At 46.1% G+C, this 144,179-nt stretch overlaps 2 protein-coding genes across 2 annotated transcripts in view; one reads left to right on the top strand and one right to left on the bottom strand.

Annotated features, from left to right (window-relative positions):
• MED14 (mediator complex subunit 14) overlaps positions 1 to 63,682 on the top strand; it is a 157,993-nt gene extending 94,311 nt beyond the window's left edge. The window contains 26 exon segments of the mRNA XM_030202340.1: positions 1,517 to 1,595; positions 3,495 to 3,654; positions 5,180 to 5,374; positions 7,594 to 7,728; positions 9,221 to 9,297; positions 18,927 to 19,087; positions 19,171 to 19,317; positions 19,403 to 19,494; positions 22,398 to 22,550; positions 25,609 to 25,878; positions 35,978 to 36,112; positions 36,747 to 36,750; positions 37,535 to 37,603; positions 38,342 to 38,365; positions 39,768 to 39,894; positions 40,530 to 40,639; positions 40,642 to 40,710; positions 46,959 to 47,200; positions 50,141 to 50,323; positions 50,404 to 50,478; positions 50,481 to 50,513; positions 55,971 to 56,028; positions 56,031 to 56,095; positions 57,020 to 57,049; positions 57,051 to 57,210; positions 63,420 to 63,682. Coding sequence (XP_030058200.1) covers positions 1,517 to 1,595; positions 3,495 to 3,654; positions 5,180 to 5,374; positions 7,594 to 7,728; positions 9,221 to 9,297; positions 18,927 to 19,087; positions 19,171 to 19,317; positions 19,403 to 19,494; positions 22,398 to 22,550; positions 25,609 to 25,878; positions 35,978 to 36,112; positions 36,747 to 36,750; positions 37,535 to 37,603; positions 38,342 to 38,365; positions 39,768 to 39,894; positions 40,530 to 40,639; positions 40,642 to 40,710; positions 46,959 to 47,200; positions 50,141 to 50,323; positions 50,404 to 50,478; positions 50,481 to 50,513; positions 55,971 to 56,028; positions 56,031 to 56,095; positions 57,020 to 57,049; positions 57,051 to 57,210; positions 63,420 to 63,493 — 2,927 coding nt within the window. The 3' untranslated portion in view covers positions 63,494 to 63,682.
• Positions 63,683 to 79,006: 15,324 nt separating this feature from the next.
• ATP6AP2 (ATPase H+ transporting accessory protein 2) lies at positions 79,007 to 140,595 on the bottom strand. The gene is made up of 9 exons (XM_030202339.1): positions 140,482 to 140,595; positions 110,764 to 110,894; positions 105,448 to 105,576; positions 103,800 to 103,895; positions 96,733 to 96,870; positions 95,323 to 95,376; positions 86,179 to 86,328; positions 84,333 to 84,452; positions 79,007 to 80,240 (listed from the first exon to the last, which is right to left on the bottom strand). Exons 1-9 carry the CDS (start codon positions 140,525 to 140,527, stop codon positions 80,046 to 80,048), a joined length of 1,059 nt encoding a protein of 352 aa, XP_030058199.1. The 5' UTR covers positions 140,528 to 140,595; the 3' UTR covers positions 79,007 to 80,045.
• Between the last annotated feature and the right edge of the window lie 3,584 nt (positions 140,596 to 144,179).

The raw sequence follows: 144,179 nt of genomic DNA, 5'->3' as shown, positions 1-144,179 counted from the left end.
CATATTGTTCACATTTTTTATGTGAGAATATAAGAAGAAACCGTATATTTTTGAACCCCAGAGTTTTTGTATTAAATTTTAACTGCCAGACCCTTGACCATTCTTCTAAGGTTCGGAGATCCCTTCTCATCGTTTCTACTCCCTCCAGGGCATCTATTCTATTGGCTATTTTCGTGTCATCCGCAAAGAGGCACACCTTTCCTTCCAATCCTTCAGCAATATCTCCCACAAATATATTAAACAGAATAGGCCCCAACACCGACCCTTGAGGAACTCCACTGCTCACCTTTTTTTTCCTCTGAGCGGATTCCATTTACCACCACCCTCTGTCACCTGTTGGTTCACCACTTTTGGTCCCAAGTTCAACCCTTTCAACTTATTCACGAGTCTTCTGTGGGGGACCGTATCAAAGGCTTTGCTGAAGTCCAAGTAGATTACATCTAGCTCACGTCCTTCATCCAGTTCTTTGGTCACCCAGTCAAAGAAGTCAATAAGATTCGTTTGGCAGGATTTTCCTTTGGTAAAGCCATGTTACCTCAGTTCCTGTAACCCGTCGGCTTCTAAAAAGTGAACTATCCTTTCTATCCAATAATAATGAGGAGGATAATTTTAGGTCATTAATTCTTGAGAACTATAATAAAAAATATCTTTTTTTGTCTGGCCATAATTGGATAAGAATAAAACATTTACAGACCGGAATAGGATAAGAACTAAAATGTTTCGGTGGTCGACCTCCTTCTGAGGTAGTCCAAAAGTTCATTGTAAAAGTGTTAGCTGGCACCACACCATTTTACAGGCCAGCGAACAGTTTTACAATGACCTTTTGGACTACCCCGGAAGCAGGTCTGGTTGACCAAAACACCAATGAATTATAGTGTGGGCGTTGTCCACTGTTAGAAGCAGGATATTGGACTAGATGGATCATTGGTCTGCCCCATATGGCTATTATGGTTTGTCCAGTATGGTTTTGGTGCAGTGGCTGGTAGCAGATAGGTTGTTCTTTGACAGCATTGTGAGGTGTGGTTTTTGTTTTAATTGATGATAAACAGATTTTAAAAAAGTGAGTGAAGCTCATTTAGCATAAGCACAGCTCAAAGAACAGTGTCTGAGTTGGGGCATTGTGAGAGAATTTCTGGAGATCCTTGGCGATCTGCTTTGGACAGAAATACTGACTCTGAGAGGGACTGCACAGGGCGGTTATAGGCTCATTTAGAGTTCTAGAATTCTTAGTCTCCACCTGCTGATAGGAGTGCATAACTCATCAGCCTGGGCCGATCTGGAGGGACTAAAGGACAGCAAATTAGCAGGTAAGACTTAATTTTTTCTTATGCTAGAATGCACCAATTCTGTTTTGCTGTAATATACTGGAGTACTGTCCTGGGAAGATACTGGGTTTTTGGTATCAGGGTGGAAACACTGGGCTCATCTGGATCAACTTCCATACTTTTCTGTGAGGTGTAATATGAGCCTTTTCTCTAAGAGGGCAGAAAGTTCTAGTGACTGTGTATTCTTCCAGATCAGTCGACGCTGGATGATCTTGAAAAATCCGTAAATGATGAAATGAAACGCATCATTCCTTGTGTTCAGCAGCTTAAGTAAGTTGTTTGAGACACCTTCCCTTTCATTACGACTTTGTGTAGGCACATACATGTACCCTGGTCTTTCGCTTTCTGTTAGCTTATTGCATGGTGACAGGATATTCAGTAGTGTTAAATTTCGGGCACTTAAAAGGGTAGGCTGTAGACTACTTCAAGGCCTAGAGGGAAAAAAAACAGGGAAAAATAAGAGGAGCTGTTTATGTTATTTTATTTTTACATGTTCTGTTTTGTTTTCCAGTTTGAATGCAAATGTTGTTACATACTACTACTACTACTTGACATTTCTAAAGCGCTACTAGGGTTATGCAGCTCTGTACAATTTAACACAGAAGGACAGTCCCTGCTCAAAGGAGCTTACAATCTAAAGGACAAATGTACAGTCAGTCAAATAAGGGCAGTCTAGATTTCCTGAAAGGTATAAAGGTTAGGTGCCGAAAGCAACATTGAAGAGGTGGGCTTTGAGCAAAGATTTGAAGATGGGTAGGGAGGGGGCTTGGCGCAAGGGCTCAGGAAGTTGATTCCAAGCATAGAGTGAGGCGAGGCAGAATGAGCGGAGCCTGGAGGAGAAGGGTACTGAGAGGAGGGATTTGTCCTGTGAGCGGAGGTTACGGGCGGGAACATAAGGGGAAATGAGGGTAGAGAGGTAATGAGAGTATAATTGAGTCAAAATAAAGGAGTGGGTACTGGGTTATAGGAAACCAAAAAAAAAAGTGTTCAAGCTTGTATGCCTAACAATTGGGAGATAACCTCAGAATAAAGCATTTTAGGTGGAGACAATCATCCAGACTGGGTGGGCCAGTTTGTTCTCATCTACCAGCAGAGAGGTGTGGTAGCCGTGTTAGTTCACTTTTAGAGGTAATCAATAGAAATCAAACAAAAGAAAACATGGAAAAGAAAATAAGATGATACCTTTTTTATTGGACATAACTTAATACATTTCTTGATTAGCTTTCGAAGGTTGCCCTTCTTCCTCAGATCGGAAATAAGCAAATGTGGAAGATGACAGAATATCTAAGTGAAACATTGAAATGCTTGGATGTTTCACTTATATATTCTGTCATCTTCCACATTTCACAAGACCCCACAGTCATTCACAAAGGAAAAATATTCAACATAGAAGACTATTTTACATGCTCATCTTCCAATGTGGCATATATCATTCAGTGTAAAAAATGTAACGAAGGATGCTATATTGGAGAAACATGCCAGATGCTTAAGACAAGATTCAATCTGCACAGACATCACATGAAAATAGCCGGTGCCAGTCAAGCCCCCACCCCTGTGGGCCAACACTTTACAAGACCAGAACACTGCACCAGTGATTTCACAGTAAGAATATTGAAAGGTAATTTTAAAACAATACAGGAACGTAAGACCTTTGAAATGAGAATGATTGAATATTTTGACACCCAACAAACAGGACTTAATAAGGATCTGGGTTTTCTAACCCATTATAAACCATAAAGCTGTATTTCTCTGTTTATTTCTCTGTTTATTACCCTCCTCTCACCTACCAACACCCATCCTGTTAGAATATCAATGAAATGCTTTGATGTCCCCATGCATACCCCCCACCCTCCCACTCTGTCAGACTGTCAAAGTAATGCTTTGATGTTTGTTATATATACTATCTGCTAACACATTTGCTTATTTCCGATCTGAGGAAGAAGGGCAACCTTCGAAAGCTAATCAAGAAATGTATTAAGTTATGTCCAATAAAAAAGGTATCATCTTATTTTCTTTTCCATGTTTTATTTTGTTTGATTTCTATTAATAACCTATGTAAACCTGAATAGCTGTAGAAGTTGGGCAAATTATCTTTGACCAGTCCTAAAGCAGCTTAATTGATGATGTTTTCCCATGCTTAAATGGTTTCATACTCTTCTCTCACGGAAGGTTTTGGCTCGGACAGCAGCGGTGCAGGCAGTCTATAAAGCATCTCCCTACAGTCGTCAGTGAGACGTTACACTTCACAAATTCTGCCGTACATCCTGTGGGCAATCTTTCCAAGCACAAGTTGTTTATCAAACTCACTCGACTACCGCAGTATTATATCGTAAGTTATTTGAGAGTGCATTCTTTTCTGAGCATCTTGTGTCTTGGGGATGGTAAAGTTTTCTACCTAAGTAATAGAGCTATGAAGAGATTAAGAAGGAAGACTTTGGTTTTTCCTTACGGGATGCAGGCTGTGTATGTACCCTGTCAGCATCCTTTCTTTTGCTAAGTCTGTTCCAGATTTAGAAAGGAACGATGAGATACCAGAGTGGGGAATTACATAAATTGGGGGAAGGGTTGTTAGCACATTTATTTATTTCTTAGGATTTATTTACCGCCTTTTTGAAGGAATTCACTTAAGGCAGTGTATTAAAACATTCTGCTGAAAAGTAAATGTGCATCTGTGAATGTGAAATCTATTTACTACTACTACTACTATTTAGCATTTCTATAGTGCTACAAGGCGTACGCAGCGCTGCACAAACATAGAAGAAAGACAGTCCCTGCTCAAAGAGCTTACAATCTAATAGACAAAAAATAAAGTAAGCAAATCAAATCAATTAATGTGAACGGGAAGGAAGAGAGGAGGGTAGGTGGAGGCGAGTGGTTACAAGTGGTTACGAGTCAAAAGCAATGTTAAAGAGGTGGGCTTTCAGTCTAGATTTAAAGGTGGCCAAGGATGGGGCAAGACGTAGGGGCTCAGGAAGTTTATTCCAGGCGTAGGGTGCAGCGAGACAGAAGGCGCGAAGTCTGGAGTTGGCAGTAGTGGAGAAGGGAACAGATAAGAAGGATTTATGGTATTTGTATGTTTTGGCTTATTACCTTATCTCCAATCCTTTTTTTCACAGTTTTTTTATGGTCTTTTATTGAATTATTGTCTCAAGTGTAAGAACTTGGCTTCTGGATTTTAGCATTTTTTTCCAGGATCTATATTCTTCCTTCATTCAGGAGGTTGTATGGTACGAGAGAATACTATAATGCCTCTGTATCGCTCAATGGTACGACCTCACCTTGAGTATTGCGTTCGGTTCTGGTTGTTGTATCTTTTTATAACTGAAATGGATGAACCCAGTGGCGTTCCTAGGGGGGCTGGCACCCGGGGCGGATCACCGATTCGCCCCGCCCCCCGGGTGCAGCGCCCCCCCCCCCCCAATGCAGCGTGGGACACCCCCTCGAAGGAACCCCCCCCCCCCCTGCCGGGTGCATGCCGCCGGGGGGGGGGGGGGGGGGTGCCACGCGCGCCTGTCCTCCGTTGTTCCATGCTTCTTCTCTGCCCCGGAACAGGAAGTAACCTGTTCCGGGGCAGAGAAGAAGCATGGAATAATGGAGGGCAGGTGCGCGCAGCACCCCCCCCCCCCCCCCCACCCCGGCAGCGTGCACCCGGGGCGGACCCCCCCCCCCCCCCCCTAGGAACGCCACTGGATGAACTCAACTTTATGTGGAGGAAAGTGCACAGAAGATCATCATGCTTTTTCACCTCAGGGTTGGTGGGCAGAGGTACAAGACAGGGCAAAGTTTGCACCTTTTGAAAACATACACAGGTGGTTGAACTGAAGCCATTTAGAATTTCTGCTTGTTTTCTGCAGGTAGTTGAAATGTTTGAAATTCCTAGCTGCCCCACAGAGCTGGAGTACGTTTATCACTTCCTTTCTGTGAGCCCTGGTGAGGTAGAGGATGGGCCTCCTACTGCTGTTTTACTGCAGAAATTCAAACCCAACATTGAGGAGCTGACCTTGGACGCACAAAGTGGAAAACAAGCAAAGGCTGGAACCAAGCGCAAGGTACCTGATCTTGAGTATAGTTACAGATTCCTGAACTGAATTCAAAGCATGTTGATGTTTTGTTAAAATGTCCCACTACAGTATTGAGTGAATAATTTTAAAAGAATTTTTGTGGGTAAAGCAGGCCTTGTGTAGTCTGGCCTAAAATTGTGTTGCTCATGTACATTGTAATAACCCCCGGTAGCAATCCCTCTGGGGTGGTGGTAGGCTCCCTTCAGCAGTCCAAAAACTGGGAGGACAACACAGCTTTTAGTTCAAACCTGTTTATTCCCCCTCCTCCTCAAAACTCAATTCAAAGGGTTAATGTCCCATTCAGTTCCAAAACATAGCGCAAAAAAAAAAAAAAAATCTCCATTTAAATCCAAGTTCTCCCAGTTCCAACCTCCTGGGTTTCAGTTTTAAAGTCTTTTCTCTTGAGTGGTTGCAGGATGGCAGTACACCTCCCTCGACACAGCTCCTGTGACCACCCACTGCCTTCAATCCCTGCAACTCTGCCCCACAGTACAATTACAGTCCATGTCGATCGATTGGTTCCTCCAAACCTGGTGAGTTGGGCCCTCCTGACACTTAGTAGAAAAATCGGGCCATTTCCATACCTATCCAATTCTGCCACCTAGGTGACACTTCATGCACTCACTACTTTCTTCATAGTCTTTGGAATAAGAATGGGCCGTGTTCATGTGTTATTAGTGGAAGTGGGCATTTATTGGAAATATTTTTATTAAAGATATCAAACGGCTACAGCATATAAACAAGTAAGCCATGAAAAAGCAATTATAAAGAAAGTTGCATCAAACTAAGGGGGGAGGGACTTTATTCTGATACCCCCACAGCTACAGAAATAGGCAATACCTATTATACAAACAAACCCCATATCCCACCTACGTCCACCCCCTACATCAACCCCCACCCCAAGTAGGGTTAAACAGACAGTCAAACTATAGATTTAGATCATTAACAATAAGACTGTGGGCTCTAGGTGGCAGTGACAGAATGTACTGTTTCCAGATGGCCAGACGCAGTGTTTACATTTTACCGTGAGGCATGTATCACGACGCTACATAGCAACGGAAGGGGGCATTTAACTCGTTAACATGATTAAAGCATTAAAATTTGAATGCAAACAAAATTTTTTAATGCGTCTGATTATTTTTAATGTAGTATCGTGGGGTGGGCCTGAGCCCAAAGTGGGTGGACACGAGGAGCCCACCCTCCTGTCTGGCATTTCTCCCTCCACTCACCCCCCCCCCCCCCACTCACCCCTCTGTACCTTTTTAAACCTTTTAGTTCTTTGTTGGCAGTGAGCATCAACACATACTCTCTTATCCATGTCACAAATACCTGGCAAGATCCCCAAAAAAGTACAAAACATTTTATGCTGCTTATCCCAGAAATATTTTCCCCAAGCCCAATTTAATAATGGTCTATGGACTTTTCCTTTAGGAAGCCGTCCAAACCTTTTTAAAATTCTGCTAAGCTAACCGCCTTTACCACATTTTCTGGCAATAAATTCCAGAGTTTAATTTACACATTGAGTGAAGAAAAACTTTCTCCAGTTTGTTTGAAATTTACTACTTTGTAGCTTCATCGCATGCCCCCTAGTCCTAGTATTTTTGGAAAGCATAAGCAGATGCTTCACGTCTACCTGTTCCACTCCACTCATTATTTTAGATACCTCTATCATATCTCCCCTCAGCCATCTTTTCTCCAAGCTGAAGAGCCCTAGCCACTTTAGCCTTTCCTCATAGGAAAGTTGTCCCATCCCCTTTGTTATTTTTGTCGCCCTTTTCTGCACCTTTTCTAATACGCACTATATGTTTTTTGAGATACGGCGACCAGAATTGAACACAATATTCTAACATTGCGTTACGCACATCTGCTCTGCTTGGGGGGCTTGGGGCTCCTGGTTTATTTTATCCCTAAAGCCCTTCAGCAGCATTTCTGGCTTTGGCTCTGGCTATCAGGATATATATTTAAGAATGAACGTTTGTAGATGTTTGTTAAATCGGTCATGTGTTATATTTCATTTGATTAACCCATTAGTGCCCAATGTTACAAATCAATTTGTTCCCATATGGCTTATTATGGGAACACTGGGCACTAATGGGCTAATTGTTTTCAAGATAATCAACCTTTTTTCCTGTCTTGAACCCCTCCCCCTCCCCCCCCCCCCAAAAAAAAAGTCATCTTCACATTTTCACGCTTTGCTTGAATTCTAGTTGTCTGGTGACCAGGGTCCTGTGGAACCCAAGAAACCCAAACGCTCAGGAGAAATGTGTGCCTTCAATAAAGTGCTAGCCCACCTGGTGGCCATGTGTGACACGAATATGCCCTTTATAGGACTTCGCCTGGAGGTAAGAGATATGAACATGTTCTGAAGCCCTGCTACTCTCTGCACTGTACAGATAACCTAGTAGAAAAAAAAAAGGGTTTTGTTTTTTTTTTTGAGAAAAGACAAAATGGTCCATTTGTTAAATCATGCGCTTTATTGTTTGCTGGATTCTTTATTGCAGAATCATGATTAGATAAAATGCCTGACATAGGCCGTGTTTCGCCCAAAAGGGCTGCATCAGGGGCTACAAAAAATGAACAATCCAACATCTCATATATAGATAAAAACAATATCAATCAATCAATAAATAAATAGAACTGCTATTTTAGGTTTTATTTATTTATTGATTGATATATCTATATAATGTTGGATTGTTCATTTTTTTGTAGCCCCTGACGCAGCCCTTTTGGGCGAAACACGTGTTTGGGCATTTTATCTGATCGTGATTCTGCAGTAAAAGATTGTTTTGGACTGATTGCTGATCTGCTTGTCTTATTTGCACATTGGAGTCTGTGGATCGTTTGCCTTGTTGTTTCTAAGTAGAGGTGTTCCAGGAGGGATGAGGATGGGGAGAATGTTTGGAAAGGGTTGGCACTTGTATGTATCTTTTTGAAAAATTCAAAGGATTGAGCCTGCGGTGGGAAAATGTGGGATACAAATAAATAAATAATTTTCATTTGCAGAAGAATGCTTAAAGCAGAATTTGTAGTTTAGGCACTGCCCATTTAAACATCCCCTGGGCAGAAAATAGGGAATATGAAACCGATATGCACTTTACAACGGAGAACAGATTCGTAACTACCGTATTTTTTGGACTATAAGACGCACCGGACCATAAGACGCACCTAGGTTTTAGAGGAGGGAAATAGGAAAAAATTTTTTTTTTCCTTTTTCCCTCCTCTAAAACCTAGGTGCTCCGGTGCGTCTTGTCCGAGTTCGGGATCGCCCTCCCCTACTCACGTCACAGATGTTCCCTGGTGGTCTAGTGACGTCGGGGCAGGAAAGAGCCCCCTCTTTCCTGCCCAGCGCGCTGCTCTCCGTCCTCCTGTATGCTGCCTGACGGTCTCGGCGAGATTCAAAATGGCCGCCGAGACTTCAATTCTCGGTGGCCATTTTGAATCTCGCCAAGACCGTCAGGCAGCATACAGGAGGACGGAGACTCGGAGAGCAGTGCGCTGGGCAGGAAAGAGGGGGCTCTTTCCTGCCCCAACGTCACTAGACCACCAGGGAACATCGCGTGACGTGAGTAGGGGAGGGCGATCCCGAACTCGGGGGGAGGGCGATCCCGAACTCGGGGGGAGGGCGATCCCGAACTCGGAACTCGCTACCTTCGGACTATAAGACGCACCCCCCATTTTCCTCCCAAATTTGGGGGGAAAAAAGTGCGTCTTATAGTCCGAAAAATACGGTACTTCTGGCAGAATTCCATTTTGTGTTATAATTTTTGAGTGAGGCTCGTTTTCATAATAGAAGTTTGTGTTAATACAAGAATGCTTTACTTTTATTGTTCGTAGCTGTCTAACATGGAGATTCCACACCAAGGCGTCCAAGTGGAAGGTGACGGTTTCAGCCATGCCATACGCTTGTTAAAGTAAGACACCGTTGCATGCGCTAATTTTTTATTTTCTCTAACAGCTGGTGTGCATAATCTTCAGCCCTTGTGCAAAAATTTCCACTGACCAAATTTGCAAGTGACTGTGTGCAGTGGGAAGCTGTTAATTAGAAATTGTAATTGAAACAAGACAACAAAATTAAGGAAATGATTCATTTTTTTATTACTACCACTTTTAGTCATACATTAATATTTTCTTGTTGTCTCTTCTGACAAGTTCCAATGAGTGGGTATATGATTTTTTTACCAGTTGATGAAGACTGAGAATTACTGGATGTTTGACATCGCCCTTCAAGGGTCCTGTGCAGCCCTGACTCAGCCAGTGTCTCTCAGTCTGGTTTGGTAGATGTTAGTTAGGGTGCGCCAGATTGACTCCACAAAAAGTTAAAATAAATTAATTTAAGGGGACATTTTATAAGGCAATTTGAAACTTAATATACTAATTTTCAGAACTCAAGTCCTTTGACCGTATGGGCTCTGTCTGACTCTTGGCCTGGGGGGTGGGGTGGGGGGAACAGTCCAAAGCTTTGGGTCCCTTGCCCATCACACCTTCCATACAGAGCTGTGCCTTGGCATCTTTCCTCGGTTTGCCCCAGGAGGGGTTGCTTGAGTGGTTCCTGGGGAAGCGTTGAAAACCACTAGCTGTACTTTAACAGTACCAAGTGCCCAAGGTACTCTGACCTTTGGGTCTGGGAGCTGCAGAGGTGAGGAAGTCGTGGTTGGCTGGGCACTGCACAGAAGCCCCATCAACAGGCACGTTAGTTCACCATTGTGCGGTGAGAGGAGCTTGCCACATTGCATCGCCTTCCAGTGGCCTGTGCTGCATCTGTGCAGGATTTGAGCAGGGGAAGTTGAGATCCCCAGAGTCTTCCTCCGATGCAGTTAAGTTGGCATGGATGGTTCTGGAGCAGCAGAACATAGCAGGTGAGTTGGGCCAGCATGGGGAGGCCCTTTTGGCAGGAACAGCCACCACTTAAAGTTCAGTCGTGTCAGCACAATGAGGCATATTTTCAAAGCACTTAGCCATCCAAAGTTCTATAGAAACCTATGGAACTTTGGAAGGCTAAGTGCTTTGAAAATATGCCTCAGTGTCTCTAAGGAGCCTTCAGTGCTCACTCTGCATGATTTGGGGACATTAGAGTCTCCATTTTCCCTGGAGTTTGTCCTGCTTCTCCATTGGGCCTTTTGTTTAGAGATGTGTTTGCCACCACTCACCCATGTGGAGATCTCTAGGACGTAGGAAGTGCAGGGGGGCCAAAAAACATTGCGTGGCTAGTGGCCAGGACCTGGAGGGCTTGGACTTGATGGGAACTTTGGCGCCTGGTTCTCCTAGGGAAGATGTTCTGGACAGGGATGAGCCATGGAGAGAGGACTTTCAGGAGCTTCAGACAAGTGTCCCTCTGTGGAAGATCCATTTGTAGTCTGCATCTTCTGGAGGCCTGAACTCCATAATCTAACCACTCAGGTACTGGAGGTCCTCAGCTTATCAGAAGAGTATGTTCCTGTGACTAGGAAAGGTGATTCGTTTCTTAAGACTGAAAGTTTTTTCCCCACCTGAAATGGATTTTAGATAGATAAAATAATTGTCAGAATAACATTAGCATAGTCCTGCTATCAGTGTCTTATTGTGTTTATATCAATTCTATTGGTATTTAGGTGAAATCCTGTTTAGTTTTGTTCTTGAACCCTAGTTCTGCTGTTGCTTTTAGGTTCTAAAGGTTTTAATTGTACAGTTTCTCTGTTTTTTTTATATCTAGGGAGTCTCCATTTTGTGTGTACCGTAGGTAGCTACTGAGAGTTTGTTTTTCCTACAGGATGCATATTTTTTGATCCAACCTGTGGTTCTAGCAGGGTTAGGCCTCTTTCAAAATCAGCTGTGTTACCTGCATCGCTAATAGCATCCAAAATTTGAGAGTCGCTTTCTTCTCATGTGGCAAATAGCTGGGCTTTCTGGCAGCTATCATAGGGGAAACAAATGAGTAGAATAAAATGAAAATAAGAACAAACCAGCTTAGGTCACTGAGCGGGCCACAGCTTCATAAAAAGTGCAGATAGAACCAAATGTGAGTTAAGCCTGTAGGTTCCACATGTTGTAAGCTACGTATCTATCACTGTTCTAGTCATGTGCTGGCTATGTCTCTTTGCCACTGAGGGATAAAAACCTTAAATCTGTAAAGATGTGTTGGTGGGCTTGGCAGTGTGTGTTCAGAGGGGTGTTAGCCCACTGATGTGTAAGACAACTATTGTGCTCTCCTCTTCTTCTCCTCCCCCCCCCCCCCCCCCCCGCTTTTCTATTTTGGTGGATGGCACTCTCATTCTCCCAGTCACATCAGCCCGTAACCTTGGGGTCATCTTTGACTCCTCTCCTTCTCTGCTCACATTCAGCAGATTGCCAAAACCTGTCGTTTCTTTCTGTATAACATCAGCAAAATCCGTCCCTTCATCTCTGATCACTCTACCAAAACCCTTATCCACACTCTTATCACCTCCCGTCTTGATTATTGTAACCTACTACTCACCGGCCTCCCTCTTAGCCATCTCTCTCTTCTTCAATCAATCCAAAACTCTGCTGCGCGACTCATTTTCCACCAAAGTCGCTATGCGCACATTAGCCCCCTCCTTAAGTCACTTCACTGGCTTCCTATCCGTTTCCGCATTCAATTCAAACTTCTCTTACTGACCTATACCTGCATTCACTCTATCGCTCCCCAGTACCTCTCCACTCTTGTCTCCCCCTACGTTCCCCCTCGAGTACTCCATTCTGTTGATAAATCTCTCTTGTCTGTCCTTTTCTCCTCTACTGCTAATTCAAGACTCCGTTCCTTTTATCTCGCTGCACCTCACGCCTGGAGTAGACTTCCCAAGCCTGTACGTCTGGCCCCGACCTTGGCCGTTTTCAAGTCCAGGTTCAAAAGCCACCTCTTTACCACTACTTTTGACTCCTAACTCACTTACCCTGTCGTTTATACTCACCTCTTTATTCCCTTACCCTTAATTGTTCTGTCTGTTTACCTGTCTTATCTAGATTGTAAGCTCTTTGAGCAGGGACTGTCTTCTGTATATGGTGTACAGCGCTGCGTATGCCTTGTAGCGCTATAGAAATAAGTAGATAGATATATAGATAGAAAGCTGACATTTATGCCCTAATTCTGTATATGGTGCTAAAAATTGTGCATGCAATTTTGGAGGCACACCCAATTTACTTGCTTGATTTAATTGCCAAATGAGCCAATCAGTGCCACTTATTGGACACTAATCAATTATCAGAGCTAATTGGCATTAATTTAAATTTACGCATGCATGTGGAAAGGGGGTGTGGTCATGGGTGGATCAGACTGTTTCATAAAGATAGATGTCATGAACCCACAAGAGCTCTCAATAATCCAGGAGTCCAAAAAGGAGAGGGAATGTAAAAATTGGTATAGATGTGAATGGTGAAACGGAATGGGATCCCAAGAGTTTCAAGCATTGTGAAAATTGTTCAGAATGTACAAACAAAACATAGGTCCCCTATATATACTGTCTCCCAACGAAAGGAATTCCATCCACCATAGCATTCATTGCAGGCCCCTGAATTTGCTGATAATATGGTCAAATGAAAAAATACTTTTTTTCAGGGCTAATTTGACTAGTCTCACCAGGAGTGGTGTGGGAACCCCTTGTGGATGAACCCTGTGGTATAAAACATCTGTTAATATGTATGGTTATACTTGTTTTTATACTTGTGTTTTGTTTTTATAGTTTGTACCCCTGACGCAGCCTGAGGGCGAAACGTGGCCACGTTGGGTATTGTTCCAATAAACGCGTTTGATTCCACAGCGTATGTAGGTGGTATACTACTGAAAACCAAAGAACTACGCTGCTGTACAACGAATCAGGCTAACAGCAATATGCAGTGGAAAAAAGCTTTTATATACTTACCGACAACACTTATTTATATATATCTCAATATTTTTATGTTTCAACGGTTTTTATTGATGATTCAACATTTTGAATAAAAGCAATAAAATCAAACCCTTTGTGATCATAATAACAAGTCATATATGTATACATACATCTTAACTGCATCATCAAAATTTTTTACATTTTCTCCCCCCTGCCCCCCCCCCCCCCCCCCCCCCAGAAACAGCTGCACATTATACTTCATGGTACCTATTCCTTCCAGAGGCTATTACAGGAGTTTCCAGTCTTATACATGAGTACATTTCTGCTGAGCATCCCATTTGCTAGGGTGTGCCAATTTTATTGAGCACGGCACTTCTTGCTTTGTGGGAGATATTTTGCAAATACTTAACCCATATAAACCTCTTTCTTTTCTTGGGATTGCCAGAGACCTCCCTGGCCTCCCACAGCATTAATTCACGCAGCCTATTTCTCCAATGCCAAAAAGAGGGTGGCTCTACCTGCAACCAATGTCTTAATATACATTTGTTCCCCACTGCATATATATCTCAATATTTTTAAAGAGTACCCTCGGAGATCTCCACCCATTTTAAGGCAATATCATTAGTTTTGCCAGGTGGCGTAGCACATCTTTCATAGGGCTACTTTCATTCATAAGTGAAAGTGCTATTGCCTGAATCAAAAAGTGCTATCAAATAATATAGTGCACAATATAAGGAAAAAAACGTGAAGTCTCAGCAGCGGGGGAGGGTCAACGCCGGCAGCGGGCAGGCAAGACTGGGGATCTTTCCTGCCTGCACCGAAGAATTTGCTGGACAACCTGGGTGGCTGGAGGGGGGCAGGGGAGAGAGGAGAGTCACTGGACATGGGTGGCTGGAGGGGGGGCAGGGGAGAGAGGAGAGTCACTGGACATGGGTGGCTGGAGGGGGGGCAGGGGGAGAGGAGGGTCACTGGACATGGGTGGTTGGAGGGGGGGACAGGAGAGTCGCTGGACTTGGTTTGCTGGAGGAGGGGGCAGGGGAGAGAGGAGGGTAGATGAACATGGGTGCCTGGAGGGGGGGCAGGGGAAGAGAGGAGGATCGCTGGACATGGGTGGCTGGAGGGGATTTCAATGCAGGGGACCTGGCCGGGTGGCGGACGCGGGGGGGGAGCAGTGGTGACCTCGGGGGGGGGGGTGTTAGAGGGGGGAGCAGTGGCTGCGGCGACGTCAGGAGGGGGGGTGGAGGAGGGAGCGGAGGCGACCTCGGGAAGGGGTGGACGGGTGAGCAGCGGTGACCTTGGGGGGGGCGTGGTAGGGGCGGGGCCTCATGCTGCTATCGTGCGGTTGGTCAGTGCTGTGTGTGACGTCAGCCTGATCTACGGAGCCTAGCAGACCAACTCCAAAGAAAGCCACGGACACAGGCAGCAAGAATAGAAAGTTCGAGGTGAGAATTATTATGTAGGATAACACATTCTTAGAAAAGCAGAGCTGCTTTATGTAGTACACAAAAAATATCTCTCAGCCTCATAAGCCAACCTCATTAGATGATGTAGTTCAGAAACATATAAGAGATTGTCATATTTTATAAGATAGGTAGACACCTCCTGTCCGGAAAAAACACAGGCGTTTACAAGAGAGACGCAAAGCTGTAGTTTGAAGATCCATCCACAATCTGTGAATGCCAAGTTTAGACGAAGGATTCTTCAAGTATGATTTATCCCAAAGCCTTGAGGTACTGCTTTGGAAGTTCCTTGGCAGAGTGATTTAAAATACCAACTTACATCAATTACTGTTGTTCATTGCCATTCCTCCCAGTTTCCAAGTGTAATTATGAATGTCAGCTGCAGTGTGCTTTGGATGCAGCTGTAAAAAATGAATATTTTATGGTGATAATTCTTTTATTTTTGCTTGGTATCTAAGTCATAGGCTTAGTGAAGTGCTTTTAACTGGACAGGAAGTCCTCAATTCCACAGGCTATTTCGGACAGAAGAGGGGATTGTGATGCCAATAGATCCCCCCCTTTTAAAGTGGGCGATCTAGTGCACCGGCGTTATTATACGCACAAGACCTGGCGAGATCCCATCTACATTGGGCCCTTCCAGATTGAAGCTCTGTCAGCTACAGCTGCTAAGCTCGAGGATCACACATCCTGGGTCCATCTGAAAGATATACGAGCCTATCCGAATATCGAATCAGGCCTTCTTGATGTTTCCAGCTCAGCTGCCCCTGGAGAAGCCTGCCCCACCACGGACCCCATCTCCACCGCCACTGAGCCCAAGACCACCGACCCCGCACCCAACATCACTGTTTAATCACTTTGATCAACTGGACCAAAGACTTAATCACTTAATTACACAAGACCAACCATCTCCTGAGTCGCCGCTGATTGATCTCACCGATATCAGCATCCAAACAATCGCTGAGTCTCCAGAGTCACCACCTGAGTTACCACCGTTACTTGAACCTGTCTCTGAGTGGCCATCCTCTCCTCCACCCTCTAGTGTTCCAGAATTCCCACTTCCCTACGTTGATCTCCGTATCCGTCTCATCCGCATCCGCAATTTAGCAGGAGATTTGGATTTGGCCGAACCAGAGTCTGCAGACTTTTCTACACTGCAGAATTTGTACCGCAACATCACCGAGCTGCTCGACATTCTACATTTGTATTTCCCGAATCAAGCCAGATAAATGCCACAGCAAGTTCAACTACAGTCCACTCCAGAAGAGACTATTCCTTTACAAAAAGTTCCAATTCTATTACCACCTCCCCCAGCCTCTCCAGTTGGTGTTGCCCTCCGTAGGGAACCAACTGCAGAGAACCTTGCTGCCCTAGACGACATCAAGGAACCAGACACACGTAAAATTGAACTTTATCCTGTTGATAAGTGTAACTCTGAGCAGTTCTCCGACACCCTCACACAGTGGTCGTCCAACGATTTTTACGACACCGACCTTGAAGATACTGCTCCTGAAGACACAGACGAAGGCAGTGTTGCATCAGCAGAAGTAGCGGTGGTGCACCAGTACACCCTCTTCTTCTGCTTCCCATCAGCTCGATTGTTCGCAGTTGGACTCTTGTGTTTTATCCTTCTGTGTATAGGATTGGTGTTGTTTTTCATTGCACTGTTCATCCCCACTGCTAACAGAAACCTTCATTGGTTCATGCTCAGTGCCTCTCCCTCTGCCAATTACACCTTGGCCGTTGGAAACGCCACAGTATTTGCAACTACTCCTGTACTTGCAACTACTCCCGCAGCTTACACAACGCCCCAACAGAATTCCACATTAACACGCCTATTCGGAAGTACATCCCTCCATCCAATCAAAAGGATTAGCTCCATTGCCACCAGTTATACCATCCCCTTGGCAGGCACACCTGCCGCGACTGACTTTTCAACTGGCAATCCTTCAGTGCCTATTGAAAATTCTGCGACTACTCCTGTCCTCACTGATTCTCCTATTTTGCATCCTACAAGTGTTCCCAATAATATCAGTAGCTCGGACTATACTGTCCCCATTTCTACAACTATTTTTGAGGATAATATTACCTTGCCTGAATTGCGATCCACTCCTCCTCCTTATCCTCGGGTGCCTGATAGTGACGTTTCTCCTCCCACGAATACTACCTTAACCACTCCACATACCAAAGTCCCGGCTACACGCCCTCCCAGATAGTCTTTCAGAAGGTATCCCACTTAATCCAACACCCCTACACCCGTGACATAGCAATATATGTCCCATACAAGACCAGATAACCAGCATTCACCGCCACAAACCGTTCCTTCCCTTGAATCCCCACCGCTGTCACCTTTCAATTTAGGTGATCAAATAATCCCTGAACCCCCGAATTACCTTTTTGATCCTCGAGAGGTAGGATATCCCCATTGGGACCCTGCCCCGGAAGACAATCCCAGTTGGGATCCTCTTACCCGGTACCACACGCTGTGTGAACCCTTACTTGAGAGTTGGACATTGGGCCCCAGTCGAATTGTCACTCATATCCTGGCATTGTTTGGAGGAAGTTTGGGGTTGCAAGTAGAGCAGACTGAAGTGCTCTTAGCGAGACCAGAAAGTGGCGAAGTAGTGGATTTTTGGTTAATCACATACGCCGTACTTAACACCGATTGGATACCTTTTCTATTCATCAGAGAGGTTGGATTGGGACCTTTAGAAGTATTTAGCCTCTTTGAAGTACCCAATCCCACCGAAAAAGGAGCTATTAGAATTTACCCCCCATACACAAGTAATCCCTAAATGATACATCAAGTTTTGATATATTTTGGAATAGTGATTGTCGTGATTGCAGCCCTTGCTAAAACCCTAGGGCTAATTCTGTTACTCACCTTAATACTTAGCCGTCAATTGCCTTTCGTACAGTCCCGATCCAGTGTTTAATCATGAAGATTACCAACATGAGGTGCCTAATCCTCCTACTGTGTGTGTTCGCCATGCCCATTGTACAAGGAACACAGAGTTTAGAAAGTTTTCTGCAGAAAATCATACCCAACTACAAAATAACACTGTTCTCGAGTCAACCAGTGGAAAAGTGTCTTGAGCTCTGATGGGGAGGAAACATGGTTTCATTTTGTTATGACCTATACTTAACCCTGAATACAGAATGACAATGGAGAAAAAAGCCCTCCTAAAAGTACATAAGTATTGCCACAGTGGGACAGACCAAAAGTCCATCAAGCCCAGCATCCTGTTTCTAACAGTGGCCAATCCAGGTTGCTCAGGCTCCTTTTGCTAAATTAGATAGCCATGTGAAAATTCTGCGTTTGTGTAAAAATGAAGCAGTTATGGTATAACCCACAGTGCAGTTAGCTACTTGTGTTTCAGTTATCAATCTACTTCACTATCCTCAATATATGGAGTGGAGGAGTGGCCTAGTGGTTAGAGCACCGGCCTTGAAATCCAGAGGTGGCCAGTTCAAATCCCACTGCTGCTCCTTGTGATCCTGGGCAAGTCATTTAACACTCCATTCCCTCTCAGGTAAAAATTTAGATTGTGAGCCCTTCTGGGACAGAGAAATATCCAGAGTACCTGAATGTAACTCACCTTGAGCTACTACTGAAAAAGGTGTGAACAAAATCCAAATAAATTATTTGAGATTCTGTTGCTACTATTTCAGATTCTATATGGAATGTTGATATTATCTGAGATTCTACATGGAATATTGGTCTATGTGGAATGTTGCTACTATTTGAGATTCTGTTGCTACTACCTGAGATTTTACATGGAATGTTGCTACAGTGGAGGAGTGGCCTAGTGGTTAGAGCATTGGTCTTGCAATCAAGAGGTGGCCGGTTCAAATCCCACTGCTGCTCCTTGTGATCTTGTGCAAGTCACTTAACCCTCCATTGCCTCAGGTACAAACTTAGATTGTGAGCCCTCCTGGGACAGAGAAATATCCAGTGTACCTGAATGTAATTCACCTTGAGCTACTACTGAAAAAGATGTGAGCAAAATCCAAATAAATAAATAAATAATAAAATATAATTCTTTCAGTAGTGTCCCATCCTAAAAGATATGATTGCGGAGATGACTACGCATAAAGAAATTAGACTCAACATATACGTTACACTGAGGAAATAAGTCTGAGAGGGAGGGGATATGATTTATGATTTCCTAAAGTTCTTAATACAGAAAGAAAGAAATTTCAAATCCTGTATAAACAGTGGCTTACTTTTAGACTTGCATTTTTTAGCAGTTCTCTCCCCAACAGAATTCCTCCTTGTAAAGGCACAAGTGATGAAACACGGAAATCCCTGGAGCGATCCCTTCTCGACTGCACTTTCCGACTGCAAGGAAGAAACAATCGAACTTGGGTGGCAGAGCTGGTATTTGCCAACTGTCCGCTGAACAGCACTTCTTCTAGAGAACAAGGTTAAAATCTCAGTGTCCCTCTCTTTGTTGTTCTCCCTGCTACGGAGTATTGGCTCATCATGTCTCTACATCCGTCCCCACAGGCCTGACCCGTCATGTCTATCTGACCTATGAAAACCCGCTGTCTGAACCCGTGGGAGGTCGAAAAGTAGTAGAGATGTTCCTCAGTGACTGGAACAGCATTGCTCGGCTGTACGACTGTGTCTTGGAGCTTACGCGGTGCTTACCAGGTACCAAAAGGTTCCTTTGGATATACGCCCAGAGGTTTTATTTCTTTAAAAAGTGTACACCTTTAAATCTTGTTTGTTCAAACAGAAATACCACCTCACTTGAACGTTTTCTCAGAGGTTCGACTCTACAATTATCGCAAGCTCATCCTGTGTTATGGAACGACAAAGGGAAGTTCGGTAAGTCCCGATCAAAAGCGTGCTGCTTGCTTTTCCCCACAGAAGAAAAGGTATAAAGGATCAAACCCAAACATCATTTTGCTTGTGAGTTCTGTATGGCAGCTTCTCTCCAGGCAGTGTTGCAGAATGTTTGCCTTCCCCCTTGGCATGTTGTAACTTAGTCTGTAGGGAAAAATTGAGGTGACGTTAAAGCCCTTATAATTAGATATATTTACGCCAGACATAACATAAGTACATAAGTAATGCCACACTGGGAAAAGACCAAGGGTCCATCGAGCCCAGCATCCTGTCCACGACAGCGGCCAATCCAGGCCAAGGGCACCTGGCAACCCAGTCCAGATTGGTTAGGTGTTTGGGGGAGGAGGATATATCTATCTATCTATCTATCTATCTATCTATCTATCTATCTATCTATCTATCTATCTATCTATCTATCTATCTATCTATCTATCTTACTGAAGGCGAGTCAACCTACATTCCATCCAAGCTCAGTAGTTTAATTGGAGAGGGGAGGGTGGCAAGGGACATGACTTAATAGCTACAATCATAGTATGAACACTGAAGCCCTACATCCTGTGCACACCCAGCCCAGTGGCGGAGTGGCCTAGTGGTTAGGATGGTGGACTTTGGTCCTGAGGAACTGAGTTCGATTCCCACTTCAGGCACAGGCAGCTCCTTGTGACTCTGGGCAAGTCACTTAACCCTCCATTGCCCAATGTAAGCCGCATTGAGCCTGCCATGAGTGGGAAAGCACGGGGTACAAATGTAACAATAATAATAATATCCTAAGTGTTGCTATTTCTGCGTTCTCCAGGTTTTCCTTTGTATCTCTCCTCTTCTCCCCCTATTTTATACTTCATGACTGTGTCCTGCCACAAGCTTCTTTGTATTCAGCAGCTGATAGAAGTTTTATGCTGTATGCCATTATCCATAACGATGCACATGTAAGGGCATGAAAGCTTCGAAATCTTTCTTATCAAGCAGCAAAGCTGAGATGGTTAACTGTGCTGTCTTTCGAACTTCTATTAAGAGTATATTGTTTAAGAAACATGTGCTATCCAAGTAGTCGAAACTGTGCTTTTTTTTATCAGGATAACTTTATTAACTTGTTTTAATTTGGTCTTGTAATTCCTAGAATGATTGTTTCTAGTTCTTCTTATGCTATATCCGCCTTGAACTAATTGTGTTGTGGACGCAATAGAAAAACTGGATAATGTTAATATAAAACAAATTCCATGTATAACACATTTTTAGGCGTGTACCTAGGTGTGTATCAGTTCCCCATTTGTCTCTGATTCTGTTTTTATCAGACATCGGACTTCCGTGCTTACTCTATTTACAGATACTGAATATTGGCACATAGTATAAAACCATTGTTTTGATAAATCTGCAAGCTGTGATATATTTGTGAGACTGCTATTTTTGTGGAGGAAGTGGGAGCCAGATATTTCAGTAATTTGCTTGGTATTGTCAATTAACTGTTTTTAATCTTCGCACAACCCCCAAGGCCCACCTAGTCTGGCATTTTTCCTTCCTCTAAATACTGCAGACCCTTGTTCAAATTTATTCTCACATTCCTGCTAATTCTATGTGCTGCTCCCATGCTTTCCAGTGTTTTTTTCCTCTTCTACCTCTACAAGGAGGCATTTCCATGAACTAACAAACCGTTTTGTGAGAAACATTCCCTCAAGGGCAATGCTGAGTTTATTGCATTTCAGCCTCACAATATGACCTGCTCGTGCCTTATGTATACCGATTTTCATGTCTATCCTATCCCCCTTTCTCCTGTCTCTTCTAGGGTGTGAAAGTCTAGTTCCCTTAGATCATAGGGCATATGTTACAGCAGGACTCAAGAAATCCCATGTGCCAGGTCGGCATGCCAGCTAGAGATTTCCTTCTAATGTCCGGGATGTTCGTACGCTTTTTTATGGTGGTTGTGGTGCCTATTCCACAACTGGTCAGCTGGCCTAATGGGAAATCTGGTGGGGTGCTGAGGGCAGTGGCTCTGGGGAGGCAGCCGACTGGCTTCCTTGGTTATGTGGGGTATCTGGCTAGCTGGGCTGGGTGTGGGCAATCTAAAGAAAGGAGGAAATGGTGGGAAAGGGGAGAGAGGTGGGAAGGAGCAGGATTAGAGAAACTGGGTGATCACAGGGTGGGGGAGGAAAGAGAGTTAAACTAGGTGACAACTGGATAGGGTGAATAGAGCCAAAATGGGTGACAACAGTGGGGGAGGGAGAGGGGAGAGCAAGACTGGTTGATGACAAGGTGGGGAGGAGGCTGCTTTCTCTGTATTTCTGCCAATGGCCTGCTGGAGTACATTAAGGGCCTGATCTATCATGCTTTCTTTTCTCTTAAATACAGAAAACAGCCCTAGTGACTTAGGTCCAAAAGTAGAGGAGGTCAATTTGTCAAGGCCTTTCTTAGAACCTGCACGATTGAGGTCCCACCATTGATCTGTACTGTGGCATGTTTATCTTCTTGTTTTGCTAAACATTCCTCCCTGTGCTTCCTAGAATACCCACAACCACTTTGTTGTTTAAGGTAACCTTGAAGTCATTAGGTAGGATCAGCCCAGACCCTCTTGTGATTGGTCAATATCGGTACCTTTCCTTGGGTTTTCTGTTCCAGATGCATGACTTGGTCTTCTTAATTTTGCTTTTAGTCTTTTCAGCTTCTTGAGGATACCTCGAGCTTTCTTAAATCACGTTTGAATGTTGCCACCTCTTTAGAAGGGTTCACCTTGCAGCATATTTTAAACAGCAAAACACTATGCTTCCACCCCCTCTGTATAATGTGTTAACACAAGAGAATGAGCATGCTGTTTTGGTCTTTAGCAACACTGTTAGTGATGTGATCAAGCAGGGCTCTTTATTACCCAGTGTTCTGCTTTCTGTGTGTTACAGATCACTATTCAGTGGAATTCTGTCCTTCATAAATTTCACATCTCCTTGGGAACTGTTGGCCCTAACTCAGGGTGTAGTAATTGTCACAATATCATCCTGCACCAGCTCCAAGAGATGTTCAACAGAACACCCAACGTGGTCCAGCTTCTACAGGTAATGAAAACAAGGATCATCTCAGCCATGCTTCTCAAGATGCATGAATTAGATGCAATAGGTCCATAGCAGTGTAATGGTGGTGAGAAAGCTCTGATTTCTGGCCAGTTCCACTAGACCACCATAGACTGAGCTCCTTTTTAACTAAGTCGCAGTAGTGATTCCCGATGTGACAAATGCGACGAAGCCCATTCAATTCCTATGAGCTTCATTACATTTGCCACCCAGGAATCACTACCACGACTTAGTAAAAGGAGCCCTTAGAAACCTTGTAATTCTAGGGGGGGTATTTGGTTCATCCAAATGACAATTGACATTTAGCTCGAGCAAGTGCAAAGTGATGCTTGGAGGAAAAAGGAACCCAATATGATGCAAAGTTCCGCATTAGGAGTCACCACCCAGGAAAAGGATCTGTGTGTGGCAGTGGTTAAGCAAGCAAATAGAATGCTAGGAATTATTAAGAAAGAAATTGAAAACAAAAATGAGAATATTTATAATGCCTTTGTATTGCTCCATGGTGCGACCACAGTGAAAATATTGTATACAATTCTGGTCATCACATCTCAGAGATATAGCAGAATTAGAAAAGGTACAGAGAAGGGTGACAGAATTGATAAAGGGGAAGAGGCTAGGGTTCTTCAGCTTGGAGAAGAGACAGCTGAGGGGAGATATGAGAGGGGTCTATAAAATACTGAGTGGAGTGCAGCAGGTAGATGTGAATTGCTTGTTTACTCTTTCCAAAATTACAAGGACTAAGGGGCATGCAATGAAGCTACAAAGTAGTACATTTAAAACAAATTGAAGAAATAGTTCCTTACTGAACATTTAATTAAACTCTGAAATTTGCTACCAGAGAATGTGGAAAAAATTGTTACCTTAGCAGGGTTTAAAAAAGGTTTGGACAAGTTGCTGAAAGAAACATCTATAAGCCATTATTAAGACGGACTTTGAAAAATCCATTGCTTATTCCTAGGATAAGCAGCATGAATTCTATTTTACTTTTTTGGGATCTTGCCAGGTACTTGTGACTTGGATTGGCCACTGTTAGAAACATGATACTGGGCTTCATGGACTCTTGGTCTGTCCTAGTATGGCAGTGCTTATGTACTTACACATCTGTTCATACATTTTTATCACGCCATTACCTAGAGAAGGGCTCCCAGTGTGACAGTTGGTTTGGCCAGACAGTCCTCCAGAAGCTGTTTGTGTTTTAGAATCCAACTCCCACCCCTCCCCCCCCAGGCCTTTCACTTTCAGTCCAGGCTACTCCCCTCCAATCCCCTCTCCCCCCCTCCAAATACCCCCCCAAAATGATAAATATAGATCATTGCTACCAAAAAAATATTGATGTCTGCCTGTTGCAGCACTGATTGCTATTTTCCCCTTTTCTGCTAAAAAGGCCAGCCTGTAACTAGAGCGCCCCATGAATGAGGATTTATTAGTCCTGCTTGTCATTGGAGAAAATGAAGCAAGTTACCTGTCGTAGAGGTTGTCCGAGGACAGCGGGATATCAATACTCAATATCCTCCCACCTCCCCAAGGAGTTGTATCACTGTAGTTCGTAATGGACTGAGGAGGTCCCAGGTGATAGCAGCAGGTGGGAACAGACACACGTGTACCGTAGGGCCTGCTCAAAAACTTTTAGAAAAGGTGCTGTAGTAGTTCTTTCTGCACCAGGCTTCATTGGTGATGTCACCTATGAATGAAGATTTATATTCTGCTGTCTTTGGAGAACACGTGCTACAGGTAAGTAACTTTATTTTCCCCTACACAGTAGATTGGTAATGGTGAAGAATGGGCTCCATATTCTGCTCTCTTCTGTCATATTTAGGTTATAGCAGTCACATTAATTAATGGTGGTAGTGGTAATAGGACTGGAATGCTAGTTAGCCAAAACATATAGAATCCTATATTATAATTCTCATCTCCAACGTTATGTCTTGCTGCCTGGCACCATGGCTCCTTCCGAGTTGGTCTGCTAGGCTCCGTAGATCAGGCTGACATCACCGTAGCCATTATGATGTCAACTTCAGAACCGGGGGGGGGGGGGGGGGGGGGGGGGAACATGCCTCACAGCTGATCCATGTCCAGAGGAGGGTTGCTGGATATCAGTGACTGGAGGGGGGGCAGGGGAGAGAGGAGGGTCACTGGACATGGGTGGCTGCAGTGGGCGCAGGGGGAGAGGAGGGTCACTGGATATGGGTGGCTGCAGGGGAGCCGAAGAAAACCTTGCTAGCGCCCGTTTCATTTGTGTCAGAAATGGGCCATTTTTACTAGTATTTTATATTTTTGTCCCTGCCTCCACGCTGCTAGTTTAGTGGCACTGCGGCTGTTTTCAGCTCCAGTTTTGAATGATTGTTTTTTAAGCGCATTCATCTGTCATTAGCCTTTTTAAAGGCTTGATTTGACTACCTCATTTATGGCGTTCCATTCATTGGTTTACACAACAAACAGATTCCTGAAGCAGGCGTGTCGAGTCTTTTTAAATTTTCATCTAATTAAACATTTTATTACTTGTACCCACGGTGTCTTCTGAGTGTCGTGTTGATCTCGCTACGTTTTTGCTGTTCTTCTATTTTTATCCACGTAGCGGATCCTGTTTTTGTTTTCATATTTTTCTCCCTGGAAATGCCCAGGTAACATCAGCCTGGCACATAGTGACGGGTGAAGAGTTTTTCTCCCCTTTCCCTGAAATTCTGGAATCTGGGGGGATTTTTTTTTTTAAAGGCTTATTTGTCCTCCTGTTTTCCCCTACTTGGTTTTATACAGGTCTGCTCTCTCACGCCAGGCGCCCTTATCATGTCAATCAGTCTCCTTTCTCCCTTCTTGGTGGGCGATTGTGCCTCAGTGCACTGCAATCTCACTTGTGGTTCTAGCCCTATGAAACTGTACTGTAATTATAATCTCAGCAGTTTAGTAATTGCCATTCCAGATAAAGGGATCCCAATATCTGCATTTGTCTTTTATGCTAAGCCAGCAGTGTATGCCGTGTGTAGTATTAGGACTGTATAGGGGCTGGAACTTCATTAGCCTTCTAATATACCTTTTTTTCTTCCAGGTGTTGTTTGATACTCAGGGTCCATTAACCGCCATCAACAAACTTCCCACAGTGCCAATGCTGGGTCTTACACAGAGAACGAACACAGCGTACCAGTGTTTCTCCATCCTCCCCCAGTCACCCACGCACATCAGGCTGGCCTTCAGGAACATGTACTGCATTGATATCTACTGTCGGAGCCGGGGAGTTGTAGCCATACGCGATGGCGCTTACAGCCTCTTCGACAACAGTAAAATAGTTGAAGGATTTCATCCAGCACCAGGTCTGAAGGTAATGAGGGGCTTGTTACTGTGTCTGCTGATACTTGTCTGGTAGGTAAGGCAGTCTTTGTGGATATTAGAAGATGCTCCTCTAAGACAGTTGTGTATATAATGTATAATTATGTTCTCAGAGGACAAGCAGGCTGCTTGTTCTCACGACTGGGTGACATCCGCGTCAGCCCCCACCAACCGGAAGAAGCTTTGCAGGCGGTCCGCACGTAGGGCACGCCCACCGCGCATGCGCGGCCGTCTTCCCGCCCCTGCGCGACCGTTCCCGCCAGTTCCTTTTGTTTCCGCGACTGGAGAGAGTTGTGCCTTCGCCGCTCTCTCTGTTTTCAGCCCCGGAAAAACCGTCGCGTTTACGCGAACTTCCTTATTTTATTTTATTTAGTTGCTGCGCGCTCCACTTTTCTTTCTTTTAAAAAAAAAAAAAAAAAAAAGGAGCACGCGCTCCCATTTTCCCTCGTCTCTAGTGGGGGCGTCGCGTTGTGGCCTAGTGGCCGCACGTTCGATTTTTTTTTCGAGGTGTGATTACCGCCACCATCGACGACTTTAACTTCGCCGACGCGATTTTTCCGTCGATGTCCTCGAAGGCCCCGAGTGGATTTAAAAAGTGTGGTCGGTGCGGCCGGCCGATCTCGCAGACCGACACCCACGCTTGGTGCCTCCAGTGCCTCGGGCCGGAGCACAATATCAAGTCGTGTTCTCTGTGTCTCGGTCTCCGGAAACGGATTCAGGTTGCGAGGCAAGTTCTTCGGGACCGTCTTTTTGGAACTTGCGCCGGCCCCTCGACGTCGACCTCGACGGCATCGGTATCGACGGCCGGTTCTTCGGTACCGGTATCGATGCCCGAGAAATCGGCACAGATGGCATCGACCCCAGGAGCACAGGTCCCGTCGGCCCGCCGGTCCTCCGGTGAGGGTAGGGGTGAGAGGCCGCGTGGGCAATCGGCCCCGGTCACTCCCTCGGCCCATGGCCCTCGGGACCGAACCCTGTCGGACCCGGTTCCTCGTGACCGAGGGGGATCGACCTCCTCCTCCTCTGCTCCACCTGGCGCCGATGACGGGCATCGGAAAAAATCAAAAAAGCACCGTCATCGGTCGCCCTCGATGCACCAGGGTTCCGGTGCCGGCAAGGAGTCGACGCCGAAGCGTCCTCGTCGAGAGGAGAGATCCCCTTCGGTTGTGGAGGTACCGCCGCGTCAGGGTCCCAGCACTTCGGTGCCGTCTCCTGGACACGAGCAGCTTCTGGCACTGACACCTCTACCGGCCCCACCGTCTTTCCAGGCAGCGGGCCTGGACGAGTGCCTCCGAGCCATCCTTCCGGGGATCCTGGAATGGCTGATGCGCCAGGCTGGGCCGGCGCTGGGGGTGCTTGCGCCCTCGGCGCCGTTGACTGTGGCGCCGGCGAGCTCTAGCCTGGTGCCGAGGCCGTCGACGACGCCGCCGCTTGCGGCACCGGTCTCGACCGCCACGCAGGTGGAGTCCCTGTCGATGGAGGGAGCTTCGTCCCCGCCGGCGCGGGAGTCCACCGCTCGACGACACCGAGGCCTCGGTGCCTCGACGTCGAGCCGGGCCCGGTTAAGGACTCAGCTACATGAGCTTATGTCCGATACCGAGGAAGAGGCCTCGTGGGGGGAAGAGGAGGACCCCAGATATTTCTCCTCAGAGGAGTCTGCGGGCCTCCCCTCTGACCCCACGCCTTCACCGGAGAGGAAACTCTCACCCCCGGAGAGCCTCTCTTTTGCCTCTTTTGTCAGGGATATGTCTATCTGCATTCCCTTCCCCGTGGTCTCTGTGGATGAGCCGAGGGCTGAGATGCTCGAGGTCCTCGACTATCCATCACCACCTAGAGAGTCCTCCACGGTGCCGTTGCACAATGTCCTCAAAGAGACACTGCTTCGGAACTGGATGAGACCGCTATCTAATCCCATCATCCCCAAGAAAGCGGAATCCCAGTACAGAATCCACTCTGACCCAGAGTTAATGCGGCCCCAATTGCCCCATGACTCGGCGGTTGTGGATTCTGCTCTCAAGAGGGCATGGAGTTCGATGGATACCGCCTCGGCGCCCCCGGGGCGGGAGTCTCGCACTCTGGACTCGTTTGGGAGGAAGGCCTACCAATCCTCCATGCTCGTGACCCGCATCCAGTCATACCAGCTCTATACGAGCATTCACATGCGGAACAATGTGAAGCAACTGGCGGACCTGGTCGATAAGCTCCCGCCGGAGCAGTCCAGGCCTTATCAGGAGGTGGTCAGGCAGCTGAAGGCGTGCAGAAAGTTCCTGTCCAGGGGTATCTATGACACCTGTGACGTGGCATCTCGTGCTGCGGCCCAAGGTATAGTGATGCGCAGGCTCTCATGGCTGCGTGCCTCTGACCTGGACAACCGCACCCAGCAGAGACTGGCCGACGTCCCTTGCCGGGGGGATAATATTTTTGGTGAGAAGGTCGAGCAGCTGGTGGACCAACTGCATCAGCGGGAAACCGCCCTCGACAAGCTCTCCCACAGGGCGCCTTCAGCATCCACCTCAGCAGGTGGACGTTTTTCCCGGGCCCGGCAGGCTGCACCCTATTCTTTTGCAAAGCGTAGGTACACCCAGCCGGCCTGAAGGCCTCGTCAGGCACAGGGACAGCCCCAGCGCGCTCGTTCTCGTCAACAGCGTGCGCCCAAGCAGCCCCCTGCGCCTCCACAGCAAAAGCCGGGGACGGGCTTTTGACTGGATCCACGGGAACATAGCCGCCCTCAAAGTGTCCGTACCGGATGATCTGCCGGTCGGGGGGAGGTTAAAATTTTTTCACAAAAGGTGGCCTCTCATAACCTCCGACCAGTGGGTTCTCCAAATAGTGCGGTGCGGATACGCCCTGAATTTGGCCTCCCTGCCACCAAATTGTCCTCCGGGAGCTCAATCCTTCAGCTCCCATCACAAGCAGGTACTTGCAGAGGAACTCTCCGCCCTTCTCAGCGCCAATGCGGTCGAGCCCGTACCACCCGGGCAGGAAGGGCAAGGATTCTATTCCAGGTACTTTCTTGTGGAAAAGAAAACGGTGGATGCGTCCCATCCTAGACCTGAGAGGCCTGAACAAATTCCTGGTCAAAGAAAAGTTCAGGATGCTTTCCTTGGGCACCCTTCTGCCAATGATTCAGAAAAACGATTGCCTATGTTCCCTGGATTTAAAGGACGCATACACTCACATCCCGATACTGCCAGCTCACAGACAGTATCTCAGATTCCGCCTGGGCGCACGGCACTTTCAGTATTGTGTGCTGCCCTTTGGGCTCGCCTCTGCCCTACGAGTGTTTACAAAGTGCCTCGTGGTGGTGGCGGCGTATCTACGCAAGCTGGGAGTGCACGTGTTCCCATATCGCGACGATTGGCTGGTCAAGAACACCTCGGAGGCAGGAGCCCTCCGGTCCATGCAGTGCACTATTCAACTCCTGGAGCTGCTGGGGTTTGTGATAAATTACCCAAAGTCCCATCTCCAGCCAACCCAGTCTCTGGAATTCATAGGAGCTCTGCTGAATACCCAGACGGCTCAGGCCTTCCTTCCCGAAGCGAGGGCCACCAATCTCCTGGCCCTGGCTTCGCAGACCAGAGCGTCTCAGCAGGTCACAGCTCGGCAGATGTTGAGACTTCTGGGTCATATGGCCTCCACAGTTCATGTGACTCCCATGGCTCGTCTTCACAAGAGATCTGCTCAATGGACCCTAGCTTCCCAGTGGTTACAAGCCACCGGGAATCTAGAAGATGTCATCCGCCTCTCCACCAGTTGCCGCACTTCACTGCTCTGGTGGACCATTCGGACCAATTTGACCCTGGGACGTCCATTCCAAATTCCGCAGCCCACGAAAGTGCTGACGACGGATGCATCTCGCCTGGGGTGGGGAGCTCATGTCGATGGGCTCCACACCCAGGGTCTGTGGTCCCTCCAGGAAAAGGATCTGCAGATCAATCTCCTGGAGCTCCGAGCGATCTGGAACGCACTGAAGGCTTTCAGAGATCGGCTGTCCTGCCAAATTATCCAAATTCGGACAGACAATCAGGTTGCAATGTATTACACCAACAAGCAGGGGGGCACCGGATCTCGCCCCCTGTGTCAGGAAGCCGCCGGGATGTGGCGTTGGGCCTGCCGGTTCGGCATGCTTCTCCAAGCCACATACCTGGCAGGTGTAAACAACAGTCTGGCCGACAGACTGAGCAGAGTCATGCAACCGCACGAGTGGTCGCTTCATTCCAGAGTGGTACGCAAGATCTTCCGAGAGTGGGGCACCCCCTCAGTGGACCTTTTCGCCTCTCAGACCAACCACAAGCTGCCTCTGTTCTGTTCCAGACTACAGGCACACGGCAGGCTAGCGTCGGATGCCTTTCTCCTCCATTGGGGGACCGGCCTCCTGTATGCTTATCCTCCCATACCTTTGGTGGGGAAGACCTTACTGAAGCTCAAGCAAGACCACGGCACCATGATTCTGATAGCGCCCTTTTGGCCCCGTCAGATCTGGTTCCCCCTTCTTCTGGAGTTGTCCTCAGAAGAACCGTGGAGATTGGAGTGTTTTCCGACTCTCATTTCGCAGAACGACGGAGCGTTGCTGCACCCCAACCTTCAGTCCCTGGCTCTCACGGCCTGGATGTTGAGGGCGTAGACTTCGCTGCGTTGGGTCTGTCTGAGGGTGTCTCCCGTGTCTTGCTTGCCTCTAGGAAGGATTCCACTAAAAAGAGTTACTTTTTCAAGTGGAGGAGGTTTGTCATTTGGTGTGAGAGCAAGGCCCTAGAACCTCGTTCTTGCCCTGCACAGAACCTGCTTGAATACCTTCTGCACTTGTCAGAGTCTGGCCTCAAGACCAACTCAGTAAGGAATCACCTTAGTGCGATTAGTGCTTACCATTATCATGTGGAAGATAAAGCCATCTCTGGAGAGCCTTTAGTCGTCCGATTCATGAGAGGCTTGCTTTTGTCAAAGCCCCCTATCAAGCCTCCTACAGTGTCATGGGATCTCAACGTCGTCCTCACCCAGCTGATGAAACCCTCCTTTTGAGCCACTGAATACCTGCCATCTGAAGTACTTGACCTGGAAGGTCATTTTCTTGGTGGCAGTTACTTCAGCTCGTAGGGTCAGTGAGCTTCAAGCCCTGGTAGCTCATGCTCCATATACCAAATTTCATCACAACAGAGTAGTGCTCCGCACCCACCCAAAGTTCCTGCCGAAGGTGGTGTCGGAGTTCCATCTTAACCAGTCAATTGTCTTGCCAACATTCTTTCCCAGGCCGCATACCCGCCCTGCTGAACGTCAGTTGCACACATTGGACTGCAAAAGAGCATTGGCCTTCTACTTGGAGCGGAGACAGCCCCACAGACAGTCCGCCCAATTGTTTGTTTCTTTTGACCCTAACAGGCTAGGGGTCGCTGTCGGGAAACGCACCATCTCCAATTGGCTAGCAGATTGCATTTCCTTCACTTACGCCCAGGCTGGGCTGGCTCTTGAGGGTCATGTCACGGCTCATAGTGTTAGAGCCATGGCAGCGTCAGTGGCCCACTTGAAGTCAGCCACTATTGAAGAGATTTGCAAGGCTGCGACGTGGTCATCTGTCCACACATTCACATCACATTACTGCCTGCAGCAGGATACCCGACGCGACAGTCGGTTCGGGCAGTCGGTGCTGCAGAATCTGTTTGGGGTGTAAATCCAACTCCACCCTCCAGGACCTGAATTTATTCTGGTCAGGCTGCACTCTCAGTTAGTTGTTCTTCGTAGGTCAATTTCTGTTATACCCTCGCCGTTGCGAGGTTCCATTGACCTGGGTTCTTGTTTTGAGTGAGCCTGAGAGCTAGGGATACCCCAGTCGTGAGAACAAGCAGTCTGCTTGTCCTCGGAGAAAGTGAATGATACATACCTGTAGCAGGTGTTCTCCGAGGACAGCAGGCTGATTGTTCTCACCTACCCTCCCTCCTCCCCTTTGGAGTTGCGTTTTCATCATTTTGCTTGTCATTCAACTGGCGGGAACGGTCGCGCACGGGCGGGAAGACGGCCGCGCATGCGCGGTGGGCGTGCCCTGCGTGCGGACCGCCCGCGAAGCTTTTTCCGGTTGGTGGGGGCTGACGCGGACGTCACCCCAGTCCGTGAGAACAATCAGCCTGCTGTCCCTCGGAGAACACCTGCTACAGGTATGTATCATTCACTGTACAGCCAGAGACCCCCCCCACTGGAATGGTGGCGGGCCCAGTCATAGAGCTCAGGCTATTACAGACCTTGGCTGAGTCAGAAATCTGATGGCTGACATAACTGGGAGCTTACTGGAAAAGTATGGCCTAGTTTGTAGCCCGGATTGAGCCTAAATAAGCTAAATTAGGAAAAGTTAGGTCAATAGATATGGAAACAAAATGGAGGATTTCAGCACAAAATGGAAGCCGTATCTGTTGCAAAGTGGAATTTTCTGTAATGTAAGTTAAAAAAACAAGTTGAGAAATGAGACTTTCCTGTGAGCAGGATTGTGGTCAGCCATGGTGTGAGAAAGGAAAGGTGTAGCTGGATGCAGGGTCTTGCTTAAGATTTGTGGTCAAGCGAGCTAAAGACAAAACCATGTTAGCAAGATAGAAGCTACTCATTAGCATGAGCCAATCAGTGACAACCATGACATTAGCATAGATCCAATCAGGTATATCTACTGTCATATTATCCATATCCTGAGGGCACCTATAAAAATCAGGGTATTTCCTGGTTTAAGTTAGAGAGAAGGGTTGGCACTCTCTCTGTCCAAGGGAAACCAATGTGACCAGCAGAATTGACAAATTACCTAATTGCTTTCCCTTGTAAAACCTCTAATTGGTAAGAGAAATTATAAAAGATTAGGAACTAATTAACACCTGTTTGCAGCTGGATTATTATATTCCTATAACTAATTGATTGTACGTGCCTGTTGTCAATTACTGATTTGACTTGTACCTTGGCAAATAAACTCCTCATTCCAAATGATGATTTGTGGACTTCACTTTATGATCAGAGGCTGTAAGTATAAATGCTTTTGCTGTATCAGGCTATCTTTCGCTGCATTGTATAACCTGTGACATAAATCCAGTTTGTCATAAGGCTGGTATCTTTTCCTTAGACCTAACGTCTCTCTTAGTGGCAATTCCTTTTAGAACTTCACAACTCCTTGATTACCCCAGTACTAGTGCTATTTAGAGATGGAGTCAGATTTAAGGTCACTCCAGCCTTGGGGGGCTCGGGACCCCTCAATTCACAACAATAAGTAGCTGTTAAGCATATTGACCTTCTGGCATAGCACAAGTTAAAAATGTATTTTAAAAATTACTAGGATTTTCAAAATGGTTTGATAGGTGTGAGAAAAATGTTCACAACACAGCATTGTATTTTTTTTTTTTTTTTTTAAATTTATTATTTATTCATTTAATCAATATTTACAAGAAACATCTTGCTTAGGAAAGTATCATTTAACTAGGAACTATTACATAAGGAAATACACTAGAAAGAGCAAATAAATCTTTATGCTTTCAAAATTATAAGACACTCAAGTCCATAATTGGAGATCCAAGATTTCAGGTAATCTAAGGGGAGAATTATACTAAAGGAAAAAGTTATAAGGTAAATCCTTCTCTGCTAAGAAATTATACATTATTCTTTAAAGCTTCTCCATTCTAACTGAGGCTAATAGTGCTGACAAATGTTCAGGTTCAGTAAATACGTATTTCTCCCCCCCCCCCCCCCCCCCCCCCCCAGCCTTACTATGCACTTGCAGGGGTACCTTAAAAAAAGGCACCCCCCCAAGTGCAAAATTTCTGGCTTAAGGAGTAAAAATTGTTTCCTCCGTCGTCGTGTCTCCTTGGAGACATCAGAAAATAACAGTATTTTGAATCCCAGAAAGGGGCTCTCCTTATTATGGAAAAAAAGACGGAAAATCCAATTCTTATCAGGTAGTAAGGCCACAGTCGCTACCAAAGTAGCGGCCGTCGCCAGTTCAGAGTCAGAAGTCTCAAGCAAAAGAGAAACATCAATAGGTTTTTCAGTCTCTTGATTCAAGTTCTTTTCTGGGACATAATAAACTTGGGAAAAGGGTGGAAAATCCTTTTCCTGAACATTCAAAGTTTCACGGAGGTACCATTTCAACATCTCAAGAGGAAGAACATTTTGAATCCTAGGAAAGTTAACAAATCTCAGGTTATGATTTTTAGTATAATTATCAAAAACCTCTGTTTTCCGCCTGAGATTAGTTACATCTTTTACCATCATAGTTTGTAACGTTTCCAACTTCATAACCCTTTGATCAATTCTTTCCATTTTTTCATTTAAAACTTTAAACTCTTCCTCCTTTTTTTTCAAATCAATTTCAATACTCTTTACTCTTGGTAGAAACTCATACGTCTGCTTAAGAAAAAGTTGTCCCAGGTTGGACATTAAATCCCACAAAGCATCTAAAGTCACATTCTTTGGCTTGGTCACTAACTCTTTAGGAAGTTCAAACCTTACTGAAGGCTGTACATCTGTTTCACTTCGTCCCTCAGTTTCTCTCTCTTCACTCCGTGGCGATAGTGTGGGCAAACTGCCCTCCATTCCTTCCCCCGATGGTAGAATCGCTTCTCCCCGAAGTTCTTCCAGGTCCCCTACAGCTTCTGAGGGGGACCCCGTCGGGTCAGAGAGGAAAGAGCTTGCGCCAAACGGCTGAGGAGGTGGAGTGCGTGCAGCGGGGCTTAGAGTTGTTTCTAGTCCGGGGGAAGCCAATATCTCCCGTTCGCCGGCGTTCCCAGTCGGAGGCGTTCCGCCTTCTTGTATAACTGCCCGTGGCCTCATAAAGCGATCCAAAGGACCACAGCATTGTATTCTAATAGGGTTTGGGTGTTTGAACTTTCTGGGAAAGCATGAAATGCCACTTCTTGTAAAAAGAGAGTGATCTAGTCCCAAGGTTTGTTGCTTTCATTCTAAAACTGCCTCCTTCCCCCACCCCCCTCCAGTTTTTCTCCTGCCAGCATTTTCTGCAGAGTCGTTTTCCTCCCCTTTGCCCAAGTTAAATTGTTGTACTGGATTTATGTGCATTAGAAAGCCTTGACTGTTGACTTTAATTGGGGTCAGCTCAAGGTCGGTGCTGTGTACTGTAATGCAGAATGACCTAGGTTTAGTTCCCAGCTCAGAGCTTGTACGCCCTGGGTTGACAGGTGCTGCTCACAGTAGATGCTAACCAAGTTTCGGTTTCAGCACCAAAACCAGCCTCAAAATCTTGTTTTTGTTTTGACTGAAACTTTGGGCTGTGTCCTTTCCTACTACTACTTATCACTTCCATAGCGCTACAAGGCATACGCAGCGCTGTACACCATATATGAAAAGACAGTCCCTACTCAAAGAGCTCATAATCTAAATATATAATACATGTCATACAATACAAAATGAAACCATAGTAGACAAGATGAATAGTACAAAGTTAATTGGGATAAATAGATGGGTGTTCGCATACACTCAAAACCTGATTACACACACATTTATCTCAGGCATATTTGTTGTGGATACCCTGAATACCTCAGCTGGTTTAGGAATCAGTAGGATCCCCCAAAAGGTTAGACTGACATGTCTATGGTTGTCCACCTTCTCCTTGTTCCCACTTTTGTGTAGCAGGATCACATCTGCTCTCCAGTCCCTTGGGATCTCAGGAGACTAACAGATCTGCAAAGGGTTCAGTCAATTTGTTCTTGAACTCGCTGAATTCCCTGGGGTGTACACCATCGAGCCCTAAAGCGTTACTCTTCTTCAACATTCAAGCATGCAGTAACATGTTATGGATGCAGCATTTCCTTAGGAATTGTAAGGTATCTACCAATGTGGGGGTGATAGGGGTTTTTAATATCTGCTGATTTCTAAAAACTCCCCTTACGGCCTGAAGTGGAACAATCCATATGCTGTTCAGCTTGAATGCACTAGCACAATACTGAAATACAGACCCTAGTGTTTATTTAACTGGTTGACTTAGTGGGGCTTTGTTATTTAAACAGATGAACACTAGTCCTGGTAGAATGAACAGACAGGCAGAGTGGTGGGTTCTCTGCCTAGCTCTCAACCTTTTGGGTGAAAAGTCTTTCTTTGACTCTTCATGTGACTTCTTTTTCCAGACGTTCCTGAACACGTTTGTTGATAGCAATCAGGATGCACGAAGACCCTCTGCGAATGAGGATGACAACCCTCCCTCTCCTATTGGTGGCGACATGATGGATTCGTTGATATCACAACTTCAGCCCGAACAGCAGGTGCAGCCACAGCAGCAGGTAAGGACTACAGAGAACCATTTTGTACTGGGAGAAGGGAGCTCAACAAAAGTGATACCCTTGGTGAAGGCCTGGAATCTTCACCAAGGGTATCAGAGTGGAGGAGTGGCCTAGTGCTTAGGTGGTGGACTTTGGTCCTGGGGAACTGAGGAACTGAGTTCGATTCCCACTTCAGGCACAGGCAGCTCCTTGTGACTCTGGGCAAGTCACTTAACCCCCCATTGCCCCATGTAAGCCGCATTGAGCCTGCCATGAGTGGGAAAGCGCAGGGTACAATTGTAACAAAAATAAAATAGATACTATTGGAGATTCTACACGGAATGTTGCTACTATTGGACATTCTACATGGAATGTTGCTACTATGGAGATTCTACATGGAATGTTGCTATTCCACTAGCAACATTCCTTGTAGAAGGCTGCGCAGGCTTCTGTTTCTGTGAGTCTGACGTCCTGCACGTACGTGCAGGACGTCAGACTCACAGAAGCAGAAGCCCTGCGCGGCCACATTGCTGATCTGCAAGGGCCAACTTGTACATGGAATGTTGCTAGTGGAATAGCAACATTCCATGTAGAATCTCAAATAGTAGCAACAGTGGAGGAGTGGCCTAGTGGTTAGGGTGGTGGACATTGGTCCTGAGGAACTGAGTTCGATTCCCACTTCAGGCACAGGCAGCTCCTTATGACTCTGGCCTCTGGGCAAGTCACTTAACCCTCCATTGCCCCAGGTACAAATATGTACCTGTATACAATATGTAAGCTGCATTGAGCCTGCCGTGAGTGGGAAAGCGTGGGGTACAAAATGTAACAAAAAAAAAAAATAATTTACCACCACCTCCAGAGCTTCCAATGTGCATAAGGAATTTTTCAGAAGCTTCTGCTCATGGCACTGGATGAATCTCAGAATAATTGTTCAGTCTCTTTAATTCATCAGATCTGATCAGCTAGGGATATGTAACAAGGTTTGTAATGTGCATAATAATGGCTAGATCATATCCACTTGACACAGGTCACCTTTTCTTTCATCTTCTTGATTGAAAGTCTGAGGTACCTTGAGCCATACCCTGTATTTTCCTTTTGGAAGGCCCTGTGTTCCTGTTCCTTTACTTCAGCCAAAGGCCTGGCTTAAAATCCTTCACCAGCCAACAGGCATTGAATAGAGAGAAGCTTGCTGCTGCTTAGCTCCTTCACGCCTTCCTTGTCACATGGCAAAGATTAGAGAATCCTCTGCATATGGACTGCTTGTGTCTGCAATTGGAAGAAAGGGTGATGGGGGTAATAAGGTTTTACAAAGGTTTCTGTAGTTTGACTATAAACGCTTGGCCTATTAATTCAGGATTGAAATTTTCTGTCACTTATAATAAGCTCTTTGCATTTCAAGCAGTTTGCGAAGCAGTCTGGGAACAGCCGGCGCGTATCCTCTGACATCACCGCCTACATCTTATCACAACACAGTGACCCCTTTCCCTCCATTATGTATTCCCAGTCTCCAGGTAAGAGCTTTCCCAGCCCATGCAACAACTGGAAACAAGTGTGCACCTCTTCTAAAGCTTGTTTCAATGTAGACTGGAATATATATATATATATTTTAAACATCTTATTTGTGTTCTCTAAGTCCTATACCAGCCCTTTCATGAAAAAGCACTTGAGACAGAGTGGAAGAGAAGCCTTAATAAATTATTCCTTTAGTTTGATTATAAATGACATTTATATGTAATATTTGCCTGTAGTATTGGTTTTTTTTTTGTGTGAAATGTGAACAGGGTATCATATAGTCTATGCCCCCTCTTGAATGCGGGGGAATAGGATGAAGGTGGAAGGGGTAGAACTCGGAAGTAAACCTAAAATTTAATATTTCTTTCATGGAAAGGATGGTGAATTTGTGGAACGGCCTCTCGGTGGAAGTGGTGGAGATGAAAATAGTATCTGAATTCAAGACGGCTTAGGAGAACATACTTAGGATCTCTAAGGGAGTGACAGGGAGAGAAGATGGCATGGTATGGGCAAACTGGATAGGCTAAATGGTCTTTATGTGTTTACATTTTTTTCTGTTTCTATGTAAGAATTTCATAGCCATAAACATAACTAGTTCCTTAGCGTCCCTCTGGACTGGCCAGAAAATGACTGATGGGTTGTGCACGCCTTTCCAGCAGGTGGAGACTGAGAGCTCTGACTCTTGTGAGAACCATAAGAGTCCTGGATAGTTAGAGATAGATTCAGTTTCTCAGGCTCCAGCAGGTGGAAGGTGGTGAGCCCTTCAGTCTTTTATTTTTTTCTTTTCTCTTTCTGTCTATAATCTCTCCCTTTCTTTAAACCAAAAAAAAACCAATTACCGTATTTTTCGGACTATAAGACGCACCTAGGTTTTAGAGGAGGGAAATAGGAAAAAAAATTTTTCCTTTTTCCCCTCTAAAACCTAGGTGCGTCCGGTGCGTCTTGTCCGAGTTCCGGATCGCCCTCCCCCCGGCCCTGTCACCATTTCTCCCTACTCACGTCACGCGATCTTCCCTGGTGGTCTAGTGACGTTGGGGCAGGAAAGAGCCCCTCTTTCCTGCCCAGTGTGCTGCTCTCCGTCCTCCTGTATGCAGCCTGACTGTTTCGGCGAGATTCAAAATGGCCGCTGAGAATTGAAGTCTCGGCGGCCATTTTGAATCTCGCCGGAGACCGTCAGGCTGCATACAGGAGGACGGAGAGCAGCGCGCTGGGCAGGAAAGAGGGGGCTCTTTCCTGCCCGATGTCACTAGACCACCAGGGAAGATCGCGTGACGTGAGTAGGGAGAAGTGGTGACAGGGCCGGGGGGGAGGGCGATCCCGAACTCGGGGGGAGGGAAATCGCTACCTTCGGACTATAAGACGCACCCCCCATTTTCCTCCCAAATTTGGGGGGAAAAAAAGTGCGTCTTATAGTCCCGAAAAATACGGTATATCTTTAGTGTTTTCTCCTTTCTTCTGTGGCACCGGCGTTAAAAAAAACAAACAAACCAAGAATTGTTAGCAGCAGAGGCTGAGGCTCACGGGGGGAACTCTAAAAGCCTCGGGTGTGTCACACTCGGGTGGCCGTTGTCTCTGCCCCCCACAAACTCCCTCCCGTTTTGGTTATTAGTGCAGACGACAGCCTCCTTGCTAGAGCCAAATTGCACTCACTTTAGTCCCTTCGTGGGAAGGGTGTTCTGGGAGAGACAAGCCACCTTGCTTTCTTGTTTTAAAAAAAAAAAAAAGCAGAAACGAGCAAAGCAGCTCTGTTTCTTAAACTAAGCTGATCTTGAGTGCAGCCAGATAAAACAAAACGAGAATTGTTAGTCAGCAGAAGCTGAGGCCATGGGGGTACTCTAAAAGCCCTCGGGGTGTCACACTTTTATTGGCTCTCCTGAGAGTCAGAGTTCTTAGTCTCCACCTGCCGGAAGGCTTGCACAGCCCATCAGTTAATTTTCTGAGCCGGTCCAGAGGGACTAAGGAAAGCAAATTAACAGGTAAGAACTAATTTCTCCTTTGTGGAGTTTAACATGTGGATTCACTTCAGTCTGAACCTCAAAATGAGAGGTCACGGGGTACAGCCATTGATTTTTATACCTGGCTGCTTTGCTGTGCATGGAGAAGGGGTTCTGACTGCTCTTCTTAATTTATCTCTCCTCTGTCTCAGGGAATTTGGCATGCAGCCAGCTCACTAGTGGTGCCCTCAGAGCTCCCTCCCCTGCAGCCTTTGGCCCGACTCCTTCCCCCTCTTCTCTGGGAATCAGCATGGGTCAAACAGCCAACTTTGCTAGCCCACCATGGTAGAATTTTTGTATATTTGGCTACTGCTTGACCAGCACAGGCAGACTCCATTCTCTCGTTGCTCTGTTTAATGTAGGTTAAATGAAAACAGACCTCTGAGCCTGTGCAATAGCTGAAGTGTTCTTATTCAGGTTTCGAGCCCAGTGCAATGAAGCTGATCTTCCACAGATAGACCCTATTATAAACAGATACTATTAGTTGTAGTTTACTTGGTTTTGTACTAACCAGAAAATTAAGAGGGTTGCGTCTGTCTGGTGATACAGCATGGGGAATGAACAGTACCAGGTACTTTTGGGAATCAATATCTAGCTTTGGAAACTTCAGCTTTAACCAGAACAGCTGACCTGAGACTGTCTACTGAGCTGCTGGAAAACCCCCAACGCTCAGCGCAAGTCCGAGTAGGCTGCAGTAACGTACAGGTCCCAGAGAAGAGCTGCAGCTGTTGGTCAGATGCTGTGAAGGCTTAAAGCATTTCATGAAAACCTCCAGGTTCAAACTTGGGCCACACTGAGTCCTGTCACTCTTGTCATAGTCTTTCCAGTGTGTGGTTTGAGTGTCTGTCTTTGACAACATTCTCTGACTTTGGCTGCCTCTGAACTACCATTGGTTAAACTTCATTTTTAAACTTGCCAGGTACCATAGACCCCAGTTCACGTACACAATGATGTCCACCTAGCCAGCGTGCAGGAACTTGGCCAGGGTCTCCCCAGCTGTCAGGCCCCTCACCAGCAGCACGCTTGCTGGAATGTCACCCGCCAACCCGTCCCTTCATTCTCCAGTCCCTGATGTTTCTCATTCTCCGCGGGCGGATCAAGTAGGTTCTTTATCCTAGAAATCAGTGTTTGTATTTTCTGTAATGTACCTCATGACTGAAAGATGGCTTTTCATTACAGAAGGCCAACAAAGAGCAGGAATCAGCAGCACAATCACAGAAGACAAACAACTATTGAAAACTGCAAATATTTTGAAGGATGTGACAATGGATTGCGTTTCACCTAACGGCTCGTGTCAGGGGTCTATAAAACATGAAACAGAAAACCTCATATAAATTATATACGTAAATATAATTTACATATCAAAACTTAAATAGCATGGATAAAAGCACAGTCTTAAAAAAAAAAACCCCTTTGCATTAACAATAATCAAAATATTTAAAAAAATGTACAATCATAAATGGAGACAAGTAAATATAAGTAAACAAACTAACTCCCCTTTTTACAGAGCCACATGGTAATGCTGAGACAGCTCATTCAGTTCGAATGGGTCGTGTCGGCATTACTGCACCAGGAGCCTCTAGCACAGGGGGCGGGGGGGGGGGTAAAGAGAGACAATACCATTTACCAATGGCACAGTCTGGGTGACTTCAAGATTCAATGGCAAATGAATTTATCAACAAATCAAAATGAAAAGAACAGCTATGAAATGAAACATGAAAGGAACAAGGAGCAACATAGGACAAATATTTTATAATTAAAGTAGTTTTGAACAAGTTGATTTTGCAACCTAAAACAAAAAGAAAGCATATGGAAGAGAACTTAACTGAAAAAAAGATAAAAAACATACACACAACTCCATTTATATATTGAACAATCATTCAACAGTAAAAAATAAATAATAAAAACAATGCTTATAGAAAACAAACAAAACATTGTACGTTGGACACTGGTCATAATGCAAGCTATCTATTACTATTTTAATTCAGCAGTAAATAAAATTCCGTTTTGTAAAGACATATTTACATCCACTCAGCAAACCTTCAAATGCAGGACAATCAACAATGCAAAAGTTATGCAAAAACCTAATGTGCCTTATAACTGTACACAATTGCAGACATTTTGTAGCTATTCATTAATTTGGGGTTTGGCCATTAGATCTGCAAGTCACTCAGACTGTGCCATTGGTTGAGGGTGGTGTATGTGTCTTTTTCATTGTCCTCCATTTATGTATTTCTTTATTTGCATTATTGTAATAGTGTGTATTTGTTATAGTTCTTATCCATGCTATTTGTTTTGATATTTAAATTATATTTATGTATATAATTTGTGAGGGTTTATGTTTTTTTGTTTTTATGTTTCATGTTTTATAGACCTCTGACACAGACGAAACATGGTCTGTGTTAGGTCCTTCAATAAATGCTGCAGTTTTTCCATAAGGACTGTTTTCTTGTGAGTGGTACACTTGGTTACATGAAACATGTTTTTTTTTTTCCCCCTGAAAATGGTAACTTTTGTTGTATAGTAGATTATTAGTGGCATATTTTGAAGACTGAAGTATCTAGATGAATTACTACTACTTAACATTTCTAAAGCGCTACTAGGGTTATGCAGCGTGTACAGTTTAACAGAGAAGGACAGTCCCTGCTCAAGGAGCTTACAATCTAAAGGACAAGTGTACAGTCAGTCAAATTGGGACAGTCTAGGGTTTCCTGAATAGAGGCATAAGGGTTAGGTGCCGAAGGCGACATTGAAGAGGTGGGCTTGAGCAAAGATTTGAAGATGGGCAGGGAGGGGGCTTGGCGAATGGGCTCAGGAAGTTTTATTAGTGTATTAGATTAAGCAGCAAGAGCTCATATGCACTGCATCTGTATTGTGTTGTTACGATTAGCTGTGGCTGACCTTGATACAGAGAATGGCCTGGTAGACAGAGGACCACGATACCCACAAAAGGACAAACTAGCATGGTTGTCATGTTAGTCTACTTTAAAGATAATAATAGAAACAAAACAAGAAAGTTGACATGTTTTATTGGACAAACAATACATTTTTTGGCCTAGCTTTCGAAAGCCATACAGGTCAGGTTAAGACCTGTGGGAATGTGTTTGCTGTAACCTATCTCTAGAGCTGTATTGAAATGCCCCAGAAATGCCCAAAAACCACAGCTCTAAGTTAGGGATAATCAGAAATAATGGCAGAACAAGTCTTATCTGTGAGCTTTCAACTCCTCAGGCAGGAGGACAGACCTCGTGGAATCTTCCGCTGTCACAGCAGAAGCTTAGTCACACCTACTCTTCACAAATTGCCTCCAACAAAACCAGGTGGGGGGTTTGTTGTAGGTGTGAGTAGTATGTTTCCCTTATCCAGAGGGAGGATGAAGTTCAGGTGGGAGGTGAGATCTGCAATGAAATGAGTGGAGGGTGTTTTCATAATAAAGTTGGGACATGTGTCTGGTGAACAGTGAGTGGAGGAGAGCTTTCTAATCATGTTAGCTACTTCTCAGCAGAAAGTTGTGTGAAAATTGTCCAGGTTTTGGTTTGCTGGTGTTTCTCCAGGGTGTGGGTCTAGTTCTTCTATGAAGGTTTCAAGGTTGGTGTCTTCCTGAGGTAGATTTCTGCGTAAAATTGATGACTTTTTTCTTCAAAAAATGTGGCCAGTTCATCTGCAAGTGGTAAGTCTGTGTTCGTTGTAGTCACTGATTTAATGTCTAGTAGGTTGTTCATTAGTTTGTATAGTTTCTTCGTGTCCTTATAATCGGAACCTTTTCGTTATTTATAGACTTTCCTTTTTAGCTTGTCTAATTCTGTATTTGTACTTCTTTTGTGTTTCTTTCCAAGTGATTTTTGTTCGTTTTTATTTTTTCTCCAGGCTCGTTCATGTCTTCAGCATTTTGTTTTTAGTTCTTTCAGTTCTTTGTTGTACTAAGGATTGTGTTTTGTGAAGTTTTGGTTCATATGGATACTATTTTGTCTAGGATCGTTAGTGCATCTTTTGTCCCATTCTGTGAGGAATTCTATGGTGTTGGTAGGAGAGGATCATTGATTTTCATACATAGTTTGCCAGAATTTTGTAGTGTCGACTTTCCCTCTGGTTTTTATATGACGTTCGGTTTTGTGTTTGATGTGTTCCCTTCTTCTTCCAGTAGAGGGTCATATTTAGTCTGGAGTAATCAGACCAGGGAGTTTATATCCATTTTTGATTTTTTTAAAATTTTGAAGTTCTGGTCTGATGAGAACTTGTACGCCAGGAGGAATAGTGTGTAACCTTTTACGTGGGTTGAGGTCATCTGTGGCCATTTGAATTCCACAGTTGAAGAAATTCATTGCACTCTGTTCCATTTGTGTTTAGATATTCTAAGTGTAGGTTAATGTCTCCTATTACCAGTACGTTTGGGTTCGCTATGCATGTGTTTGATAAGAGGTCCATTAGGTATGTCTGGGTATCTCTCCAGTTTCCCAGGGGTCTGTGGAATGTGATGCAGCATAGATGGTTAAGTAGTGATTTGTTTTTTTATCCTGATTGAGGCAATTTCGAGTTCCAGTGTTATGGGTTCGGCAATGGCTTCTGTTGTGAAGTGGGATTGGTAGATTAAGGCGATGCCCCCCCTTTTTTTTTCCTTTCTGGTCCAGTGTAACGTTTTGAATCCTGGGGGGCATAGGTCTACGATTATAGGATCTACATGTTGTGAATTCATGCTTTTCATTAATGAATACTAGTTTGAGGTCTTCCTCCGTAATCCAATCTTTTATGGTTTCTGTTTTAGTCACTACTGATTCTGGCATTGATGTATCCCACTTGAATTGATTGGTGATTTTCTTCTGTAATCGAGGTTGTGGAGGATTTTTGTTAGTTGTCGGATTATTTTTCTTGTTGTTTAGTTTTGCTCCCATTTTTGTTGTCTGCTGTGTTTGGCTCATGGGTGAGTTCTTTCTTTTGTTTGAATCTATTTTTACCTTGGTTGGACGGTGGTGTATCTGGGTGTGGTGTTGGTTGTACAGTATGGGTATAATGTTGTGGTTTCTTGTGGTGTGGCTCCTGTTGTGTTAATTAGTGTTAGTGTGTTAGAGGCCTAGAGTAGTTTTATGGTGTTCATTGTGTCTACTTTTTTGTGTGTGGGGTACATGAGGAATCAGCAGGAATGTATTCACCTGCAGTTATGAAAATTTGCCTTTTGTTTTTTGGCTAGTGTGTGAAGAGTTTCAGGTTGGTACATGAAACTTGTCTGAGGACAACATTCTGGCGTACAGTCACCTGCAGGTATGGAAGGTTGCCTTTAGTCTTCAGACTAGGATGTAAACTCTACAGGAGAACAAGACATTCAGCAAATAGAAGTTAGGTCTTTTTACTTGTCTTGATAAGTACCTGATTTCATGTTAGTATGTGGAATCCACAGTAAAACCTGTAATAGGACTTTCCTCAAATAGTGATTCTAGATCCATTGTGACCTGCTTGATGTTTTCCAGTTTGTTCAGAAAGTCTGTCGTGTCTTGCTTGAAGGGTTTACGATTCCCCTCTATAAGTCCAGTGGAGTGGAGGAGTGGCCTAGTGGTTAGGGTGGTGACTTTGGTCCTGGGGAACTGAGGAACTGAATTGGATTCCCACTTCAGGCACAGGCTGCTCCTTGTGACTCTGGGCAAGTCACTTAACCCTCCATTGCCCCATGTAAGCCGCATTGAGCCGCCATGAGTGGGAAAGCGCGGGTACAAATGTAACAAAAATAAAATAGATACTATTGGAGATTCTACATGGAATGTTGCTACTATTGGAGATTCTACATGGAATGTTGCTATTCCACTAGCAACATTCCATGTAGAAGGCTGCGCAGGCTTCTGTTTCTGTGAGTCTGACGTCCTGCACGTACGTGCAGGACGTCAGACTCGCAGAAGCCTGCGCGGCCACATTGGTGATCTGCAAGGGCCGACTTCTACATGGAATGTTGCTAGTGGAATAGCAGCATTCCATGTAGAATCTCCAATAGTAGCAACAGTGGAGGAGTGGCCATGAGTGGGAAAGCGCGGGGTACAAATATAACAAAAATAACAAAAAAATAAATAATTTCCTTTGTGAGTGTGCCAGTACCAGATATGATTGGTCTGCCGGGTTTCCAGGTTTATGGGTTTTAGGCAGCTCGTAATAAATAGAAATAAAACCAAGAAAATAAAATAGTGATGTCTTTTTATTGGACTGATTTGGTTAGCTTTCAAAGGCAATACCACCTTATTCAGATCAGAAATGAATAAATGTTGGCAAAATGTCAATATCTAAGTGAAACAAATCATTCCAATAACAGTCTGACAGGAAGAGGGTGGAGTGAGAAATGGAAGGGTGATCAGAGGGTGACAAAGCAGTATAATTTTATGACGGTTCTGCCTTCAAAGATTAGTCAACAAATAAGTTAGTCGTGTGATTTGCCAGGCTAGCTCTGCAGCTCCTCCGAAGGGAACCTGAGGAAATGGAGCGTAGAACAAAAAAAGAGAATCTATAAACATTTGGTTGCTTCAGTAATCTGATGACTGTAGGCAACGGTAACGGAATTCAAACATGCGTGGGATAAACATAAAGGAATCCTGTTCAGAAGGAATGGATCCTCAGGACTTAACCGAGATTGGATGGCAGAGCCGGTAGTGGGAGGCGGGGCTGGAGGTTGGGAGGCGGGGATAGTGCGGGGCAGACTTATATGGTCTGTGCCAGAGCCGGTGGTGGGAGGCGGGGATAGTGCTGGGCAGACTTATATGGTCTGTGCCAGAGCCGGTGGTGGGAGGCAGGGATAGTGCTGGGCAGACTTATATGGTCTGTGCCAGAGCCAGTGGTGGGAGGCAGGGATAGTGCTGGGCAGACTTATACGGTCTGTGCCAGAGTCGGTGGTGGGAGATGGGGATAGTGCTGGGCAGACTTATACGGTCTGTGCCAGAGCCGGTGGTGGGAGGCGGGGATAGTGCTGGGCAGACTTATATGGTCTGTGCCAGAGCCGGTGGTTTGGAGGCGGGGCTGGTGGTTGGGAGGCGAGGATAATGCTGGGCAGACTTATACGGTCTGTGCCAGAGCCGGTGGTGGGAGACAGGGATAGTGCTGGGCAGACTTATACGGTCTGTGCCCTGAAGAGCATAGGTACAAATCAAAGTAGGGTATACACAAAAAGTAGCACACATGAGTTGTCTTGTTGGGCAGACTGGATGGACCGTGCAGGTCTTTTTCTGCCATCATTTACTATATGTTACTATGTGTGGAAGTTATGCATTCGTTTCCATTGGAATCCCGACAGATAATATGGATTAGAGAGTAGAGTAAATGTGATGTCCTGTTTATGTGGGAGAAGACATTTTGAGATGCTCTGTTTTCATTTTGGACAGGTTCCCAAATGATGCCCACTAACATGCCACCACCTCGTAAACTACCTCAGCGGTCCTGGGCGGCGTCCATCCCCACCATCCTGACCCACAGTGCCTTGCATATTCTGTTGCTGCCCTCCCCTACGCCTGGATTAACGCCAGCACTAGCGGGTAGCTACCTCTGCTCACCACTCGAGAGGTTCCTGGGATCGGTTAACATGAGACGGCATCTGCAGAGGATAATCCAGCAGGAAACGGTACAGGCTTCTCCCCGCAGTCCTGATGTCACAGGGAGTCTGGGTCTGCAGCAGTGTGTATTAATGTAAAGCTTTCCACATGGATATGTGTCAGAAGCGAGATCAAATGCTAATGGAGATAGTAAGGATTGCATTAGTAGTTAATGATGTAAATCGCTTTGAGCTCCAAAGATTGGGGTACGTTAGCAACTTGTAAGAGTAAAGTAGTGCTGTTTAATGTACAGAGCTGTGGTTCCCAAACTGTAATGAGTCGGCACTCCAAACGGGGTCCCAGAATGGGACTGCTTCACTTTTTGCCGTCAGCATGAGATCTGTGAGTCAGTTAATGTTCACAGGTCCTGTCCCCTTCTACGTAGGCTTCCTCTTAGACTGGAACCCAGGCAGAGTATTGGGGTCTGTGAGGGCACAGGGGGACCCTATTCTGACTGCTGCTACCTTCACCTTAGGATAAGTAGGGGGAGGTGAAAAGGGAAGAGGGGTGAAGGTTTCCTAGTTGGTTCCATCATTTGGAACATGCAAGTTTGTAGTTGTTAAAATGGGGTCAATACTGGGTAAAGGTTTGGAAGCACTGGTATAGAAATTGTTTTTCATGGTTATATATTTATAAAAATAAGTTGTTTTCTTATGTTACATTAGAGGTGTGCACCATTTTTTGCCTTTTTTTTTTTTTGTTAGTTACACTGACATACTAGTTCCCAAGTTCTTGTCCCACGTACCGCGCTGTGCTGAGCAACGCCAAAGGAAGTGTTCAAGAAGGGCTTGTAGGAAGTGGTCGCTTCCCTCTCGCCCTGCCAGTTTTAGTTTAACAAGTTTGTTGATTGTCCAGTACTGTTGCTCAGCGTTTGGCCTTCTGACTCTAGCAGCCCTCTTGGGCACAGAGGAGGAGGGGAAATTCCCTCACCAGTAGAATGGTGTGTTAGCTTACTTTATCTTAAGCCATTTCTTTGTCCATCCTTCCCTGTCTCCCACCAAGTCTGTCTGTGTTAGTGATCATCCTTGGCTGAGCGGCAGCAACTTCAGCCATCTCTGAAAATCAGTACTGTACTCTATACCGGTCAGTTGTTCTTAATGCGACCTACTACCTTCCCCGCAGACTCTTAAACACTGCTGCTCCCCTACAGCACCTCAGCCGTGTTACCTGACATCACCCCCTGCCAATTCTCACACCAGAACCTGCCCATAGCAATTCAGCTGCAAGGGGTCAATGAAGCCAGCACACTGTCCTCATCCACTGGCACGTGTGGCTCCACTCTTATTGAGATGGCAGTGGTCACAGAGGCTAGAACTGCCCATCTTGGGGGGGGGGGGGGTGTTACTGCATGTTAGCAGACGCATGTGCATCTTGCTGACATGCTGCTTTGTGAGCTGTGTGTTTAGATCTTGATATCATACTAGTTCTGTTCATTTAGTTTTAGGAATTCTCTTAGGAACTGTGAAATCCCAGTGTACAACTGTCCTTGCTTATAGTACATCAGTCACCAAATCATTCTTCTCATTGCCTTTCATTATTATTATTTTGTCAGAATATTGCCTACACAATTGTAAACTGTCCTTCCTGGAACAAAGTCCACGGATCTATTTCTGTAGGGTTACCATACATCTGGTTTTACCCAGACATGTCCTCTTTTTGAGGACATCGCGAGACATCTGGGCGGGTTTTTGCCAGCTTGCCCGTTTGTCCAGGTACTGGCTTGCGGATGAGCGAGCGAGTGGGTCTCAGGGTGTCCTATCCTCTCCTTCCCTCCTGTATCTTATCGTCATGCCCTGGTGGTCTAGTGGCCTCTTCGGGCAGAAAAGAGCCCCCTCTTTCCTGCCCGGCGCTTCCACAGACCTCACTCGTGGCGCCTCTTCAGAATGGCTGCTGAGAATTCAAGCATCGGTCTTGCGAGACTTCCACAGAAGTCTTTCAAGGCTCTTCTTGAACTCTCAGCAGCCATTTGAAGCGGCTCTGGGAGCGAGAGGTCTGCAGCAGTGCCGGGCAGGAAAGAGGGCGGGCTCTTTCCTGCCCCGAAAAGACCACGATCATCAGGCACGATGAGGTGTGGGAGGGAAGGGGATGTGGATGGAGTGAGCTATAAAAAAAGGCAAGTGGAGGGAGGCTGGAAAAAAGATTGGGAAGGGGACATACATAGGAGGAGAGGGAGAGAATCTTGCTTTCTTGGGGGGGGGGGGGTCAAGGTGACACTGTCATGCAGGGGTGTGGCATGGTGTGACAGGGAGCATGATGGGGTGTCCTCTGTTTTTTATCATGGCAAATATGGTAACCCTACGTTTCACAGACTCGGCGATGCATTGGTTTTAGAAGGGAATGTGCAGGTGTACTTTCACTTTGATGCTTTTCTTGGGTTTGTGCTTTCTGTGAAGATACGTTTTCTATGGAAGGTGATGTCCATAGAGTTGAAAATGCGACATATACATCCAAATGTCCATCTCGCTCCTTGCCCTGAGAATACTTCTTCTGAATGCAGCTAAAAATGAATGCATTACAGAAGATCACACGCATTTTTAATTGTGTTTAGGAAGGACAATTTTCAGACCACTAGTAAAATGTGTAAATGGCTCTGAAAATTGCCTTTCACAAACATTTCTGTGGTTCCAGGCTGAATTAGTTCAGATGTGTTGTAAAGAATAAGGAATAGCTGGGTGACTTGGTGCTTTTATTTGTTATTTTTTTTATCTATGTGTTTTAAAATATTTTTTTAACTTTGTTTTCCTTTGTTCTTGGATCCCGCTATTTGTTACTGTCTAATTCTGTCATCTTTCCATTTGACTGAAAGTGAGCAGGGAGACCTTACTGACCGATCTGAGATAATTAATGAAATAGTTCCACAGAGAGCTATTCCCTGCTTTTGGCCACTTTAGGACACTGCGGACTGAACAGGGAAGGCTAGTGGTACCTCTGTCTCGTGTTGGCTCACATCACTAATCTTCTCTTTCCAGCTGCAGCTTATAAACTCCAGTGAACCAGGTGTAATAATGTCAAGACAGATGCCCTGAACGTGTCGTGTCGCCTTGAATCCTAGCACCAATCAGACTTTACAGCTGAAGGTGACCCCGGAGAATGCAGGACAGTGGAAACCAGAGGAGCTGCAAGTCCTGGAGAAGTTCTTGAAACAAGAGTGTGTATTTCACTTCTGTTTTAACAATATTTATCTGCATTATCTAAGCTGGGAATATATATTCATGTTGTTCTATTACTGGAGGTGGCAGGACCACCGTTCAAAGCCAACACTCTTGATAGCTTTACCAAGCTGTTAGGGGCTCCTACACATATCCTTGACGAGACTGTGTACACATAATGAAGCTGGAGCTGGTAAGAATCATATTTTATTAAAAAAGAAAAAAAAAAACTCTCCCTGGGTGGGCCCTGAAATAGCTGGTTCTGTATAAGTGTTTATAGACGTAGTCGAAGCTTATTTCTGTGAAATCTGTAAAGCTCTAAGGTAGGTGTCGAAGCAGACCCAGATTAGGCATTTCTAGTCTCCAGTCCTATGGTGCAAGGGTACTGTTAATAGAGAATGACACAGGGACAAAGTCTGTCCCCGCCTCGTGGTTCTCTCTCCATACCCACCCCATTCCTGCAGGTTCTGTCTCTAGCCCCGTTCTCCCAGGCCCTGTCTCCTTCCCCGCCCCGTCCTCCCAGGCCCTGTCTCCGTCCCCGCCCCGTCCTCCCAGGCCCTGTCTCCGTCCCCGCCCCGTCCTCCCAGGCCCTGTCTCCGTCCCCGCCCCGTCCTCCCAGGCCCTGTCTCCGTCCCCGCCCCGTCCTCCCAGGACCTGTCTCCGTCCCCGCCCACGTCCTCCCAGGCCCTGACTCCGTCCCCGGCCCCGTCCTCCCAGGCTCTGACTCTGTCCCTGCCCCGTCTCCCAGGCCCTGTCTCCGTCCCCAGCCCCGTCCTCCCAGGCCCTGTCCCTGCTCTGTTCCCATGGGCCTCTGTCCTAATCTGCGAAGCCTTGAACAATTATGATTTTATATTTAAATCTTTTTATTAAAGTATAAAAAGGACAATATGCTGTGCAACTATGTGTATAAATCACAAATAGAAAACAATAATAACAATGAGCAGCTATAATAAACCCTCCCACCACCACCCTCTACCCTTCCAACCCCAACAATAGCTGATTGCTACTGCCCCAAAGAATCCTAACCCACCCTGTTAAAATGTCCAGGGGTACAAAATACAACCCGTTCTGTAAGCCCTAGAGGGGAGAAACATGTCCTATGAAGCACTGTTATGATTTTTTAATCTGTGGATGAATAAGAAGTCATGAACAATCTCAGGATTCAATCTAGCTTTCCTGTCTTCCACAGTCCTTCCTGCAATAATTCTTAGAAGATGTGCTGGTAACGGGATGTACAGGATCCCCCATGCAAATTTTGCTAGTTGAGGCCAGCATGTTTGCTTGTTTTTCCAAAAAATCAAAATATCGTCTGCAGCACTCAAACATAATAACAGTCCAGTTCAGGCTTCAAAGTAGAAAATAACATGGGGACAAAGTTTGTCCCCATCCGCGTGGGATCTGTCCCCGCCCTGTCCCCATCCCTGTGGTTACTGCGGGACCCTGTCCCCGTGTCATTCTCTAGTATTGTATGCTTGGGGTCCCTGCATGGTGCTTAGCACCCCAATTAAGAACAGAATTGAGGGAACTAGAAAAAGGACCATAGAATAAGAGGGCCTTTGGAAGGCAAGACGGCTTGTGGAGGGATGTTTGGGCAGCAGCCCTCCTGCGGTTTCCAAGTTACGTCAACAGGATATAGACTTTATCTACCACCTTCTGGGAGAGGAGAGGACTAGTGTGTCTCCGTCAGTAATCCAGAAAGACACTTGATGTATGTACACGTTTCTCTTCTCTGGATTATCTCTGGGGCTTTAGGGTGTCCATTCAGATAGCAGTGAAATATGAATTCCGACTGTCTTAATTTTTATGGGTAGCACTACTGTGGAATACTACCACTCTCTAAACTGCTGTGTCTCGAGAGAGAGCGGTAAATTAGATGAATATTATCAGTTTGAATAAATGGTTTAATACTTGTATCTGTTTATTTATATATTAGGATGTATTTACCGCCTTTTTGAAGGAATTCACTCAAGGCAGTGTACAGTAAGAATAGATCAAGCATGAGCAATAGACAATTACAGCAGTAAAAATATTCAAAAACAATACAAAGTATGGAATGGTAGACTACTTACAATGTCAACATAATACGTAATAGAACATTATAGGTGATAGCGAAGGGTAAAGCAAATATTAGTCTTGCTGCACTGTTTTGGATGGTTTGCAGCGATTTTAGGGTGGTTTCCTTGCATCCTACGTATGCTGCATTTCAGTAGTCTGGTTGGGATACTGTTGTCGATTGTAACATTATCCGGTTGGATTATCTGGGAAAATAGTCTTTTATCCTTCTCAGTTTCCATAGTGTATTGAAGCATTTTGATGTTACTGCTGATATTTGACTGTCCAGTGATAGATGTTAATCAAGAATAATTCGTAATATTTTTAGTTGTGTTTCGATTTGGTATGTTTGATGATTGATTGTGAAGCTTTGGTAAGATGTGGGGTTGTGTGGGCTTGATAGCACCAGGAATTTGTTTTAGTTTAGTTTATTTATTAGGATTTATTTACCCACCTTTTTGAAGGAATTCACTGAAGGCGGTGTACAGTAAGAATAGATCAAGCATGAGCAATAGACAATTACAGCAGTAAAAAGATTCAAAAACAATACAAGTATGGAATGGTAGACTACTTACAATGTCAACACAATACGTAGTAGAACATTACAGGTGATAGCGAAGGGTAAAGCCAAGATGTAACATATAGAAGGGTAAGAAAGTAGGAAGAGTTAGAAAGTAAGGTGATTGATTTAAAGAAAGTTGCACATGAGGTCAGAGAAATAGTTAGATGTTATCTCAGCTAGGGTAGGAGTGGATAAACATGTCCCGCTGCAGTATGCAGCCCAAGTCACTCCTTGTGTGTGTGTGTGTGAGTGAGACTAACGAGTTAGTTACTTCTTCCAGTAAAGGCCTGGTTGAAGAGCCAAGCTTTCACCTGCTTCCTGAAGTAGAGATAGTCTTGTGTTAAGCGGAGCCTTGCAGGCAGAGCATTCCAGAGTGTGGGGGCTACTCCGGAGAAGGCTCGCTTGCGGGTATCACATGTGTAATGTCTTTTGGAGAGGGTGTAGTTAGTGAAAGTCCTTTGGAGGACCTTCGTGTCCTTGGTGGTGTGTGGAGGATCATCCTAGATACTCGGGGCCATTTCCTTCAGGGCCTTGAAGATCAGACATAGAGTTTAAAATTTAACCCTGTATTGTATTGGTAGCCAATGAAGTTTTTGCAAAAAATGGTGTGATGTGGTCACGTCGCTTGCAACCTTTTATGAGTCTTGCTGCTGCATTCTGAATCAACTGGAGCTGGTGCAGGCCCTATGTAGTCAGATCATTGTATAGTGCATTGCTGTCATCCAGTCTTGATGTTATCATGGCATGTACAATTGGGATAAGATTTACCTTCTCGATGTAAGGAGAGAAACAGCGTAGCTGTCACATAGTAGAAGCAGCTCTTGGGGAATCAGAGTAAGTGTTGAATCTAACTGTATTCCAAGGTTTCTGACTTATGATTTGAGGGGGAGTTGTGCTGATTATCACAGAATAGACCATTATCTGATTACTAGTAAATAAGGCCCGTTTCTGACACAAATGAAACGGGCGCTAGCAAGGTTTCCTGGGAGTGTGTATGTTTGAGAGTGTGTGTGTGAGAGTGACTGTGTGAGAGAGAGTGAATATGCGAGTGTGTGTGACAGAGAGAGAGTGAGTGAGGGTGAGTGTGTGTGAGACAGAGTGTGTGTGCGATGTGCGTATGTGAGACAGTGACTGTGAGAGAGAGTGTGTTTTACACAGATACAGTGTGTGTGAGAGAGGAGTACTGTGGCAATACACAGACTCTCTGTGAGTCCGAGAGTGTAGTAGAGTGTGTGTGTGAGACCGACTGTGTGACACATAGAGTGTATGTGATACAGTGTGAGTGATAGTGTGAGAGACTGTGTGAGAGAGAGAGAAAGGACACTGACCGTGAGAGAGTGTGTGTGACAGAGATACCTCCCCCCTCCCTGTGTGTTCTGAGGACCCCCTCCCCCCTCTCAGGTATGAGGACCCCCTCCCCCCCCTGCAGTCTCAGGACTCCCTGCCTCTCCCCCCCCCCACCCCCCCCCGCGTGGTTGGCAGCAACGTGCGAGTGTGTGTGTGTGAGAGAGAGTGTGTGTGATTGTCCTCTCTCCCCTGCCTCCCTCCGTCACCCAGTGATTCTCTTCTCTCCCCTGGCCCCCCCTCCAGCCAGCCAGTGATTCTCATCTCCCCTGCCCCCCCCTCCATCCACCCAGCTATTCCCTTGGCCCGCCCTTCAGTGACCAGCGATTCAGCTGTCTCCCCTGCCCCCCCTCCAGCCACCCAGCGATTCTGCTCTCGCTCCCCTGCCGCCACCCAGCGATTCTGCTGTCTCCCCTGCCCCCCCTGCAGCCACCCAGCGATTCTGGTCTCTCTCCTGCCCCCCTGTGCAGCCACCCAGCGTTCCAAACTTTAAGCAGCTCCAGCGTGCTGAAGCTGACTCCGTGGATTCTTTGAAGGTTTCGTGTTGGTAACGTTGTTTTACCCTCCCTCGACGTCATGACGTTTTGACGCGAGGGCGGGGCAGAGAGACATGGGCAGAGAGCGATCTACACCGTTTCAAACCCACGAACCCTTGAGTGAAGCCACGGAGTCAGCTTCAGAACGTTGGAGGTGCCTTTTATTATAGTAGATGATGCCATATTGAGCAAAGTAAAGACAGAAAAAAAACAAATGTTCAAACTAGAACAGGCCGATTGAAGTGAAGAGCAGAGTGAAAATATAAAACTTCAGAAAAACAAAAATGAATTTCTAATGATATATATACTGTATTTCACAAAAAAAGTCTGTTCAGCAAGTAAAGGGCCCTGTTTAGCAACTGTAAGATTTTCCAGTTACTGTGCGCTATTTTCCAAAATTACCACATGGTTAACACACAACCTCTGTTAAAAGTTGGGGGCTCTCCCAGTAATTTCCCATTCAGAGAATGCACTGGAAATGTCTGTGTGTTAATTACATTGTAGATAATGCAGTGAAGTTAGTTACACCTATTTGAATGGCATTAACTGTTCCATGTTGTTTAACTTCTAAAGACCCGCATTAGCTATTAACATGACAATGCATGCTACCGGTTCACACAATAGTAAAATAGTGTCCTAATTTAATAGGGAATAGGGTTTGTACATGCCCTAGGATTTCTCATCGGGAAGGGAGGGGGAAAAATGGAAGATGTTTAAATAATAAATATTTCTATTAGCATGCTGTATCTCAAACATATACTAGGCTGTTCAGTGGCGTTCCTAGGGGGGTTGACACCCGGGGTGGATCGCCGATGTGCCCCGCCCCCCCTCCCGAACAGTGTGAGCCCCCCCCCCCCCCCCCGGCGAAAGAAAACCCCCCCGGGTGCACGCCGCTTGGGGGGGTGGGGGGCCCGCGCGCCTGCCGGCTCTTCGTTTTCATGCTCCCTCTGCCCGGAACAGGAAGTAACCTGTTCTGGGGCAGAGGGAGCATGAAAACGAAGAGCCGAGAGGCGCGAGGGCGTGCACCCGGGGCGGACCGCCCCCACCGCCCCCCCCCCCCCTTGGTACGCCACTGAGGCTGTATTGTGATTAGTTTCTTATTCAAAGACTTTTGGGGAAACTAACGGCATCCATTGCTCTTCTCCTGGTGCAACAGTTCCCTGATCAAGCAACGCAGTTGAAGTGGAATGTGCAATTTTGTCTGACCATTCCTCCCGCGCACCACCTATAGCGCCTCCAGGAACCCCTGCTGTGGTACTCAAATCCAAAATGCTCTTTTTTGTAAGTATGATCTGCGGTTCATTACCAGATCCCCTAGTATTTCACAGCTAGAGTGAGGGCTGCAAAGTTCTTTCTTTCCTGCAGAATTGTCTGTTCTCTGTGGAATTGCTGTGGGAGACCAGGAGTTGAGTTACAGTGCAGCAATAGTGCAACTCTCCTCTCCTTACCCCCACCAACCTTTACTCTTCCTCCCACCCTGAATTGTCCTCTGTTGCAGAGGACAATGCAGCCTATGTTGCTACTTTCATCCTAGCGCCAAGCAGTGTTAGGAGAGAAGGGATCAAAGAAGGGACTGGAATTGTTTGACTTAGTTCCCACCTTTATCAGTAGTTCAAGGTGAGTTACACTTAGGTACAGATACAGTAGGTATTTCTTGTCTTCTAAGGACTTAGTCTAAGCAACACAGCTTGGGGGGGGGGGGGAAGGGTAGATCCTCCTCACTCCTAGTCGTGTTCCTCCCCTCCCCCATTCATATCCTTCACTAACCTCGTGTTCCTCCCCTCCCCCATTCATATCCTTCACTAACCTTGTGATCTTACCATTTTTTCTCTACCTCAATCCCACCGTTATCTCCTCACTATTCTAATCTTGAGATCCCCTCCCCTTCAAAAAAACAAACAAACCAGAAAGCACCTTTATTTTTATAAAGTAAAATACATAATATGCAAATATGCCACATAATTGCTACAGAAGTTTTAAGCACTTCCTGCAGGACTCTGTAATTATTGGTAAGGGTGTGTATCCTCCAAGTACAGAGGACTTAAACCCCTAGCGTATGAGGGGACTGGGGCGACAAAACAGATGTGAAAAAAAAATCTGTAAACTCAGTGCTAAGAATATAAGTTGAAAGAGCATTTTGCGTACCCGGAATGGTATAATCTGTTCAATTTAGTTGATGTAGTTTCTGTTTCATTATTTTCACAGCTTCAGCTCACTCAGAGGACGTCGGTACCACCAAGAGGCCGTTAGCATCATTGTCCCCATCATCTATGACATGGCCTCAGGTACCACCCAGCAGGCAGACATTCCTCGGCAGCAAAACTCCTCAGTTGCTGCACCCATGATGGTTAGCAACATTCTGAAGAGATTTGCAGAGATGAACTCACCACGACCAGGTAACACCCAAAAACACGACCTTTACCAATGCATAATTCATTAGTTCTGTAGGTTGCCTGCCTCATCCATCTCTTTGTAGCGATTCTGTCAGTTACCCCCAACCATTCTGAGCTGCGATCTGACACCAGCAGAGACGTAATCAGTCTGTTCTGATTTAGAAGGTCTTGTTGGGTTCAGTCCTTGTTTCCCTGTTGTACCTAAGGCAAAGTGCAGGACTTCAAATACCAGAATTTTAAAGATGGGCATTCAAAATCAAGATTGTTTTAATCAACATAGATTTAACCAAGGGAAGCCTTGCATCACCAGTCTGCTATATTTTCAAAGGCATGAATAAACGTGGATGAGGTGAACCAGTTAATGTAGTGTATCTGGTCGCCGCATCTCAAGAAAGATATAGTGAAACTGGAAAATGGTGCAGTGAAGGGCGACTAAAATGATAGCGGGGATGGGACAACTTCCCTATGAAGAAAGACTAAGGAGGCTAGGGCTTTTCAGCTTGGAGAAGAGACGGCTGAGGGGAGACATGATAGAGGTATATAAAATAATGAGTGGAGTGGAACAGGTGGATGTCAAGCATCTGTTCACGCTTTCCAAAAATACTAGGACTAGGGGGCATGCGATGAAACTACAGTGTAGTAAATTTAAAACAAATCGGAGAAAATGTTTCTTCACCCAACGCATAATTAAACTCTGGAATTAGTTGCTGGAGAACGTGGTGAAGGCGGTTAGCTTGGCAGAGTTTAAAAGGGGGTTAGATGATTTCCTAAAGGACAAGTCCATAAACCACTACTAAATGGACTTGGGAAAAATCCACAATTCCAAGAATAACACGTATAGAATGTTTATACGTTTGGGAAGCTTGCCAGGTGCCCTTGACCTGGATTGACCGCTGTTGTGGATAGGATGCTGGGCTCGATGGACCCTTGGTCTTTTCCCAGTGTGGCATTACTTACGTACTTATGGATTTTCAGAAAGCTTTTGTTGAAATACATGAAAGAATCACGATAGAAAGCAGAGTAGGGTTAAATGACCAGTTCTGTCAAAGGAGGAAGGTGAATAACAGAGTGCCACAGGGATCTGTAGTAGAACCAATGTTTAACATATCATACATGATCTGGAAAACGAGAACAGTGGGTAAGATCAGTATTCAAATTTGTTAAATCACACGTGGGTTGTGAGGACCATCCAAAAGGCACATGAAATGTAATGTGGACAAGTGCAAAGTGATGCACATTGTAAAGAATAACTCAAGTTATAGCTACACAACTAAGTTCCACATTAGGAGTCACTGCCCTGAGAAAGGATCTAGGCAGCATTATGAACAGTATCTTCAAATCTTCTGTTCAGTGTCCTGCAGCAGCCAAAAAAGCAAACAATGTTGGGAATTACTAGAAAAGAATTAGAGAATAAAACAAAAATAGAATATTGCCTTTGTATCACTCCATGGTGCGACCGCACCTTGAGCATTCTGTGCATTCTGGTCACTGCACCTCAAAAATTATATAGCAGAATTAAAACTGGTACAGATAAGAGCAACCCGATAAGAACATAAGAATAGCATACTGGTTGAGGGGTTGGTGGGGGGGGGGGGGGGGGGGGGGGGGTGGGGGATAAAAGGGTTATAAGCATAATGTTAAATAAAAATTAAAATTGTTGCATTGTCATGTGCTGGAGCCAAAGGCTCGTTGTTATGTTTGAGATGTTATTTCAATAAAATTCAAAGTTAAAAAAAAGAATAGCCATACTGGGTCAGACCAATGGTCCATGTTTCTAACAGCAGCCAATCCAGGTCACAAGTACCTGGTAGAAACCCAAATAGTAGCAACATTCCATTCTATTAATTCCAAGGCAAGCAGTGGCTTCCCCCATGTCCATCTGAATAGAGGAATATGGACTTTTCCTGCAGGAACTTGTCCAAACCTTTTTTTTCCCCCCACATCCTCTGGCAATAAGTTCCAGAGCTTAATTATTCTTTTGAGTGAAAAAGTATTTCCATGTAATTTCATTGAGTGTCCCCCTGGTGTTTGTACTTTTTGAAAGAGTGAAAAATTGATTCACTTTTACCTGTTCTACACTACTCAGGGTAACTCCCCTCAGCCGTCTCTTTTCCAAGCTGAAGAGCCCTAACCTCTTTAACCTTTCCTCATATGAGAGGAGTTCCATCCCCTTTATCATTTTGGTCACTCTTCTTTGAATCTTTTCTAATTCCACCGGGAGACAAACTTTGGGGCTATGGTGTTGTCTCACAGTTTGTCTGTTTCTCTCCCTCGTTAGGTACTGCTCTGGTACTTCCCACTTGTTGGGAATGGTCTGGAGCAGGTGCTAAGGAAGGAGAAATGAGATCTTACCTGCTAATTTTCTTTCCTTTAGTCTCTCCAGACCATTCCCAAACCCTCCCGATTTTGCATTCATATAGTAACATATAGTAGATGACAGCAGAAAAAGACCTGCACGGTCCATCCAGTCTGCCCAACTAGACAACTCATGTGTGCTACTTTTTGTGTATACCCTACTTTGATTTGTACCTATGCTCTTCAGGGCACAGACCGTATAAGTCTGCCCAGCACTATCCCCGCTTCCAACCACCAGCCCCGCCTCCCAACCACCGGCTCTGGCACAGACCGTATAAGTCTGCCCAGCACTATCCCCGCCTCCCACAACCGGCTCTGGCACAGACCGTATAAGTCTGCCCAGCGCTATCCCTGCCTCCCAACCTCCAGTCCTGCCTCCCACCACTGGCTCTGGCACAGACCGTATAAGTCTGCCCTGCACTATCCCTGTCTCCCACCACCGACTCTGGCACAGACCGTATAAGTCTGCCCAGCACTATCCCTGCCTCCCAACCTCCAGTCCCGCCTCCCACCACTGGCTCTGGCACAGACCGTATAAGTCTGCCCCGCACTATCCCCCGCCTCCCAACCTCCAGCCCCGCCTCCCACTACCGGCTCTGCTATCCATCTCGGTTAAGCTCCTGAGGATCCTTTCCTTCTGAACAGGATTCCTTTATGTTTATCTCACGCATGTTTGAATTCCGTTACCGTTGCCTACAGTCATCAGATTACTGAAGCAACCAAATGTTTATAGATTCTCTTTTTTTGTTCTACGCTCCATTTCCTCAGGTTCCCTTCGGAGGAGCTGCAGAGCTAGCCTGGCAAATCACACCATGACTAACTTATTTGTTGACTAACTTTTGAAGGCAGAACTGTCATAAAATTATACTGCTTTGTTACCCTCTGATCACCCTTCCATTTCTCACTCCACCCTCTTCCTGTCAGACTGTTATTGGAATGATTTGTTTCACTTAGATATTGACATTTTGCCAACATTTATTCATTTCTGATCTGAATAAGGTGGTATTGCCTTTGAAAGCTAACCAAATCAGTCCAATAAAAAGACATCACTATTTTATTTTCTTGGTTTTATTTCTGTTTATTACGAGCTGCCTAAAACCCATAAACCTGGAAACCCAGCAGACCAATCATATCTGGTACTGGCACACTCACAAAGGAAATTATTTATTTGTTATTTTTGTTATATTTGTACCCCGCGCTTTCCCATTCATGGCAGGCTCAATGCGGCTTCCATGGGGCAATGGAGGGTTAACTGACTTGCCCAGAGTCACAAGGAGCTGCCTGTGCCTGAAGTGGGAATCGAACTCAGTTCCTCAGTTCCCCAGGACCAAAGTCCACCACCCTAACCACTAGGCCACTCCTCCACTGTGCTACTATTTGAGATTCTACATGGAATGTTGCTATTCCACTAGCAACATTCCATGTAGAAGTCGGCCCTTGCAGATCACCAATGTGGCCGCGCAGGCTTCTGCTTCTGTGAGTCTGATGTCCACACGTACGTGCAGGACGTCAGACTCACAGAAACAGAAGCCTGCGCGGCCACATTGGTGATCTGCAAGGGCCGACTTCTACATGGAATGTTGCTAGTGGAATAGCAACATTCCATGTAGAATCTCCAATAGTAGCAACATTCCATGTAGAATCTCCAATAGTATCTATTTTATTTTTGTTACATTTGTACCCTGCGCTTTCCCACTCATGGCAGGCTCAATGTGGCTTACATGGGGCAATCTTTTGCATTATTTTGTGGTTGGTCTCCCCGGAGTGTGATTCTGAACACTAGTGGAATCTTGCTCCAGAAGAAGTAGAGACAATTAACAACGAAACACAATTAAAAAAAAAAAAATCCAAAACGAAACCAGAACCAAGCAACATCATGACATTTTCTTAGGCCGAGACTTTAGCTGGCCACTAGTGAACAACCTAGTTCTAGTGTGAGCCCGTGTTCCAGGTCACATTTTTGTACAGACAGGCTACAGGATTTCCTTCTATTCTGGTTGTTCCTTATTTCCCCTTGGACTATGCATTCAGGTGAAATTCTGTTGCTCTGTTCACACCACTGACTTTGTCAATAGTAATACTGAAGGGAGCAGGACTGCACAGGGGTTAATATAGAGTAGTCTTCAGTATTTTCTCAGTCTCCCCATCTACTAATAGGAGGACAAAATAACCACTCATTGAGAATGTCTAAGGAAAGAAAATTAGCAGGTAAGATCTAATTTCTCCTTTGTCCTGATTATAAATAGTTGTGAATTTTCCCCTGATGCAGGTGGTGGTTGCTGAAACAATGTCGGGCTATTGAGTAGGTGACATGCAGGACTTTGCATTTTACCAGCATGAAGAATGGTTACTGACTGTTTGAATAAAGTGCTTCTTTTTTAGCTAACTGGTTTACCTCTCCTTCTCATTGCTACTGGACATTTTAGTTGGATCTGCTTGTTGCCTCTTTTTTTTCCCCCTGTAATTCTTATATTCTAACAAACAGAAGGACCCTCCTGGGATTGTCAAATAAGCTATTTGTCCCTTCAGTGTCTTCACTCGTTATTGCCCCCTAATGTCATGATTAGGTAGTAGGAGTAGCCTAGTGTGTAGAGCAGTGGACTGGGATCCAAGAAAATCGGGGTTCAGATCCTAGACATTGCTTGTGACTTTGGGCAAATCACTTTATCCCCCTTTGCCGCAGGCATGCACTTAGATGGTAAGCTCTTTTGGTAAGGAACCTGCTGCGCTGAAGGACTTATTGCTGTTGTACTGCATATGTCCAGTACCACAGTTTAAAAAAAAACCCGAAGGCTGACACTGGTTTCTTTTAATAACACATTCACTTGTTCACAAACTAGTAATGAAGGCCTGTTTCTGGCAGGAATGAAACGGGCGCTAGCAAGGTCCTCCGATGGCCGGCATAGGCCCCGCCCATCCCACGGACGTGCACGGCGGCCCCCCCCCCCCTCCAAAATCAGCAACCCCCTCTCTACTACCCTCCCCTCCTCTTACCGGGGTCCCAGGCGCAGCAGCAGAACTGAAGGGCAAGGTAGTTCGGAGATTCTGCTGCCTTCCGTTTTGTTCACTATGAGCTGTGTGCCCTGACTGGTCCCGCCCTCATTTCCTGTTGGGCGGGACCAGAGTGTCGGGGCACAGAGCTCATAGCGAAGACAACGGAAGGTAGCAGAATTTGCGAGCTACCTTGCCCCTCAGTTCTTGCGCCGGGACCCCGGTAAGAGGAAGGGAGGGTAGCAGATGGGGGCTAGCGATTGTGGAGAGGGGGCGACCGTGCACGTAGGGGGATGGGCGGGGCCTATGTCGGGGAGGGGAGTGCCGTGCGGGTGGAGGGATGGCTGAGAGACAGATGGGAGTGGTTTGTCGTTTTTGGATGGGGGGGGTGACGTGCAGGGGCATGTGTGAGAGTAAGACGGGGGGGGGGGTTGGATTTTGGAGGGGGGGGCCAACGCGTAGGTACTGTATGAGAATGACGGCTGCGTTGGGGAGTGGAAAGAGCTTGTGTTCATTATGACCCGCCCTCGACGTCATAATGTTGTGACGTGAGGGCGGGGCACAGATAGTTGGTTACTAAAAGTGGTTACAGAGCTTCGAACTTACGAACCCTGAAGCCACAAAGTGAGCCTTAGAACGTTGAGGTTGCTTTTTATGTGCAGATGGGGCGTGGCTGAGGGCGGGTCTATGAGTGAGGGTGATAGCCTAGCCTACAAACAGTACAGGAGTTCAGTGCTTCACTGTCAGGGAGTGAGCTTCAGAACGTTTGAGGGGGGATTTTATTTATATAGATATGCTCTCTCTCCTTTAAATCAGTGTTGGCCATTTGATTTGATTAGAAGTAAGTCTGTCTTTTTCTGTTGCAGGTGAATGCACGATATTTGCAGCTGTGCGTGATTTAATGGCTAATCTTACACTTCCCCCTGGTGGCCGTGCATAAGCTGTTCTTTTATCAATGTGAATTATAAACCTCCAGAGGAAGGAGGTGAAAATGCCATGGACATTTCTATGTCAGATAAAACTATTTTTTAAAGCGCTAATGAGAATGACTGGGAAATACATTCAGGGATGCACTTCTTTCATGAAATAATTGTTTAAACCCTAATTTTGTATAGTTCTCTTGTATAGTGTGTTTACTAGAACACATTGCAAACTAGGGTATAGATTTCTGTATCAGCTTGAAAGTGAAATTTAATATTCTGTTTTATACTGCAAAGATTATGAAAATGCCAAACTGGTTTATTTAAGTGTTTTCTTATGTTTTTGTGTAATAGTATTTTTTTTGGAACTGTGACAGACTTTATAATGAAGCTGTATTTTAATATGATTGCTTTGAATCCTGACGAGTCTCACAAGAGCAATATTTAATAAACTCGATTGAAAAAAAAAAAGTTATTTTGAAAACCGTGTACTGCATTGGTCTCAAAAGTACTTCACTGTACGTACCTTCCCTGTTACTCTGGACAAATTGTTTTCGTGTTGGGGCTTCCCCCCTCCCCCCATCCTTGTTTGTAATTGCAGCCTAAAAAAAGTGGGGTTTCATTTTAAAAGGGTTATTAGAGCTCGAGATTCAAGGTGGCTGAAAATGAGCATCTGAGAACTGGTACATGCTGGAGATAGCCACCGTGTCACCACAATGGAGAGAGTAGTGGATGCTTGGAATGCCCTCCCGCGGGAGGTGGTGGAAATGAAAACGGTAACGGAATTCAAACATGCGTGGGATAAACATAAAGGAATCCTGTTCAGAAGGAAGGGATCCTCAGAAGCTTAGCCGAGATTGGGTGGCAGAGCTGGTGGCGGGAGGCGGGGATAGTGCTGGGCAGACTTATACGTTCTGTGCCAGAGCCTGTGGTGGGAGGCGGGACTGGTGGTTGGGAGGCGGGGATAGTGCTGGGCAGACTTATACGGTCTGTACCAGAACCGGTGGTGGGAGGCAGGGCTGGTGGTTGGGAGGCGGGGATAGTGCTGGGCAGACTTATACAGTCTGTGCCAGAGCCGGTGGTGGGAGGCGGGACTGGTGGTTGGGAGGCGGGGATAGTGCTGGGCAGACTTATACGGTCTGTACCAGAACCGGTGGTGGGAAGCGGGGCCGGTGGTTGGGAGGTGGGGATGCTGCTGGGCAGACTTATACGGTCTGTGCCAGAGCCAGTGGTGGGAGGCGGGGCTGGTGGTTGGGAGGCGGGGATAGTGCTGGGCAGACTTACACGGTCTGTGCCCTGAAAAGGACAGGTACAAATCAAGGTAATGTATACACAAAAAGTAGCACATATGAGTTTATCTTGTTGGGCAGACTGGATGGACCGTGCAGGTGTTTTTCTGCCGTCATCTACTATGTTACTATGTAATGGAGGGATAATGTCAGAGGTCACCTTCATTCTGAGAATACTATGCCACTGCTGTATCCAGGAGCAGCGGATTTCTGTGGCTCCCCTGGTGTCATCTCTTTTAGGTAAAACAACTGCCACACATTGATACAGGGCAACTCCGTTCCTCCTCACCTTTAAAAATGTGTTTGGATCCTTTTCTCTCAATACATTTAAGCCAGCATTCATTTTCCATATGCTTAGCTTTATGACCTTTTCTGTAGAAAAAAAACTCCTCCTAGGTTCTACTTTCTGAGAATGTCTCAACCACAGTCCATATTTGGAGTAAATGATTCAAAAGCATTGGCTTTATTCTTCTCCTTTCTTCCACTCCACATTTAATGTATGGCTGGTATATGCCAAGTTTCACCTGTTTGCTGCTTGATTTTGCTGTCATTCATAAGTATATACTAAGGGTTTTTTTTTTTGTTTTTTTTAAATGTATTTTTTCTGGTCAGTGATAGCATGCACTGCCCCATTCAGATTATATGTGTTTATTTATCTATCTTTTGATACATACAATCTCACCATTTCTTTGTTCACTTCTTTGGGCCTATCTATCCCTGACAAATCTATTCCTGACAAAGCTTCTCCTATTAACCTACAAATGCACTCAATCTGCAGCCCCTCTTACCTCTCTACCCTCATCTCCCCTTACATTCTCCACCACCACCAACTCCAGGCTCTGCCCTTTCTGCCTTGCCTCACCCCATGCCTCGAATAAACTCCCTGAGCCCATATGCCAGGCCCCCTCCCTGCCCATCTTCAAAGCCTTGCTCAAAGCCCACCTCTTCAATGTCTTCTTCGGCACCTACCCACCATACCTCTATTCAGGAAATCTAGACTGCCCCAACTTGGCATTTCATCCTTTAGATTGTAAGCTCCTTTGAGCAGGGACTGCCCTTTTTTGTTAAACTGTATAGCGTTGCGTAACCCTAGTGGCGCTCTAGAAATGTTAAGTAGTAGTAGTAATTATATCTAAGAATCAGTTGAAAACTTAGAAGCCAGGGGCTGAGACCTCTTTTGCTTCTCCGCCTCACACCCAATGTTGTTCCCAGTGAAGTTTGAGTGGGAGGGATCCCCTCTGAAATCTCTTTTAGAAACTGATTTATTAAGGCTTTTTTCATATTCTCTAAAAACAAGCAGGATGAATGTTCTTACTGATGGGTGACACCATTTAATGAAGCCCGGTGTGGGAAACACTCCTCAATGTCCTTTCTAGAAGCGGCTCACTGCTCGTGCGTGTGCCTTCCCAGCTGCCATCGTTGCAAGGGACCAGATCAGTCTTTCTTTTTCCATGCAGCATGAGGTAGTATTTGTTACATTGTCCTACACAGCACACATCTCGGCTAAAATTTCCCCATCGTAGTTTTGACAGTGTTTTGTGCAATTTTGAATGTGTAAGTTGTTTGCACAGGAGCAGTTTCCTCCCCCCCCCCCCCCCCCCCCACCACCAATGCATTCATGGAATTTTAGATTTATCTCACCCATTTTCACTGATAGATTCAAGGGGAGTTACATTCAGACACAGTAGGTATTTCCCTGACCCCAGAGGGTGTCTCATCTTAGTTAGGTTCACCTGTTAATGTTTTTTTCCTTAAGTCCTACCAAACAAGTGCTACTCCTCAGTTTATGCGCCCCTCGCAGTAGATGGACAGAACAACTAGTTTGTTGACCTCACTGTATATAGCATTCCACGTGGGCTTTACCCTCCCTCTATTCCTGTATCAAAGCACAATCTAAACCATTTACACCAACTATTTTGCTCACAAACATGTAAATTCTATTCGATCCATCCAATGAACCAGTCCACCAAGCCTGTGGAGCAACTGACCAGATAAAAAGAGTATCACTAACTTGATCAAATAGTCTCTGCAGGAAACAATACACATAAACCCATAGGCAGGTTGCAGTCTTCCAACCAGGTAGGCTCTAGTCTGGTCTAGCATGACTCAAGGAAAGGAAATTAACAGGTAGTCCTAAATTTCTCCATCCTTGTCATTCCAAACCACGCTCGACACCTAGGATGTATCCAAGCTGGTGGCTTCCTCCCTTGCCAGCAAATCTAACTTACAATTTATTTTATTTTTATTACATTTGTACCCCGCGCTTTCCCACTCATGGCAGGCTCAATGCGGCTTACATGGGGCAATGGAGGGTTAAGTGACTTGCCCAGAGTCACAAGGAGCTGCCTGTGCCGGGAATTGAACTCAGTTCCTCAGTTCCCCAGGACCAAAGTTCACCACCCTAACCACTAGGCCACTCCTCCACAATGACTAATGTATGAGTTTAGATGGATCACATTGCCCCTCGACATCTCATCAGGAGGAGTAAATCTAAATTTACCCTAACATAATCCATAAATGTAAAAGATAACTGGTGTCATGAAAGTGTCATAGGATTTACATGACAGACACTAAAAGACTTTAGGCCTACTAAAATGGGATGTATGACAAAGAATAATGGATATCATAAATATATTCTAAAACATACGACACTTAAAAAATAATTATTTAAAGTATGTCTGATAGTATCGATAATGATTCTAAGCACAAAGCAAAGAAGGGGATAATGGCGTAATCTGGCATGAAGAATATGAATGCTCTATAGTTGCTTAGTCAGAGCTTGGACCTGTGGCAAGACTAAAGGCTACAAGTTCATTGATGATCCCTAGCTGAAAGTGAGCTAATTTGCCAAGAATAGCAAAAACTGCCATCATCCTACTGTGTAAAACTGATAGAAACGTAGTCAAAATGGCTCTCGGCCACTATTGCTGCAAAAGGCATTTCTACCAAATATTGAATCAAGGGGCACAAATACAACCATAATTGGTTTCTTAATTACTCTATTTATATAATTGTTCTTTGATATTGAAAGTACCCTGTTTCCCCGAAAAATAAGACAGTGTCCTTATATTAATTTTGCTCCCAAAGATGCGCTAGGTCTTATTTTCAGGGGATGTCTTATTTTTTCATGAAGAAGAATTCACATTTATTGTTGAAAAAAAAAAAAAAATGAATATTTATTATATACTGTACAGTAGTTGTCATCAGAAACCAGCATAACCAGACAAACTGTGAATCCTATCAAGAATTTCTTGTTACTACCATTATTTCCATGTACAACAATCTATGGTACATTTACCGATCCAGATATTTATGAACACAAAGCAAGATTTATTCAATGACAATCATACCCCTTTGGCGGGAAGCGGTGAGGAAGGGTTGTGCTCATTTTTCGTCTTTTCTTTTGGGAGGGAGGGTCTCTGTGCACTGACTTGGCTCTGGATAATGCGGGGGGGGGGGGGGGGGGGGTTCAGTTCTCTCCACCCCTACCCCGCTCTGCAGGCCTCCAAGCTTTCCAGCTCTACTGGCACGCAGCATCAGCTACGGTATGTAAGAGCTGCCTTTAGCCTGCTCCGGAAGCTTTCTCTGTACAGCTTCCCGTGTTGGCGGGACGTTGTACAGAGGAGGCTTCCGGGGTTGGCCAAAGGCAGCGCTCATGTCGCTGATGCACGCTGCTGGAGGTCTGGAAATTTAAAGGCCTGCGGGCGGGCAGCGAGGAGGGAGAGCGATACATCGCAGTGATCGCACAGTAGTTGGAGGGACGCCGGAACGGAACCGTCATGGCAGGAGCACCAACACCGAGGGATGTTGGGTGGGCGGGCCTGCTCTTCCGCCGAACTTGAAAGCTGTAAAAGATGAAGGAGGAAGACAGGCCAGAGAAGGGAGTGGGTCCGCAGCAAAAATAGGCGCCATTTTGGTCCAGGTAAGCGGCGAGGGTAAGCATGGCGGGCGGCGCCCTCCAGAGGTCGGTGCCCCCCTGCGGTGCTTACCCCGCTTACTGTGTTGGCACAGTAGGTCTTACTTTCGGGGGAGGCCTTATATTTAGCAATTCAGCAAAACCTCTACTAGGTCTTATTTTCAGGGGATGTCATTTTGGGGAAACAGGGTATGGTGCCTGTTCTGTAGAATACACTGTTTAAACATATTCCTACTTTACTGCATCCTAAATTACAAGATATTGTAGCTAAAAATGTATAATATTTTATCTAATTTGAGAAAACATGAGTCAGAATTAATCACAACTTTTTTTTCCCCTTTACTGCTTTTGTATGAAAAAGTTGGGCCTCAGTTAATGCTGCAAAAAATCTTTCTACCCACTTTTTTTCCCCCCTCTGCATGAAGTTATCAAATAAGGCAACAAAACATATCTAACCACAAATCTTTGGAATAACCTACTCAGCTAAACCATACTCATGTTGTTGCTTGAACTCATGTGCCTGCATTCCAAGTAGGCCACATACTTGACACTGTTCTTGCAGCGTATCAGACCCAGCTGCTACTTAATGTTTTCATGTCATCCTTCAAATGGATCGTCAGTGTAACAAAATGCATTTAATTGCTCCACTCTCTAAAATCTGTTTTGGCTGTCTTTCTGCAATATGCTCTTGAATCTCCTTTACTCACTGCACTTATCTTTTCCTACTCAACAGGTCACGAAGGGTCTGAAGGTTGCACAATACAAGAACTATTCCCTGCCTTTATATTGCCAGAAATCCCCTCCTAGGCAGGAATTTTTATGTATTCATTATTTGGATTTTGCTCACCCTTTTTTCAGTAGTAGCTCAAGGTGACTTACATTCAGGTACACTGGGTATTTCTCTATCCCTGGAGGGCTCACAATCTAAGTTTGTACGTGAGGCAATGAAGATTGTGACTTGCTTAAGATCACAAGGAGCAGCCGTGGGATTTGAACTGGCCACCTCTGGAAGTCAAGCCTGGTGCTCTAACCACTAGGCAACTCCTTTTGTTTTCCCTTTGCTTTGGCAGAGGCCCCAGGAAGCAATCACAGCTCACCCACACAAGCCAAAATGAGGCCCATATGAGCTAGAATACCATAGCAGCCTCATGGGCTGAAATGGAAAATGGAGGCAGCTTTGAGCTTGTTTGTGGGATGGGGGTGAAACTCAAAACAGGGGGGAAGAGGGAACAAAGACCAAACTGGGGAATCAAGAGATATACAATTGCATTATTTTGACCTATTGTGTGCAGAGAGTTGTATGGGAACAGAAATCTTACCCGTCCCCACCCGTCCCTGCTGGAATCTTACCTGTCCCCCACCCATCCCCTTAAGAATTTAATGGTACATAAATGAAAATTCTGGTCAGCTCCCTCAGTCTCTCTGGATTTGAGCCACAGCACTGTAGGCAAGGAAGGATTGGAAGTTGAAACTTGGAACACTCTGGTGTGCACATCTAAGATTTGTCTCTGATTTACTGGCACTGTGTGCTGAGAGGTCACCACATGCATGTGCCAGTAGGTCAGGTGATGTCCAATGTCTATGCCTGTGTCGGAGCTGAGGTCTGCGCATCAGCCCGGGAGCAAAGAGGATTAATTATAATATAGTAAGTGACAGCAAATAAAGACCTGAATGGGCCATCCAGTCTGCCCAATAGTCACACTCATTATCAATTAATGATTAAATCGAGTGTGAGTTTGGGGGGATTCAAGATGGTGACCAAGCAGGATGTGTGAGACGGACGCTCCAAACATACTTTGAAAAGTCACCCTTTTCCTCATAAGATTATGCTGAAAAGGAAGGGTAAGCCAAAGGGACCACCCCTCCTGAAGCAAGTACCCTCCTTACCTGGGCAACCATCAATATCCACCTTTTTGGTATCGACCCCGATTTCTTTGGGTGTTTCCGCTAACGGGGCAGGAAAGAGCCCTGTTCAGGAGAGCGAATTTTCACTTCCATATCATCATGCTGATCAATCCATAGACTGGTGGGTTGTGTCCATCTACCAGCAGGTGGAGATAGAGAGCAATCTTTTTGCCTCCCTATATGTGGTCATGTGCTGCCGGAAACTCCCCAGTATGTTCTCTATCTCAGCAGGTGGTGGTCACACACAGCAGCAGCTCTGGCTAGGTCTCCAAGCCTAATCTTTAGGTTTTGTTGAGTACCTGGGGTTGAGGGCTCTTCTTGAGCAAGTGCAAACCTGGTGGCGCCAGGTCCCTCCTTTTCTCCCCCCTCCCGCTGGCTCCGTTAAAAAAAAAAAAAAATTTTTAGACGTCCTTAAGGGCGTTTATTTTGACGTTTATTTAAACGTTTATTGCAGCTACTCACTGGGACACCAGGTCGTTACAGCTCGGAGCAAGAAGCAGGTAATTTTTACCTTTTTATAGCGGGCAGGGGGTTCCCCGATTGATCTCCACGTGGCCTATGGCGTCGGAGGGCGAGGGCGCAAAGAATCGCTCCCCGGACAGCGTGTGCGCTTCTAGCGGGGATGCGGGGGTTTTAAAGTCTGATTCGCCCTTGTTGGGTGTCAGTTTGGAAGCCGGTCAGTGTCCCGGGTCTTCCTCCGGCGCGGCGGTTTTTCCAGCCATAAACGCCCATCCCCCGCTGCTCGCCTCCGCCATCTTGGCCGGCCACTCTGCTCGGACGGCTTCTTCTTGGGCCGCCCTTGAGCTGGGAGACGTTCATGCCATGGCCGCCCTTGATTTGGGCGACGGCAAAAAAGCGGCTAAAGTTAAGCGCCGTTTTTCCCGCGCCATCTTGGATGCGCAGCATGTTGCTCCCCCGCTCTTGCGAGCGCCGGTTGAGGGTGCGCCTAGGGCTGTGGCCCAGGCTGCTGAAATACACAGTCTGGGGGGTTTCTCCCCCGAGTTTATTTTGCTGCTGCATCAGGCCTTCCTTATGCAAAACGCTGCCCCTTCTCCCTTGTCCGATAACGGGGTTGAGGCCCCCGGAAGTAAACGCCCTCGGGTGGATTCCCAGGCCTTAGAGGACACTGTTTCCTCTGATGTAGATGAGGGCAGCGTATCTGAGTTCTCCCAACGGTCCTTTGGGGATTCCTTGGAGGAGACGGATTCCCGCTCGGATGGAGCGGATGATCCCTCTGCAGCGCGGATCTTTCGCTCAGAGGATTTGCCCAACCTGTTACTGCAGGCCATGAGCATTTTGAAGATTTCCTTGCCAGAGGACGTCTCTCCCTCAGCCCCTGTTGGCTCTGCCATTATGCTGGGGACGAAGCGCCCGCCTAGAACCTTCCACGTGCATGATGCCATGCACACCTTAATTTCGGCTCAATGGGATGTCCCGGAAGCGAGCCTCAAAGTGGCTAGGGCTATGTCCCGCCTCTATCCTTTGCCTGAAAGTGAACGGGAGGCCTTTATTTGGCCTACCGTGGATTCTTTAATCACTGCGGTGACTAAGAAAACGGCATTGCCGGTGGAAGGTGGCACGGCCCTAAAGGACGCCCAAGACAGAAGATTGGAAGCGGCTTTAAGGTCGTCCTTCGAGGCAGCTGCCTTAAGTTTGCAGGCCTCAGTTTGCGGCTCCTATGTGGCCACAGCGTGCCTGATGATGGTGCAGCGGGCTTCCCCCTCGGATCCTTCCTTGAGGGCTGACTGGCCGGCCCTGGAATCGGGCTTGGCTTATTTGGCAGACTTACTGTATGATGTCTTGAGAGCCTCGGCTAAAGGTATGACTCAGACAGTCTCTGCGCGGCGCTGGCTTTGGCTGAAACATTGGTCTGCGGATCACGCCTCTAAGTCCCGCCTGGCTAAGTTGCCTTTTAAAGGCAAGCTGCTCTTTGGGGTCGAGCTGGACAAAATCGTGACCGATCTCGGCACGTCTAAGGGCAAGAGGTTACCAGAGGTCAGGGCTCGGGCCAGTGCTCGCCCCGGTATCTCCAGAGGACGGTTTCAGGAAGCCCGTCGGTACTGTCCGGGCAAGTCGGGCTCCTCTGCCCCCTCTTCCTTCAAAAGGAACTTCTCCCCCAAGCAGCATTCCTTTCGCAGAGACCGCCGTCCCAGAGGTACGCCCTCCGGTCCTCCCCCAGGGTCTCGTACCCAATGACGGGGTCTTGGTCCATGGCCCAGTGCAGATTGGAGGACGCCTATCCTCGTTTCTGGGCGAGTGGACCAGAGTAACTTCAGACGCTTGGGTGCTAGAAGTCATCAGAGACGGCTACAAGCTAGAGTTCTGCCGACCCTTAAAAGACGGGTTTGTACTCTCTCCCTGCAAGTCTCCGGTCAAAGCTGTGGCAGTGCAGCAGACCTTGAACAATCTGATCCGCCTGGGTGCGGTCGTTCCGGTGCCAGAAAATCAGCTTGGCAAGGGGTGTTACTCCATTTACTTTGTGGTACCAAAGAAAGGAGGTTCTGTACGGCCTATCCTGGACCTCAAAGGGGTCAATCGGGCCTTGAAAGTGTGGCACTTTCGCATGGAGACTCTCAGCTCTGTTATAGCGGCAGTGAAGGCAGGGGAGTTCTTGGCTTCCTTGGACATCAAGGAAGCGTACCTGCATATTCCCATCTGGCCTCCTCATCAACGCTTTCTGCGTTTTGCAGTCCTGGGCCGACACTTCCAGTTCAGAGCCCTCCCTTTCGGGTTGGCTACTGCTCCGCGGACCTTTTCCAAAGTAATGGTGGTCATCGCGGCCTTCCTGCGGAAGGAAGGAGTACAAGTCCATCCTTATCTGGACGACTGGTTGATCCGAGCCCCCTCTTATGCAGAGTGCGGCAAAGCTGTGGACCGGGAGGTTGCTCTTTTGAGATCCCTGGGGTGGATCATCAACTGGGAGAAGAGCCAGCTGCGCCCGACTCAGTCCCTGGAGTATCTGGGAGTTCGATTCGACACCCAAGTGGGCAGAGTGTTCCTGCCAGACAATCGGATTGTCAAACTTCAGGCTCAGGTGGACCAGTTCCTAGTAGCCTTTCCTCTTCGGGCTTGGGACTATGTGCAGCTGTTGGGATCTATGACGGCCACGATGGAAGTAGTGCCCTGGGCCAGGGCTCATATGAGACCACTACAACACTCTCTGCTGCAGCGCTGGACTCCGATGTCGGAGGATTATGCTGTGCGCCTTCCCTTGGACCCAGCAGTGCGCAAGGCGCTGAGCTGGTGGATGCAGGCAGACAAGTTGTCTGCGGGAATGCCTCTGGTGACCCCGGAGTGGATTGTCGTCACGACGGACGCCTCTTTGTCGGGCTGGGGAGCCCACTGCTTGGGAAGGACAGCGCAGGGGCTCTGGTCTCCTGCAGAGGCAAAGTGGTCTATCAACCTCCTGGAACTCAGAGCCATTCGGTTGGCGCTTTTGGAGTTCATCCCGGTACTGGCGTTGAAGCCAGTACGGGTCCTGTCGGACAATGCCACGGCTGTGGCCTATGTCAACCGCCAGGGAGGTACCAAGAGCGCCCCTCTAGCCAAGGAGGCCATGAATCTATGCCAGTGGGCGGAAGCGAACCTGGAACAGCTGTCAGCGGCCCACATTGCTGGAGTCATGAATGTCAAGGCGGACTTTCTCAGTCGCCATACCTTGGATCCCGGAGAGTGGCAGCTATCTGCTCAGGCGTTCTTGGACATCACAAAGCGCTGGGGCCAGCCGAGCCTAGATCTGATGGCGTCATCGGCCAATTGCCAAGTGCCGCGCTTTTTCAGCAGAGGACGGGACCCTCGATCCCTGGGAGTAGATGCTCTTCTCCAACAGTGGCCGACACAGGAGCTTCTCTATGTGTTCCCGCCCTGGCCCATGTTGGGCAGGGTGCTAGACCGGGTGGCAAAGCATCCGGGACGGATAATCCTGGTGGGTCCGGACTGGCCCATACGTCCCTGGTATGCGGACTTGATCAGGCTCTCAGTGGACGATCCTCTGCGGCTGCCAGTGGAGCAGGGCCTGTTGCATCAGGGTCCCATGGTGATGGAGGATCCCTCCCCCTTTGGTCTTACGGCCTGGCTATTGAGCGGCAGCGTCTGAGAAAGAAGGGCTTCTCAGACAAGGTCATCGCCACTATGCTGAGAGCGAGGAAGCGCTCTACTTCTACTGCTTACGCCAGGGTTTGGCGTACCTTTGCAGCGTGGTGTGAAGCAGGCTCACTTTCTCCCTTCACTGCTCCAATTTCTTCAGTGTTGGCGTTCCTGCAAGAAGGTCTGGAGAAAGGCCTGTCGCTCAGTTCCCTTAAAGTCCAGGTAGCGGCTCTGACTTGCTTCAGGGGCCGCCTGAAGGGGGCTTCCCTGGCTTCGCAGCCAAATGTGGTGCGCTTTCTCAAGGGAGTTAATCACCTGCGCCCTCCTCTGCACTCAGTGGTGCCTGCGTGGAATCTCAACCTGGTGCTAACAGCCTTGCAGAAGCCGCCTTTTGAACCCTTGTCAAGGGCATCTCTGAAAGACCTGACGTTGAAAGCAGTCTTTTTGGTGGCTATCACTTCAGCCAGAAGAGTTTCCGAGCTCCAGGCACTCTCATGTCGAGAGCCCTTTCTGCAGTTCACGGAAGCAGGAGTGTCTATTTGCACAGTGCCTTCCTTCCTGCCCAAGATTGTTTCTCGCTTCCATGTGAATCAGCAGCTCTGTCTCCCTTCCTTTCGTAGGGAGGACTACACAGAGGAATACTCTGCTCTCAAATATCTGGATGTGAGACGAGTCATCATCAGATACTTGGAAGTGACCAATGATTAAATCGGATCATCTGTTTGTCCTGTTTGCAGGTCCTCATAAGGGTCTGCAGGCTGCTAAGCCTACAGTGGCAAGATGGGTCAAGGAAGCCATTGCAGCGGCTTATGTGGCCGCGGGGAAGGTGCTGCCTATCCAGCTGAAGGCTCACTCCACTAGAGCTCAGGCGGCCTCGATGGCAGAGGCCGGGTCCGTCTCCTTGGAAGAGATTTGCAAGGCGGCAACTTGGGCATCGGCCCATACCTTCTCCAGGCATTACCGTTTGACTGTGGCTGCTCGGGCGGAGGCCCGGTTTGGAGCTTCAGTGTTGCGGTCAGGGATTTCAATGTCCCGCCCTGGGTGAGTACTGCTTCGGTACATCCCACCAGTCTATGGATTGATCAGCATGATGATATGGAAGGTAAAATTATGTATCATACCTGATAATTTTCTTTCCATTAATCATAGCTGATCAATCCATAGCCCCTCCCAGATGTCTGTACTGTTTATATTCTGGTTGCATTTCAGATTCAAGTTTAGTCTTCAGTTCCTGTTCAGGAGGACTTCGTGTTCAAGTTTTTTCAATTGGATTCTTCAAGAGTTGAGACGAGTTTGTGTTACAGTGAGCTGCTGCATTCCTCTCCCCTCCGTTTTACGGGGCTGGATTGAGACATAAATTCTGCCGGCGCTCCCTCCCGCTTCGTGCGGCTGTAGGGCAGCTTTGTACCCCTCCCGCTTCGGCGGTGTTAGGGTCAGTCAGCTCCTCCCGCGGTTGCAGGATAAGCCAGATCCCCCCGCATCGGCGGGGTGGTGTCCCTCCCCCGCTCCGCGTGGATGAGCTGGACAGATTCCACTCCCCACTTGTGTGGGGATGAGCTGGGTTAATTCCCCTCCCCCGTTTCGGCGGTGGTGAGCTGGGCAGAGTGTCCCTTTGTGGGTGTAATTCTCTAAGTGCTGAGTCCTGCGGATGGAGCTTGGATATCGACATACTGAGGAGTTTCCGGCAGCACATGACCACATATAGGGAGGCAAAAAGATTGCTCTCTATCTCCACCTGCTGGTAGATGGACACAACCCACCAGTCTATGGATTGATCAGCTATGATTAATGGAAAGAAAATTATCAGGTATGATACATAATTTTACCTTAGCTCGCTGGGACCTTCAACCCCCCCCCCCCTCCGCAACCAGACGGAATTGCTGTGCCAAATCTTGGAGTGGAAACAGATTCGAAGGGGTGGCGAACTCCGTCAGTGGAAGCAACACCCGAAAATATATCTGGGACAGTGGCGGGAGAACAACGACTACCAGAAATGGCAACTGGGGATGCCACGAAATGCTGATTTACAAGAAATTTCTCTTTGTGCAATGGCGATCCAGCCGTTGGTTAGTCCCCGAGGTGTCGTTGGAGTCAATTTGGACTGCCTTGGACTCTTTGCATAAGGTTTGTACTTCTTTCATATCAGTATCTTTAAATAATGCTACTCAAATAAGAACTTTAAAAGAAAAGGTGGACGGTGTTTTGACGAAACAGACTACTTTGGAAACAGAAATGGCTAAAATATCAGATCAACAAGCTCAAGTCTCTGGGGATTGTTTATTACTCCATCGGAAAATAGAAAACTTTGAGAACTTATCAAGAAATTTGAATTTACGCTTATTAAATTTTCCAAAATCTCAATTTATTACTCCAAGAGACATTGTTTGTACAATTTCTAAGAGAGATTTATAAATACTCAGAGCAATCTCTTCCACCTTTACAGAAAATATACTACCTCATTATGAAGCCAAATCAGCAACAAAATGTGCCAATATCACAGGATAATTTAACTGAAATACTTGATATAACGGACTTTTTGGAACAATCGAATATTGAAACTAAAGCAACCTTGTGTTATTTGTATTTCTACAAGATAAAGAAGCTTTAAGACTTTACTTTAAAAATATTCAGCCACAGTTTAAAGGTAGTAAGGTTTCAATATTCCCAGACATTTCCAGATGGACACAACAGAGAAGGAAAAGATTCCTGGATATGAAGCAAGATTCATTGGACATTAAGGCTTGTTTTCAACTAAGATTTCCTTGCAAGTGTTTATTAACGTTGAAAGACAGAGATATATATTCTTTGAACCGGAACAACTACGTACATTTCTTAATATGCAAAGTAGCAAGGGTAATGCTCAGATATGAAGCGGTCTTTTATTTAATAGGGGTAACCTCCTGCTTATTTTCTTTAGGAAATATTTTCACTGTTCAGCCAACTTCCTTTGGTATAGTGATTAAATCTTGAATCTCTCTCGTAATAGTGAACTGTTAAACTAATATAGTTTTGATTGTGATAGACAATTTGTTCTTTTTTTTCTTTGAATAATTGCTATATCTTTTCAAAGAATGTATCTTTTGTATAATAATGAAAATTAATAAATATAAATTAAAAAAATCGAGTGTGATATTATATACTTGACTATAGTCTTTCATGTTTCTGGAACATAGACCATAGAAGTCTATCTGGCCCTATCTTTATGTTCTAACTGCTGGAGTTGCCCTTGAAGCCCACTCCAGTCTATGCGTCTTCTCATTTGTGGGACATAGACTGTAAAAATCTGTCCAGCGCTGTCCTTATGTTCCAGCCACTGAACTTGCTAAGACCTTTCCAGCCCATTGTAAACCAGATTGCCATGTATGAGACACAGACCATACAAGTCTGCCCGGTATCAGCCCTAGTTCATCACAGCCAGAGTCACCATTTAAGCATCACTTGACACATCCACATACATGCAGCCATTTAGGTTTTTTATAACTTCCATTTTCTAATTAGAGATCCTCTGTGTTCATCCCATGCCTTTTGGAATTCTGTCATCATTTGTGTCTCTACCACCTCCTTAATGAAAGACTTTCCACATTTGTGCTGTTAAAGCAACGAGGAGGAGGAGACAGCACTCAAAGAACTTGGTACTCTGTAGATGAGAGGCTGGTGCAGGTGCAGCTTACACGGGGTTCTGCTTCCGTCCCCGCGGGAATCCCGCGAACCCCGTCCCTGGGCAGCTCTCTAGTGCAGGCTTCATTTTTTGTGTAATATACAAAATAAAGTCATTAACTGCAAACAACTTCTTTTGATAATGATCAACATACAAGCATTTTGAATCCCAATCTCTTTATTTATTTTTCTAATTATACAATCACTGGTCCACTTTCACCAACAAACACAGGGGAATACATATCAAAGTGAAGGATGGAATGCTTAACAGCGTCAGCTGCTCCTCTGCCAATTCCACATCCTGCTGTTTACCTGACAGCTTCTTTGTGCAATGTCCAAACACCTCATAAAATGGAAGATAGTCATGGGTTTGGTTTTAACTGGGCACGTTTGTCTCAAATGCTAAACAAAACTGGCCTGTCCCCCCCCCCCCCCCCCCCCCCCCAACATCTATATCAGCAGTAAACAGAATGAAATTGATCCATCCAAATAACTTAATGTACATTTCTCTTTACACAATTTAACCCTCATCACATAGCCACTAACTAGGAGATATGTACATAGTTTGAATAAAAAGAATTTTACACCTCAGATTAAAAGAAAATGTACAACACAATAGCCCATAGTTATTTTTCAACTACTGTGGTATTTCTACAGAATCACATTTCATTCTTTTCAGTACATTACTTCCATATACTGTATGCTGGAAGGCAATGGCAGCTGTCCTCAGGAGATCCCTAGTGAATATGCACTTTGCATTGAAGGTGTCATTTCATAACAGGATACCTAGGTAAAAATGCAAAAACTGCTTCTATGTTACAAAAGCAACACTGGCACCCATATCCCTTTAAAAAATAAACTCCTACAGTGACCCCCCTAGCAATGCACAAATTACACTTACACCTGCTTCAAAGGTGTATCTGTACTCTATGCATGTATATATATGATTTGTATGCAGAAAACACTTTATAAAAATGAAGGTGGATGCATGCAAATATTATTCATGCATTACTCTGAAAAAAGTAAAGACTGTAGTGAGTGAGCCTCCCTCAAGGAGAGTTCTAAGAACCACTAGTCTAGAAAACCTTCACATCAGGCCCTGAAGTTCAATCTGCCTTAAAGCCTATTCCAATCATGGAATTAGGAACCACATCACTGTATAAAAGCAGAAATGGTAGACCAGGTCCGCTGGACCTCTGCTATCAAAAGCTGGGAAATTACATCTGCGGTCCAGCATAGACAAGAAACATTTCAGAATTATGCAGTCAAGCCTTAGGGAAAGAAGTGTGGGAAAAGCATTAAAAAAAACAAACAAACTATAAATCCCCCCCCCCCCCCCCCCGAGCTTGGGCACCTCCAAATGATCTTAAGGAGTGTAGCTTCCGAGAAGGCTTTCCTAATAACCATACAACAGCTGAATACATGAGAGTGGCATATACCACTTTTAGAAGAGATGGAAGTGTATGACAAGCAATTAGTTTGCTGTGTACTTAATCACAATGAAGTTTTCATCTATGCAAAATAGGCCAGAGAAAACCCTACTCGTGTAGGTGATCACCCTTGGGGAGGAAATTTAGATGCAGGGAAAGCCCAAATTGCCTCATTCAACCATCTGGGCTTTAGTGAGACCCGAAACTCCTCTGCATGGGTGACACAAGGGTGAAGGCAGATCTGAGCTGGGCCCTGGGAGATTGGACTGGAATGGGATGCTGAAGCCCTTTAATCCATTCTGATCTTCTGATTGGTCATCCTGTAGATGATGCTGTCATAGCCAGGGTCCATGTTCCAGAGGTTGTATGAGATGACGATCACCGCGATGGCCAAGCCAATCATGAGCCACAGAATGATGTTGAAGACTACAGCGTAGTTGAAGTTGTACTGGTACGCCAGGTTATACAAATTTTCTGGAGCATTCTATTCAGTGGGAATGGAAAGGCAGGCAAAAAATAAAATTTAAATGTATAGTTATCTTTAGGGTCACTGAAAAATTAAACAGAAGGAACATACACATCAGTCTCTCACTGTTTTAACGGCAGGATGTCCTCTTTAAAGCAGAAGTACGGAGTAAGAAATCAATTAGATCTCAACCACAACTGAAGGGCTTAATTCCAAAACCTGCGAAGCCCATATCAGTTGCATTGGACATGAGGGTTTTGGAAATAAGCTCTTTAACTCTTTGTAAGGGGAACTGCAAAACAGTGTAGCTTGGGGCTGATCCAGGTTATGCTGTCAGCCTGCAGCTGACACTTTGGACCTTAGATCTATGTGGACCACACAGCGCAGCAGCATTTGATAACTAGCCTGCCATGGTGCACTGATGCTTCCCCTAACTCTTCTGTTGGCCATGTGAACGCTTTTCATGCCCACATTGCCTGCTTTGATGAAGCTGGCATGCCACATATTGTTAATGTAGGTTTGCCGTGATCCGAGAAGAGAGCAAGGCAAACCTACATTAACAATATGTGGCCACTTGGATATTGTTGCTATTACAGAAACATGGTTCAATGATTCCCTTGAATGGGATGTGAACATACCAGGTTGTAATCTTTTTAGGAAGGATAGGGATGGCCGAAGAGGTGGAGGAGTGGCGCTGTATGTGAGAAACAATATCAGAGTGGCTGAAATGCAGGGAACCTGGGGAAAGGAAGAAGCTTTATGGATTGTCCTGGAAAGAGAAGACGGAACCTGTATCCACATGGGTGTTATTTACAGACCACCAGCACAAATGGAGAAGCTGGACAAAGATCTGACAGAAGATATTCAAAAGTTTGGTATGAAAGGGGAGGTGCTACTTTTGGGAGATTTCAACTTGCCTATTGTGGATTGGAACATCCCGTCGGCAGAATCGGAAAGAAGTAGGGAGATCATGGACACCTGGTCAAAGTGCCTTGCTCAGACAAATGGTGATGGAACCCACTAGAGAAGGGTCGATGCTGGATGTGGTGCTCACAAATATGGGAAGTGTTTCCAATATCCGGGAGGGTGCCTAATTATGTTCACGTGATATAATTTGATAAAAGGGTAAAGGCGGAATGCGGACGGACAAAACGCTATTGGATTTCAGCTGTACTGATTTTGGTAAAATGCGGTGATACCTGAAGAAGGAACTGATGACATGGGTAGCTGTAGGTGAAGTGGAAAATCAGTGGTCCAAGCTGAAAGCTGCTATAAATATGGCAACTGATCTTTACGAAAGGAAAGTAAACAAAAACAAGAGAAACAGGAAGCCTATATGGTTCTCCAAACAAGTTGCTGAAAAAAAGAGCAAAAAAGGCTTCAGTCAAGAAATACAGAAGAACGCAATGAAAGGATCACTGAAAAGATTATCAGATTAAACTCAAAGAAGTGAAGAGGGAAATATGGCTAGCAAAAGTGTGAGTGGAAGAAAAAATTGGCTAAAGATGTTAAGAGAGGAGACAAGACCTTCTTCAGATATATTGGGGAAAAAGAAAAGATAGGAATGGCAAGACTGAAAGATACTGAGAATGACTATGTTGAGAGTGATAAGGATAAAGCGAACGTGCTAATTATTTCTCAGTGTTCACGGAAGAAAATCCTGGGGAAGGACCATGGTTGGCTGCCTACAGAATATCTGGGAATGGAGTGGATATTGCGCCATTCACGGAGGAAAGCGTTTATAAACAGCTTGAGAAACTAAAGGTGGACAAAGCTACGGGGACAGATGGGATACATCCCAGGATACTGAGGGAGCTCAGAGAAATCCTTGCGTGACCTCTTAATAGATCTTTAGAGACAGGAGAGGTTCTGCGGGATTGGAGATGAGTGGTTGTGGTCTCTCTTCACAAAAGTGGAGACAGGGAAGAAGTGGAAAAGTACATGTTGGTGATGGGAAACATAATAGAGTCGCTCCTGAAAGAAAGGACAGTTAACTTTCTAGAAGCCAATGGGTTACAGGATCCGAGGCAACATGGCTTTACCAAAGGAAAATCCTGACAAACAAATCTTATTGACTTCTTTGACCGGGTGATGAAAGAACTGGATGAAGGACATATGCTAGATGTAATCTACTTGGATTTCAACAAAGCCTTCGATAGTTATCCCTCACAGAAGACTCATGAATAAGCTAAGAGGGCTGAACTTAGTACCCAAAGTGGTGACCTGGATATGAAACTGGTTGACTGACAGGTGACAGAGGGTGGTGGTAAATAGAATTTGCTTGGAGGAAAGGAAGGATAGTAGTGGAGTGCCTCAGGGGTCAGTGCTGGGGCCAATTCTGTTTAATATATTTGTGAGAGATATTACTGAAGGGTTAGAAGGAAAGGTTTGCCTTTTTACAGATGACACGAAGATAGCCAATAGAGTGGATATCCTGGAAGGAGTAGAAACCAGGTGAAGGGAACTCCAAATGTTAGAAGAATGGTCAAGGGTCTGGCAGTTAAAATTTAAATTGAAGCAAATATTCTGACACCCCAAATGTCTACATATAAATCGATTCATGCCTCATGCTAAATTATACAATAAATATTGTGATAAGTGCTCACTTTTAGATGCATTACACTTGAAATATTTGTTATGAGAGTTGGGGATTCATATACCTGCTTTATGTTTATATTCAATATTGAATCGTTCGAGTTTTTATGTGCCTTTTTGAAAATCTCAATTAAAATTTTAAAAATGATTACTGTAATACTGTGTTGAGATTAACAGATAATCAATTTTCCAGATGTACTTTACAAAATGCAGCCACAAAATTGATTTTACGTAAATCAAAATGGGATAGGGCCATTCCTTGATTATTACCTCTTCATTGGCAACATATTAAAGTGAGGATCCAGTTTAAACTTTTGACTGTCCTGTTTAAGTCTTTGCATAGTCTAGTCTCAATATCTATGTATTCATGGGTCATTTGGTACATCCAGAATAGACAGATATGTTTGATTGGTTAATTTACAGCGATAGTACCTGCTATTAATGCATTTAGACTGCAGTCTACGAAGAAATGTTATATGACTGCTACTGGCCAAGTATTATAGCACGCTCAACCACTAGAATTGCAATGTACATAAGTACATAAGTAATGTCACACTGGGAAAAGACCAAGGGTCCATTGAGCCCAGCATCCTGTCCACGACAGCGGCCAATCCAGGCCAAGGGCACCTGGCAAGCTTCCCAAACGTACTAACATGTTATTCCTGGAATTGTGCATTTTTCCCAAGTCCATTTAGTAGCAGTTTATGGACTTGTCCTTTAGGAAACCGTCTAACCCCTTTTTAAACTCTGCCAAGCTAACCACCTTCACCACGTTCTCCGGCAACGAATTCCAGAGTTTAATTACGCGTTGGGTGAAGAAACATTTTCTCCGATTTGTTTTAAATTTACTACACTGTAGTTTAATCGCAAGCCCCCTAGTCCTAGTATTTTTGGAAAGCGTGAACAGACGCTTCACATCCACCTGTTCAACTCCACTCATTATTTTATATACCTCTATCATGTCTCCCCTCAGCCGTCTCTTCTCCAAGCTGAATAGCCCTAGCCTCCTTAGTCTTTCTTCATAGGGAAGTCGTCCCATCCCCGCTATCATTTTTGTCAATCTAACTATTTATGATACTGCTCATTGTTGACTTGACTGATTTCGTGACTAAAGGAGTTTGTCTATGAGAGTATCTCTCTGCTTGATCTTATGCGAAGACCCCTGACGCAGGCGCCGAAACACGGACCGTGTCGGGTCCATTCAAAGACTTGTTCCTCAAAACACATGATTAAAAGGTTTTATTCCCCCTTTTTTTGAAGGCTCCTGGTACTTTTTGTTTTGTTCTTTGGACTTTTGTTTGCACTTTGCTCCCTCTCTTTGCTGCACGACTGCTCAGTGTTGAAAACGTGGTTGTTTCAGAAATAATTTTCCTATTGAACAGGCTATTGTTATTCTTTGATTGTGTCCTACTTTGTGTCGTTTCTGTTTTTATGTATATTGTAATCCACTTTCAGACATTATTTTTAATCCAAGCGGAACAGAAATGTGCAATTAAATTAAAATTAAATACTTACAGTCTGTTTTGCCTCAAGGATTGAGCGCGTCTTCCGCACAAGGGGCGTTTCGAAGCTCCTCACAGTAACTGCTTCCACCACTGCGTTTCCCCCATAGACGTGAAACATCTCATCTGCAAACTGAAAGGTGATTCACATTAGTGTAGTGCTGTACGAGGGGCAGCCCCATACGCTGGAAACTTTACTTCCACATAAGCAACACATGTACGTTCCTCAAAGAACTCAACATTTTAGAAATTCAGATTGTTTTTGTTAAAATCCGTAAGACAGGGCTGGCACTGGTTCTGTAGACAAATGAGTTGCACCACGATCAATGGTACCTCCCTCCCTTATGGGGAAATAAAGACCTTGATTCGGATACCACAAAATTGTATTTGAAGCGATGGTATAGTCGTGGATTACGTTATGTGAAAGGCAAAAGAAGGAAAAATAAAATCTTTTGTGGCTTTTCGAGATGAGGGGTTTCTACAATCAACAGCTTAGAAGCACAGATCAGGGACTGGACTGACACATAATATACATTTTGGTTCATGGGATGTCTAGAATAGGCACTAGGAAGCTCAAATCACCCTGCCTCGTGAGACCCAAATGACAGAGCAGGAACATGCAAAATTGAAAAGATGGTGGGTTGGTGATGTATATGGTTTTGCTTCAGGAGATTGCAAGGCAGGGGTGGTTATTTTGATACATAAGGAGTGGGATCGATTATAGATAAAGTTTTGAAAGAGATTCCAAGTTTATCTAATTTTGATATAACTGCCAATGATGTACCTTCATGGCACTTTTCAATACAATTAAAATTCCACTTATAAGTTGGAAATTACATAATCTTTAAAGTAAAATTAAGAAAGGTATGTCAGTGCTGTCCAGTCTTCTTACAGCAGGGAGTCTACATGGGGAGCCCATAGTTTAATATTTTTATTAATTTTGACATTTACATATAAATGTCTAAGAAATATCCTTAATATTTAACATGGAGATACACATTCTTAAGACCTTTTCTTTTAAATTTTGTCCACAATCCTGTTTGATCCAAGTACAAGGTAATATAATTTTAACAACAATGAAAAAAAAATATCTTTAAAGCAAGGAGAAGCTGAGAAAAACTCAACTCAATGGAAAGCTCCAATTATATATTCCGGGAAGTGGGGGGGGGGGGGGGGGGGGGGGGGGGGGGGAGATTTTACCTGTGATCTTGATGTGGAAATCGATAGATCTCCCAGTACGCAATACAGTCAGATGAGACAGTATAAGAAATTGCAAAGATATGGCGAGTACTCCACCCCACCAACAAAGATTTCACACACTTTTCACGCTCTACGCTCACAAAGCTGGTAGAGATAATGGACCATACGACTATCTGGGTGGCGATGCAGGGATGGGCAGAGAGGAAACCAATGAAATTCTCACTTACATGTTGATACAAGATTTAAATTGTTATTCGTTAGAACAGTGGGAGCTTATGAGAAAACCAATATCCCGCCCTCCACTGACGCAACTTCCTATTTCCACAAGGGCGGGACAGACAGAGTGAGGGAAGGCCCGATGAGACAATCCACACTTTTTTTACATGCAGGCGCGAGGCGCTGCGCCTCGCCTCGGCTTCTGAGATTTCTTTAAAGGTAGGGTGTGGGAGCTGGTTGGACGGAGTTGAGGAGGGTAGGCACTGGGTCGGGGGGGGGGGGGGGGGGGGTGCAACGGCAAACCGCCCCGGGTGGCAGCCCCCCTTGTTACGCCACTGGATGAACATGATCTGGCACTTAAATGGCCAGAACTGGACTGATCTAAGAATGTGTGGATGGCTCCAGCCTAACAAAGTGGCAGGCTGTAAAGAATGCAACCTTACCTTCTCTAGAGACTCTGCCAGGATCCGAGATGCATCCCGAAACTGCTGGGAATCCTCTCCGTAGTGTTTGCCTATCTCCTCCAGGCCAGCCAGTTCCAAAGAGTACACATCAGGGGAGTGATCCCTTGCCAGATGTTTGTGTCTAGACAGCTGAAAGGGAAAAGAACAGACAGTCAACAAGAAAAACAGATGGCTTCTCTTTCACCAACTCACATGCAGGCGTCGGCATCTCAGACTTTTTTTTAAAATCTTTATTTGTAATAATTTCACAATTCCAGTATACAAAGAAAGTAGGGTGACGTGTGCTTTCACTTATCAGGATTCTTCATCAAGAGCTGTAAATCTAACACATGTGCATCCTATCTAAATAGTTATTGAGATAGTCATTTAAAATAAATATTAACATAATATGCAAACCGAATATCTTAATTCAATCAGAACTAGTCGCCATTGCTAACGTGGGAAAGGATGAACCACAATTTTTAGAGCTTGCTAAAGTGGGTTTCTGAATTCAAACTTCTGGCATGAGGGGGGTCATGTTAAGTGGTAGCATATCTTTTTTTTTTTTAATTTATAAAGTTTTTATTAAAAATAACACCGCAACAGGAGCACAATTCTCCCCAAACATTTTCATCTTAATCAAAAAAATTGTCCAACATCCTCTTTTCCCCATTATCTCCCCAAAATTCCCCCCTTACTCCCTACCCTTCCCTCCTCCCCCAAGGTAGCATATCTTATGTACATCACTAAACCAAAGTAACGTCCATTGGTTTCCATATTCTAGTACTACTTATCATTTCTATAGCACTACTAGACGTATGCAGTGCTGTACACTTGAACATGAAGAGACAGTCCCTGCTCGACAGAGCTTACAATCTAATTAGGACAGACAAACAGGACAAATAAGGGATAAAGACAAAGAGTAGCAAGATTCCGGAATCCCAAAGAGTGGCAAGATTCTGTGCAGAATCCCAAAGAGTAGCAAGATTCCGGAATCCCAAAGACTACTACTACTTATTTCTATAGTACTACTAGACGTACGCAGCGCTGTACACTTGAACATGAAGAGACAGTCCTTGCTCGACAGGGCTTACATTCTAATTAGGACAGACGAACAGAACAAATAAGGGATAAGGACAAAGAGCAGCAAGATTCCGGAATCCCAAAGAGTAGCAAGATTCTGTGCAGAATCCCAAAGAGCAGCAAGATTCCAGAATCCCAAAGAGTAGCAAGATTCCGGAATCTCAAAGACTACTACTACTTATCATTTGTATAGCGCTACTAGACGTACGCAGCGCTGTACACTTGAACATGAAGAGACTGTCCCTGCTCGACAGAGCTTACAATCTAATTAGGACAGACAAACAGGACAAACAAGAGATAAGGGAATATTAAAGTGAGGATGATAAAAAAAGGGTACTGAACAAGTGAGTAAGGGTTAGGAGTTAAAAGCAGCATCAAAAAGGTGGGCTTTTAGCTTAGATTTGAAGACGGCCAGAGGTGGAGCTTGACGTACCGGCTCAGGAAGTCTATTCCAGGCATATGGTGCAGCAAGATAAAAGGAATGGAGTCTGGAGTTAGCGGTGGAGGAGAAGGGTACAGATAAGAGAGATTTACCCAGTGAACGGAGTTCCCGGGGAGGAGTGTAGGGAGAGATGAGAGTGGAGAGGTACTGAGGAGCTGCAGAGTGAATGCACATGTAAGTCAATAAGAGGAGTTTGAACTGTATGCGGAAATGGATAGGAAGCCAGTGAAGTGACTTGAGGAGAGGGCTAATATGAGCATAACGACCCTGGCGTGAACTGGACAGTTCGTCCATACCATTTAGTTCTAGTTGCTTCCATCTCATTCAGCCAAAGAACTTTGGATCTCCAGTTTTCCAATGAGGGAGGTGCTTGGTGCTTCCATTTGAATGTGGTTGCTAATCTTGCTGCTAATAAAAACTTACAAGGTCTCTTCCGTCTAAAATCCAGGTAACCCAACAACATGGTTATCTTCTGTGAATGGTAAGGATGTTACTACTACTACTACAAATCATTTCTATAGCGCTACCAGTCGTACGCAGCGCTTCACAGTTGAACATGAAGAAGACAGTCCCTGCTCAAAAGAGCTTACAATCTAAATCAGGACAGACAGAACAAATAAGGGATAAGGGTAGGACAGACAGGACACATAGGGAAAAGGGACTATTGAAGAGAGGAAGACAAGATAAAGGTTATGAGCAGGTGACAGGAATTAAAAGCAGCATCAAACAAGTAGGCCTTTAGCCCGGATTTGAAGGCGGCCAGGGATGGAGAGCTTGACGTAATGGCTCAGGAAGTCTGTTCCAAGCATAAGGTGCGGCGAGATAAAAGGAACGGAGTCTGGCGTTAGCGATGGAGGAGAAGGGTGCATGCAATTAGGAGAGATTTGCCTAGTGAACGGAGTTCCTGGGAAGGAGTGTAGGGAGAGATATGAGGGTGGAGAGGTATTATTATGTTCTGAATTTCGGCATGTACTCCCACCCACAAAGTCTGTATGATTGGACAACTCCACCGCATGTGGTCAAAGGTCCCAACAATGCCAGGTTCATAACTTTTAAGAAAACGTTTTGTATTAATGACCAAAATTGTTTTAAATAAAATTCTATCAGCAATCCGTCTGGACCTGCCACTTTGCCTGAAGGAGTACTCAATAGCTTCCCATAATTCTCTCTCTCTGATTTGTGAAACCAACTTATTTTCTGGACTAAGGGATTTAGTCTGTAAAAGGGCTATAATACATGACAGACCTCATAGACATACCAGTAAGAAACAAAGTCAGATCATCAAGATCCTACCTAAATCTACACTACCCAAATTGCAAAGGACTGAAATACAAAACAACTTACGCAGCCGGCTTCTCTTACATATGCGCACAACGATGGAATGGGCTCCCAAAAGCTGTGAAAACAATCCACGACCACTTGAACTTCAGGAAATCACTAAAAACCAACCTCTTCAAAAAGGCTTTACCCCAACGACCCCACGTAACCCTCTTCACCTACCAACACAGCATGACTATGATCGAACAGGACATTATGCAATCTTCATCCATTCCGACCCCAACGACCCCACGTAACCCTCTTCACCTACCAACACAGCATGACTATGATCGAACAGGACAACACGCAATCTTCATCCATTTCGACCCCAACGACCCCACGTAACCCTCTTCACCTACCAACACAGCATGACTATGATCGAACAGGACAACACGCAATCTTCATCCATTCCGACCCTCCACTTATACCTCATGCGATCACTATATAACTTTGTATTTGTTATCCACCGACTGGGCAAACGCCTCTGATGGTACTATGTAAGCCACATTGAGCCTGCAAATAGGTGGGAAAATGTGGGATACAAATGTAATAAATAAATCCACTTCATTTACCTCCAATGCTGATCATTCTACAGGAATGAATCCTGACTGTGTTGTTTGCCACACTTATTATTTCTTACAGTTTCTCAGTGTTTTTCTGCCCCTTTCGCCCTGGGGCAGTTAGTAGCATCTCTTAATCTTAACAAACCTACACGTGGGGGAGCTATATCTGTAATATGTTAAGCTCATATGGCACAATCTTTGGTTATCTGGACAAAATCAGAAAATCTTATGCTCTCTGGTAAAGTCAACAGAGAGATTTATAAGATCTGTGTGTCTACAATAGTATTAGTAAACTGAAACACCTGGGAGTTTCGTGACACGGAGATTACAAGATATGACCTCTGTGAATCTAAACCGCTTGGTTGAGAAACCAAAGGCATTTCTGAAGTCCTGGCAGCAAATGCCCCTAACTTTAATGGAGGATGGGATATCATTTTGATATTCATACATCCCATTAAACTACTGTTCTCTTTGCTTATATTCCACTATCTCTCTATATAAAAAGCAACACCAACGTTCTATGAAGCCTCCAGCCGGAAGTGTGAAGGGGGCGAGATATCCGGTTTCCCTATGAGTGTCTGCCCCGCCCTCTCTGTAACACAGTCAGTGAAGGAAAACAGCAGAGCACGAAATCAAATCGCTGGCTCTGTAACAGTGAAGGACTCAGAGGGGGGAGGGGAGAGAGGCCAGAGGGCAGGGACACACACACTCCCACATGCACACAGAAGAAAACATTGCTAGCCCCCGTTTCATTTGCATCAGAAACGGGGCTTTTTTTTACTAGTATTATATATTATATAAACGGCAAGTGACTGACTCACCTGTAAATGCGCAGTAGAGACTTCCCTCTCTGTCCCGCCCTCGCATCAAGACGTGATGACATCAGAGGGCGTAACAGAGGGAGTCGGAGTCACTGTCGGACGCTGCCGCCTGGAAACGAACATCGCGTGCACCAACCTCCACCCTCCCCCCCCCCCACCGCTCCCGCCCTCCTCCGTATCGGGCCCCCTGCACTGACCTGACAGCGCCTCTCACCTCCGTGTGGAAGCGCTGCAGGCAGCAGCAGAGAGATCTGCTGCTGCCTGCAGCGCTTTCACACAGAGGTGAGAGGCACTGTCAGGTCAGTGCAGGGGGCCCAGCACGGAGGGGGGAGGGAGCGGCGGCGAGGAGGGAAGCTGGAAATCTCGCCCCTTTTAACAGGCTTAACGGCCGCTAGTGTATATATATATATATATATATATATATATATATAACCCTAGTAGCGCTCTAGAAATGTTAAGTAGTAGTAGTATATATATATATATATATATATATATATATATATATATATATATATATTATGTATATGTATATACACCCTCTGGTGGCGGAGTGTGGTATTACACTTTATAAAACAGATGTTACTATTGTCACAGTTGATTTCCCAATTAATTTCAATATCAAACCAGGGGATCTAATATTTTTATTATGTTACTAATAATTAAATATTGAAATTTTTTAGTAGGTTTTCTCACAAAACTGAAGAGGTATATGCTTTACTTCAGGACTATGTAACATTGCCTTTGGAAATCACAAGAACGTTCTCAGCTAGGAATAGTGAGAGACTATTTAAATGTTTTACTTAAAAATTGTTAATTTAACCTTGCATGGTTTAGAGCTAGATTCTTTGCATTGGATTTCCTTTTTGATCTTACTACTCGAACATCCCTAAGGACTTTGGATCTGGTAAGTACTACTTGATCTCTCCCCAGTATCTCTCCACACTCGTCCTTCCCTACACCCCGCTCCATGGATACATCCTTCTTATCTGTTCCCTTCTCCACTACTGCCAACTCCAGACTTCGCGCCTTCTGTCTCGCTGCACCCTACGCCTGGAATAAACTTCCTGAGCCCCTACGTCTTGCCCCATCCTTGGCCACCTTTAAATCTAGACTGAAAGCCCACCTCTTTAACATTGCTTTTCACTCGTAACCACTTCTAACCACTCGCCTCCACCTACCCTCCTCTCCTCCTTCCTGTACACATTAATTGATTTGCTTACTTTATTTTTTGTCTATTAGATTGTAAGCTCTTTGAGCAGGGACTGTCTTTCTTCTATGTTTGTGCAGTGCTGCGTACGTCTTGTAGTGCTATAGAAATGCTAAATAGTAGTAATCTCTCTCTGTATCTCTGTTGTCTTTTGGTGTGTGCATACTTTTATTTAATTACTCAGTCACTTCACTCTTGTTCTTTTTGAGTGTGTTATTCTACGGTTCTTTTGTTTGTTTCGAAGATTTCTTGGTTGTTTTCAACTTTGCTATGCATGTTTTATGTTCTTCGTTGTGGCACACTTAATAAAAACGATATAAACATAGCTTCTTAGCTGCCTAAGCCCTTACTTGAACAGGTATTATCTTAAATTATTTCCATTGCCTGTCACATATGTCCTCATTCTCTCTTGACTTTCATACCATAGCTTCCTGTAAAATTCTTTAGAGCCCAAAATTCTGTGACATTAATTCTACACATTAAAACTTCTCTCACCAAGCGTTTGTCAGTTTCACTCATAATGGCGCACATCCTCTCTTTCTGTGTACCCACCCAACTGACTCAACTGTCACCTATAGAATGCCAGTAGCCCACTCAGAACTTAAGTCAGCTCAGGTCTTCTTCAGGCTGTCCACACCAATAGCCTTAACTCCTCTCAACCTCTCCCCCTCAGCAAAGTCCCAAAGAAGCCAGCACCCTCTAGCACCTTGATAACACGTACAAATCTACAAACTTAAACACCCCAGACTACACCCTCCTTATCGCCGACAGCCTGAAAATTCTCTGGGTCATAATCGACTGTAACCTGACACTCGAGAGCCAAGTGAATTCTACAACCAAGAAAATGTTCCACTCGATGTGGAAACTTAAACGCCTGAAACCATTTTTCCCCGAGGGAAACTTTCCGCAACCTGACACAATCAATGGTACTAAGCCACGTAGACTATTGTAACGGAATTTATGTGGGATGCAAAGAGCAACTCTTAAAGAAACTTCAGACCGCTCAAAACACAACAGCCAGACTTATATTTGGTAAAACGCGATTCAAAAGCGCCAAACCCCTCTGGGAAAAGCTGCACTGGCTCCCAATCAGAGCACGCATAGCTTTCAAAATCTGCACCCTGGTCCATAAAATTATCTACGGCGAAGCCCCAGGATACATGACTGACCTCATCACTCCCAACCAGAACTGCAGTCAGACCTACAAGAACTTACTTAAATCTCCATTACCCAATTTGCAAAGGACTCAAATATAAATCACTTTATGTATCCAGTTTCTCCTACATAAGTACACAATTGTGGAACGTACTACCAAAAGCTGTGAAAACAATGTATGATCACCTTAATTTCCGGAAAGCATTAATGACCCACCTGTTCGAAAAGGCATACCCTACGGACCCAACTTAAGGGCCTGAATCTCTGCAGCACAACTTAAACAAACCTTATAATGTATACTATTCAGCTCTCCTTCTCTGCTATTCCTAACTGTTGTCTAGATCTATAAACCTTATAAGACTATAACATCAACCTGTATTTGTTTCTATACCGGAGCTGGCGAATGCCTTCACGGTACCATGTAAGCCACATTTTATTTATTTATTACACTAGCCGTTGAGCCCGTAAAAACGGGCTAGTAAAGGAAGGGGGAGGGGTGAAAGGACCCCCACCCGGATAGGTCGCCGCCGCCCCCCCCGGAGTCCCCTCCGCCCGGGCCGGGTACCTGGCTTCACTATTTAAACCGCCGGAACGCAGCACACAGCTCATCTGAGCTGCCGTCGGCCTTCCTTCTTCTCTGCATGTGTTCCGCCCTCGTGTGACGTAACGTCGGCGAGGGCGGGACACGGGCAGGTAAGGAAGGCCAACGGCAGCTCAGATGAGCTGTGTGCTGCGTTCCGGCAGCTTGAATAGTGAAGCCAGGTACCCGGGCCGGGTGGAGGGTGGGTGGCGGCGGCGACTTCGGGTGGGTGGGGGGAGCGGTAGCGGGAACCCTGGGGGGGGGGGGGGAGCGGTGGCGACGGCGGTTCCCTCACTCGCAGGTGCGCAGGTTCCCTCTCTGTCACGCCCCCGTCATCACGTATTGACGCGGGGGCGGGACAGAGAGGGTCTCTACTGCGCATTTGCGAGTGAGTACGCCTCTTGCCATTTATATGTTTGATTTGTACCCCGCGCTTTCCCACATAATGCAGGCTCAATGCGGCTTACATAGTAATTTCAAATACAAAGTCATAAATAGAAATTTCAAAACATTATAAGTTGAGCTTGATAATGTATGATTAGGATAAGAGAGGGTAGACAGGATAGGATAGTATAAGCTGGGAGAAAAGGGGTAAGGAGGGATAAAATAAAGGGGAGATGGAGAAGAGAAGGATGGGATGAGTAGAGGGGGAATGGGGAGGTGGGGTAAGTAAAACTAATGATGAGGTCATCATCTAAGGCAGAACAGAACATTGAGCCTGCAAATAGGTGGGAAAATGTGGGATACAAATGCAACAAATCTCTCTATATAAAAGGCAAAACCAACGTTCTATGAAGCCTCCAGCCGGAAATGTGAAGGGGGCGAGATATCCGGTTTCCCTATGAGTGTCTGCCCCGCCCTCTCTGTAACACAGTCAGTGAAGGAAAACAGCAGAGCACGAAATCAAATCGCTGGCTCTGTAACAGTGAAGGACTCAGAGGGGGGAGGGGAGAGAGGCCAGAGGGCAGGGACACACACACAGAAGAAAACATTGCTAGCCCCCGTTTCATTTGCATCAGAAACGGGGCTTTTTTTACTATCTCTCTATATAAAAGGCAACACCAACGTTCTATGAAGCCTCCAGCCGGAAGTGTGAAGGGGGCGAGATATCCGGTTTCCCTATGAGTGTCTGCCCCGCCCTCTCTGTAACACAGTCAGTGAAGGAAAACAGCAGAGCACGAAATCAATCGCTGGCTCTGTAACAGTGAAGGACTCAGAGGGGGGAGGGGAGAGAGGCCAGAGGGCAGGGACACACACACAGAAGAAAACATTGCTAGCCCCCGTTTCATTTGCATCAGAAACGGGGCTTATCTCTCTATATAAAAGGCAACACCAACGTTCTATGAAGCCTCCAGCCGGAAGTGTGAAGGGGGCGAGATATCCGGTTTCCCTATGAGTGTCTGCCCCGCCCTCTCTGTAACACAGTCAGTGAAGGAAAACAGCAGAGCACGAAATCAAATCGCTGGCTCTGTAACAGTGAAGGACTCAGAGGGGGGAGGGGAGAGAGGCCAGAGGGCAGGGACACACACACTCCCACATGCACACAGAAGAAAACATTGCTAGCCCCCCCCGTTTCATTTGCATCAGAAACGGGGCTTCTTTTTTACTAGTAATAAAATAAAAAATAAGCAGAACACCTTTTGCACCAGCTATAACTCGTATTAGTGAAAGGACTGTCTAGATAAGCACAGGTAAACTGAATTCTGACTTATTTCTATAAGCGGAACAGCCTTTCTCCATTGTCGATCAGCAGCGCACAGCCAGTCCTCATCACTCTCCCTTAACCTTAAAGGTTATCACCTATGCTCCCGCTACATGTAGTGATGCACATTCACCTTCAGGTCCTAGGAAAGGCACTTGATGAGGCGACAAACCGGTGTCACGTTATTGCTTTACGACTTTAAACTCTGCCCCCACCCCTTTGCCAGCAGACGGAAAATTCATAACAGACAAGTAAAGCTAGTTTTCGTACTTACCAAAGCAGAAATGTCATGTAGGACCTGGAGCTCCGAGAAAAAGAGCAGGTCAACCTAGAAGAATTCAGACAACTCTGTTAATGTTGGTTAATCTTCCATTTGCACTGTCTCTCTTCAACACTGCTTTTCCTGTTTGCATGTATCACAAAAACCTAACACATTGCAGAGATTGTGGAGTTGCTCCGTGTATATCCAAGATATCCAATTTAGAAAGCAGAGAAGTATCCCACTTTCTCCAATTAATATTTCTCTCTCCCCCCTATACTATATGCACCAAGTATTCCTGTATCTCATAATTACTGCCCTAGTGCACAAATCCTTTACTTCCGAGTGCCACAAAACCCCATCTGCACTGATCTAGTATAACCATGCTGAGTCTTATAGACAAACGAAAGGGAAAAGGCAGACTTTCTGTTATTAAAGAGACTCCCCGCTGTAAAGTATATATAAAACAGCCTAACCTAGGAGGTGGGCAACCACAGGCTCCGAGGGCCACAACCCAGTCAGGTTTTCAAGATTTCCACAATGAATACGCATGAGGTCTATTTGTATGTGATGTAAGCAGTACGTGCAAATCAATTTCATGCGTATTCATTGTGGAAATCTTGAAAACCTGACTGGGTTGTGGCCCTCGAGGACCGTGGTTGCCCACCCATGGCTTACCATACGTCCGGATTTCCCCGGACATGTCCTCTTTTTGAGGGCATGTCCGGGGCATCCGGCGGATTTTGCCCGCGCCCACGTTTCTCCGGATTTCTGGACAAACGTGGGCGCGGGTGCGGGCAGGCGCGTGCGTGCGGTGGGCGTGCGATCGGCGCCGTGGGTCTGGTGACCTGGTCTCCCGTCCCCTCCCCTTCCTTACCATGTTCCCTGGTGGTCTAGTGAAGTCTTCGGGGCAGGAAAGAGCCCCCTCTTTCCTGCCCGGAGCGCTGCCTCCCCTGTCTATCATCCTTCTCGGTCTGGCTGGGGATTCAAAATGGCCGCCGAGAGTTGAACTCTCGCGAGGCCGCTTCAACTCTCGGTGGCCATTTTGAATCCCCAGCCATACCGAGGAGGATGCAGCAGGCAAGGGCAGGCAGCGCTCCGGGCAGGAGAGGGGGCTCTTTCCTGCCCCGAAGAGAAGACGCTACTAGACCACCAGGGCTAGATAGTAAGTGAGGGGGGGGGGGGGTATGTGATGGGGGAGGGGACTATGTGACGGGGGGGGGGGGGGGGCGTGGCGGAACCCGGACCTGAAGGGGGCGGGGCAGGGGGCGGGGCATGAGGCGTGGCGGGGGCGGGGGCGTGACATGTGTCCTCTTTTTCAGAGGACACAAAATGGTAACCCTAATCCAGCCCAACACGGAAACTGACATTCTGAACAGGCAGACAGCAGCGGAACTAATATTTGGCAAGGGGGCCATTCTTTACCTCGTTGGTTTTGCTCAAAGAGTTGAAGGGAAGGGATTTGAGAATTGAATTTTCCTGGAAAAGTCGGCTGCGCAGTTGCCGCAGTGTGATGGGAAGATCCTCGAAGACTGTATTTGCTTTCCCAACCATGTAAACTCTCTGCAAGGAAAGGAAGCACATGGTCCTTAGAGCAAATGAGACAGACTCTCTCTTAGAAGTCTGTATTATATATCTTATACTGTTGGAGTTCCACCAGTGAAACAACCAATTTAGTTAGGACCAATCCCTGTGAGATATACCACCTGTAGACCAGGAGTACCCCCTGCAGGACATCAACAAGTTATCAAGTTACAGAACATCTGCAGGGAAAGCAAAGACACTTACCTGTAGCTGGTGTTCTCCGAGGATAGCAGGCCGCTTATTCTCACATGTGAGCGATGTCATCCGATGGAGCCCTGGTGCGGACACTGATTCGCTAGCACTAGAGAAGTTCTAGCAGGGTCCCACCGCACATAAGCTAGTGTCTTCCCAACTGCCGCTCGAGCATGGATCCCCCAGTCGGCTGAAAAGCATAAAGAGTACAACCAAAAACAACTCCTAGGGGAGGCGGGAGAGTATGTGAGAATAAGCGGCCTACTGACGTTGGAGAACACCAGCTACAGGTAAGTATCTTTGCTTTCTCCAAGGACAAGCATGCTGCATTATTCCCACATGTGGGAATCACTAGCCACTAGGCTCACCGAACACGAGAAAGCTAGGATAATGGAAACTAAAACCTCAATCATCCTGAAACTATATGCATATTAGGTGTAGGTGTAGCCTGGAACAAAATAAAACAGGGCCTAGGAGGGTGGAGTTGGATTCTAGACACTGAATAAATTCTGCAGAACTGCCTAACAAACCGATTAGTCCCAGACGGTAGTGCGATGTGAATGTGTGGACTGAAGATCAAGTTGCAGCTTTGCAAATCTACGCTATGGAGGCTGATCTCAGGTGGGCAACCAAAGCAGCCATGGCTCTAATATTGTGAGCTGCGACATGTCCCTCAAGAGTCAGCCCTGCCTGGGCATAAGCAAAGGAGATGCAGTCTGCTATCCAATTTGAATGTGTGTGTTTGCTGATGGCCACCCCAAGCCTGTTGGGGTCAAAAACAAAAAGCTGGGTGCACCGTCTATGGGCTTTAGTCCGCTCCAGATAGAAGGCTAAGGTTTGCTTGCAGTCAAAAGTATGTAGTAAACTTTCACCAGGAAGGGCATGAGGTCTGGGGAAAAGTTTTGGAAAAACAACTGATTGGTTAAGATGGAATGCCGACATGGCCTTAGGAAGGAACTTGGAGTGCATGCGGAGGACTACTCTGTTGTAATGAAATTTAATATATGGTGAGTGAGCTACTAGGCCTTGGAGCTCACTGACTCTGCGAGCTGAAGTACTCACCACCAGAAATACAACTGTCCAGGTCAAAAAACTTCAGATGGCAGGTATCCAGAGGCTCAAAAAAAGCTTTCATCAGCTGGGTGACATCCCATGACTGGAGGTTTGGTAGGGGGCTTTGTCAACAACAAATCTCTCATAAAGGTAACTAACGGTTGTACAGACATAGACTCACCTCCTACAAGTTGATAAGCACCAGTTGCAGTAAGATGAACCCTTACAGCGTTGGTTTTCAAACCAGACTCAAAGAGGTGCAACAGGAGGTACTCAAGCAGTTTTTGTGTAGGGCAAGAGAAGGGATCTAAGGCCTTGCCCTCACACCAGGTGGCAAACCTTCCCCATTTAAAAGAGTGACACCTCTTAGTGGAGTCTTTCCTGGAAGCCCGCAAGATACAGGAGACACCTTCAGGCAATTTGAGGAATTCAAGTTTTATGCTCTCAACATCCAAGCCATAAGGGCCAGATATTGGAGGTTGGGGTGCACAAGGGACTCCTCATTTTGCGTGATGAGGGTCAGAAAACAGTCCAATCTCCACAGATCTTCTGAAGACAACTCCAGAAGGGGAGGGAACCATATCTGTTGTGGCCAATATCATTGTGCCTTAGTCTTGCCCGAGTTTCAGCAAGGTCTTCTCTATAAGAGGTATAGGAGGATATGCATATAGAAGTCCTCTTCCCCAATGTAGGGGAAAGGAATCCGACGCTAGTCTGCTGTGTGATCTGAGCCTGGAGTAGAACTGAGGAACCTTGTTGTTGAGATGAGTGGTGAAAAGATCCACCGAGGGGGTGCCAACTCTCAAAAGATCTTTTGGACTATGCCCATTTTGAGAAACCACTCATGTGTTTGCAATATCCTGTTGAGTCTGTCTTATATAGAATTGACATGTTAGGCGGCTTTTGAATCAAATTGGAATAGTAGTTTAAATGAGTGTGTTGTACTTCTATAGATAGCTAATGTGGTGGACAACAGGTGATGGAACCATTTCCTCTCTGCCTGGCACAGCTGTTGTTTGTGTTGGTGAAGATCAAGTGTATACCAAGGATTATGGTGAGTTGAGTTAGTAGCACCACTATAATTTCACACCGTTTCAAGTGCGGATGATGGTTCTCTGTTCCACATCTGAATCTGATCTGTCAAAGAGTGATCCTTAAAAGAAACAAAGTTTAAGACAGAACTAGACAACAGTGAGGTTGGCCTGAAGTTTGAGAGATCATGATAGGTCGTACATTTAGGCACAGATACAGTGGGTGTTGATTGGCAGTGATAAGTGAAAAGAATTAGAGAATGATCTGATTGTGGTATGGATCACGTTGCCGATATAGAAATTGAAATTAGGGAACCAGGAACAGGTAAGACAAGATCCAAAACGTGTCCTGCTTGATGTGTCGGGCTAGTAACATATTGAGTGAGTTGTAAGTCTGTAAAAAGATCTTGAGAGAAAGAAGCACCAGGGGTGTCGAAGTGCAAGTTGAAATCCCCCAAGATAATAGGATGCAGCTGGGGGGGACCGGGGTGGGGGGGGGGGGGGGGGGGGGGAAGAGGGTTGATAGATCAAAAGAAAGTGTAGAACTAATGAAGTGTTAATGCGGAATTTAAGAAATTCTAGTAAAGGTTGGGAGAAGGAGGTAAAGTTAGATACTGACAAGGCTGCTGAATATATTTAGCCACTCTCCCACCTTTACGAGTCATACGATTACAGTTTAAATAACGATAACCAAGTGGCATTGCCCGATTAAGGTATGCTGCGTCTGTATCTGTAAGCTGCATTTCTGTTAGGAAAAGGAGATCTAGTTTATTAGTAGTGATAAGATGATGAATAAGAAGAGTGTGTTTGTGATGCATAAATTGCCGTGATTTGACAAGCTGGAGGGAAAGAATGGGAAGGGCGTTGAGAAGCCCACCAAAGGTCCCAGAGAACCGGAATGGGTTTGGCTAGGCACATGATGATTACTACTACTACTACTACTATTTAGCATTTCTATAGCGCTACAAGGCATACGCAGCGCTGCACAAACATAGAAGAAAGACAGTCCCTGCTCAAAGAGCTATGTAATAAAAGTGAGCCAAGTATAGGACAATCAAGCCATTGTGACATCACTGATGAGGTTGGCTCTTATTGGTGGACTGAGGCATTATGACATCACAATATTAGCTCTGGTTACAAGAGACTACTACTACTACTACTACTATTTAGCATTTCTATAGCGCTACAAGGCATACGCAGCGCTGCACAAACATAGAAGAAAGACAGTCCCTGCTCAAAGAGCTTACAATCTAATAGACAAAAAATAAATAAAGTAATCAAATCAATTAATGTGTACAGGAAGGAGGAGGGTAGGTGGAGGCAGGTGGTTACAAGTGGTTACGAGTCAAAAGCAATGTTAAAGAGGTGGGCTTTCAGTCTAGATTTAAAGGTGGCCAAGGATGGGGCAAGACGTAGGGGCTCAGGAAGTTTATTCCAGGCGTAGGGTGCAGCGAGGCAGAAGGCGCGAAGTCTGGAGTTGGCAGTAGTGGAGAAGGGAACAGATAAGAAGGATTTATCCATGGAGCGGAGTGCACGGGAAGGGGTGTAGGGAAGGACGAGTGTGGAGAGATACTGGGGAGCAGCAGAGTGAGTACATTTATAGGTTAGTAGAAGAAGTTTGAACAGGATGCGAAAACGGATAGGGAGCCAATGAAGGGTCTTGAGGAGAGGGGTAGTATGAGTAAAGCGACCCTGGCGGAAGATGAGACGGGCAGCAGAGAAAGAACATGATAGAGCTGGTAAAATGTAGACACTAGCGGTGGATGTCACTTCTGGGTGGGTGGAGCTTGTAAGAGCAGGACCGCTGCATTTGTGGAGGTCAGATAGCAGAGAAATCAGCTTCAGTCTACAAAGCCTGAGAGTCAGAGCACAAGGTAGTAGATAGCAGGCACGAGCCTGTGCTGTGTTTAGCAGTGCTCCTATGTACTCCAATTGTTGTACTAGGTGGAGATGGGACTTGGGATAATTTATCCCAGTAGCTCTAGCACCTGAATAGTAAATCACACTGACTCAATTGCCTCTTCATGGGATGTGTTCTTGACCAGTTAATCGTCTAGGTAAGGAAACTTATACTCCCAGTTTGAACAGATATGCTGCGACTATCATCAGACCCTTGATGAAAACTCTGGGGGGGGGGGGGGGGGGGGCAGAAGCTAGGTCAAATGGCAAACGCCACTTGAAATCAGAGATACCTCCTCTGACTGGGAAGTATCGAAATATGGGTATAGGCATCCTTTAAGTCCAGAGAGCATAGCCCAGGGAAATCATCCTGAACTTTTCTTTCACCAGAAATTTGTTCAGGGCCCTTAAGTCTAGGATGGGCTGGAATCTCCTCCCCCCTCCAAGTAAAATAACGTGGCGACATTTGGTGCACCGCTTGAAGCCACTGGGAGCCTCTTCTGGGACATCAAAAAAAAAGAATTTTGGTTAAATTAAACTCCTGACCCTTGAACGATTAAAAAAGGGGAAGCATTCAAATTGAGGTCAGGGCTGCAGCCTAACCATGCAGCCACTCGTGAAAAATAAAGGAACTCCCCCCCCCCCCCCCAAAAAAAAAAAGTCAAAAAGCTAGAGAAAAAATACGAGGAATAAAGAAAGATAAGTACCTGCAGGGGAAGGCACGCACAACAGTTAAAAAAGTTTTGAAGAGCACAGTGTGAGGAGAAGACTACATGAACGTGTCCTCTCAGCTCTGCCGAAAGAGAGGCTGGGGGACCCACGCTCAAGCACTGGGCTGGAAGGCACCAGCGCATGCGCGGTGGGATGCTGCTAGAACTTTCATCAGTGCTAGTGAATCAGCATCCGCACCAGGGCTCCACTGGATGACATCACCCACACGTGGAAATAACGCGGCCTGCTTGTCCTCTGAGAATGCTGCTTACTTGGACCACTTGCTCCACTTCCTGTAAGGATTTTTCAGCCTGCGTTTTCTTAGATCAGCATTACAAGTTTCTAAGCAGAGTGGTATAACAGACTGGCTCAGGCATGGAATCAACTGGTAACCTTAACAGAAAGTCGTTGAAGGATTTTACAAGTTCAGGTTTTCGAAAGATATGGGGAATAAACTCCATTATGTCCAGCTGAGAAATGGTCCAACTGCTGCCTCTCACATGGCACAGACAAGTTTGTCAGCCACTCCAGATATCCCCTGGCTGAGTATCCTCTGAGGGTTTATAAACATACCTGCAATTTCTTTTTAAAACACACTAACTTTCTGAAAAGTACTGCAACACAGATTCTTCTCTTCCTGGGACCTGTAGCCCACCTGCCTGCTATGAGGACCTCTTCTGCAAACATGTGCTTACCTCATGCTGTTCATACTATGTAACAAGGACTTGTAAGTAACATAACTTTTGATCTAGACCTGTTACTTTACTTTAGCACAGATTATCTGTAAAGATCTGTAAGACCTACCTCTCGTTTGGTTTGCAATATTAATTACATGATTTGTATATTAAATCAACCTTTTTGAAGCTAAAAATTCTGTCTCTTTGTGTTCTGAGTATATGGTATCTTTTAAAGTTATACTGATAGTGCATGGACACCTTTAAACTTAGTGCCATGCTCTGAGTACATGCTTTCAAATCTTGCAATACGAATACTGCATTTCAACAGAGATATATACTTAATTTATTTAATTTATTGCAATTATCACCTTTGGTGATTGGTGGAGAAATTAATATCCTAAAACTTATAAATACAGCGCCTGCTCTTAAATTATAAACAGTAGCGATTGCTCTAGAGCTCTTTCCCCCAAGTAAATCATTTCTTGTAACATATATTTATTGGTTGAATGTTTTCACTTATATACACTGTCAGCTAGCACATTTGCTTATTTCCGATCTGAGGAGGAAGGGCAACCTTGGAAAGCTAATCAAGAAATGTATTAAGTTATGTCCAATAAAAAAGGTATCATCTTATTTTCTTTTCCATGTTTTATTTTGTTTGATTTCTATAGATTCTACATGGAATGTTGCTATTCCACTAGCAACATTCCATGTAGAAGTCGGCCCTTGCAGATCACCAATGTGGCCGCGCAGGCTTCTGCTTCTGTGAGTCTGACGTCCTGCACATACGTGCAGGACGTCAGACTCACAGAAACAGAAGCCTGCGCAGCCTTCTACATGGAATGTTGCTAGTGGAATAGCAACATTCCATGTAGAATCTCCAATAGTAGCAACATTCCATCTAGAATCTCCAGTAGTAGCAACATTCCATGTAGAATCTCAAATAGTAGCAACAGAATCTCAATAGTAGCAACATTCCATGTAGAATCTCCAATGGTATCTATTTTACTGTCATAGTAATGCTTGAATGTTTTCACTTATATACACTGTCAGCTAGCACATTTGCTTATTTCCGATCTGACGAAGAAGGGCAACCTTGGAAAGCTAATCAAGAAATGTATTAAGTTATGTCCAATAAAAAAGGTATCATCTTATTTTCTTTTCCATGTTTTATTTTGTTTGATTTCTATTGATAACCTGAAAAGTACAAGAAACCCCCATCTGAGACTCTTTAGGACCTTCAACACATTTCACTCAACAGAGAGGTTAAAGAAGGTACAGAATAAAAATTAAAGCGATACTTAAAGAAACCATTAATCTTGGCTCACAGCCGGCTTGTACTCACCTCATCACTGGGAGCCAGCTGCAGAACCACTGGCGTGTCCTCAGAAAACAAAGAGCGAATCGCATCTGCGATACTGTCCAGATTAAACGGAACAGCCTGAAGAATGACCAGAAAGAAGATCCTAAGCAGAAAGCTGAGTCTATTGCTTTTCTGTTTTGAAAAATAGAATATTACAAAGAAACAAAACCAAACCTAAAAATAAAAGCCATATTAACAGCCAGAGAACATTCCTGAAATGCAAGCAGAGGCTGATGGTGCTTTGGAGGCACGCCTGCCTTGGCTCACTCACAATGTTCAAGTGTCAGAGGATGCAAGGTGGAAACTCTAGATCACTCATGTGTGGCCTTGTATGTGGCAAGCAAATCTTGCACTAAATGCAGATGTGGAGAGAAAGCAGCCTATTTGGTAACGACCCAGTAATAAAAAGGTGGCATCTCGTATCTGGGGTTCTCAAAAAGGACAAGGGGATCATTCCATAAAGGGACGCAGGCACTTACTTTCTTTTACAGAACACTAGTGTAACTGTGACAATACATGCCTATAAATTATAAATCTGTAACATCAGCAAAATCCGTCCCTTCCTCTCTGAGCACTCTACCAGAACTCTTGTCCACACTCTTATCACCTCTCACCTGGATTATTGCAACCTGCTTCTCACCGGCCTCCCACTTAGCCATCTCTCTCCTCTTCAATCAGTCCAAAACTCTGCTGCATAACTCATTTTTTGCCAGAATCGCTTTGCTCACATTAGCCCTCTCCTCAAGTCACTTCACTGGCTCCCTATCCGTTTCCGCATTCAATTCAAACTTCTCTTACTGACCTACAAGTGCATTCACTCTACCGCTCTTGTCTCTCCCTACGCCCCCCCCCTCGGGTACGCCATTCTGTGGATAAATCTCTCCTCTCTGTCCCCTTCTCCTCTACTGCTAATTCCAAGTGGCAGGGAGCGGCGCATCAAACAATGGCCCTCCTCTCCCCTGTCCCCCCTCCAGCCACCCATGTCCTGCGACCCTCCTCTCCCCCTGGCCCCCCTGCAGCCACCCATGTCCAGCGACCCTACTCTCCCCCTGCACCCCCCCTCCAGCCACCCATGTCCAACGACCCTGCTCTCTCACCTGCCCCTCCTTCATCCACCCAGGTTGTGTAACCAATTCTTCGGGGCAGGTAGGAAAGATCCCTGGTCCTGCCTGCCCGCTGCTGGTGCTGACTCTCCCCCGCTGCCGGATCGCTGTTCAAAATGGCCGCCGAGACTTCCAATGGCGGACTCGAGACTTCTGCTGAAGTCTTGGAGGCCGCCCTTGTAAGTATCGGCGGGTGGCTGGAGGGGGGGCAGGGGGAGAGTAGAGTCGCTGGAGGGGAGGGCAGGGGAGAGGAGGGTCATTGTTTGATGTGCCGCTCCCTGCCACTTGCTCCGCGTGTTTCCCTACTCCTCCCCCTGCCTGGGAATCAGCTGTGAGTGACGTCAGCCTGGCTACGGAGCCTAGCTCAGCAACTCCGAAGGAGCCATGGACACAGGCAGACACATTAGAACGTTGGTGGTGAGAATTATTATATAGGGTAAGTGTTTCACAAATCAGCTGTCATTCTATCAGCATAGGTTTTCCTGTATAGGACACTGCAGGGTCCCCCCAGTCTGGCCAATACTCACGTTCTCTATAGGGTACGAAACGCCAGCCTTGGACAGTGGCAGTGTGTCCACCCCTCTCACTGTCAAAAGAACGGTGGCTGTTGGTCGGTGAAACAGGTTTCCCACAGCAAGCCCTGGCCATGAAAGGTCCTGCAGAGTTTCCAAACAGAACATTACTTTTAACTAAATTCCTCATTTTCCTGAGGCAAGTTGAGATTGGAACACTGTATTCTAGCCACACTTATGATACAGAACCACCACATGCATTAATGCGTAGGAAAGTGTTTAAGGAAAGGCAGTTCAGCTTCCAACTCTGTTGTCTTGGGGAATACCATTAAAGGTAAAAAGCACTTCAGGATTCTAGCAGAGATGAACTGCAAGATTGATTGTGGATACAAACCAAAGCCTCACCCATACACCAGATCAAAGTGATGCAGTAAAACAGAGGTATAAACTAGGGCTTTTGGACACAAAAAAACTGCGACATGGTGTGTTTTTCCAGTGCTGTTAACCCCAATACCACTCTTTGATGGTTTACCAGCTGTAATAAGGATTGGAGTTTCTGTTAAATGCTCGCCGTGAAGTATATCCCCGGCCACTATATGGCTATCCAGATAACGGCGATATTCAGCAGTGCTATCCAGATAATTATCCGGACAACTTAGGACAGCACCTGCTACTCTGATAAGTGCTTTTGAATATCAAGCTGATAGTGTTTACTAGGGATGGGCATTTGTTTTTCAATGATATGGGACATGCCAACAACACATCCCATACCACTGCATGTCAATATCAAATGCAAATGAGTTTTGGGGGGGGGGGGTGTAGGTGATCTTTGTTTGTTGTTATCGCTCTGCTTTTGAGTTTGTTATTTACTTGTTTTACTAGTTCAATAAATACATTTCTTAAAAAAAAATTTGCAAATGAGCAGAATAAAAAAACAAACCAAATTTGCATTTTATCAATAGCCAATAATAGTGCATCCTCTTTTGAGAGAATGCATACCATTTGCAAAAAAGGTACCCACTGCACATGCAAGAACTCAAATGCACACGTGGAGGGGCATAATCGAAAGGGGCGCCCAAGTTTTCCTGAGGACGTCCTCGCAGGACGTCCCGGCAAAGGGGTGGGGAAACCCGTATTATCGAAACAAGATGGGCGTCCATCTTTCGTTTTGATAATACGGTCGGGAACGCCTAAATCGCAAAATTTAGGTTGACCTTAGAGATGGCCGTCCCCGATTTTCGGCCATAATGGAAACCAACGCCGCCCATCTCAGAAACGACCAAATGCAAGCCCTTTAGTCGTGGGAGGAGCCAGTATTCGTAGTGCACTGGTCCCCCTGACATGCCAGGACACCAACTGGGCACCTTAGGGGGCACTGTAGTGGACTTCACAAATTGCTCCCAGGTGCATAGCTCCCTTACCATGTGTGCTGAGCCCCCCAAAACCCACTCCCCCAAACTGTACAACACTATCATAGCCCTAAGGGGTGAAGGGGGGGCATCTACATGTGGGTACAGTGGGTTTTGAAGGGCTCACATTTACCACCACAAGTGTAACAGGTGGGGGGGGGATGGGCCTGGGTCCGCCTGCCTGAAGTACACTGTACCCACTAGAGGCTGGAAAAAATATTTAAAAAAAAAATTTTTGAGGGTGGGAGGGGGTTAATGACCACTGGGGGAGTAAGGGGAGGTCATCTGGTCATTTAGGGCACATTTTTGTGGCTTGGTCGTAAGAGAAAAAAGGACCAGGTAAAGTCGTCCAAGTGTTCGTCAGGGACGCCCTTCTTTTTTCCATTATCGGTCGAGGACGCCCATGTGTTAGGCATGTCCCAGTCCCGCCTTTGCTACACTTCCGACATGCCCCCGTGAACGTTGGTCGTCCCCGTGACGGAAAGCAGTTGGGGACGCCCAAAATTGGCTTTTGATTATGCCGATTTGGGCGACCCTGTGAGAAGGACGCCCATCTTGCGATTTGGGCGTCCTTCTCTTTCGAAAATAAGCGACAGTGAACCCCCTTTCTGAAAAAAGCGCACCTGTGAGGAAAAAAATGGCCAAATGAAAATGAATAAAGCAAACATCCATGGAAGCTACACAGGAAACTACACAAATTAACATTTGTCGGCTGCCCGTCCCTAGTGTTTACTATTTGAAGTGTTGCTCTATGGACCACACCCATTCGAAGCACTGCAGTTTTCCTTCTCAACATCGGGGCTTCCCAAACCGACGCTGGGGAACTCCCAGCTGCTCAGTTTTCCAGGACATCTGCACTGCCTCTTTCACACGTGTATTCATTATGGAACACCTGAAAACCAAACCAACTGGGGTCTCTGCAGGACATCGAGGTTACATTTGATCAACCGCCTAAAAACATATCAAAACGGTTTACATATAAAATATTAATAATTTTGCGTAAAGCCTCACTGATTGGGTAAGTGCTATATTCTTTTGCAAAGGATTCATGCTGAACCGCCGATGCTTACGCAGTGGTGCAATCAGATGTATGAGTTATTGCGTATGAGGCGATTATCGGTTGACTGCAGAAGCAATAAAAAACAAGAAGTTACTTTGTATCTGGTCTCCATATATCAATACTTTATCATTTATCATAGCCGAGATTGGGTGGCAGTATAGCGCTGCGTGAGTCTGGTAGCGCCTTGGAAATGTTGAGTAGTAGTAGTAGAGCTGGTGGTTGGGAGGCGGGGCTAGTGCTGGGCAGACTTATACTGTCTGTGCCCTGACAATGGCAGATACAAATCAAGGTAAGGTATACACAAAACGTAGCACATATGAGTTTATCTTGTTGGGCAGACTGGATGGACCGTGCAGGTCTTTTTCTGCCGTCATTGTCATCTACTATGTCCTAGAGGCTACAGGGGACTGGGAAGGGGTACACATACACAGCAAATACAAATAACAAATATACTTACATTTATTAACCACATTTTAGGAAGTTATAAAAAAAATACTACTTGGCCTGAGTGATCGCGTCCCAACAGGAGTAGGAGAGAGAAAACTCCAGCACCGGGCCCCCCCTTGGAGGCTGGGGAGGACCCGGAGCTTCCCTTCAGCGCTGCCCTTCTGCCCATTGCTGAGCGGCTGCTTTTCCTGTCAGGCGCACATGCTCGGTTTTAAAACTGAGAATGCCCTGACAGGAAAAGCAGCTGCAGGGGCTGGCAGTCAGCACTGCAGGAAGACGTCTTCTGAAGGGTGGGGCCTCGGGATCCCTGCCAGCTAAGGTATTTAGGCAGGGGCAGTGATTGGGGGGTGGGGGGGCCGCAGCAGCCCTGCCCCGGTTCAGTCTCTCAGCGGCCCTGCTAAATACTGAAGCCATCCTCTAGTGCAGTCCTCGGGGCACTCGCTAGCTGGGGTTTTCAGGATATTCAATGGGGATAGCCTGAAAACCCCAAATGGCTGGGTGTGCCCCAAGGACTGGGTTGAAAACCCCTGCTCTAGTGCCAGAATGTATAATGAAGGGCTAGACTCCCCAGTTACAATCATAAAGGAAGAACAGAGGGTTCCCCACGTGAAGTTCAATAAATTAGGACCAAAGAACAACTTCTGGGAAAACAGCAACAGTATCGTGGTATTATGTGTCAAGTTTGCATCATACAACTGCCCATATAACATAGTAGATGATGGCAGAAAAAGACCTGCATGGTCCATCCAGTCTGCCCAACAAGATAAACTCATATGTGCTACTTTGTGTGTTTACCCTACTTTGATTTGTACCTGTCTTTTTCAGGGCACAGACCGTATAAGTCTGCCCAGCACTATCCCCGCCTCCCAACCACCAGCCCCGCCTCCCATCACTGGCTCTGGCACAGACCGTATAAGTCTGCCCAGCACTATTCCCGCCTCCCAACCACCAGCCCCACCTCCCAACCACCGGCTCTGGCACAGACCGTATAAGTCTGCCCAGCAATATCCCCGCCTCCCAACCACCAGCCCCGCCTCCCATCACTGGCTCTGGCACAGACCGTATAAGTCTGCCCAGCACTATTCCCGCCTCCCAACCACCAGCCCCACCTCCCAACCACCGGCTCTGGCACAGACCGTATAAGTCTGCCCAGCAATATCCCCGCCTCCCAACCACCAGCCCCGCCTCCCATCACTGGCTCTGGCACAGACCGTATAAGTCTGCCCAGCACTATTCCCCGCCTCCCCACCACTAGTCCCGCCTCCCACCACCGGCTCTGGCACAGACCGTAAAAGTCTGCCCAGCACTATCCCCGCCTCCCAACTACCAGCCCCACCTCCCAACCACCGGCTCTGGCACAGACCGTATAAGTCTGCCCAGCAATATCCCCACCTCCCAACCACCAGCCCCGCCTCCCAACCACTGGCTCTGGCACAGACCATATAAGTCTGCCCAGCACTATCCCCGCCTCCCAACCACCAGCCCCACCTCCCAACCACCAGCCCCACCTCCCAACCATCGGCTCTGGCACAGACCGTATAAGTCTGCCCAGCAATATCCCCGCCTCCCAACCACCAGCCCCGCCTCCCATCACTGGCTCTGGCACAGACCGTATAAGTCTGCCCAGCACTATTCCCCGCCTCCCCACCACTAGTCCCGCCTCCCACCACCGGCTCTGGCACAGACCGTAAAAGTCTGCCCAGCACTATCCCCGCCTCCCAACTACCAGCCCCACCTCCCAACCACCGGCTCTGGCACAGACCGTATAAGTCTGCCCAGCAATATCCCCGCCTCCCAACCACCAGCCCCGCCTCCCATCACTGGCTCTGGCACAGACCGTATAAGTCTGCCCAACACTATTCCCCGCCTCCCCACCACCAGTCCCGCCTCCCACCACCGGCTCTGGCACAGACCATATAAGTCTGCCCAGCACTGTCCCCGCCTCCCAACCACCGGCTCTGGCACAGACCGTATAAATCTGCCCAGCACTGTCCCCGCCTCCCAACCACCGGCTCTGGCACAGACCATATAAGTCTGCCCAGCACTATCCTCGCCTCCCAACCACTGGCTCTGGCACAGACCGTATAAATCTGCCCAGCACTATCCCCGCCTCCCAACCACCAGTCCTGCCTCCCACCACCGGCTCTGGCAAATTGATGACTGTCCTATTAATGATGGCAGTGTTTAATCATGAAGAAGTGTAATCCGCACAGAGTGCCAGATACAACTCTGGCCACACCTTGTTGGGCAAACTGGATGGACCATACAAACCGTACAGGTCTTTATCTGCCAACATTTACTACGTTATCTTTTTTAAGATACCTCTGAAACGTGCAAGCTTTGTGTGTGTGTCTGTACATATATAAACATATACAAACACTGGTAACTAAATGCTAAATTCATTCAGATCCGCACCTCTTCTACAGAGAAGCCCATGGAAAGTGCAGTCAAGTCCGGGATGCGCTCCCCAGGGAGAGGCCAGCTCCCTTCTCGGAACGTGACGTACGAAGGTGATCGCAGCACACTGAATTCATCGGCCAGTACACCTGAAATTCAAACCAGAAAAGTACGTCATACTTGCATCACTACCAGGCTGCCCTTCCAAGCCGCGTCTTTGTACCCCTTACTTTTCACAACAAGACGAGAACATTCCACTGACAGCAGCACCAGAACAGGCAGTGGCAGGTCCTTCTGCTCAGTGTGCTGCTGCGGCTAAGAAAGCAAACAGAATGTTAGGTATTATTAGGAAAGGAATGGAAAACAAAAATGAGGATGTTATAATGCCTTTGTATCGCTCCATGGTGCGACCGCACCTCGAATACTGTGTTCAATTCTGGTCGCCGTATCTCAAAAAAGATACAGTGGAATTAGAAAAGGTGCAGAGAAGGGTGACGAAAATGATAAAGGGGATGGGACGACTTCCCTATGAGGAAAGGCTAAAGCGGCTAGGGCTCTTCAGCTTGGAGAAAAGGCGGCTGAGGGGACATATGATAGACTTATATAAAACTAGTAAAAAAAGCCCCGTTTCTGATGCAAATGAAACGGGGGCTAGCAAGGTTTTCTTCTGTGTGCATGTGGGAGTGTGTGTGTTCCTGCCCTCTCTCCCCTCCCCCCTCTGAGTCCTTCATTGTTACAGAGAGAGCAATTTGATTTCCTGCTTTGCTGTTTTCCTTCACTGTTTGTGTTAGAGAGAGAGCGAGGGCGGGGCAGACACTCATGGGGAAACCGGATATCTCTCCCCCTTCACACTTCCGGTTGGAGGCTTCATAGAACGTTGGTGTTGCCTTTTATATATAGAGATAATGAGTGGAGTTGAACGGGTAGATGTGAAGCGTCTGTTTACGCTTTCCAAAAATACTAGGACTAGGGGGCATGCGATGAAGCTACAATGTAGTAAATTTAAAACGAATCGGAGAAAATATTTCTTCACTCAACGTGTAATTAAACTCTGGACCAGGGGAAAATGCATTATTTCTGGGATAAACAGTATAAAATGTTTTGTACATTTTTGGGATCTTGCCGGGTATTTGTGACCTGGATTGGCCACTGTTGGAAACAGGATGCTTGGCTCGATGGACCTTTGGTCTTTCCCAATATGGAAATAAGCACCAATTTCTAAAAAAAAAACCCCAAAACAACCCCCCCCCCCCCCCCCAGAATACATCTGAGTAAAACCAGATATTAAAACCCTGCAGGCTAGAAGTTACTGGCATTGTTTAATGCACACTATGTAGCATGTGATTTTTTAAAATTATTTTTCATGTTAAACTTCCTGAAAATGTTATGGTACCTCCCTCACTCCCCCCCCCCCCCATTTACATACACCATAATTGCTCTCATCCTCTTATACTCCTCCCAGTTTTCTCCATAGTGATTCCCAGGTCCACGATCCACCTGGGCTTTGGCTGCCGATATCCAAGGGTCTACCCAGCCGCTTGCCAGAAAGCACACAGCACATTCCACCCAGACTTCCGAAACTGGAAGGGATGCAGCTTTCAACAGCAGGAGGCAGAAGAACTTAAAACAAGACCTCGGCTGGGCTGGCGGGGGTTGGGGTCCCCCGCCAGCTGAAGTAATATTTTTAAAGGCACCGGCAGCAGGAAGCGGACCTCGGCGGGAGTAGGTGACGGCGGTAGGCGGGGGAGGGTTGACGGCGGTAGGGGGGGTCCAGGGCGAAATCTGTGGGGGCCCAGGCCCCTGTGGCCCCACGCAGATACGCCCCCGATTCCACCATCTCTGGTTTCTGTTTCTCTTCTTTCCCTCTCCTGTGTCTGTGCTACACTTTCTCTTCCTGATGTTAACTCATTTTATTCCCTACTTCAAACTCAAGTTTTCTACATTATTCGCCTTCTACCCTCTCCTCTACTCTTGGGCTTCAGATTTTTCTTCCTCTAATTTGACCATCTCTATTTTCCATGACGGTTGTTACACCTCCCGTTCTCTTTTCCATAGTCTTCAGCTCCTCTTCTCTCAGCTGGGTATTATCAATCCCAATTCTGGTCCCCTCCAAGGCAACTCTCACCCAGCCTGTGTAGATCAAACCATAACCCCTCCACTCTTATTTTAAAGATTTTTTTATTTAACATTCAGATATTGGTAAGGTATACAAAAAATAAAAGGCATGGATTATAACTCCATTTACGGTAACACACCAATAGTTCAACTTGGTTACGTTCACCATTTCCACCCCCTCCCGTTTTCCATCCCTGAATCCCCCCCCCCTTCCTCCCTTCCCCCCCTACCTCCCTTCCCCTTTCCTATCTACCCGTCCCCCTCCCCTCTTCCCCCTCCACTCTTATTCTCATGCTCCTTGTGGAATGGTTGTTCTATTCTCAATAGGCTTGCTTACATTAATGACCTCTCTCTCTCATACCCTATAACGAGGCATGAAGACTCTACTTCAGTTATTCCCATCTATCTTGGTGGTTACCTTTTCTGCCATACACCTCATTTGGTTGGCTGTGGCGTTGGTGTGCTGGGCTGCTCCTCTCCATTTCCTCTAGGTTTCAACTCCCTCTTCCATTTCGCTCCTTCTTTTCAGGTCCAGCCTATTTGCTCCACTACTTCTCCGGGAAGCTATCATTTATCTACTCCCTGATAAGTCCCTCTCTCACTTACTTGACTCCTAGTTCTCCTTCTTTCTTGAACCATCTTCCCTTCCATTAATCTTGGGGTCCTTTTAACTTCCATGCTGATGACCCTTCTTGGCTCTGATCTCCTCATTTTATCTCCGAGTATGCTGCGCCCCGTCTCGTCTGATCTTGCCCCTAGTCACCAGTATGGCTACTGCTTTAATGTTTTCTTCTGGAGCTCCTCTCTCTCAAACTTTTCTACCTCACAGGCCGATGGATCAGAAGCAAACGCAGGTGCTAGAGGCTATTAGCGCCATACTAGTGCCTGTGTTTGCTACTGCCCCATGATCAGAGCCCTCGAGCACGTAAAACAATGTGCTCGCGGGCTCTGAAAGCAACTAGCATGCAAATGCTTTCAAAACAGGGCTCTTAGCGTAAGTACAATGCAAATGCATGCTAAACCTATTCAGACCCAGTGATCAGCAACCAGTGCGCCAAAGATTGGCTCGCTGGCCGTGGCAAACCCTATGCCAGCTCGGAGCCAGCTTTAGGGTGTGCAGACCATTGGGGAGGAATGGTGAGCCCTGTCCAGAATGCATTTGCATGCTAGCAGGCCCCCATTCCCCCCAATGCAGCAACCTCCTGCAGGAACCAACAACCCCCCCCCCACAGCGACAGGGGGATGGAGGTTCGGAGGACCTCCAGTCGCCCCAACCCCCTTCCCGACGCAGGTTCAGGGGGGGGGGGGCTGGAGATCCGGTGGGTCTCCAGTCCCCCCCTACCCCCCCAGCATCCAAGTCCCTGGTAGCCCAGTGGACCGCGGTCAAACCCCCCATCCCCCTACCTTAGGTTGGAGGAGGGAGGTGACCTCCCTCTTCTTCCTTCGGCACTGCCTGCAAAATGGTGGCGCCCAGCCCTGCCCAGTGTATCCTGGGATGCACTGGGCCACCAGGGACTTCTTACGAATGCTGGGGGGGGGGGGGGGGTAGGGCAGTGGAGGAAGCAGAAGGGGGGTATTACATGGGAGTGGGGAGAGTCTGTTGTGCCTCCTGCTCCTGTGAGATTTGGGGGGATGCCATGGCACCCATGGTTCCCCCTACTGACACCTATGCACAAGGTTAATCTTGAGTTCTCCACCAGGTTAACTCCATCTCTCCTTCCCTTACTTCACTCATGCATCCTTTTTTCCTTTTCTGAAATCACAAAAGAGGAAACTGTGCATTTCTCTCTTCCTAGTCCTCTGATTGCACTCCCATCCAGTTATTCAGCTCCACCGGCCATATCCTCAGTCTATCACTTTCCACTGCAGCTGTACCTTCCTGCTTTCAAACAGGCTCCTCAGAGCTTCACTGGACCCTACTTGCTGTGCTAGCATTCTATCTTCCCTCCTCCCCTGACTATACCTACTTGCACCATGAATACTTTTAAAGTATGGCCTAATTTTGAAAGAGACATTTTACATGCAAAAAAAGCTTTATAAAATTACTTCCTTAGTCTACACACTGATGGATTTTCTGCCACCGCTATCCCGTTATCAGTCAGCTATCTCAGAGCAGGGGCGTAGCCAGAAGCCCAATTTTCTTTTTTTGGGGGGGGGGGCCAAGAATTTCCTCTTGGATCCTCTAGCTAATACCTTTGCTGGCAGGGATGCTCAAGCCCCGCAGCTGAAGAGATTTGCTAGCTGAGCCCCCACCCATGATGCCTTAGCAGCGAGGAATATGGCAGGGAGCTTCAGCCATGTATACTGCTCTCAAACCTGAGAACAACATCAATGGCTGAAGCACCCTGCCGACATCCTTGTTGCTGAGACAGCATGGGTGGGGGCTCAGTTAGTGAATCTCTTCGGCTGGCGGGGTTTGGGCATCCCCCCAGTCATTCATTCTGTACTGCAATTTTGGAGCAGGCCTGGGCTCAGGGCCCCCCACCCATGGCTATATATGTCATTGCCTCAGCACTCCTCTCTTGAGGCCTTTCACTTGTTCTTTTGGTGCTCTGATTTCCTCTCATGGCTTTCAGTACCATCTTTAAACTGATAACACCCAGACCTACCTTTCTAAAGCAGAAATTTCACTAGGAATCCAATCCCAAATCTGAGCCTGCTTGCTTGACAACTGCCACCTGGTTGTCCCACCTCCATCTGAAACAAAATGGCTATGGCAGGATTTCTTATCTTTCCTCCTAAACCCACTTCCCCCCATCTCTTCCTGTGATTAACACTGTCATCTTCCCAGTCCCTTTTAGCTTGTAACCATGGGGTCATCTTTGACTCCTTTCTTTCTCTACAAATACTGCTAAAACCTGTTTCTTTCTCTTTAGCATAAAAATTCATTCTTTCCTTTCTGAACACACAGCAAAACCCTTATCCATGCACTTACCATCTCACAGATTACTGCAACCTGTTCCTTACAGATCTCCCACTGAACCATCTTTCTCCAAGTCAATCTACTCAAAACTCGGTTGAATGACATTCACCAGTGTAGCCCCTCTCCTCAAGTCACTTCATCGTCTTCCTGTTTCCGTGTACATTTCAAACTTCTCCTACTGACCTACAAGCAGGGGCGTATCTGAAAGTCGGCGGTAGTGGGGGCCGAAGCCAGAGTGAGGGGGCACATTATAGCCCCCCCCCCCAGCCGCCGCCATTTCCGACCCCCCCCCCCCGGGTACCTTTGCTGGTGGGGGACCCCAACCCCCACCAGCCGAGGTCCGCTTCCTCCTGCCGCTGCGAGGTTTTTTAAGTTCTTCATCGGGATTCGTCCTCCGTCACTCTGTGCTGCTGTTCAAAGAAGCTGCTAGCTGAATGCAGTTTCGGACTGAGTCTGACGTCGCTGCTGCACGTTGTACGTGCAGGACGTCAGACTCATGTACAACGTGCAGCAGCAGTCCGAAACTGCATTCAGCTAGCAGCTTCTTTGAATAGCAGCACAGAGTGACGGAGGACGAATCCCGATGAACTTAAAAAACCTCGCAGCGGCAGGAGGAAGTGGACCTCGGCTGGTGGGAGTTGGGGTCTCCCGCCAGCAAAGGTACCCACGGCGGCAGTAGGGGGGTCCAGGCCCCTGTGGCCCCACGCAGATACGCCCCTGCCTACAAGTGCCTTCATTCTGCAGCTACTCTCTCCTCACACCCCTCCTTGAGAACTCTCACTCAACTCATTAGGTAAGTCACTCTCATCTGTGCTCCCCTCCTCTACCACCAATTCCAGATCCTGTTCCTTCCACCTTGCTATGTCATAAGCCTGGAAGTCCTTCATTAAGTCCCTCCTACATCCTGCTCTCTTTGCTGCCCGTCTTATCTTCCGCCTCGACCGATATACTCATATCACCCCTCTCCTCAAGTCACTTCACTGGCTTCCGATCAGGTACCGCATACAGTTCAAGCTTCTCCTACTAACCTACAAATGCACTCGATCTGCAGCCCCTCCTTACCTCTCTACCCTCATCTCCCCTTACGTTCCTACCCGTAACCTCCGCTCTCAAGACAAATCCCTCCTTTCAGTACCCTTCTCCACCACCGCCAACTCCAGGCTCCGCCCTTTCTGCCTCGCCTCACCCCATGCTTGGAACAAACTCCCTGAGCCCATACGCCAGGCCCCCCTCCCTGCCCATCTTCAAGTCCTTGCTCAAAGCCCCACTTCTTCAATGTCGCTTTCTGCAACTAACCACTACAACCCTACTCAGGAAATTTGACTGCCCCAACTTGACATTTCGTCCTTTAGATTGTAAGCTCCTTTGAGCAGGGACCGTCCTTCTTTGTTAATTTGTACAGCGCTGCGTAACCCTAGTAGCGCTCTAGAAATATTAAGTAGTAGTAGTAGTATTACATATAGCAGTGATTTAACCAGAGCTGAGATTGTGATGTCATAATGCCTCATTCCACCAATGCCTAAGAGCCAACCTCATCAGTGATGTCACAATGGCTCGACTGTCCTATACTTGGCCCACTGCCCCCCTTAGTGTGAAGAGTCTCTGGTATCCAGAGCTGAGATTGTGATGTCATAATGCCTCATTCCACCAATGCCTAAGAGCCAACCTCATCAGTGATGTCACAATGGCTTGATTGTCCTATATTTGTCTCACTCTTATCTATTAGATTGTAAGCTCTTTGAGCAGGGACTGTCTCTCTTTGTTAAATTGTACAGCGCTGCGTAACCCTAGTAGCGCTCTAGAAATGTTAAGTAGTAGTAGTAGTATTACATATAGCAGTGATTTAACCAGAGCTGAGATTGTGATGTCATAATGCCTCATTCCACCAATGCCTAAGAGCCAACCTCATCAGTGATGTCACAATGGCTCGACTGTCCTATACTTGGCCCACTGCCCCCCTTAGTGTGAAGAGTCTCTGGTATCCAGAGCTGAGATTGTGATGTCATAATGCCTCATTCCACCAATGCCTAAGAGCCAACCTCATCAGTGATGTCACAATGGCTTGATTGTCCTATATTTGTCTCACTCTTATCTATTAGATTGTAAGCTCTTTGAGCAGGGACTGTCTCTCTTTGTTAAATTGTACAGCGCTGCGTAACCCTAGTAGCGCTCTAGAAATGTTAAGTAGTAGTAGTAGTATTACATATAGCAGTGATTTAACCAGAGCTGAGATTGTGATGTCATAATGCCTCATTCCACCAATGCCTAAGAGCCAACCTCATCAGTGATGTCACAATGGCTTGATTGTCCTATATTTGTCTCACTCTTATCTATTAGATTGTAAGCTCTTTGAGCAGGGACTGTCTCTCTTTGTTAAATTGTACAGCGCTGCGTAACCCTAGTAGCGCTCTAGAAATGTTAAGTAGTAGTAGTAGTCCTATTCAAATCCAGGCTAAAAGCTCACGTTTTTGAGATTGTTTTTAAATCTTAACCCCTTATTCACCTTTTACAATTCCAACATTGTGTTTAATCATTCCCTTAATAAAATTCCCTAATCTCTAAAAATATGACATATGAGCGTTAATAAATTAAGCCCTTAAATGGTTATGCAATCATTATCTAGAGCTCTTCTCCCGTTCTGCATCTCTGAGGGATAAGCTTAGTGAATGAGGCCCTCAATAACTTCCCATTCAGCCTGCTCTTAAAATTATAATTGGTCAGGGCTCTCCTGTAACCTTCAAGGGCAGACCTTTTAAACCTTTATTATCCTGTGGGAGCTGACAGAGCCCAAATTTAAGCATCAAGCAGAGCCCTTAAGTGGTATTGATCAACTGTTTCTTCAATAAAATTGTTGTCATTTAAGGAAAAACATATCCACTTGTTGTTGATCATTCTTTAACTGTGCATGAATTACATCGATTTAATTTGCCTTAACATCTGTTTACACCACTGCAGTGGCTTGGGTACCCCACTTTCCACCCATTTAAAAAAAGTATGCATTTCAATGTGTGTCTGACCACTGTCTTCAATAAAAAACAGAAGGGACAAAAGTCTCTCGCAAAGCACAGAAATAACACAGTGAAGGTGGCACCAAAAAAAAAAGATAAGGTTAGATGATATACGAAGCAAGTGATATTTTATTAAAACCATCCAAAGACTCGACATGAATCGTGTTTCAGCTACAGAGGTCTGCCTCAGGAGCCTTCAAAGGTGGATGTCCTCTAGTACTCTGTTTTTTTTTCAAATCTAGCATGAGAATATACCTTAAAGCATGTAAAAAGTATCTAAGATAATAGTCGGTACTGCTGTCTACTCGAACGTAAACAAACATGGTTATGGCCACATTCAGGCCCCTGTTTACAAAGTCGCGCTACTGGCTGGCGGTGCAGTACTGATGACATAGCCCATTCATCTTGAATGGGCTGTGTTGGTATTGCCGTGCGGCTTTGGAGTGGAGGAGTAGCCTAGTGGTATGTGCAGGATGTTAAGACTCACAGAAGCCTGCGCGGCCGCATTGCTGATCTGCAAGGGCAGGCTTCTAGATGGAATGTTGCTAGTGGAGGAGCAGCCTAGTGGTTAGTGCAGTGGACTTTGATCCTGGGGAACTGAGTTCAATTCCCACTGCAGCTCCTTGTGACTCTGGGCAAGTCACTTAACCCTCTATTGCCCCTGGTACAAAATGCCCCCTCTATTGCCCCTGAATATATGTAAACCGCTTTGAATGTAGTTGCAAAAACCATTTGAGATTCTACATGGAATGTTGCTACTATTGGAGATTCTACATGGAATGTTAATGTTGCTATTCCACTAGCAACATTCCATGTAGAAGCCTGTCCTTGCAGATCAGCAACGCAGCCGCGCAGGCTTCTGTTTCTGTGAGTCTGACATCCTGCAAGGGCAGGCTTCTACATGGAATGTTGCTAGTGGAGGAGTAGCCTAGTGGTTAGTGCAGTGGACTTTGATCCTGGGGAACCGAGTTTGATTCCCACTGCAGCACCTTATGACTGTGGGCAAGTCACTTAACCCTCCATTGCCCCTGGTACAAATAAGTACCTGTATATACTATGTAAACCACTGTGAATGTAGTTGCAAAAACCACAGAAAGGCAGTATATCAAGTCCCATTTCCCTATTTGAGATTCTACATGGAATGTTGCTACTATTGGAGATTCTAGATGGAATGTTGCTACTATTGAGATTCTGTTCCTACTATTTGAGATTCTAGATGGAATGTTGCTACTATTGAGATTCTGTTCCTACTATTGGAGATTCTAGATGGAATGTTGCTACTATTGAGATTCTGTTCCTACTATTTGAGATTCTACATGGAATGTTGCTACTATTGAGATTCTGTTGCTACTATTTGAGATTCTACATGGAATGTTGCTACTATTGGAGATTCTAGATGGAATGTTGCTACTATTGAGATTCTGTTCCTACTATTTGAGATTCTAGATGGAATGTTGCTACTATTGAGATTCTGTTCCTACTATTGGAGATTCTAGATGGAATGTTGCTACTATTGAGATTCTGTTCCTACTATTGGAGATTCTAGATGGAATGTTGCTACTATTGAGATTCTGTTCCTACTATTTGAGATTCTACATGGAATGTTGCTACTATTGGAGATTCCAGATGGAATGTTGCTACTATTGAGATTCTGTTCCTACTGTTTGAGATTCTACATGGAATGTTGCTATTCACTAGCAACATTCCATGTAGAAGCCTGCCCTTGCAGATCAGCAACACAGAAACAGAAGCCTGTGTGGCCGCATTGCTGATCTGCAAGGGCAGGCTTCTACATGGAATGTTGCTAGTGGAGGAGTAGCCTAGTGGTTAGTGTAGTGGACTTTGATCCTGGGGAACTGGGTTCAATTCCCACTGCAGCTCCTTATGACTGTGGGCAAGTCACTTAACCCTCCATTGCCCCTGGTACAAAATAAGTACCTGAATATATGTAAACCGCTTTGAATGTAGTTGCAAAAATCTCAGAAAGGCAGTATATGAAGTCTCATTTCCCTTTGTAAAGGGGGGGGGGGGGGGTTCAGAAATACCCACATTTGTAAACCAAAAAAAAAAAAAAAAAGAGATTGCTTCCTATGTCTCTTTATGCACAAAGGGCCACATTAATGTCGGTTCTACCCCCAGCAGGCCACAACATTACATAATGTTGGAACCAGAAATGCAGAGAGCTCCTTAGACCTTTTGTGATACATTTTTACTATTTATTTAACTATAAATGATGGGAACAAACTACTCGAGTGACTATTCTGAAGATATTTATGAGATACAGTATTTTTCAATTGCCAAAACTCTGGTTAATGGTATTTTCAGTGTATACTTCCTATGGTTTCAGAGGCCAAAAAAAAAATAAAAATTAAATGTTGGGCTGCAATCAGCCCATAGGCCGCAGGTTGCCCACCCCAGCTATATCTGAAATAAAGTCTCAAAACATTGTTTCTATTTCCCTTAAAGGAGAAAAATCAATCAATCAGTCTTAAGAGTTGCAGTCAGAGTGCTGAGCCCTTGCTGGTCCGAGCCCAGGGAGTGTAAACGTAAGATATACTTGTTGGAATGTAATTGTATTTTACATGCATTGCCTGTCACCTATTATTTCTCTGTGATTACTCTGTGACCTCTGATGTGAATTACTTAGAGAGGTCACACAGCTATGCAACTTCCTGTGGGGGTTAGATGCAGCACACACAGCACATGGAGCACATGGAGCTCATGATCTCTCCTAACCTGAGAGGATCTATGGTGGTGTGAGCATCCATTACCATCTAAGCACATGGAAGGAGCTGATAATACAAATGTATAGTAATATGTATATATAAGCCTGTCTGATTATAATCTAACTACAAACTGTGAGTAAACAGATGTTTTGTTACTTCAACTTTAAAGTGACTCAGCAGTGAATTATTCAGGGGTGAATGAGAGAGAGATGAAGAAAGAAATTAACATTTCTAAAGCTGAAGCTGTGTGTACTAAAATCTGCTAATTATTTACTACAAATAATCCAACAAAAGGGTTATGGGCCCAGGGTCCAGGAATTGAAAAAAGAAGAGAAATATTACCAGGCAGAAAAAAAGGCCACATTTTTCTCTTAAGTTTTAAAGGAAAGATTCAGTCTGTCTCTCTCTCCCCCCACACAGCAGACAGAAGGCTAAGAAAATGGCTGAGGGAAGAAATTCACCATTTTTCTATTCTCTCAAGGTGCCTAAATTAACTGAGTTTAATTATCAGCAGTGGGAACTAAGATTCATATGTCTCCTTCGAGCAAAAAGATTAGATATATGCTTAGACCAAGACAGAACAGCTGAAAATATGGCTGAATGGGACAATGCAAACTATTATGTGAAGTGCATGCTTTTGGAAGCTCTCTCAGAGAAACAAGCCATATTAGTGGAGGGAAAGATACACCAAAGGACATTTTATATAAACTGAGAACTATGTATGCAACTACATATGCAAAGCAGCAACCAATTTGGCTGGCAGAGTTGAATGAAACCAAATTAAGGGATAAAAGTAAATGTAATGATCACATTATGCATCTTATGTCTTCATTTCAAAAATTAGAACTTTCTGGAATTCCCATGTGTGATGCATTGAAAAGAGCATTTCTTTTACCTCACTATCAAAGAAGTTTGATGTTTTTAGGTCTGTAAATGAGGCCATTGAAGGGCAATCTTTTGAACAGGCAACATCAAAACTAAGGCAGGAATGCATAGTAAATGATTCTGAGGAGATGTGTTCTCAAAGTCAGTCAGAGAGAAATGAAACAAATTTCTTGGCAAAGAACAGAGGAAGGCGGAGCTATGGGAAAACTCCACCCAAGGGCAAGCTGATTTGCTACTCATGTGGAAAGGAGGGACATGTATCTAAATGGTGTAAGGAAACACAAAACACTCCCTCTAGCTCACCTAAGCCAATGGAACTAAAGAATTTTCAAACCAGGAAATGTATGAAGGACAAAGATAAACACAAGGGCTTTCTAATGGCAGAAAAATCTTTGACTATGGTAAATAATAATTCAAATGAAAGTACTTGGATTTTGGATTCAGGGAGCACATGCCATTTAACCAATTGTAAGAATTTCTTTCAGGAAATGTGTCCAGAGGAAGGTATTCTTAAAACTGCAAACGCAGGGACTGCTAAGATCCAAGCAAAAGGTATTGGATTCTTAAAATGCAAAGTGTCTAATGAAGTTAAAGAAATTCCTGTAAGTGATGTCTTGTATATTCCCCAAGCAGTTTGCAATATGCTTAGTGTATCTACATTAGATAAGAAGGGATTTGTGATTCATTTTGAAAACAGTAAGTGCACAATCTCTAAAAATGATGAAGTGTATGCTGAAGCTTTTATGCATAATGATGTTTATAAACTGAGCATTTCAGGTGAAGCCTCACATATGGCGCAAGTAAGGAAGAATGATGGTAAATGTAGTCTGGAAATCTGGCACCGCCGCCTGGGACATCGTGATTCTAAGGTGATCCAGGATCTTTACAGTAAGCAACTGGCCACCGGCATTCAGATAAGTGCAGATGCTGGTAAAATGGAGAAATGCATAGACTGTGTTACTCAAAAAGGTGTGAGACCCTCATTTCCTGCATACACAGGAAATAGGAGTAATAAAGTGCTGGACTTAATACACAGTGACTTATGTGGACCGTTTAATATCCCATCATTGGGAAATAACAGATTTGTGCTAATATTCTTGGATGATTTCTCTAGATATTGTGTGGCCTATTTGCTGAAAGAGAAAAGTCAAGTCACAGACATGCTGAAGAAATACGTAGCCATGGTGAGCAATAAATTTGAAAGAAAACCAAAGGTTCTTCAGACCGACAATGGTGGTGAGTTCACTTCACAAAGCATGCGCACATTTCTAGAACAAGAAGGCATTCAACATATCACAACAGTAGCTTATACACCAGAGCAAAATTCTGTTGCAGAGAGAAAATTTAGGTCACTTGTGGAAATGACCAGATGTATGCTGTCAGATAGCAATCTCCCTAAAAGACTATGGGGGGAAGCCATTCTCACAGCAGTGTACCTACAAAACAGAATGCCAACTAAAGGCGCTGAGCGCACACCACATGAGACATGGCATGGTAGGAAGCCAAACCTGTCACACATAAGAACATTTGGAAGTACAGCATATGCTCATGTACCAAAGCAAAGAAGGCATAAGCTGGATTCCACAACAGAAAGAGGCATTTTAGTTGGCTATGCTCCAGGACACAAAGGATATAGAATTTTGAATCTGAAAACTGGCATTGTTGGCATAAGACATGTTACATATTTTGATGAAAACAAAAGGGTTGATAAAGGCTGGATTATCCCAGATGAGCCTTATCATCCAGAATATGAAACTAGAACCATAATAGACATGCCAGTGTATATAAATGCCATACCAAGGCAGATGTCTGAAAGCAACTCACCTGTATCTAACGAGGAACAGGCAGAGGAAGCAGACACAGAAAGGATCATTGAAGAAGACAGTACAGTTGGAGAAGGGGAATCAATTGGAGAAGGACTCTCAGATTTAGAGGATGCGGAAAGGTCAGACCAACCTATTGTCAGACGCTCATCCAGGGAAAACAAAGGTGTTCCACCCCCAAGACTGTCTTACCTAACAAAGTCAGCAGAAGCTCAAGAGCCCTTAACATGGGATGAGATTGAGAAAATGCCAGCAGAAGAAGCTGCTGAATGGCGTAAAGCTGCACAAGAAGAAATTGATGCATTGGATAAAAATAATACTTGGATTCTTACAAAATTACCTCCTGGCAAGAAAGCTATAGGATGCAAATGGGTATTCAAGTTAAAAAGGAATGCACAAGGAAAAGTGGAAAGGTATAAAGCCAGATTAGTGGCAAAGGGATATCTTCAAAAATATGGAGAAGATTTTGATGAAGTGTTTGCACCTGTAGTGAAACACACGACAATCAGAACACTTCTGAGCATTGCAGTCTCAAAAGGCATGCAAGTCAAACACATTGATGTGAAAACAGCATTTCTTCATGGAGAAATAACTGAAGACTTGTACATGGAACAACCAACAGGTTTCATAAATACAAAACAAAGACAGCTAGTGTGTAAATTAAACAAAGGTCTTTATGGATTAAAGCAAAGTGCAGAATGTTGGAATGAAAAATTGCATGAAATATTGACAAATTTAGGATTTAAGCAAGGTGAAGCAGATAAATGCTTGTACACTAGGTGCACAAATGGACAATATGCATACATTTTAGCTTTTGTTGATGATCTGCTCATTGCAAGCAAAAGTGAGCAAGAGTACAAGGACATTGTAAAGTGTTTAAACCTCAATGTTGAGATAAAAGAACTTGGTAATGTGTCATACTATCTTGGTATAGAAATTGAGAAACAAAATGATGGTTCTTATCTTCTAAGCCAGAAGCAGAAAATAAATGAGCTTATTGAAAGTTTAGGTATGCAAGATGCCCAAGTTGTAAGCACTCCCATGATCACTGATTTTCTGAAGGATGAAACAGTAAGAGAACCTTTACCAGATAACATCCAATATAGATCAGCCATAGGTAAGCTTTTATATCTAGCTACCACATACAGGGCTGATATAGCAAATGCAGTAGGAATTTTGAGCAGAAGGGTCAGCTCACCTACCAAATCAGATTGGACTGCAGTTAAAAGGATGGTAAGGTATTTAAAGGGTACCATTGATTGTAAATTAAAGATTTCAGCCAATAGTAATCCAAAACTAATATGTTACTGTGATTCAGATTGGGCAGGGGATCATTCTGATTATAAATCCACAAGTGGATATGTGTTTATGTATGGAAATGTACAAATTTCATGGGCCAGTCATAAACAAAGTATTGTGAGTTTGTCTTCTACAGAAGCTGAATATGTGGCCGTATCGGAAGCGTGCAGAGAACTGATGTGGATTGAAAAACTTTGCTGGATTTCGGAATAGCTGAAAAGAGACCAATCCAGATAATGGAAGATAACCAGAGCTGCATCCGACTGTCACAGAATGACAAGGTTCAGTCACGCACCAAGCACATCGCAACGAAATACCACAACGTGCGAGAGTTGGCGAAAGAAGGGGTCATCAGTCTACACTATTGTCACACCAGTGAGATGACAGCTGACATCATGACCAAACCGTTACCCAGAGAACATTTTGTGAATCTGCGTATAAAGCTTGGACTTTGTATGAATAAATAATTGCATGACAGTTATGCATGAGAAGGGGTTTGTTGGAATGTAATTGTATTTTACATGCATTGCCTGTCACCTATTATTTCTCTGTGATTACTCTGTGACCTCTGATGTGAATTACTTAGAGAGGTCACACAGCTATGCAACTTCCTGTGGGGGTTAGACACAGCAGACACAGCACATGCAGCACATGGAGCACATGGAGCTCATGATCTCTCCTAACCTGAGAGGATCTATGGTGGTGTGAGCATCCATTACCATCTAAGCACATGGAAGGAGCTGATAATACAAATGTATAGTAATATGTATATATAAGCCTGTCTGATTATAATCTAACTACAAACTGTGAGTAAACAGATGTTTTGTTACTTCAACTTTAAAGTGACTCAGCAGTGAATTATTCAGGGGTGAATGAGAGAGAGATGAAGAAAGAAATTAACATTTCTAAAGCTGAAGCTGTGTGTACTAAAATCTGCTAATTATTTACTACAAATAATCCAACAATACTTTCATTTTAGATGGGATTCGTTTTTAAGAAAACTGAATTATGAAAGGATATGAAATATTTCCAGCCAGTCAGTACACCAGGGTTAAAGCCTTGATAACTGGCAATATTGCTCACAAGTTTCAAACGTACTAATTTTATGCTCGAGACTGTGTCAATTTCTTCTTATGACACCGATGTTTAAACTAAAATTCAACAAGTTTCTATGGCTATCTGGAGTCCTCTTGGAGAATCCGGAAAGCTTCCAAAACGCACCACTGTTCTAAATGTTTCAAATTCCTCACAATCTGGTTGGTGAACCACTGACCTACCCGAAACGGAGAGAAGTTTTAGAGCGGAGAAAGGGCACTTTAGTATGTCTTAATGGCAGTTCCAAAGAAGGGACATCCCTTCAAAACCAGCTTGATTCATGCTGAATTCTCAAAAAACACCTTTTAAAGAGTTTTAAAAGGCCTTTTCTTTAGCCACACGATTAAGAGTTAAGAAAATTAGGGTGGTGGTATACGGATCCTCATCAGAGGCCCACATGCAGTGAAGTATGTATCGACAGCATAGCCACGTGAATAACCTTGAAGGAGACGATCTGACCTCTTTTCTCCATTGCTTTCTCCCCCTTTCCCTTGATGCCATGCCTAGCTGGCATTGGTACCCCTGGAGGCCTGAAGGGTACTCCCATCTGTTTTACTTGTCTGGCAGTGGTATACCACAGAGGGAGGGAAGACTAAGGTCTGACTGGAGGGGAGGATGCAATGCAAACCAAAAAGGATGGCTGCAAGGGGAGACAAACACAGGGAATATGACTATAATAATATGGTGCCAAAAAAATTAATGAAACAGAAACTATGCTCTCCCGCGGGAGGTGGTGGAAATGAAAACGGTAACGGAATTCAAACATGCGTGGGATAAGCATAAAGGAATCCTGTGCAGAAGGAATGGATCCTCAGGAGCTTTGTCAAGATCGGGAGGTGGGGCTGGTGGTTGGGAGGCGGGGATAGTGCTGGGCAGACTTATACGGTCTGTGCCAGAGCCGGTGGTGGGAAGCGGGACTGGTGGTTGGGAGGCGGGGATAGTGCTGGGCAGACTTATAAGGTCTGTGCCAGAGCCAGTGGTTGGGAGGCAGGGCTGGTGGTTGGGAGGTGAGGATAGTGCTGGGCAGACTTATACGGTCTGTGCCAGAGCCGGTGGTTGGGAGGCGGGGATAGTGCTGGGCAGACTTGTACGGTCTGTGCCAGAGCCGGTGGTTGGGAGGCGGGGCTGGTGGTTGGGAGGCGGGGATAGTGCTGGGCAGACTTATACGGTCTGTGCCCTGAAGAACACAGGTACAAATCAAAGTAGGGTATACACAAAAAGTAGCACATATGAGTTGTCTTGTTGGGCAGACAGGATGGACCGTGCAGGTCTTTTTCTGCCGTCATCTACTATGTTACTATGATCAAGTCCAAAGCAGGAACCAAACAGTACAGTAAATTACAAAAAAAAAAATCTAGCTAATACTTCTGCTTTCAAGCTTTACACAACAGCTGAAGGGTTTCAAGTTATTTCCTGTTGCTCATCCCTGTGGGTGGGGGTCTCATACCCAGCACTCTTCTGACATCTATCACTGTTCTCCATGTGCTGCGAGCTGGCTCTCCTTTTAAGATGCACATAAGGATCATTTCTGGAGACCACTGCAACGCACTCACCTTGTATTTGAGACTGTATTTGGTTTTGTGGCGTTTGTACCGGGTTCCTATCCTCTGCTTCCCACTTTGCTATGAACAAATCAACTGAGAAGACTGCAATAACTATTAGTATTACTTTAGGAACTGATAGAGAGGATAACTCAGACAGCAGTTTACAAGGGAAAAAAATGTTGGCATTCCTTCAAGAAATGGGACCATTTCAACCTTCTGGAGGTCAGAACCTCCTCATGTGAATACACAACAGTCAGAACTGTTGACAGTAAACAAGGACTATCTTACATCCTAAGAGGCTCTGAGAGGGGGCTGGGGCCTTGTTACAAAGACAGGTTTATTCAAGCTGCCTTTTCACAATCCTAAAGAGAAACTCAGGGGTTCCCAAATATTTTCTACTCAAGATAGAAAATTTGCCAAACACTGCACTACACCTGATGCTTGCAAAGTAAGCCCAAATCCTAGGGGGTTCTCTTTTCATTGGACTATATTAATACTACTACTACTTATCATTTCTATAGCACTACAAGGCATACGCAGCACTATACACCATACACAAAAAGAGACAGTCCCTACTCAAAGAGCTTACAATCTAGATAAGACAGGAAAACAGACAGAACAATTAAGGGTAAGGGAACAAAGAGGTGAGGATAAAAGGACAGGGCAAGTGAGTAATGGTTAGGAGTCAAAAGCAGTGATAAAGAGGTGGGCTTTAAGTCTGGACTTGAAAACGGCCAAAGACGGGGCTAGACGTACAGGCTCTGTTAGTCTATTCCAGGCATGAGGTGCAGCAAGATAAAAGGAACGGAGTCTAGAATTAGCAGTAGAGGAGAAGGGGACGGATAAGAAAGATTTTTCTACAGAACGGAGTATTCGAGGGTGGGGGTGTAGGGAGAGACGAGAGTGGAGAGGTAATGGGGAGCGGCAGAGTGAATACACATAGGTCAATAAGAGAAGCTTGAATTGAATGCGGAAACGGATAGGGAGCCAGTGAAGTGACTTGAGGAGAGGGCTAATATGAGCATAGCGACTCTGGCGGAAAATGAGCCGTGCAGCAGAGTTTTGGATTGATTGAAGAGGAGAGAGATGGCTAAGAGGGAGGCCGGTGAGAAGCAGGTTACAATAATCAAGACGAGAGGTGATAAGAGTGTGGATGAGGGTCCTGGTAGAGTGCTCAGAGATGAAGGGACGGATTTTGCTAATGTTATAGAGAAAGAAACGACAGGTTTTGGCAATCTGTTGAATATGAGCAGAGAAGGAGTACTGCTCTTGACTGGTGCTCTAAGGGGCAGAACACCATCTTTTCTGTTGAAAGGGCCAAATAGGCCAACCCTCCAGCCCAACGCTCAAGCTCTCCAGCTCCTGTTGGGCAAAATATTGGCCAGATCATGGTCCCAGTGAGTCCACTTTCTTCCCCTGCTTAAGGTAAAATTATGTATAATCATACCTGATAATTTTCTTTCCATTAATCATAGCTGATCAATCCATAGACTGGTGGGTTGTGTCCATCTACCAGCAGGTGGAGATAGAGAGCAAACTTTTGCCTCCCTATATGTGGTCATGTGCTGCCGGAAACTCCTCAGTATGTCGATATCAAAGCTCCATCCGCAGGACTCAGCACATAAGAGAATTACACCCACGAAGGGACACTCTGCCCAGCTCACCACCGCCGAAACGGGGGAGGGGAATTAACCCAGCTCATCCCCACACAAGTGGGGGAGGGGAATCCGTCCAGCTCATCCCCGCGGAGCGGGGGAGGGACACCACACCCGCCGATGCGGGGGGATCTGGCTTATCCTGCAACCGCAACCGCGGGAGGAGCTGACTGACCCTAACACCGCCGAAGCGGGAGGGGTACAAAGCTGCCCTACAGCCGCACGAAGCGGGAGGGAGTGCCGGCAGAATTTATGTCTCAATCCAGCCCCGTAAAACGGGGGGGAGAGGAATGCAGCAGCTCACTGTAACACAAACTCGTCTCAACTCTTGAAGAATCCAAGTGAAAAAACTTGAACACGAAGTCTTTCTGAAGTAACTGAAGACTAAACTTGAACCTGAAATGCAACCAGAATAAAAACAGTACAGATATCTGGGCTATGGATTGATCAGCTATGATTAATGGAAAGAAAATTATCAGGTATGATTATACATAATTTTACCTTCCATATCATCAAGCTGATCAATCCATAGACTGGTGGGATGTACCGAAGCAGTACTCACCCAGGGCGGGACATTGAAATCCCTGACCTCAACACTGAAGCTCCAAACCGGGCCTCCGCCCGTGCAGCCACCGTCAAACGGTAATGCTTGGAGAATGCATGAGCTGAAGCCCAAGTTGCCGCCTTGCATATCTCTTCCAAGGAGACGGATCCGGCCTCTGCCATCGAGGCCGCCTGAGCTCTTATGGAGTGAGCCTTCAGTTGGATAGGCGGCACCTTCCCCGCGGCCACATAAGCCGCTGCCATGGCGTCCTTGACCCATCTTGCCACTGTAGGCTTAGCAGCCTGCAGACCCTTACGAGGACCTGCAAACAGGACAAACAGATGATCCGATTGGTCACTTCCAAGTATCTGATGATGACTCATCTCACATCCAGATATTTAAGAGCAGAGTACTCCTCTGGGTAGTCCTCCCTACGAAAGGAAGGGAGACAGAGCTGCTGATTCACATGGAAGCGAGAAACAATCTTGGGCAGGAAGGAAGGAACTGTGCGAATAGTCACTCCTGCCTCAGTGAACTGCAGAAAAGGCTCTCGACAAGAGAGCGCCTGGAGCTCGGAAACTCTTCTGGCTGAAGTGATAGCCACCAAAAAGACTGCTTTCAACGTCAGGTCTTTCAGAGATGCCCTTGCCAAGGGTTCAAAAGGCGGCTTCTGCAATGCTCTTAGCACCAGGTTGAGAATCCACGCAGGCACCACTGAGTGCAGAGGAGGGCGCAGGTGATTAACTCCCTTGAGAAAGCGCACCACATCTGGCTGCGAAGCCAGGGAAGCACCCTTCAGGCGGCCCCTGAAGCAAGCCAGAGCCGCTATCTGGACTTAAAGGGAACTGAGCGACAGGCCTTTCTCCAGACCTTCTTGCAGGAACGCCAACACTGAAGAATTGGAGCAGTGAAGGGAGAAAGTGAGCCGTAGAAGTAGAGCGCTTCCTCGCTCTCAACATAGTGGCGATAACCTTGTCTGAGAAGCCCTTCTTCCTCAGACGCTGCCGCTCAATAGCCAGGCCGTAAGACCAAAGGGAGAGGGATCCTCCATCACCACGGGACCCTGATGTAAAAGGCCCTGCTCCACTGACAGCCGCAGAGGATCGTCGACTGAGAGCCTGATCAAGTCCGCATACCAGGGACGTCTGGGCCAATCCGGACCCACCAGGATTACCCTGCCGGGATGCTTTGCCACCCGGTCTAGCACCCTGCCCAACATGGGCCAGGGCGGGAACACATAGAGGAGCTCTTGTGTCGGCCACCGTTGGAGAAGAGCATCTACTCCCAGGGATCGAGGGTCCCGTCCTCTGCTGAAAAAGCGCGGCACTTGGCAATTGGCCGATGACGCCATCAGATCTAGGCTCGGCTGGCCCCAGCGCTTCGTGATGTCCAAGAACGCCTGAGCAGATAGTTGCCACTCTCCGGGCTCCAAGGTATGGCGACTGAGAAAGTCCGCCTTGACATTCATGACTCCGGCAATGTGGGCCGCTGAAAGCTGCTCCAGGTTCGCTTTCGCCCACTGGCAAAGACTCATAGCCTCCTTGGCTAGAGGGGCGCTCTTGGTACCTCCCTGGCGGTTGATATAGGCCACAGCCGTGGCATTGTCCGACAGGACCCGTACAGGCTTCAACACCAGTACCGGGATGAACTCCAATAACACCAACCGAATGGCTCTGAGTTCCAGGAGGTTGATAGACCACTTGCCTCTGCAGGAGACCAGAGCCCCTGCGCTGTCCTTCCCAAGCAGTGGGCTCCCCAGCCCATCAAAGAGGCGTCTGTCGTGACGACAATCCACTCCGGGGTCACCAGAGGCATTCCTGCAGACAACTTGTCTGTCTGTGTCCACCAGCTCAGCGCCTTGCGCACTGCTGGGTCCAAGGGAAGGCGCACAGCATAATCCTCCAACATCGGAGTCCAGCGCAGCAGCAGAGATAGCTGTAGTGGTCTCATATGAGCCCTGGCCCAGGGCACTACTTCCATCGTGGCCGTCATAGAGCCCAACAGCTGCACGTAGTCCCAAGCCCGAATAGGAGAGGCTACTAGGAACTAGTCCACCTGAGCCTGAAGCTTGACCAACTGATTGTCTGGCAGGAACACTCTGCCCACTTGGGTGTTGAATCGAACTCCCAGATACTCCAGGGACTGAGTCGGGCGCAGCTGGCTCTTCTTCCAGTTGATGATCCATCCCAGGGAGCTCAAAAGAGCAACTACCCGGTCCATAGCTTTGCCGCACTCTGCATAAGAGGGGGCTCGGATCAACCAGTCGTCCAGATAAGGATGGACTTGCACTCCTTCCTTTAGCAGGAAGGCCGCTATGACCCCCATTACTTTGGAAAGGGTCCGCGGAGCAGTAGCCAACCCGAAAGGGAGGGCTCTGAACTGGAAGTGTCGTCTCAGGACTGTAAAACGCAGAAAGCGTTGGAGAGGAGGCCAGATGGGAATATGCAGGTACGCTTCCTTGAAGTCCAAGGAAGCCAAGAACTCTCCTGCCTTCACTGCCGCTATAACAGAGCGGAGAGTCTCCATGCGAAAGTGCCGCACTTTCAAGGCCCGATTGACCCCTTTGAGGTCGAGGATAGGCCGGACAGAACCTCCTTTCTTTGGTACCACAAAGTAAATGGAGTAACGTCCCTTGCCAATCTGATTTTTTGGCACCGGAACGACCGCACCCAGGCGGATCAGGTTGTCCAAGGTCTGCTGCACTGCCACAGCTGCGACCGGAGACTTGCAGGGAGAGAGTACAAACCCGTCTCTTAAGGGTCGGCAGAACTCTAGCTTGTAGCCGTCTCTGATGACTTCCAGCACCCAAGCGTGTGAAGTTACTGTGGTCCGCTCACCCAGAAACGAGGACAGCCATCCTCCAATCTGCACTGGGGCGTGGACCAAGGCCCCGTCACTGGGTACGAGACCCTGGGGGAGGACCGGAGGGAGCACCTCCGGCACGGCGGTCTCTGCGAAAGGAATGCTGCTTGGGGGAGAAATTCCTCTTGAAGGAAGAGGGGGCAGAGGAGCCCAGCCTGGCCGGGCGGTACCGACGGGCTTCCTGCAACCGTCCTCTGGAGGGACCGGGACGGGTACTAGCCCGAGCCCTGACCTCTGGTAACTTCTTGCCCTTAGACGTGCCGAGATCGGTCACGATTTTGTCCAGCTCGACCCCAACGAGCAGCTTGCCTTTAAAAGGCAATCTAGCCAGGCGGGATTTAGGGGCGTGGTCAGCAGACCAATGTTTCAGCCCAAAGCCACCGCCGCGCAGAGACTGTCTGAGCCATGCCTTTAGCTGAGGCTCTCAAGACATCATACAGCAAGTCTGCCAAATAGGCTAGGCCCGATCCCAGGGCCGGCCAATCAACCCTCAAGGAATGATCCGAGGGGAAGCCCGCTGCACCATAGTCAGGCACGCCCTGGCCACATAGGAACCGCAAACCGAGGCCTGCAAACTTAAAGCAGTTGCCTCAAAGGACGACCTTAAGGCCGCCTCCAATCTTCTGTCTTGGGCGTCCATTAGGGCCGTGCCACCTTCCACCGGCAAAGCCGTTTTCTTAGTCACCGCAGTGATTAAAGAATCCACAGTAGGCCACAGATAGGCCTCACGTTCACTTTCAGATAAAGGATAGAGGCGGGACATAGCCCTAGCCACTTTAAGGCTCGCTTCCGGGACATCCCATTGAGCCGAAATTAAGGGGTGCATGGCTCATGCACGTGGAAGGTTCTAGGCGGGCGCTTCGTCCCCAGCATAATGGCAGAGCCAACAGGGGCTGAGGGAGAGACGTCCTCCGGAGAGGAAATCTTCAAAGTGTCCATGGCCTGCACTAACAGGTTGGGCAAATCCTCTGGGCTAAAAAGCCGCGCTGCAGAGGGGTCATCCGCTCCATCCGAGCGGGGATCCGTCTCCTCCAAGGAATCCGCAAAGGACCGTTGGGAGACCTCAGACACGCTGCCCTCATCTACATCGGAGGAGACAAAGTCCTCCAAGGCCTGGAAATCAACCCGAGGGCGTTTACCTCTGGGAACCTCAACCTCTTTATCAGAAGAGGGAGCAGGGGCAGCGTTTTGCATGAGGAAAGCCTGATGCAGCAGCAAAACAAACTCGGGGGAGAAACCCCCCAGACTGTGCACTTCCGCAGCCTGGGCAACAGCCCTAGACGCACCCTCAACCGACGCTCGCAAGAGCGGGGGAGAGACATGCTGCGCATCCAAAATGGCGTCCGGCGCGACACTCCGCGAAGGAGCCGCGCGGGAAGAACGGCACTTAACTGTAGCCGCTTTTGTGCCGTCGCCCAAATTAAGGGCGTTCATGGCACTAATGTCTCCAACCTCAAGGGCGGCCCACGAAGAAGCCGTCCGAGCCGCGTGGCCGGCCAAGATGGCGGAGGCGAGGAGCGGGGATGGGCATTTATGGCGGGAAAAACCGCCACGCCGGAGGAAGGACCGGGACATTCATCGGTCACGAAACTGTCACCCAACAAGGGCGAATCAGGCTGTAAGACCCCCGCATCCCCTCTAGAAGCGCTCAAGCGATCCGGGGAGCGCCCTTTGCGCCCTCGCCCTCCAACGCCATATGCCACGAGGAGAAGAATCGGGGAACCCCCTGCCCGCTATAAAAAGGTAAAATTACCTGCTTGCCGCTCCGAGCTGTAACGAACTGGTGTCCCAGTGAGTAGCTGCAATGAACGTTTAAATAAACGTCGAAATAAACGCCTTTAAGGACGTTTAAAATTTTTTTTTTTTTTTTTTTTTAAACGGAGCCAGCGGGAGGGGGGGAGAAAAGGAGGGACCTGGCACCACCAGGTTTGCACTTGCTCAAAAGAGCCCTCAACCCCAGGCCTCAACAAAACCTAAGGATTAGGCTTGGAGGCCTAGCCAGAGCTGCTGCTGTGTGTGACCACCACCTGCTGAGATAGAGAACATACTGGGGAGTTTCCGGCAGCACATGACCACATATAGGGAGGCAAAAGTTTGCTCTCTATCTCCACCTGCTGGTAGATGGACACAACCCACCAGTCTATGGATTGATCAGCTTGATGATATGGAAGGGCCCTTTCTCTGTCCTCCCTCACAATCCTCTCCCACAGCACACTCTTTCCACAATCCCAGTTCAGTCAATCTCGGGCTCCACCTTCCTCTCTCATAGCCTGTGTGCCCAGTCGCTCCAAGCCGGCACTCTTTCTGGCACCCACATTCTGTTTCCCTCTGATACCACACCGCTCCCAGTGAGCTGGACCTGAATGGAGCCCAAATTCCCATGTTACTCTCACAGTGTCAGGAAAATCTCATGGTAGAATAACCACCGATTTTATTTTTTTTGTTACATTTGTACCCCATACTTTCCCACTCATGGCAGGCTCAATGCGGCTTACACGGGGCAATGGAGGGTTAAGTGACTTGCCCAGAGTCACAAGGAGCTGCCTGTGCTTGAAGTGGGAATTGAACTCGGTTCCTCAGTTCCCCAGGACCAAAGTCCACCACCCTAACCACTAGGCCACTCCTCCACTCCTTGCTCCAATTCACTGAGAATGCAGTACCTGAAAGAAACTAAACTGTTTCAGAGGAGGCACCAAGGAAGGACAGAAGAGAATATATTAGGGAAGAGAGTCAGGCGGCTGCACATACGGCAAGTGACAGCTACCACTGGCCCTGCAATGAAAATGAATTTTAATTTTTAATTCAGGTATTTATGCCAGTGTTCTTCACTGATTCAAAGGATTTTATTTTCCTTAAACCAGTTCAAGGCAGAAGCTCATTATGATATCTGTTTACAGTGGACTAAAGATTGTCTATTCCATGTGCTTGACTGGTGTCAGCTAGACAAATCTAAGCTCAGTACCTTAAACAACTCAAGCAAACTGAGGCAGCAAATCCTGCCTCTGACAAGTGAGTAAGTGAAGGTCTGCCCTTCAACGTCCTTGTGCACAGAAGCTACACACCAAAGATACTGGCTTTGGAGTAAGTACACACGGGAAATCCAATACTTTAGCATTTAACTTTCAAAAGGAGACTATGATAAAATGAGAAGAACGGTGAAAAAAAATTAGAGGAGTGACTGCGCAGGTCAAAAATTTACATCAGGCGTGGATGCTGATCAAAACATAGTATCCTGGAAGTCCAGGCCAAATATATTCCATGTATTAAAAAAAATGAGGAAGAAAGACCATACGACAGCCGGCATGGTTAAAAAGTGAGACGAAGGAAGAGCTACAAGAAAATCCTTCAGAAAATGGAAGAAGGATCCAACTGAAAATAACAAGAAACAGCATAAGGAATGGCAAGTCAAATGCAAAGTGCTGATAAGGAAGGCAAAGAGGGACTTTGAAAAAAAAAAAAAAAAAAAAAACTGCGTTGGATGCAAAAACACATGGGGGGGGGGGGGGGCTTTGCTCCCATGTCATTCTCTACTTTGAAGGGGGTTAACGAATTGGACAGTTATTTCTGTTTGAATGATGCAGTCATGATGTTTTGAATTTTTGGAAAAACAAGCAAAGTGATGGCCACTAGTTGTGATTTGTGTTGGTCCTGTAAAAACAAAACTGGAACTCTCACACACCTACTGTTGGAATGTTTATCCCACGCTTGTTTGAATTCCGTTACCGTTTTCATCTCCACCACCTCCCGCGGGAGTGCATTCCAAGCATCCACCACTCTCTCCGTGAAGAAATACTTCCTGACACAGCTTTCATATATGCACATAAACAATATTCCCCCCCCCCCCCCTCCAGGGCGTGAGAGTTGTTGTGAACCCTACAAGAAGAAAAAGTGGTCAGGGAACAAAAAAAAAAAAAAAAGCCTGAAGCGCATTGTGGAGGCACATCCACGACACATGCACTGTAATTTTTTCTTGGGCGTGCGTATAGCATCGACACTTAGTGAGTAATTGTTCTACGCATGCGCAAGGCACTTTCCCTACCAAGCTGCTTGCTGAAACTGCATGCAGTTTCATTTGCATGCGATTTCCTTGGAGCATCGCTTGCTATTTCGAAATCGGTAACGTCAACTGCGGATCTAAACGCATGCGTTTTTAATGGCAACCTTTCAGCATCGGCCCCCTCAGTTAGGTGTCAGACAATCTCACGGGAGGTACTAAACTGCAGCCAGTTTATAAAGGTTAGTTCAGAGATGAGTCAGTCTCAAATCAGGAACAGACAGCAGGGAAGGAAAGTGAGGGATGGGTTAAGGCCTGATGATTAATTAGTCTCATGTCTGGAACACAAGACTAAGTCTACAGTACAGTTAGCAACAGGCTAAGTTGGATGACGGGGCTTTAGTCAGTCTTGTCAGAAACAGAGGCAAAGAGAACGCAGCAGAGTAGTCCACTGAGAGGGTTAAAGTTTAGGTCTGCAGATAACGGGCTGGTATTAAGACTTGGAGTAAAATGACAGCTTGGGTGGGTCTTAAACAGACAAGTGTGGATTCTGTAAGACAGAACTGGAAAAGCTTGACAATATTTTTTGCTTGCTGTGATGAACTGATGTAGGAACACCTGTAAACAAAACTGAACAATAAAGGCATCTCGGTTTATCCACTGCAAAGTATGTAATCACTATAATATTGCCATTCCACAAAAGCACCAGGAGAGTTGTGGAAAATGAAGACGTTATGATCACCCGAGAAATGCCAGTTCTGACAAAAAGCTTGATGCATAGTTAAAAAAACCTAAGAACAGAATTGCTAATAAAAGTGTCGGTACCAAGTGACTATCCTGTACGATGTATGGTGAGAGAGAAGACCCTCAAACACCAAGAAATGCAATTTCAAGCCAAGAAAATATGGCAGAAAGATACCGAAATATTCAACTGCTTTGGGTCCCACTGGTCTGATTAAAAAGAAAGAGGGGTATTAACAGTAGGGGGGGGGGAACGGAAAATGTTGATGCAATCGTGCTATGCCAGTGCATTAATGCTCCATGGAAAGGACACTTACAATGGACCTCTGATGTACCAGAGGAAAGTAAAATGTCTGGCACACTGAAAGCATGTATTGTATTGATGTCAATAAAGACAAATTCAAAAAAAGAATTTCCAAGCACACCTGAAGCTACCTTATGCCTTCAACTCCAGAAAGAAGCTCTCTCTGGCACAACGAAGTATTAAGGCAAAGTAGTAGCACTGGAACTTGAGAACCCACAAAAGCCAAGCTTAGGAGTAAGGTTTATTAAGGTCATGATATGTGCAGAACGAACCTATTGGAGAGACTGACCCAAAGGCTATATCCCTTCAGCCAGCCACAGAGCAGATCTCACCTCTTACCTGGGACAGATTTTATCTTATTGTATCAGGAGTAGCTCTGCAGCAAAATCCCTTTTAAAAAAATCCATAGCCAACATCCTTTCATGTCCAACTGCAAGATCCCATAATAATCTGAACATCCCACTTGCATGTGAAATTAAGACCTGGTCAGTAAGGGACAGATGGTGGGCATTCAGAGTCAGCTGCAAAGGTTGGACCCAACAGGCAGGAGTGGACTAGGCATTTTGCTGGGCAGCACAATTTAGGGGTGGCAGTCGTTGTGTCTCACAGTAGGCTCATAGTGGCCTTGACAGTGCAGGGACTGTTCAGCCTTGAGTCTTCTGTAAACAGCATGACTGGGCTGTAATGCTCCAGTGCTGCCTCACTGGAGGCAGGAAAAGGAAGTTGCTGAACTTGCTGGGGTGGGGGGTGTTGATCAGCGAGTGTGTCTGTGTGTGTGTGTGGGGGGGGGGGGGGCATGGAAGAAATAATATTGGACATAGTAGGCGAGGACCTTGAATAACTCCCTTGATAGAGGAAGGAAGGAGTGGCCTAGTGGTTAGAGCACCGGTCTTGCAATCCAGAGGTACAAATCCCACTGCTGCTCCTTGTGATCTTGGGCAAGTCACTTAACCCTCCATTGCCTCAGGTACAAATTTAGATTGTGAGCCCTCCTGGGACAGAGAAATATCCAGAGTACCTGAATGTAACTCACCTTGAGCCAGTGGCGTAGCAAGGGTGGCTGCCACCAGGGTTGGTTCGCCGTTGCACCCCTCCCCCCCCCCAGTGCATTTTAACTGTTGGGAGGCTCCATGCCCCTTCTCACATCTGTTCCCCCTTCTCTCATCTGAGTCCCCCCCCCCCCCGTGCCTACCCTCAGCTCCTTCCAAAGTCCTCTTCTTCTGGCCAGCTCCCGCACCCTACCTTTACAAGGAAATCTCGGAAGCCAAGGCGCAGCGCCTCGCGTCTGCATGTAAAGAAGTGTGGATCGTCTCATCTCAGGCCTTCCCTCACTCTTGTCTGTCCCGCCCTCCGCTGACGCAACTTCCTATTTCCGCAAGGGCAGGACAGAGTGAGGAAGGCCTGAAGAGACGATCTACACTTCTTTTACATGCAGACGCGAGGGGCTGCGCCTTGGCTTCCGAGATTTCTTTGTAAAGGTAGTAGGGTGCGGGAGCTGGCAGGAAGAAGAGAACTTTGGGAGCACCCCCCCTTGTGCGGACCACCCCCACCGCCCCGCCCTTGCTACGCCACTGCCTTGAGCTACCACTGAAAAATGTGGGAGCAAAATCCAAATACATGAACCTCTTTGATTATAACATCACCTTGTATTTGTTTCATCATCGAAGGCGACTAACGCCTCGTGGTACAATGTAACACACTGAGCCTGCAAATAGGTGGGAAAATGTGGGGTACAAATGTAGCAAATAAATAAAATTAATAAATAATACATAAGATCTCAATAGAAATCAAATAAAACATGGAAAAGAAAATAAGATGATACCTTTGTTATTGGACATAACTTAATACATTTCTTGATTAAGTTATGTGTTAAGTTATGTCCAATAAAAAGGTATCATCTTGTTTGATTTCTATTGCTAACCTTTAAGAGTGGACTAACACGGCTACCACACTCCTCTCTACATAGGATCTGAAACACCCTTGGGGTCAGGACTGAGGTTAAGCTCTGAGTTATGGTGTCGGCTCTAGCTCGTAGGAAAAGCGGAACCGACGCTCTGTGCTAGTCCCCGGGCTGAGCCGCGGCTGCCTGGCCGTCTCCTGACGCGCTCTCTGGGGCGGCGGCTGACAGGACAGGCCGAGGCTTTGGCCTAACGGCCTCACACGCAAAGCGCAATATCATCGAGCCCACCGACCCTAAGGAGGAACTCTCTAGACTCACCTGTCAAACAGGCCAGGGAAACCGTCAGCAGCAAAAGCCGCGCCATTACCGAAAGCCAAAGCGCCGCCCGCACCGGCAACAGGACACACGAGCCCGAGCTTAGAACGCTACTGACACAAGCGGGGGCGGGGCCTGGCGCAAAGGGAGGGAGGGGCAGGAGAGAGGAGGCGGGGCCGAGGAGAAAGAGAGGGGGGGAGCAGGAGGAGGGCCTGGTTGGGAAGGGGAGAGGAGGGAGGAGGAAGAGAGAGGAGGAGGGCCTGGCGCAAAGGGACGGAGGGGGGGGGGGGCAGGGGAGAGGAGCGGGGCCTAGCTCAGAGGGCAGCAGGAAGAGAGAGCAGGCGGGGCCTGGCTCAGAGTAGGAAGTGGCAGGAGGCGGGACGAGGAGAAAGAGAGGGTTGGGGAGCAGGAGGAGGGCCTGGTTGGGAAAGGGGAGAGGAGGAGGAGGAAGAGAGAGCAGGCGGGGCCTGGCTCAGAGTAGGAAGTGGCAGAGACGGAGGGGACGAGGGAAAGAGAGGGGGGGGGCAGGAGGAGGAGCCTGGTTGGGAAGGGGGAGAGGAGGATGAGAAGAGAGAGAGGCGGGCCTGGCGCAAAGGGAGAGTGGGAGGGGGGCAGAGGCGGCCTGGCTCACAGGGCAGGAAGAGAGAGCAGGCGGGGCCTGGCTCAGAGTAGGGAGGTGGTAGGAGAAAGGAGGCGGGCCGAGAAAGAGAGGGGAGGGGAGCAGGGGAGGCCTGGTTGGGAAGGGGGAGAGGAGAAGAGAGAGGAGGCGGGGCCTGGCTCTGACGAACGAGGAGGAGGAGAGAAGAAAGGAGGTCGGGCCTTGCTCAGAGGAGCGTGCGGGGGGGGGGGGCGTGACACTGTGGTTCTGGTTGTGTTGTGAAGCTCTTAACGTTCTTATAAAAGCAAAAGCTTCAGAGATTTGATCCATTGATTCTATGGAGCAGCTCAAGTTATTGCTGTTACAGAGCAGCCCTGCCTAGTTAAGACTTTAGACTGAAGCTAGCAGGAGGCATAAGGCATTGCCATACTGAAACACCAAAGGTCCATCAAGCCCTATCCTATTTCCAGTAGTGGCCAATCTAGGTCACAAGTACCTGGTAACATCCCAAAAGAATAAAACAAATTTTATTTCCCAAGTCCATCTTAATAATGGCTTATAGACTTTCTTTTAGGAAATTATCCAAACCTTTTTTTAAACCGCTAAGCTAACTGCTCTTACCATTGCAAGCTTTGTGTATCGGGCCCTTATCCGTTTGAAGAAATACAAGACTTCCATTCTGCCATCTTTAAAATCAGTGAGGAATTTGGATGTTTTAAGAAGAAGCTTTTAAAGCCTTTTATTTCAGTGGGCTTTTGATGATTATGCATGTGCTGCATGAATGCATTTGTTTTCTAAGTGTTATAATTTGTCTTTGTCTTGAGTAAGTTATATGTTATTTTTTTTAAACCATTTTTATTAATTATAGTATAGGTACAATTCAGAAAAACAAATACTAGAAAAGTCCACATTACCAACTCTTACATATACAACTATCATGAATTGATACCCCATAAACCCACCCAAACCCACTGCCCTCCCTTGTCTCTGACTGTCTCAAAGTAAACCAAATGGATATCAGCCTAGAAGAAATCAGATATTCGAAGTTCTGCTGTGCGCTACAGGCAATAAAGAATTCCAAAAAAAGCCCCCATATGTAAGTAAACTTTTGACCAACGTCCCCACCCGCATTTTTTCCATCATCAAAAACTAATATTTCTGAGCGCCAAAGGGCCAGTGTAGGCGGGGTGGGTGAAGCCAGAGCACAGCAAGATGTATTTCTTCCTATAAGGGATATGCGCTTCAAGAAACCTTTGTAACCTTTAGGCCAATGAGGAACTGTTGCAAAAACATCAAAAAGTCCCAGGGGAATACCCAATGAGTATCCAAAATATAGAACAGGAAAAGTTCTCTACGATGAATCACAGAAGGCAAAAGTAGAGACTAATAGACGATTCACCACTGGAGACGTGAGTCCAACAGTTTTTTATTATATCAGAGATAACGACCCGACACAAACTGATAGTTTGTATCCAGCATATTCTGTTTGGTGCTACATGATCAGTGAGTTGACAACACATATACAAGTAGGACTCTTCGTTTTGCATTCATACTTGGTGTATTTATTGACCCCTGATGCAGACGCTTTTTAGCGTCGAAACACGGCCTGTGTCGGGTCGTTATCTCTGATATAATAAAAACTGTTGGACACACGTCTCCAGTGGTGAATCATCTATTAGTCTCTACTTTTGCCTTCTGTGGTACCCAATGAGTATGCCACAACTGGGAAACGTGTGTTGATAGCTGTGTCCAAAAGATCTGAAAATGCGAGCAGTGTCAGAACATATGGTTAAAGTCACATTAATTCGTATGAGGAAAATCTAAAGGGTTAGGGCTCTTCAGCTTGGAAAGAGACAGATGAGGGAGATATGATTGAGGTCTACAAAATCCTGAGTGGTATAGAACGAGTAGAAGGAAATCAATATTTTACTCGTTCCAAAAGTGCAAAGACTAGGTGGACACTCAAGGAAGTTACATGGAAATATTTTTAAAACAAATATACTCAACGAATAGTTAAACTCTGGAACTCTTTGCCAGAGGATGTGGTAACAGTGGTTAGTGTATCAGGGTTTAAAAAAAAGTTTGGACAAATTCCTGGAAGAAAAGTCTGTAGTCCGCTATTGAGACAGGCATGGGAAGCAACTGCTTGCCCTGGGATTTGTAGTATGGAATGTTGCTATTCTGAGATTCTGCCTGGAATCTAGTCACTCTTTAGGATTCCAGAATCTTGCTATTCTTTGGGGTTCTACATGGAATGTTGCTACTCTTTGAGATTCTGCATGGAATCTTGTCACTCTTTAAGGATTCCAGAAGCTTGCTGTTCTTTGAGGTTCTACATGGAATGTTGCTAGTCTTTGAGATTCTGCATGGAATCTTGTCACTCTTTAGGATTCCAGAATCTTGCTATTCTTTGGGGTTCTACATGGAATGTTGCTACTCTTTGAGATTCTGCATGGAATCTTGTCACTGTTTAGGATTCCAGAATCTTGCTGTTCTTTGGAGGTTCTACATGGAATGTTGCTATTCTTTGAGATTCTGCATGGAATCTTGTCACTCTTTAGGATTCCAGAATGTTGCTATTCTTTGAGGTTCTACATGGAATGTTGCCACGATTTGGGTTTCTGCTAGGTACTCGTGACCTGGCTTGGCCAATGTTTGGAAAACAGGATACTGGGCTAGATGGATCATTGGTCTGACCCAGTATGGCTACTCTTATGTTATGTTCTAACATTTTAGACAGAAATCATCTGGACAACTGTGCCCTGCGTGCTTGATGCAGAGATATGTGCATTTGTATTAGCACTTTGTATTGAATTTGTATATGTTTTTTAATGTTTGACTTGCACTCCACTGAGAATTGTAGATTGAGTGGATTATAAATATTTTGAATAAATAAAGCCCCCGGCTGGCAGGAATTGGTGAGCAGAGTTTCATACCTGCTGCTCCTTCCTCTTCCAATTTTCCTCTGCAGTTAGAACCTTGCAGGGTCCTGTTTGTGGGAGTTATAAAATATCCCCCCGATATTCAGCCGATGGGGTGAGTGTTTTTCCCAGATATTCAATACCAGGCCCTGTCCGGGCGTCGGCATTGAATTTCTGGGGGG

Source organism: Microcaecilia unicolor, chromosome 4 (genome assembly GCF_901765095.1).
Source record: "Microcaecilia unicolor chromosome 4, aMicUni1.1, whole genome shotgun sequence".
In the NCBI taxonomy this organism is placed as follows: domain Eukaryota; kingdom Metazoa; phylum Chordata; class Amphibia; order Gymnophiona; family Siphonopidae; genus Microcaecilia; species Microcaecilia unicolor.
Note: the sequence above shows the minus strand (reverse complement) of the source record. Positions and strands in the feature narration are given on the sequence as shown.

Excerpts from the sequence above, each read along its gene's own strand:
- ATP6AP2 (XM_030202339.1), bottom strand. The coding sequence starts at position 140,527 with ATGGCGCGGCTTTTGCTGCTGACGGTTTCCCTGGCCTGTTTGACAG. Across the intron at positions 95,377-96,732 it reads CTTTGAGCAAAACCAACGAG|GTTGACCTGCTCTTTTTCTC; the intron begins GTAAAGAATGGC and ends GAATTCTTCTAG. Across the intron at positions 84,453-86,178 it reads TGGCAGAGTCTCTAGAGAAG|TTTGCAGATGAGATGTTTCA; the intron begins GTAAGGTTGCAT and ends ATCACCTTTCAG.